General features: G+C 44.4%; 1 protein-coding gene across 7 annotated transcripts; it reads right to left on the bottom strand.

Moving 5' to 3' along the window:
* Positions 1-565: 565 nt before the first annotated feature.
* On the bottom strand, positions 566-60,944 carry GPATCH8 (G-patch domain containing 8). 7 transcript variants are annotated; one of them, XM_044300120.1, is made up of 9 exons: positions 60,820-60,876; positions 34,948-35,022; positions 25,663-29,589; positions 17,437-17,481; positions 13,757-13,824; positions 12,039-12,125; positions 8,726-8,869; positions 6,024-6,154; positions 566-4,809 (listed from the first exon to the last, which is right to left on the bottom strand). In XM_044300120.1, exons 5-9 carry the CDS (start codon positions 13,781-13,783, stop codon positions 1,251-1,253), a joined length of 3,948 nt encoding a protein of 1,315 aa, XP_044156055.1. In that variant the 5' UTR covers positions 13,784-13,824; positions 17,437-17,481; positions 25,663-29,589; positions 34,948-35,022; positions 60,820-60,876; the 3' UTR covers positions 566-1,250. The 7 variants fall into 7 exon arrangements, with proteins under 7 accessions (XP_044156055.1, XP_044156056.1, XP_044156054.1 ...); XM_044300121.1 differs by lacking the exon at positions 60,820-60,876 and adding an exon at positions 33,679-33,716 and having other exon boundaries at positions 34,948-35,024; XM_044300119.1 differs by lacking the exon at positions 17,437-17,481 and having other exon boundaries at positions 25,663-25,735; positions 60,820-60,944.
* Between the last annotated feature and the right edge of the window lie 83,235 nt (positions 60,945-144,179).

Consider the following 144,179-nt stretch of genomic DNA (forward strand, 5'->3'; position numbering starts at 1 on the left):
GAGACAGGGGTGTGCAATGAAGGTGCAACCCGTGTCTGGATGGTGGATAACAAAACCGTGGGGGCTGCTTGAGTTAGTCAGATTAAACTATCCTCCCTAGTGGTCTGTGTGGCACTTCTGGAGCTTGTTTGCAATGTGTGCCTACCCACACATAACCAGTGCTCCTAGCAGCTGGATAAGGATGGTTTTGATGGCAGGCGATTCGTCAAAACAACCATCCTGCTTCTCTTAGTCCAATGATGCACCCCCTCTCAAAGTCTGTCAACTAGGCAAAATGTCTTCAAGTGCATTGTGGAGGCATGTTTAGCAGTAAACAGGCCCTCACCAAGAGGCACAATACTCAAAAGTAGCCTCCGAGAACCTTTTTATATGGCAGCAGAAGCACTTCTTACACCCTCTTGTGACCCAGTGTCTAATCAGACTACTCCTGTAATCATTTACATATTTGCCTGAAACACAACTGCAGGCCTAGTTTTGCAGCCTTTACCTGGCCTTGAGACATCATGTTGTGAAGGCCAGCTTACCCTCCGGATTTCAATATTCATGCAAAATACCACAACTAATGTAACACAAACTGTTTATTCTTTTTATTACCCCTTTTAATATTACATGTTCTCTGCAATCCTGAAAGGTTTTCTCTTTATTACTTTATACATTATATCATACATAAATCTGAACAAAAAGGAGTCTGATAAAATATACATGCCACAGCAGCAGAAATACGTTTTGTTGCAAACTAGCTGAAAACTATAGTTTTGCCCTTCAGATTATTATACAACTACAGCAAGAAAAAATTATGATACAGAGTGCAGATGTCGTATTATACTATACTCCATTGTGGACATGGTGTCCACATAGTTATCAGTTGTGTTGACATCTTTGTGTTCCTCAAATGTGGGGAAAGGCTAGTCTTATTTCTGCTTGTGGTATGGATTATATATAGATCTCATTATACAGAATTTCGGGCAGAGTATAAAAGAGGAAATGTTCACCTTCATGTGTCTTTCTTTCATACCACTTGAATGTTAAGTTTATAACTCCAGGTCTCCAAGACAACAAATGTAAAACAAAACTGGACCTGGAAGGTCAACTGAAGCATAGAAGAACTGGGACAGGGTTATGATAATGACCCAGTAGTTGTGGATGTCTTCCATCCAGGGCCCCTTCTTTACCATCGTCTCTGGGCAGGCTTGAATCTCCTTCCATTGAACTATGATCTGTTAGGTAGAAGTGTGCATATTAGGATAATTTCAAGTCCCATGATTTGGAGGATGTTGCAGGTCTTGGCCTGAGAAGATAGGATGAAGAAGAGGATGGAGGTGTAACGCTGTGGCTGCTGCAGCTGAGGCAGACCGTGGAGCAAACAGAGTTGGGTATAGGGCAGCATGGGGGACATGATGAAGGGTCAGAGGCCCAGCATGGTGAAGGGCAGAGGCAGGAATTATGTGTATGGGATGGCCAGCTAAGAATGCAGCATGGTGGGCTGGGATAAGAGAGTGTGTAAGGTGAGAAAGGGAAATGGGTGCCAAATGTGGCTGAGGGATGTGGTGGACCTGTGCCAGAGATTGCGGGTGATGTTGAATACCCATAGCTGCTGCAGCTGCAGCATGCTGGAGGATAGCATGTTGTACAGAGGTGATGGAGGCAGCAGAAACTGGGGGTGGTGCCTGTTGAATATGTATAGGCTGGAGGGCTGGTGTTGCAGGCTGCAGTGCATGTTGGAGAGCTCCGGCTGGGAAATTCTTAACTTGCTTGGCCAACAGCTGTTGTTGTATATGTTGCTGAGCAGCCTGCTGTAGCTTGCTGTATTTTTCCATTTCTTCAGGGGTAAAAGTGATGGGCTGGCTTTCCAGAGGTGCTAATGAATCTTCCTCTTCCTCCTCTTCTTCTTCCTCTTCTTCCCCATCTGGCCGAATAGAACTCGGTTCAGCTGTTACAGGAGGGTAAGTCGAAGAATGAAAAAATTCTGAATCAGGTGGTGGAGGCATCAATGGGCCATGGACTGGTGGCAATGGAAGACTTCCATTACCCAAAGAGTTGGGTGAGAGTCCCTCTCCAAAACCTTCAGCAGGTGGCTGGAAGCAAACAGATTCCTCTTGGGCCAGTGGTTCTGCAACAGATGCAGGAGGTTCAGACTCTGGGACATTATCTACCTTGGAAGAGGTCTTCTCTTTCTCCTGTGCTCCATCTACAGTGACCAATGTTTCTACTGACTCATTCTCAACTTTGTGAGGCACTGTGCCTTTGGACCCTGCTGGCAGTTTGCCTATTAATGGGCGTTGAGCAGTTTTATTACCAAGAGCAGGTGGCAATTTTGGGCCAAAGTATCCCTGAGGTGGGTCTTTTACTTTTGATCCTGATTTGGAGTTGCCATCATCTGTTGTGCTTGCTGCCTTTTCTAAACGTCGAGACTGGATCTTTTCTAGGAGTTGTTTTGCTGTTAAGGAACATCTGCCTGTATCTTTCTCAGTGCTACTGCGGGGCAGGTTAGTGCTACTCGCGCCTCTCGTTTCAGACCCTCGACTGCCCTCTCTTCGGCTGCCAGAACGATAATAATGTGGGGAATGTGATCGATAAATCTTAGAGCGGTTAAAGTCCCGTCTACCACTTCTACGACTATCAACACTATCTCTCCCATGAGATCCTTTTCCAGAATGACTACGAACACTTGTACTACGATCCCTACTGTAACTACGGCTGCGCTTCCAGCTACGACCAGTTAAACTGCGGCTCCTTCTTTTGCTCCGACTCCGACTACTGCTACTAGACCTACCTCTACCCCGACTCCTCCTTCTTGAGCGACTTCTGCTCCTAGAACGACTACGGCTGTAATCAGAGGAGGAGTATTTATGTCTAGTGGAATGCCTCTTAGATGTCACAGAGTCTGAATCTGAGCCTGGTGCCCGCCGCTTGGATCGCCCCCTAGATCCACTGCTATAGTCACTGTAGTCACTATCAGAATAACTCCGGTCACGACTATATTGGCTTCTATCTGAAGACCCTCCAGAACTGGAAGAGTAAGACCGCCGCCGCTTTCCAGATCTTGATCGACTTCTGGATCGGTCACTTGCAGATTCATACTCGTCGCTGTACCTTGATGGGGATTTTTTTCTACTGGCATCATCCTCACTATCATACTCTGCACTACTACGTGGGTTTTTAGCCTTGGTGGGTGTATTTCGGTGATTTGAGGCGGAAGTTGATTGTGAGGGAGGAGGAAGCGATTGCTTGGACTCCATTTTAGCCTTTTTGTTCTCTGGCTCTTTGGAAGGTGTATGAAGGTCCTGTTTACTATTTGAATTCCCTCCACTGTCTTCTTTAGTCAGCAACTTTCCTGGTGCAGTGTCTTTTGAGCAACCTCCCAATGCAGGAGATGTACTTTGCTCTGCTTCTTCTGCCTTCAACACTGTTTTGGAAGAGCTTTTTGACTTCTTGTGCTTATGCTTCTTCCTTTTCTTTATTTTTTGTTCAGTACCCTCGTCTCCTTCTTTGTGTTTCCGTTTTCGCTTGCCACTCTTCTTGTGCTTTTTCTTTTTGGGCTTGTGGGATTTCCGCGTAGCTTCACTTCTGTTCCCTTCCTCAAGGGTTTCAGGTTTTACATCACTAGAAAGTGCAGTGGCGATTTTAGGTTGTATTGCACAAGTATGTACCACTGGGACAGATTCCTTCTTAACTGTTACATTCAGGTCTTTGCTTGAATCAGCATCTGTCGCACCTTCTTTGTTCAAACCTGGGTTATCTTTAGTTTTTTCTACAGCTTTGGCCTTTCCATCTTTGTTTCGATAAAGCTTGAAGTCAAAATATAATGGGTTACAACTATAGGAGATGGAAGGTTCTGCCTGAGAGAATATCAAAAGCTCAGAGGGCCACTGCAGTGTTGTGCTCTCATCTTTGCTCAGCACTGGAAAAAAAGGACCAGTTGGGTGCTTGGGCCTTTCCTGCGGTTCTTTCACCAGTGCAGGAGAACTTTTGGGAGGTTCTTCATTTGTAGTGTTAGATGTTTCTTTGTCTGCTGGATCCTCCTTCTTGTCAACTTTGGGTAAAACTGGAGAAGAATTGCTAACTGGTTGAGGCACAGAAGGCTTGCCATCACCAACAATATTCTTTTCACTTCTGTTTTCAGTCTGTTTGACAGCCTTGTTCTTGGTAATGGCAGTTGGTTTCTTCTCATTCTTCTGAGGGACATTCTCCACCTGCATTTGTTCAGTGGATCTCATGAAAAGCAAAAACTGGAAATTTGGTTTCACCTTACAGTGTGCTGGTGGCATGTAATGATAGTACTCTGGTTCACCAGCATGTGTCCCCCTTTCTTCACGTTTCATCTTCTTCAGTTTTGATAAAGTGCTTGCGAGGGAGGCGCCATTATCTTCTTGATCTTCCTCTTCTTCCACTTTACTTTCATTGTCTTTGCTGTTCTCCCCTTCTATTGACTTTATAGAGGATATGAGATCAGCAGATGCCTTGTCCTCTTCCTTTTCCTCCTCTGTTGATCCTACCTCTTCAATAGGATCCTTGAAGACAGCCGCTGAGGACTCTAACTTCAAAGACGTTTTCTTGGCAAAAGAGAAGGAGAAACCTACTTTCTGAAGAGAGGCCGGGCCAGAGGTGCTTTTAAAACCAAAATTTATGGCTGGGGAAGTGGGTTGTGTAGGAACACAGACGACAGCTTGAGACAACTTCTCCTCCTGAACAGGCTTAGGACTGTCTTGCACCGTTGAAAATGTACTGACTGGCAAATCATCATCTTCCACGGCTTCCTCATCCACAACCATTGTAGTTGTCTTGAACATGGGACCACTGCCAGGAGCACTGCAGGAGAGGTTGGAATAAAAGAAGAAAATAATAAAATGTATGTCTGCAACTGCGAGAAGTCTACATACTTATTTCAAGTGAACATGCCAACATGTGTTAGAGAAATGTGCAAACAGATCTAATTCTAGATCTAGTAAAAGATTCAGGTTCCACATTTCATTATTTAGATACCTGGGAATCCAGTCCATGACTACCCGATGACTGACAGCCTTTCCCATATTAGCGTACATACAGAGATATCCATCAATCGTTGCTTAGGATGAAACACTGAACTCATTAAGCACACGAATGAGTAATAACTCAAATGAATTACAGATACTGAATCTTTCACATTTGAACTGTTCAACTAATCTCTAACACATACTGCTGGCAGATCAGACAGCAAATTTAATATGGCAGGTTCCCTTTAACGATAATTATAAGTTTGATGAAGTTTGAAAGATGTGATTAACTTTTCAATCAATGTATATAAAATGATCCATCAGGGCTTAAAGGGGTTGTGTAATGTAAAGATACTGATGATCTATCCTCAGAATAGGCCATCATTTTCAGATGGTGGGGGTCCAACTCCTGGCACCACCACTAATCAGCTGTTGGAAGGGGTAGCCGCGCTTCAACTTCAAAATTACCTTTCCACCGTCTCCTTCCCAGCAGCCACGCTGTGTAATTACAACTGCTCGTCCCATTCACTACGCTGCCTCTACAAGGGAGACTATACATACGTAATTTTGAAGCGGAAGCAGCTCTTGCACAAGCGCTGCTACCCCTTCAAACAGCTGATTTGTGGGGATGCTGGGAGTCAGATCCCTGAGGATAGGTCATCAATATCTTTGTACTGCACAAGCTCTTTAAAGAGAACTTGTCAAATCTCCTGGCGTTCTGTAACTGTATTACACATAATATAACAATATTGGGTCTCATCTTTTATTGTGCCGTTTGGTTATTCCTACTGGGAATCTATTCTCCACGTTAATAGGGTGCAACATCCAGCTGTTAGTTTAGTCATATAATTTTATGAGGAATAACAGAAGAATGACACAATGCTAAGGAAAGATGCTACAGAATTATTTAATGGGGAAAACAAATATTAGATAAAACTGACATGTCAGGACAGATGACAAGGTCTAATAAATAAAAAAATACATTAAATACATTAAAATATACTTTTTTTTTTTAATCATTCCAGGAGAATTTCAATCCCTTTCATTCACCTTTCAGACTGCTTTCTCTGCTCTGCCAATTCAAGAAGTCTTCGCAAAGCCTTCTCCTGCTTGCGCTCATCTTTCCGTGATCGAGAAGAAACATTTCGGGCGTACTCTCTCTGTTTAAGCTCCTTCAATCTCTGCATGTAGAAAGTGAGATATGTGAGGAGGAGTTTCAGCCATAAGACTTCCTGACTGCAGTTGTGCTATGGTTGGTGAAGACACTGGGGGTCAATGCTGTGTTTGGGGAAAAAAACTTTCCAATTGAATGTAGGAAAATTTGTGTAATGTAATATCTACTACCATAGCACACCGCAGAAAAGTGATGCTACTTATAATGCTTTACAATAATAGACACTCCATGCTTTAATGTATTTACCACCTATGTAAAAGAGAAGGTAAATCTCTTTACTTGCCAATTTCCTCAGCTAGCGGTCCTCAGAGAAATACTTGTTATGGCCCTCTGATAGGCTAAAGGCCTCTTGGTACACAGATTTAGGCATGTAAAGCTAGGTTTAATCTTCATTGGCTTATCTACTAAGCTGTCTGTGATGTCTGCGAGTTATTCTAGGACAATGAAAACACCATGCGTGAACAAAAATAAATTATTAAGAAATGTGCCCATCACAAAAGGGAATCCATTAGTTGCAAAGGTCAAAAATAGAAATAGAGAGATTGAAAAACCACAGCATGCTCTAATATTGGCCACCATATGTGAATGGGGCTCTGCAAAGCTCTGTCCACTAGTTATGTATTCAATTTTGATGCAGATCTCTACAACAATTCTGTCAGGTCTGAATGTGATCTTAAAAAGTTCTTCAAATTGCTGTCAGATGTTTGCAAGTTATCCTCAGGATATGGGATAACTAGCTGATCGCCGAGAGTCTGGGACCTCTAATAATCCCAAAAACGGGGTTCCTTTTCACCCAATCTGATGGAGCAGCAGGTAGGAAAGGGAGTTACAAACAACATTTTAACATGTAACAAAACGTTTAAGCAAATCAAAGAAATAATTTCACACACAACTAATAATACAAATCGCTATATGTTATTATTGACCCCTTCACAAGAGTGAAGCCCACTGTAAAAAGCACAGCAACAAAGGCAAGCTGCATCTTGTGAATGGTAGAAGTGGACAAGAAGCTGCAAAGCTCATCAGCACATTTTGATCGCTGCTCCAGTCACAATACAAGCTGCTGTAAAACAAGGACTTTGTAAGGGCACCTGCACACGCTGCGGATTAAGTTTTTTCTGTGCAGAAAAGCTTCAGTGTAATACTGTAGCAGTAAAGAGAATGAGATTAGACAAATCTCATGTTTACGTTCCTTTTCTTCCCGTACGGAAATTGACTTGCTGTGTGGATTTAGAAATCCGCAGCATGCCAATTGTTTGTGAGATTTTATCCTTTGGAATACAAAGGGTCAGATCTGCGGCAAAACCGCATCAAATCCACAACAAAAAACGCAAATAACACATGAGGATTTCAGGGCAGATTTGGTGCAGAAATGCACAGAAACCCGTGCGGAATTTCTTTTTTAATAGCCTTATATTTCTGATTATAAAGGGAGCAGTGGTAAAGCACTGCTACACAATTACAGATAGGGTGATTTCCAGTGGTTTAACCTGTGCCTCAGATTTCAAGCTTGGCAGACATAGTAATACAATAAAATAAAAAAGGTTAACTAAACAATTGTATAAAGGGTTTGTGAGATACTTATAGCCTAGGGCGACACAACGACACATAGTGTACAACTACACTGCAATATATGTTCGTGACAATTTTTATATTGATAGTCTATGGTGTCGCACTGCGACAGTTGCAGAAAAATCTATTTCAAATAGATTTTTTTGCGACTGTCGTGTCGCAGTGTGACACCATAGACTATGATTACAGAAATTGTCGGGCGACAAAATGTTGCGCGATAAATGTCGTCGTGTAGCTCTAGCCTTACCAATGACCTATCTTCCAGATAGGTCATCAGTATCTGATTGGTGGGAGTCTGACACCTGGGATCCCTGCTGATCAACTGTTTGAGAAAGCAGCGGCCCTCGCAGTAGCGCCACAGCCTTCTCGCAGCTTTCCCTACAACATGTGACATCATGTTCATTGGTCACATGGCCTAGGTGCAGCTCAGCCCCATTGAAGTGAATGGGGCAGAGCACGATACCAAGCACAGTCGCTATCAAATGGACGGCGCTATGCTTGGTGAGCTGAAAAAAGGCCGCTGCACTACTGCGAGTGCTGGTGCCTTCTCAAACAGCTGATCAGCATGGGTGTCAGACCCTACTGATCAGATACTGATGACTTATCCAGAGATAAGTCAAGTCATCATCAAATAAAAATATCTCACAAAACTCTTTTAAACAATTATTTTGTTAACCTTTTGCATCTCGGAAAACCCCTTTAAGATTAAGAGCCACAAAAATTCCACCTAATACATATGAACCAATAAAATTACTTTTCAACTCGAGATAAAGGCTCGCGCCTGCACTTTAAAATGTACATGGCGAGTTGATTGCCAGCCTAATCTGTAGGGAGGGTAGCTTGACTACTGGATTTCAACTTACCCCCATCCTTCGTTCCCCTAGGAGAGAAGCCGCCGGCAGGGACGTCTGAAGGTGACCTATGCCTTGCCCTAAAGCTCAGCATGTTTATGGGGCAGTCAGGCAAGATCATTGTCAACATCTCAATAAAGCACGCCTTTCCTCACCTGTTTGTGTGCGTGGTCATAAGAGTTTATGTGGTTGTCAAACTCCTGGTGCTTCTGATACTGCTTGTCGCACAACTCACAGTAGAAGTTAGCCCGCAGCTCTTCCAGGGCTTTTGCAATGGCTTTCTCCTTATCCACAAAATCCTGTACAGGTAAAAAAAAAATGTACCTACAGTAAGTATTCTCCACCAGCTTCATACTACCAACATGGCAAAATCATTCTCTACACTGCATATGTATGAAAGTGTCTTTAATGCATCATTTTTGGAATAAAAAAAAAAATTCTAGTCACTAGATGGGACTCCCCTAAATTCTTTGTGGCGGGAGTGAACTGACAACTGCAACAGAACTTCACTTTTTGAAAACCCATCCACAAAATTCATAGCAGAAACCACACTTTTTTTTTGTGGTTTTCCAACTTTTTTTTGTGTTTTTTCGACTTTTCTTTTAACCAGTGTGTTGTACTTCAATAAAAAAAAACACAGCATTTTCAGCCGTTTTTTTTTTTTTTTGCATAGATCTGTGTGAAAAGTGTGTAAAAACCACGCAGAGACACGGAGAAAAAAAATATATAAATTAACTTTTCCAGGTCTTTTATACTGAGGAACTACCTTCTGGATAGGTCATCAGTATCTGATCATTGGGGGTCAGACACTCAGGGCCCCCATAGATCAGCTGTTTGAGAAGGAACTGGGGCTTCTGTGAGTGTCGAGGCCTTCTCCGGGCTCACCAAGCACAGCGCTGTACATTGTATAGCGGCTGTGTTTGGTATCGCAGCTCAGCCCCTTTTAGAAGTCTCGGAAAACCCCTTTAAATGTACGGCTATAGCAGAAAAGTGTTATAAGGCAGCAATCTTGGCTCCTTAAGGAGGAGAGGGCATGAGTGGGAGAAGGCATTAAAAAAAATGTGTGATTGTAAAATTCTAGTGGCCAAAAAGTAATAAAAACACACGGTTGTATTATGGCTTAGCAACTTAGTTGATTGGAAGCTGTATTACAGAGATCTATCAATACTACAAATAAACCTTAGTAAGGCCTCATGCACACGGCTGTTTGGGTCCGCATCCGAGCTGCAAAGGATGCGGACAGCACTCCTTTCCACTGCTCCCTTAAAAGACAGTTGCTATGGCTTGTCTGTCTCTGGCTAAGGAGTGAGGAGGCGTGTCTCAGTTATCCAATCTGATTGGCTGGCAGGGAGCTGCTGGCTACAGCAAGTGTATATGTGAAGTGAGGGAAAGCAGTGTTGGCCTCAGAACTGGCAGAGGAGCCATCTTGAGAAGGTCCTCATATGGTAAATGTTTAAACAGCCTTAACTAATGCAAAAACTAACATATGCTAAAATAGATTTTTTGATGAAAACATGACAGTTACCCTTTAAAGGGAACCTGTCACCGGGATTTTGGGTATAGAGATGAGAACATGGGTTGCTAGATGGCCGCTAGCACATCCGCAATACCCAGTCCCCATAGCTCTGTGTGCTTTTATTGTGTTAAAAAACCGATTTGATATGCAAATTAACATAAGAGTCATATCTTACTTGTGTGACCAGAGAAGAGTCATATTTACAAGCTCTGACTCATCTCCGGTTAATTTGCATATGTATCAAATCGGTTTTTATACACAATAAAAGCACACAGAGCTATGGGAACTGGGTATTGCGGATGTGCTAGCGGCCATCTAGCAACCCATGTCCTCAGCTCTATACCCAAAATCCCGGTGACAGGTTCCCTTTAATGTTTATATGCTGCTAGGCAACCTGGACTTACCTGGCGGTGCAAGTTTCGTCCCCATTTCCTGTCTCTGGTTGTTTATATGTTGCCAAGTAACCTGGATCGCTACGCTCCTAATAAATATCACTGTATTTATAATATTCTAGAGTACATTACATTTTTATGGATGATGTGTTTATTGTATATTTCTGGATTCTAGTTATGTATATTTTTGAGTATTACTCATGTATATTCCATATTACAGCGCCAGGTCAACAGCATTTATACCACTACGAGGATCCAGAGACTGTTATACCTAAAGGAAGGCGGTGGTATGTCACCCTAATGCATTGTATAGCCGTTCTATACCTTTATTTTTTTTGTTTTTAAATAAAAATACTTGCATTTTCCAGTGCAGCGCCCTGTTAACGCTCTTTTTATATGTTTTTATTTATATTAAAGGGGTTCTTCAGGCTTAAGCGGAGCAGCCAACAGCTGGCTACAACGGCAAGGGCCTCGAGGGGGTTCATCCCCATCACAGCCTGCTATTGGCTGCTCCCCCTGTCTCCGGATGCTTTGATCTGAGCGATGTGGAGATTCAGCGGTGGCCGTGCAGGGATCAGGAGCGACACAGGTGCCAGGGAGCAAGTAAATATAATGCATACAAGGGGCCTGGTTATTTGAAGGGGGTTAGAATTTAGATTTTTCTTCTGCTCCGTTTATAGCTCTCAATGAGCTGCACTACTTCCTCTGTTGAACTTGGCGCCTTTGGGGCAGAACCTGATCAGCTCTGCCGGTAACTGGGGGTCTTTTGCAATTTACTTTTAGATAGTATTTCTTTTATATTGTTTACAATATTTTTTATTTGTTGTAACTTTTTTTATTTGTGGAAAAAGTCCTCCTAATAAAATCTATTAGACCATTTACCGGTCTTATTTTTTGGAACTGTTTATGCCACTTTCTGTTCTGTGCTATTTAAACTATTTATTTGCCATTGCAATATGTGATTGAGAAAGATGGTGGTTTGACTCTTGAAAGGAATCACACATTGCACTTTTTTTTTTTTTTTAAATAAAAAAAACTATTCATTTTAGCAGTGCTCATTTTTATCCTCATTTTATTTTACAATGCCAGCAAATGATAACCAATAAGTTGCTTCTGTGGTTACATGTGGCACCACCAGTGAGTGAGGAAGGCACGTGACCGCTCACGCGTTGGCCATAGCAGTCACAAGCCAATAAGGCATGTCAAAGTCAGCAGCTTATAAACCAACACTGTAAGGACACCGCTAGAGGGTCAGCATTGGATCATTGGGGGATTGAAAGGGAGAGTATGGTTGTTTTCTTTTCTGTATTGTAGAGCATTTGCTTCCCATGAAATACATGTATTACCTAACCACACATGCTTGACCACTGATCGCAATGTAGGTCATTCAATAGTTGGTATTAAGTCAGAGAAAAGTGTCTATCCCTTCATCAGTTATCATCCATCCCGAGCCCTGTGATAAATCTGGTGCAGGTCTAGACAGCCTGTCTAAGCTTACGCCATCTTTAGGATTAGTAACTCTTGGCCACAGTCTTTTGAACATTAGGAATAGAGACTCGCCTTATATTTTTGTCTCAGTTCCTCAGTGTCTTCTTTCTCTACCTCCAGGACACGTCTTCGTTCTGTGGCATCTTCTGCATAGTCCAACTGAAACATATGAGCAGATAATATGTAAGAATCTGGAAGCAACTAAAAAAAAACTGCCAGTTATTTCATGACAATGCAGCTGTAGCATTTCTCAACTTCATGGTAACTTATCCCCACCAACTTGTAAAACGTATCTCCTATCGTATGGAAAGGCAATAAATGTGCCTGCATATATAAGATCTTACAAACTAAACTGAATAGGAGGAGTGACAAGTGAATCTCATCCAAATTCTGACTCATAGAAATGGCCATGACACCATGATTTTTCTCTGCTTACAGCATATTTCACAGCGGCACTAGAATACAGTTTTTTGGTTATTAGTTTTTGGGGTCTCCCCCCAAATGAAATAAAATTAGATGTTGTACTGTTCAGAAAACTTATTTTTAAGATTTGAGAGATGGATCCCCTGTTTAGGACCCTCAACACAGAGAGCTGCTCCAAAGGGCATCTCGCTCGGCAGGACCTGGGATACATCTCACTGATCTTAACAGAGACAGGTAAGGGCTCATGCACACGAACATGTGTGCCCCGTGGATAGCAAACAGCGGTCCGCAATGCACTGGCGCTGTTTGTGTGCACACAGTTTGTGGATGTGGAGCCATTCACTAGAATGGGTCCGCAATCCGCAAGATAATCTGCACCGCAAAAAAATAGGACATGTTCTATTTTTTTTTTTTGAGGTGTGGAGGAAGGGACCGAAATCCACAGAAGCGCTTTGTAGTCCGTGCCTCCGCTTCCCATGTTGTGGATTATGGACCCATTCAAGCTAATGTTTCTGCATCTGCGATACGGAGTGGACAGGGCTGGTGCCTATATATTGCAGACCCGTTGTATGAGGGCCGCAATATGGGCACGGGGCACACACGTTTGTGTGCATGAGCTCTGATGCTTATTTTGCCCTATGGCGGCACTGGAGGGAATTGAATACTTTCTGCCTAGTGCCCCAACAGAGTAGACTCACCGAGTGTCTCAGTGGTCAGATAATCTCATGGGAACCTTCCAAATAAATAAGATCATGCAAAGCTACTTTCAATTAAAGGGGTTGTCCTACAAAAATATTCTACAGCTTTCAAACCAGAATCTGGATCTGAATACTTTTGTAATTGCATGTAATACAAAATTTAGCAAAGCCTCTGAGTTATTCAATAAAATTTATCTGTACAGCGCCGCCTGCAGTTTTTTTTTCTTATTTCTTTGTCAGGTTCACTGAGAAGGCTGCACATGCTCAGTTTCATGCTTCAACTGCCTCCTGAGTTGTGATAGGCAGAGCATGGACACGCCCCCTTAGCTGCAGCAGAAAAGACACTTCTCTATAAATCTAGCAGAGCAATGAATGGGAAGATCTCTGGATCCATGTGAGGTACAGGGCTGGTTCTAGCTTCGTTACAAAGAGATTGTCATGTACTATATCATATCTGATCTTTTTACATCAGTCATGGGATAACCCCTTTAAGTGGATTCATGGCATATAGGCATTAGATTACATTTATATCTTTTTTTTTTTTTTCTTACTACCCATCTCAGTTGTTTCAAGTAGTGACTGAGCAGAAGATTAAAGCTACATGTTTGTTCAATTCATTTGCTCCATTAGAAAGTGCATTGATTAGTTTTCATTGACAAGCAGACCCACCTCCATTTCCATACGTCCCATTCCCATAACATCATATTTAAGCACGATTGGGATAGGGTCTGTTCTGCCTGGAGAAAAAACAAATTAGGGTAAAGGTTAAAAACGGCAAATAAGGAGAGATGAACTGGTTATTCAATGGGTTTGGGTGGTTAGACAATTTTGCCTTGAAGTGCAGAAAGCTACAGTGGACCAAACGAGAGTCATTCTCACAGCTTACCCCTTCACGCACCCACGACTGCACATAGTTCAAGCAAGGGATGGCCATTCCCTTCTGATATTTACCGCAATGAACTACTGGATTCACATTACTCTGATATATGAAGAGAAATGCAAAATAACAAACACTACAAGTGCATGATATAATGGAAGGAGTAACAGACCCAAATATCTCCAACTGAACAGCTCACGGCATGCTCGGTAAGCTGGGAAAATGACTAGATGCAAATAAAGAATTGACTCAACTAAATCAAACTAGCAGCAGATTGAATTTTATTTTATTTTTTTTTCGCTTCGAAGAGTATCTGAAATCCACTCAGAACCAGCCAAAGCAGGGTTGGGAATAGGGTAATGGGGTTGGGATAAAATGGGGAAGAGCAGACAGGCAATTCACTACCGCATCTGATCTCAGACTGGTGCAGATTCCAATTAGATTACATCACAATGGGATGTAAGTCCAGGACACAGAGAAGGGGGGCACTTACCTGTGTTTGTCACCCACCTTGAGTAAAAAGACAGACTGTAGATGTGGTTGCCCAGGTACCTGGTATGTACGAGACACACACCTTAACATTATACCATTGAGCTTGTTCTCTCAGTCAAACATTATGGCGCAATTTCCTTTCAGTTCCACTGGCAAAAGGCTGTACGTAGTGCATAAGCCTTGGATAGAAGGGGCTTTTATAGTCTATGGTGCAGTACCAATGAGTTTAAAAGTGACTGTCAGCCTTGAAACCGTTCCTCACTAGGTATAGGGTATGTGCTAGGCGACTTCAGCATTGGGTAAGACCCAGCTAGTAAAACCACTCTCCAGACTTGTCCCACCACCTCGGTTGAGTTGGAAGATGATCCATGAGGTAATGCAACAGAGGTGGTTTTTTTTCCTCACCAATTTTTCTATAGCCCAATAAGCAGGACTATGGGAAATGTATTTCACAGGAGACACCCATATACAGCAGTGGCCGAATCAATTTCTGACAGTATGACTAGGGCATAGGCCCTGTCCAAAAAAAAAAAAGGTGAATTAATGTGTTAATCCTGTGTCTGGGATCTCCTGGAACAGCTCTTTAATAATTGTATAAACGTGGGTACCAGTCAACATCTGACAATGTAATAACGTCGATTTCGCACTAGACACCAGATGTAGTACTTTAATATTTGCCACATATACCAACACGGAACAAAGCCAGGCACTTTGCTGTTAATATTCCATGATTGAATACAGATGAAGAGCAGTATAAGCAAACTGCACTTAAAGGGAAATCAATATTTTACGGCTGTAATGACTAAGCAGATTAAGAATATAGTGATTCTGGTTGGCCATTACTAAGGAAACTCCTTTATCCAGTAATAAACTAACCTGGGCATAGGACCATATATAATGGAACCAATTACCATTGGGGACATGCACCATAAAAACAGTATTATCCTGGATGAGAGCCCCATATCTCTTGGTTGAGAGGTGGATGGTCTGGAGTAACCATTTGCCAGCATAGTATTCTGTAGATTGACAGACTATTAGGATAGCAGTTCAGAAGCCCAATGGTATAATATAGAAAAAAGCAGTGGCCACATCGTAAGGAAAAGGACTGAAGAGTGTACAATGTCTAAAGATGGTTTCTTGTGCAATACCATTTTTAGACAAATAGCAAGCTTTCCAATTATCTGACCATCATCCCCTATGATAGCCAATTCTTACACCCACCAGTTTCCCATATTAAAAAAGGGTTGTCTCATAAAGACTTCTCCCTGTCCACATACCCTGTAGGGGTATACAGACATCATAGAGGTCCTTCTGCTCAAAGCCACAACTCTAAGAACCAGAACGGATGGCCAGCATGTACATGAGGCTCCTGTTCTGACACATTTGGGTTGTCTCGCATTATATGGACAGCCATTCCTCTGAATGGCTTCCATGTAATACTCCTACAGCTGCAGCAGAGGGAAGCAGCTGGGGGTGCTGGAAGCGAGTCCAGAGTGATAAGCTAATCGACAACAGCCACATCCTAAAAGGGGGTCATCTTTGATGAGACAATCCCTCTAGGCTGTTTTGAAGATTACATTTTAGTGGAAATGTTCAACTTTCTTTATTTTTAAATTCAGTGAAGTACAGAAAATGAGACATCAAACACCTAGACATGGTTCCCGAGCTAGATTAAGATAAAAGTCTTGCAAGTAAAAACGTTACATTAGTAAAGCAGGCCGTACATAGATTCCAGACGGTCGCTTTCTGCACCATTTGTTCATGGTTGGTCTGTGAAGGTAGTCTCGGATGGCACCGCCATACGTTAAAATGCCCAAATGATCGACTGCTCTGTGCAGTCTCTCCGGGCTTCCATTGATGGGATGCAGATCTGCCTCAACATTCTTCTTATTATTTTTTAACTATAGTACCCAACAACGACCAAACTTTCTGATGACATCTGATATCGCTTGCCATCTGTTGTGCTCGTTCATGTCATGAAAAGAGGACAATGGTCAGCAGAAAATGGCCTAAAGCAGCCTACTCCAATGTCCAAAATCTCTCATGCATGACCAGCTGTTGAGCAACCCTCCTACACCCACATGATCTAGTACTGCAAGTGAAAAAGGAGGTGCAATCTACAGTTTATGTAATACATTCAGCTAGTCCGTATCAGCAAGAATTTCCTCAGCATAGCCGACGGACATCGCCTCCTTCAGGACATAACCCTCCAAACTCGGGTTCTGGGAGCTCTATGCGCCCTTCATTTTTCCACTATAAATTATGTAGGAGTATACAGAGCTACATTTAAAATGTTGCTTTTTACTGGGATGACTGGTCTTATTACATGTTAAAAATTCTGAACACCTGCTGATTAGTTCCTAAACTACAATTGTTTGGGTAATACAATACAATCTATGGTATTCAAACAAACTTAAAAAGAAAAGAAAGCTGAACATTTCTTTTTGGTCAATATCTTAATGCAAGACTCCTTACTGTCCCTCAATTTTGAAGCCTGCTTTCCAAACACCTTAAGTCCTTTTCCTCATCTCCGAGCCACAACCTGCATCCTATCATTACCCAGTTATTGCAAATGCTAGTATTAAATCGTGTGGCGCAAACAAAAAAAATAATGAACAAAAAATGATCAAAATCCACATTGAAGAGTGTTAGAATTTCTGAAGATTCATTCATCATTTATTTCCCAGAGGCTTCAGGCTTATGTTGAGAAAAACTGAAGGGAGAAGGGAAGAGGAGGAAAGGTCGGGAAGGGCAGGCTGCAATTATTTTAATGGAAACACAAAATAAAATAAAAACAACGCCCCCTTCGACATGTCCCTTATAATGGACGAGGACCAGACACGTGTGCATGGAAAGACAGAGGAAGAAAGGACGATCCAAGCAATATATGAACGCTACGACAGAACAGAAAGAGAGGAAGCCTAACATTGGTGCACTGATGACAAAAAGGTAGTCAGTCTGAACAGAAAGTTTCAATTACCACGGCTAAGTTTACCATCACCACAACAAGTCCAGGGGTATTATGCTGTAAAAAAGAAACACGGTTGGTTAGGCAGCAATCACGAGGTGAGAGGGTGGGAGGTGGCGAGCAGGAAGAGAAGGCTTCTTCAGGGAAGAAAGGGAAGAAAGGCAAGAGGTCTCTACAACTTGTTCTCTTCATCAGAGGATGGGGGAGGAAAGCCACAGAATGATGGAGAGAAGGAAACAGGACAGATGTCATAAGTTCCTGCACCCACAAGGTCAACAACCACCTAGGCATCACTGCCTTTCATCGTTACACCCAAATAGTACCATGATGATCATCCGCTACATAATCAAGAAAACAGACATAATACACAATCCCAGTCCATACTCCCTACTAGACCATAATTAAGTATTAGAGGAGGGTCCCTCACTATGAGCCAGAACAGAGAGCTGCTCTACAAAAACCACTCTGGATGACCCATTGCTATGGCTATATGAGCTAGATACGTTATAAAATTGTGAACTGACCACTAGGACAGCCGATCCCAAGAAAGTAGGATTCGGTAAATCACTTTAATGGAGTATGACAGTCTACTGGTGGGAACTACTCCACAAGGAATGTGGACCTGGCACCACTGTCCTCAGAATCAAGGAGCGTCCCGGCAATCAGACCTCCACAATCACAACTTTATGGTGTATAAAGAGTAAATCCCTTTAAAAAAAAAACAAGTTTATAAAAAGTCAAGTCAACAAACCATAAATGATAACTAAAAGTCAACCAAAATAAAAGAGGAAACTAAGTGGTGAGATACTGTCAGCACATTAGTGCTAGAGGCAATGTGCCAGGGAAAAATCTAGGCATGAAGAGACTCGTAGCGCCTACATATCAGAAAACTGAGCTGAACCCGCAACTCAGCAGCATAGGCTGAGGATCTAACTAGTATGGGACCAACACTAACACACCATGGACATGCACAATGAGCATGCATGTATTCTGAATGGGAGAGGAGAAAACCACTGGCAGTAGCTTATATACATTGAGAACGAAAAGATCGGACAAGATGAAATTCAACAGCTCAATCCTTTTCAATCCCATATTTGCTGAAAGCTGAAATTCTCCCCATACACATTAGACGGTCAGCTGCTCCAACCAAAATCTGAGGGCTTGGTCAACTTTCTACTAAAGGATGAAAACAGTGTTTTCCTTGCAAATAAAAAAACTTGAAGCCACGGATCTACTTTTTGCTCGGTGAGGTAGGTCATGACAAAGGAGGATGTGTTCCAACAAAATGTTCAAATGGGACAAAAACAGCGAGAAAGCAGCATGTGGTAATCCTCCTGTTTCCATCAGTGTACGCATGATATCACTATTTAGGCAGTGAACATGTATATACGTGTAAGGTAAACTGCTGGCTTTTCTAGGACATCACTGATAGCTACTATTCTCACTTAAAGGGGTTCTGCACTTTGTTTTAACGGATGATCCATCCTCTGGATAGATTATCAGCTTCTAATCGGCAGGGGTCCAACACCCGGGACCCCCGCCGATCAGCTGTTTACCGTCGGCCCAGTGACGTCACGACTAGTATCAACTAGAGTGGGCGGGGCTAAGCTCCATTCAAGTGAACAGAGCTTAGCCCCGCCCACGCTAGTTGATACTAGTCGTGACGTCACTCGGCCAGAGGTAAACAGTGAGAAGGCCTCGGCACTGCTGGAGCTCCGCTGCCTTCTCAAACAGCTGATTGGTGGGGGGTCCCGGGTGTCGGACCCCCGCCGTTTGGAAGCTGATGATCTATCCAGAGGATAGATCATCAGTTAAAACAAAGTGCAGAACCCCTTTAAGGCCTCATGCACATGACCATCTGTATTTTGTGGTCTGCAAATTGTGGATCTACAAAATACAGATACCGTCTGTGTTGCATCCACATTTTTTGAGGACCTATCGACTTAAACGGATCTATGGACCTCATTCTGCGGTCAAGTATAGGACATGTTCTATCTTTTTGCGAAACGGACATACGGATGCGGAAAGCACACAGATCATCATGTCCGTTCCACAAAAAGAACGGACGTGATGAATGTTCATGGGTTCAGTTGGGTATGGATTCTGGACGTGTGTACCAGCTCGAATGTAGGTTTACTGACCCAAACACACGGCTGGAATACAGTCGTAATTTGTAAATCTGGCCGTGAAGGGGCACTGTAGTAGAAAAAGAATGTTAGATGCCATGAAAGAGTTAAAAAACAGCTTATATTTAAATTAATGACCCTCAGCACTGCCCAATAGTGCCTTGGTCCCTCTGCACTCCACTTCCTGCAGCTGTCTGGACACAGCAGGAAATGGCTGGGAATGCTGCTCAGCCAATCACAGGCTGCAGCAATGACCCGCCTAATCCAGTGATTGGCTGGGCGGTATTCCCAGCCATGTCGCGACAGTAGGAAGGAGTGATGCAATGGGCACTGGGGAAACAGCAAGGAGTATAAGCAATGTTTTTGTTTGTTTTTTTTCACCATCCCAGGGCCATCATATATATTTTTTTCTACTGGAATAAACCTATGTGGAGAAGTATTATTTCAGTGACAATATTAAAGGGGTAGGCCACTCTTTACTTTCATATTATGTGATGGAAATAGCAAATAAAGCCACCCACTATTATAGGGTCTGTAGATCTCCAACTCCATCCTTGTTGGCATCCTGCCCCTAATTTTCCACTATACAGTACTCCCTTCCTGAACATGGCTGCTCATGGAGGTACACATGACCCTGAACAATCAGAGATGGTGACTGGAGCATAAAAGCTTGGGGATGTCGGTGCAGATCTTCTACAGACAGACACTATATTAGACAGTGGCTCTCTGTGCCATTCTCAGTATTTGTGACACCAAAGACAGGGCGACTGGCCTCTAAGGGTCCATTCACACATCCGCAATTCCGTTCCGCATTTTGCGGAACGGAATTGCGAACCCATTTGTTTCTTTGGGGCCACACGATGTGCTGCCCGGATCCAGAATTGCAGATCAGCACTTCCGGGTCCGCAATTCCGTTCCCGAAAAAAAATAGAACATGTCCTATTCTTGTCCGCAATTGCGGACAAGATTAGGCATTTTCTATTAAGTGCCGGCGATGTCCGGTTCGCAAAATGCGGAACACGCATCGCCAATGCCCGTGTTTGCGGATCCGCAAAACACACACGGACGTGTGAATGGATCCTAAATTTAATGCACAAACTATGAGCCTTTCAGCATGAGAACATCAGAAAGTAGTAACTTCCACATGGCATTAATGTGATATGTGACCCCATATGTACAGTATTTATTTAGACATGTGAAAAGCTCAGATGTCTGTTGCGAGACTGAATCTTCACCTACACAGCAAAGCTTCCAAAAGTTTTACAGCTGGCAACAGCCAATGCCTAGAGATACAAGGTAACCGAAACCTGTGAGGTCTGTAAAGAAGACTGTAGCTTTAAATATCCATTTGAAGTGTTGAGTTACATACAGGCCATGAATATTTCACAAGGGTTAGGTATGGCTGCAGCAAGTGTGTGGCCGGGTTTACATGTTGTTTTAGTAACTGGATTACACCCAACAGTAATTTCCTTTTCGTAAGTCCTCCATGATGGCTCTGGAGCGAGCTGACCCTCCTTCAGCCAGGCAGGAACAAGAGGAATACATTTGAATGACAGCCTAGTATATATACTGTATTTTTATTTCTATAAGATGCACTTTTTTCTCCCCAAAAGTGGAGAAAGTGTGTGTGGGGGGGAGGGAATGGCAGTACATCTTATAGGGCAAATACTAATGAGTGTTTCCATGGAAGTGCTCATTAGTACAGTAGGATCGGGGAACGGTGAATACAGTGCTCCTTCTGCTGCGATTACTCACCGCTCCCTTTTCTTCTGTGCTGTGACCTGATGTGTCTTATAGGTCAAAAAAATACGGTACATTATATATATATATATATATTTATTTATTTATTTATTTTGGGGTTGGAAATTACCAGTAAGTGTAATCGAGTTTTTCCATTTCACCCTCTGACGGCACTGCAGTGAGATATACCAGATTACATAACTAGGGTGGGACTATAGCCTGCAGAACCTTCTTGTGAAACGCCAAGTCCTGTTTTAAATGATCATTAATCCTGTACTGTTTTACAAACGTATGTGGATTTGACCATGTTCCAGCCTTGCAGATTTGTTCCATGTGCAAGTGATCTCCGCCCAAGAGGCTGACACTGCTTTAGTGGAATAAGCCCTTAGCTTTTCTGGAGGATCTTTATCAATTGCTCTATAGGCATCTCAAATACACAGAGTTATCCAACTCTTTCAGGCTCCGAATTCTTTATTAGCACCCTGGAACTGAACAGAAAGATAATCAGGGTTCCTGCATACCTTAGGGTACTTCCACACTAGCGTTGTGAAGATCCGGCAGGCAGTTCCGTTGACGGAACTGCCTGCCAGATCCGGAAATCCGTATGCAAACATATCTTTTTTACGGATCCATTAGACTTATTCATTGAAATACCAGATCCGTCTTTCCGGAATAACGGATCCGGTATTTAATTTTTTCAAAGCTAGAAAGATCTGCGCATGCACAGACCGGAAAACCGGATCCGGAAATTTCCAGAACACTTGGTACCGGATGCAGCATTAATACATTTCAATGGAAATGAATGCCGGATCCAGCAAGTTGCGTTATTTTGTCCGGTCAAATACTGTACAAGGGACAGAACGGAAGACATCCTGATTGCTTTCCATTCAGAATGCATTGGGACAAGACTGGTGCATTTTGTTCGGTATTGAGACCCTTTACCGGATTTTAATACCGGAAAAGAATAACGCTAGTGTGAAAGTACTCTTAGTAGCCTCAAAATATTGTAAAATGTAACGTCCTAAAATGCAACTTAAGAGGTATATCCTTCAACGGTTCAAAAGTAGAACCCATAAGGCCTTGGTACCAGGTTTAAATTCACAGGAGGAACAACCCATCTTCCCCTTTCAAAAACCTGATTATCCAAGGATGATCAGCGATCCTCTCATCAAATACATAACTCAAAGCCGCAATCTGAACACTCAAGGTATTAGGACGCAAACCTTTGTCTAAACCTGCCTGAAAAAAAGTAAAAAATTGACAGAATAGAAAATGCTTCTGGAGAAAGCTGGGACTATGAGCACCACAAGCAGTATCTATGTCAAACCTTAGGATAAATTCTGGAAGTGATCCCCTTCCTGCTTGCTGATATGGTATTACTTTATCTGAAAGGTCCTTAGCTCTGAGGGTTACCCTTTCAGATTCCAACCTGCTAAAAGTAGAATCTCTACTCATGGGTGAAAAACTGGTCCCTGGGAGAGAAGATCTTTGATTTACGGAAGGATCCAAGGACCTTTTAGTGACATCAGCTTCAGGGGGAAAACATGACTTCTTGGGCCTTAGAGAAGCAATTAGGAGCTCTTTCTTTCAAATTTTTGCTGCAATGACTCGGAGGTCTCACAGTGGTCAGACCCCACTGATCAGACACTTATCCCTTATCCTGTGGATAGAAGATATAGGGTGTGTCCCACTGAATATACACTCACATGCTGCATTTTTGCCACTGTGGTAGCTTTACGCAAAGGCTAGATGTTAAGCTGGCCATACAAACTACATGTATATAGGCTGAATCCTTGGACTGGTCGATCGTCTAACGTGTATGGTGGCATCCCAGCTCTCCTGTGACAACACATGTTGAGGAATATAAGAATCAGCCTCTTGGATTCCAAAAATGCTTGATTCTAACAGTGGCTTACTCCTCTCTCCATATTCACAAAACATGCATATACACGACTAGGAGAGACAAGCATCTTATGTGTTTAGCCAGATCTTTGGCTCTGTACACACTGGCACTTTCAGGTTTTCTTTAAAGGGGTATTTCCATCTCGGCATTTCAGAGCCAAGATGGGAATAACCAAAGTAAACTCCAGACAGGCAGGAGTAGCCGACATGCTGAAAAATTTGTGGCTGGCACTCCACTGTTTCTGTAACTTGAATGAAAGGCCAAGATTGAAGTAACCCTTTAAAGCAGTTGTCCAGGAATACATGATTTCTAATAGGTTCTGGCACCCTGCCTCCCTGACTGAAAGGATCATAATTACCTGCTCCTTGCTGCTACGGTCCTTTGTGCGGACTCCAACTTCTCCATCTTCTGGTCTGGGGTTTGATTTATTTTTTTAACCACAACATGGTCACCTGATCCTCTTCAGACAACCACTGGCTTCAGCAGTAAAGTGTCCACAAGAGATGTCACCGCTGGAGCCAGTGGTTGGCTGAAGAGGATCAGGTGCCGCAGAGATAGTAAACAAACCCCCGAACCAGAGCGGCTGGTGGCAGGTAATTATGATCCTTTCAGTAGGGGAGGCAGGCTGCAGGCACCTGTTCGAAATCATGTATTCCTGGATAACCTCTTTAAAGATTCAGGTATTTTAGCACATCCGCACTGTCAGACCTATTCTACATTTAATAGTGAATAGGGTCAATCAGGATTACATTGCTGCTTATGTATGTGGTGAGAAATCCTACGCCACTATCGCTATGTGGGGACTTATCCTAATGGTTTGCATTTACAGAACCATAAGTGATCTGTTTCCCTTCACAAGAACAGCATGTGAAGAGATACAGTGCTGGATAGCTGCCATGAGCCTGGTCGACACTATGCCAGGAAAGATGTCACATGATTCTATTAGTTATGCTATGAAATGTCTTCTACTCTGCTTCTTCTTAGCTGGAGGGCTCGAGAAGACTTGCGCAATAAAACCACCAACTTCTCTTATCCACAAGGATAATAGCTTCGCTGTCCAAAGGTGATGCGTACTTCGCAATTAAACTAGAGCTGCCAGATGCCGGGAAAGCTTAAGAAACCATGAGGCACTTGGACTCACTCATTGTAACAACTAATCCCACTTTTTAACCCGTTGCAGAACAATCCCAGTAATAAACTTGAAGGGCTATGAACAAGTCAAACTTTACTCTGAACAGGGATCTCCAAGAGGGTGTTGCACCTCACCAGCCTCTGTAAGAACTCCAAAGACTAAAGACAAGCCACCATTAAAGGCGACTCCGTTTTGAGAAAACTTTTGATATGTCATACAGAGACATATCAAAAATTATGATCAGTGGGGGTCTGAGTGCTGAGACCCCCACAGATCCCTAGAATGAGAAGATGCACTTGCATATCTTCGCTCTCTCTCCCCCTCTGACTTTTTACCGAGTCCATTTTGCTTCCCCTCCTGCAGCGAGGAGAGAGAGCACAATATGCAAGCACTTCTCCCTCCTCATTCTAGGGATCAATGAGAGGCTCAGAACTCAGCCCCCCACTGATCATAACTTTTGATATGTCTCTAAGACGTAGTAAAACTTTCTCAAAACGAAGTGACCGTTTAAAAGGGCATCCGTCAGCAGATTTGTACCCGTAACACTGGCTGACCTGTTACATGTGCGCTTGACAGCTGAAGACATCGGTGTTGGTCCCGTGTTCATATGTGTCTGCATTGCTGAGAAAAATGAAGTTCTAATATATGCAAATGAGCCATTTGGAGCCACAGGGGCATTACACCTAGAGGCTCAGCTCTCTCTGCAACAGCCGTGCCCTATGCACTTTGATTGACAGGGCCAGGCTGTGAAGACGTGATTATGTCTGGCCCGGACTTCTCCTACAGTCAAAGTGCGGTAGTTGCAGAGAGAGCAGAGACTCTAGGTGCAAAGGCAACACCCCTGTTGCTCCTAGAGGCTCATTTGCATATATTAAAACATAATTTTTCTCATCAATACGGGCACATAAGAACATGGGACCAACACAGATGCCTTCAGCTGCCAAACGCACATGCAGCAGGTTAGCCTGTCAAATAGGTACAAATCTGCTGACAGACGCCCTTTAATGGCTACCAGGAAAGTAACAGGAAATTGGATTTATCTGCCATCCTTCAGCTTTATTATCAGATTCACTGATCGAGCACAGAGCAACAACAGAAAACACTACTTCATTCCCGACTTGCTCTTGTTCTACAATTTATAAGGGCATGTGGGGATTCATGTTAATTGTGAAGTCCCTTGTCTGTATTTGCCTCTCCTTGTCGTTAAAAAGAGAAGGAGAAAGTGGAAAAGCAAAAAAAATATAAAAAAGTGAGAAGAGGGGAGAGCAGGAAGCACATGAAGACTGAATGATAAACATTTAAGAAGACATTGAAATCTAAGCTGTTATTTCACTTACCCTGGAGAGTTTTCCCCAGGCCCTGGCCGAGTTTCCACCCATGCTTCTGCAGCAAGCGATGTCCGATGTTATCCTGATGGATTGGGGAGAGAAGGAGTGGGAGAAAAAAAAAACACGAAAATATTCCAGTAATAAAATTGGCCCTCCCTCCCCTCTGTTACTGATTATCCACCAGTGATCGAGTTTTGTGAAAACTGAGTCATGCGATAAAAAGTATATTTATAATAAACCGGTAGCTAGACCATCTCCAAGGAAATAAGAAGAAAAAATAAATAAATAAATAAAATCTAGTGTATGGTGACATAAAACACTGTGCTCCCTATACTATGGGCTTCTCATAAAATGGTGGCACGCCTAGTGGCCCTCCGGGGGCAAGTCATCTGAAGAACACTTATTAAAATGCTGTGGTGTGTGGTGGGAACATACGTGGATATGAGTCCAATATGAAACGGAGAAAACACAGAGCAAAAGGACAAACATCTATCCATCACCTGGAGCGCAAGGCAGATGCCTTCCCACAGAGAGCCAACGAGAGGACAGGGTGGGTGGTGGTGGTGGGAGTTATTAAATTAATCATTCTTTACTACTGAAATATTTGCTTGGATCTATGCAAAATTTGAGATATGCAACCAATGAACTCTCCGGCACCATAGGCGCTGCTGTACAATCATTTTAGCGGATGATAAAGTGAGAAGGTACACCTAATGATTGCCGGGATCATGGGCGGAGCAGGATGGGGCTCTCATTAGCTCTCGGTGGGGCGGCACACCCAATTTCCTGGGGCATTTTCAAACATCAAGATTGTGGGAGAAGCCATAGTAGCAAAGTAGATTACTGAGATAGATACCCGCTGGCTTCCAACAAGCTTCCTTCATTACATTCTCTTTAACTCAGACGTAACTAAAAGCATGCAGCAAAATGTTATATATATTCTTTTTTTTATTTCGGAAGAAACCATTGTGTTAGTGTTATTTAGGTAGAGGAATAATAATCATGGGGAGGGGGATAGAAGTAAACAGGAGAGATACACCTGCAGGTCTGGCATTATGAGATGAGGATCATGAATGATTGCATAGCATCTAATGCATCAGGTGAGACAGGACTAGAACAGGGTTAACAGCCAAGGATGTTCAAGTGCAAATGATAAGGCAAAACAGAGGCAAAAGGATAGGGGTGGGGGGGTCCCAGCAGAGTGTCTCATCTCCCCTTTACACTATCAATTGATCGCTAGAAGATGGGTGAGCTTGAAGTGACCTTGAGCTGAGATGCACAAAACGGAGTGAACAAAGCCTATTGGGAGAACGCGTCTCCTTGAAACCTAAGTTTAGGTGTGAGGCTACCGGTGAATAATGAGAGGACAACTGCATGCCGGTTACTTCTTTATACATTCGGCATACATGATTCCGCACATTGAGCCTGCAGACTGCAGCGGAGACAATACTTCTGAGCAATGATTGGGAGGCTTTACACAGCACAGGGAAGGGGGGGGGACAATAGAGAAAGGCCGAGGGAGGGGGAGCGGGGTGACTCATACTGCGGGGTGGAACATAGCAGGACATAGAAGGGAGTCTCGTTCGGCATTCCTATGCACAAAGGCGCATTGCAGACTGGCACGGCAAGGAGGTGTTGATAAGTACCCACTAAGAACTGCTACTACCAGGCTTGATGGTGATCCTAATCCACGGACCCTTCAAAAACAATTCCCACCGCACATAAAATGAAGCAGAAATCCTATAAAAGGCGACCAATATGGTGCACAGAGATAGAATATAATGTACGCTGCCAATTTATTACAAAAACACCAAGTCTGCCAATAAAAGGAACACAGCGCTCATTCCACATGAACGTCTGAATCAGGAAATCTAAAAAGGGCAGCAATAAAGAGGGAAATCCCTCGGCAACCTATAGGTATTATTAGGCACTTTATAACCCTCCTGCCGGCAGATGGCTCAGCTCTTTGCAGGTATTAATAATGGCTCAAGAAAAATGCACAACCCGGGCGATGTCAGTGGAATGACCACTAGATGACACTTGGCTAAAAACTACACGACACAATACAAAAGGCCTGAGAAAACTGAGAAAGTCACATCCGACTGTCAGTCCTGACAGAGGATCTGCCCATTTTAGGGAAGAAACTCAAGTTCTGTGCTCGTTCTTTTTTTCCATCTTGTCTCTCATCTACAGGTTGGAGATCAACCGGTTTGGCAAGGTTTTGACTAGTTACTGGTTCTCAGAAGGTGACAGGCTTCTCTGCAGGCAGCATATAGCTACATATCCAATTCTAAAAACCTCTCTTTTTACAGTTTGTACCACACAATTTCAAATGCATAGCCACTAGGGGGAGCAGAGGAGCTAACTTCACATGGACTCCTATGAGGATACTATCGATACTCCCTCTGCGTTTACAGCAGCAGTAATGTGGATGACATTTGGAGACAATCTCATCCACACTGAGAAAAGTTTCTTAGAATCTGCAATTCATTCCACTGCATGACAATTTATCCTGCGGACTTCACACTTTGCAAAGCATAGGGCGAACTCTGCGGCAAAAATGCTATGAATTGTGGAACATAATTCACACCATTTGGCTTTGGCGTCTGCACTGGAAGATGGCGACCCAGGGGCCTTCTGCTGCGCAGCGTGTAAGTTATAACACACAAGAAACAGATCAGGGGTTATCTGCTAATATTTTCACAAACTGGTCAGCCCCTTTAACTCTATGCAGGGAATTTACAGCTCTATAACAGAAAAACAGTGAGCCCTAAAGGTGGATTTACATGTTACAATCATCGGGCAGATTGTCAGTCTAAATGTGCCGCCAATCACCCAGCGATACGCTGGTTCATCGGGTGATCCTATCGACACCTAAATTATCGTTCCTGGGCAGCAGATTGTGCCATCTAAACAGTGATCTGCTGCCCAGAAACAATGCAGCTGTATGGGGACAAATGACCACTCGTCCTCATACTGTGGAGGAGATCGCATGTAAATGCAGCTTTCTCCTCCGCTGAGTGAGCAGCCGATTGACGGGAAGGTTCCTTCCTGACGATCTGCTGCTCATTGCAGGGTGTAAATGTACCTGATATACCATGATATATTCTACCATTAAGGCCCCATACACATTAGCGTATTCTTGACCAAACACCATCTAATGCGTGTGGGGAGCTCCCGGCAGATAAAGTTGGGGGGGGGGGGGGGAAGAAGGATTGGGCAAAGTTCACCCAATCCTTTTATCCTCCCCAGAGATAAGCTACTGTCAGAGGCATTTGACAGTGGCTTTCTCCCCACCGATTAAACATAGGCGGTCGGCCAAACCGAAAGTGTATGGGGAATGCTGGGAGGTAGTTGGGAGAGATCATTCGGCTTTCAGCTATTTAACGTGCATGGGCGCCTTTAGACTTATTCTCTATCTGGTGGAGACAAAAGGGCCTTGACTTTTGGGTTGCAACTAGTGTTGCGAACTTTTTTTTTTTAAGTTTGGCGTCTAAAGTTCAGGTTATCGAAGAATCGTGTTATGGGTTCCGCTACCACAGACCATAACGGAATTTAGACGCCGAACTTAAAACATAAGTTCGCTGAACACTCGTTGCCTGCAGGTTACAACTGGATTAGAAAACCGGCTGCAGTCTGAACAGATCTTACAGTAAGATAACTAAGGACCAGAGGTGTATGAAGGGGCCACTTTTAATCCAGGGCCTAGAAATCTAGGGGAAATAAGCAATCGTAACCCGTAACAGGTATTTCAGAGCAACACTGGCAAAAGTCTGCTGGGAGGAGGGGAGGCACTCTGCTTGGACACAGGAAAGGTCACTATGAACTTTCTACAAGGTAGGTTAAAAAAGACAGACAAAATGGGGGAAGCATTGCTAGTTTCCAAAAGATAATACAAGTGGAGTGGAAAATACGAACCTGGCTTTAAAAACAGGGCTGTCAAAGGAACAATTAAATGTAACACAGTAAGAAACACAGATTTTTTTTTTTTGTATTTTAATGTATTTTTTCTTGCATTGTCACCAAGCCACTGCTTGCAAGTTAAAGGCTTAATATAAAAGATAGGTGAAAGCAGGAACGTGAAATGAAAAGGCATAGACAAAATAAAAGTTAAAAAAATAACAAAAATTGGTAATTCTGAGGGATGGACTGAGTGCTGGGGAGAACAGAGGAGAGGGGTTTCAAAGAAAGACAGGAGAATGGAGGAGTTAAAAGAAAAGGTAGGATGGCACGGAGGGGTGATGAATGCACCGGGCAGACATTTGCGTCACTTACAGAGCCAGTCAAGAGCAATGGCTGCTGGGGAAAAAAAAAAAGGAATCCAGCCGTTTACACCTCTTACTAACGTACAGCCTCATCCCAACCACTAGGCTACTTTGTATTCAACCCAGCCGGAGAGCATGAATCTATTCAGCAGCAAGGCTGATGTGAAGTCTGCACTGTGTGAAGGACCGGACGGTGGTACGGTCGCTGACATTATGCCTTCTTGGCAACTGCTCTCACAGCAGATACAATGGGGGAGCATTGTGTGCACTGCCCTGATACATGGAGCTCTTCTGCACAATAAACCTACTGTAACACAATATAGTGGCCGGGAAGGTCTCTGACAATGCTGTACAGTGGAGGGAATGCTTCTGGATGGAGAACATGTAGGGCAGCTGTGACTAAAGGCACTGTGGCCATCAGATGACTGACAGCTGTGTGGACATGTGTGTCGGCCAAGTGCTGGAAGGAGCCATCAGACTGCAAGTGAACAGATGCCACCTCTATCCTGTGCTCCCCACTCCACCTCACCAGCTCTTGAGTGGGTGATAAGTTCAGCTCAGCGTGCTCTGCATTAAGAACTAAATGTTCACTGTGGGATTCTCATGCACAATGCAGGGCTGAGAGACCCTGATCAGCCCCTCGAAAACCAAACCCTGCAGCTCACTACAAGTTGACACCACCAAGGCCGGACAAAGAGGAAGCAGTGGAGTTAGGCTATGCCAAATGGCGCCCAACTTGCCGGGCAACAACCTTTCTTACTGCCGGCTGGCCCTCTGCTTGTTACAAGTGTTGGTAGGGGCCTCTGGCAGTGGAAGGGTGAATGCCGGTCAAGCCGAGGCCAGCCGGTCCCAGAGTCCACAGATCCTGCCAGCTGCACTCAGCAGTGAATTGAAGACTTCCCTTGTAATCCCTTCAGCTGAGCAGATACAACACCAGTTCCTCTAGGAAGCTACTCTGAAAGGGATGGGAACGTGCCACTGGCTCAATGCATTTAGCCCAATGAGATCTACTTTACCAGCTTTCTGCCATTATCAAGATACATAGTAACCTTTGTGAAACCTTTACAAACCAGGGGCGATTTTAGGCCTGCAGAAATCGCATAGTAAATCCATTACTAAAATGTGCACAGCAAAAATGGGCAAGGAGGCTCCAGGCATCATAAGGAGGACGGGCATGGAGGCCTCTGACATATGCATTAGGTCTGAGAGCCCAAGACTAGGATCTGTAGACTCATGGAGTAGAAGAGCCATAGCCCAACCCTGAACTCTTCCTCACAGGTATTGCTGCAGAGGTCGGCCAACACTCCCACAAACTCTCTCTGCCTGAGCACCGTAGTGCGCCCCCATAGCTCTACATATGTCTCTAACTGTGACAAGGTAGGTACCCTAGGGAAGACTAAGGTATGACTGCTGACTGCTTTTAGAGCCTGGTAGAGATGAGGAATAACAGTAAGGAGTCAGACAGCTGAATACAGTACGATGTTTTAGTCTCTAGATGTGGATATCTATGAGAAGTCCCAGACATGAACTTGACTTGAGATTTGATTACTTTCCTTTTTTTTCCGGGAAGAGGAGGGGGGTTGGTTAGAGAATAACATTTGGAGGTCAGGTATTTGTTACCTCGCCCCTTTGAAGAAGCCGAGTGCACTCACCAAGGCTCTAAGGTTTGTCCCCCATTACATGTTGTATTGGTGTTTACATGCCTGTTGTGGTTATTTGGGTTTCAGATGGATTTGGCACATGAGTGTGTCTGATGTTTTTGATACTAATATCATATATTATTTCCAATAACCGTTGCAACTTGGTTGGTATGTTATCACCTGCATGACTATCATAATGCACGCTTGCCTTTGGCCTGCTGGGGAGATTAATTATCTCTGCACTTATAACATTGTCAGGCCATTAGGAGGGGTGCATTAGGGGGTACAGTGATCCGGTGTAACCTTGGTGTGGCGCTGATTCGCAGCGCTACTGCATTACTGCTATGTACTAATTATATTTATTATTGTCTATTGTGTTGTCTTTTATGAGACCAATCAATAAAAATGTGTTATTTATGTATATGTGTGTTCTTGTTTATTGGGTATATTGTGTTGCGATGGTCCACAAATTGCGGATCTGCAAAACACAGACCCCGGAGGCCCCCCCCCTTTCAGACAAGAGCATGTTCTTTTTTTTGCGGGACTGCGGAATGGGCTTTTGCAGTACCACTGAAATGAACGGGTCCGCATCCAATCTGCAAAAAACGAGGATCAGTTACGGACTGAAGCTATGGCTGTGCGCATGAGCCCTAAGGCCTCATGCACAAGACCAAGTATCCATGTCTAATCCTCATTTTATGCGGACTGCACACAGAACCATTTATTTCAATGGGTCTGCAAAAAAAGAAAAATAAGACCACATACGGATGTCATCTGTGTTTTAGGGACAGCAAAACTGATACGGTTGTGTGCATGAGGCCTAACTATGAGACAAGCAAAGTAAGGCTTGTAGGGATCGTGAGATGTCTGTGTAACCTACACTACACCACCTGCTGTGAAATTACAACTCCCGACATGCTCCATTCACTTCTGTGGGAGTTCCAGGAACATTCGAGCAAGAGGGCATGCTGGGAGTTGTACTTTCACAACAGTTTGAGAGCCAGAGGTTTCCCACTACTGGCTTAGGGTGTATGCAGCAGATTTGTTGCAGAAATTTCAGCGACTCTCATATTCATGCGAATGGGTCATGCAGAAATCCAAGTGCTTGCTGCTGAAACAAACCCATTCAAATCAATGGAACAGATTTTTGAGTCATAGAAATGTCTTCAAGAAATGTAACATGTGTGAATACGCCCTTAATCAAGACCCTGATACCAGGTAAGTCTACTTTCACACTCGCGTTTTGGCTTTCTGTTTGTGAGATCTGTTCAGGGCTACCATAAGTGGTCCAAAACGGATCAGTTTGCATTCTAATGCATTCTGAATGGAAAAGGATCCGCTCAGAATGAATCAGTTTGCCTCCATTTTGTCTCCATTCCGCTTTGGAGACGGACACCGAAATGCTGCTTGCGGATCCGTCCTCTATTGACTTTCAATGGTGTTCAAGACGGATCCGTCTTGGCTATGTTAAAGATAATACAAATGGATCCGTTCAGAACAGATGCAGATGGCCGCATTATCTGAACGGATCCGTCCATGACAGATACGCACAAAACACAAGTGTGAAAGTAGCCTAAGCTGTCCTGTATGCTTCGTAATAAAATTAAGGAACAGCTTTCAAACATTATATGACCCTTTTTCACCTGCAGGACGCCAATCGGCGAATAGTGTAGCAGGGGAAGTATACGACACAATGCCAACCAAGGGTACAGGCAGAACTCATCACCCCCTAGTAGCTAACTGTATACTGTATGGCTAGTCTGCTACGTGCTGCCTGTCCATGTGTGAAGCGGTGTCCTCCTCTGCAGCATTACCTTGTGCGTACTGTAGCTAGCAACATGCCAGCACATAGCAGAGAAAGGGAATATACTATATACACACATATATATATACAGTGGTGTTCACTGGACCATAACAGAAAGGAGAAGGGTAGAGGAAAGTAGTCCTAGAGTATTAACCCCTTCACTGCTGGTGGGAGCAGCAACACCGCACATTGCCAGACCCTCTAGCAGTGAGCGGTTAGAAGAAAAAAATAAAAAAAATAAAGGAAATGTATAAATATATAGAAAAAAATAAAAAAGATAAAAAAAATAAAAAAAGGCAGAGCGTGCAATACAAACCAGGTCATGAGCAGCTTAGCTAATATTGGGATCAACTGCTGTGGAAGAGAAAGGCCAGATAGGGCCAAAGTTGTGTAAAGTTCTGTATTACCATCTACACACAGACACACACACAAACACAACACAGACCTACACTTTGGCAGGCAGATGCACAATGTTCCTTAGCCAGGTTCGCAGCGCTCGGGGAAGCCTTTTTTGCGACTAGAGCACGTGCTGCCCCGTCCTCATTCCTCAAGAAGTTGTGCTTTTAAAAGCAGACAGGTTATACACAAAGACCTGTCCACATGAAAAACACAAAACCGGGATCAAGCCCATACACCAAGCTGAAATTACAAGCATTGGAGCATAGGAGGATGAGGCGTCAGACAGAACCAGAGATCCATGAGCTTTCCAATCATAGTACATGTCTTATGGAAAACCGAGCTGTTATTTGGGCCAGCACCCAAGGGGGCAAGAATAAATCACTGGTTCAGACTGCATGGTCCAGCTGAGGTTCAATGTGCATTTTAGCTGCATTAGACTCATCACATACACATAGTGGAAGCAGACTTTCTTGTTTTGGATGGGGCAGGGGTGTGTGAAGGAGAAGTATCTCAAGGCTCCTTCAGCCAAGAGGGTGACATGTGGAGTACTGTTAAGATGCCCATACACATTAGTATAAAGCTGATGATCAAATGGTGCAACTTCAACCAGAACAATAGTTCATTAGATTAAATTTAAAAAAGAACCGGTCACAGACCGCCATCATCTGGGAAGCTTAACATTTTCCTTTTATAGTTGCTAGTTCACAAGTGATCTTTCCTTCACCTGCTATCACTGAGAATGAAGGGCCTGTCTGGACAACTGTGCAGCCACTATGGACTAAAATGTGTATGGCTGCGCGTGCGCAACCATCGTTTAACCATCAACCAATTTCTATCTATTAATGTATGGCCACCTTAAAGCTCGCACACGGTCTGCATCCACCATGTATAAGTGAGACAGCCATATATAGGTGGAATTTGCCAGACTGGGCTAAACATACCCATTTTTTCCTGGGCTATCCTAAATTAAAAAAATGAAGCATGCCCTAACCTTTTGAGAATAATGCAGAGCTCTTTCAATACTGAAGGGCCAAATTACAAAAGAGAAAAAAAAAAAAAAGAAAAAACCACCAATGCCTGTTTAAAAGGCTGAAAACCTACATCTCCTAAACTCTAGCTCTCATCTTGTTGGCCAAACAGAAAGGAACAATGCTAGAAAACGCCTGCCCAAAGTGCCTGGTCTTACCGATTCAATAGGCTTGTCCAGAGAGGCTTGTTCAATCTCCAGATGTCCATCCTCGTACTGGTCAAAATGGTTACCCTAAAAGACAAAAACAGGACAATGTCACAAGAAATTCACTTTTTTCTTTTAATGTTTCCACAAAAGGATTTCTGATCATAGACTTATGGCATATTGATATAGCTTAATCGTCCAATATCATTAGGGTACGACCACACGGCACGGTTATGCGTGTCTTGTGACACAGCCATGCTGCCAAAAGCGCCACAGCGTCCTCTGATTAAACCGAGACCAAACTGTTCAGTGGATCTGTATTGTTAATAGCTACACAGCCATTGACAAGTACAGTGGGGTCTCATTATTGTAATTAGAGGCTACTGTGGCCCTTTCGGCTGCATTGTACTGGAAAGGAGCATGGCCATGTCACACAACCGCACCACGTGGTTATACCCTAAAGCTGACCATTCACACACTTCTTCGGCCGAGCCTGCTGAGAACTGCAGGTTTGGCCGACACACTAAGGCTACTTTCACACCAGCGCTTCCCCTTTCCGCTATCGAGTTCCATCATAGGATCTCAATAGCGGACGAAAATGCTCGTTTTGTCCCCATTCATTGTCATTGGGGACAAAACTGAACTGAAGGGAACGGAGTGCACCAGAAAGCAGTCCGTTCCGTTTCATTGCGTTCTCGTGACGCACACAAAAGCACTGTCAGCAGCGTTTGAGTGCATCCTGGGATGCGGAGCAAGACGGATCAGTCATGACTCACAATGTAAGTCAATGCTGATGGATCCGTTTTCTCTGACACAAGAAATCGCATCCGTCCCCCAATGACTTACAATGGTTTTAGAGACGTATCCGTTATTGCTATGTTAAAGATAATACAAACTGGATCCGTTCATAATGGATGCAGACGGTTGGCTAATCCATGATGGATGCAGCAAAAACGCAGATGTGAAAGTATCAGATGACGTCAGGAGACAAGTTCCGGGCAAAATGATTATTTTTGCTCAAGTAGTTGATTAGTAGTCAGTATAACTGTGTGGCAGCAGCTTTCTCCACTCTCCCCATAGCATATAGACCCGTTCGGCCGAGCCAAGTGTGTGTGTGTGTGTGTGTGTATGGGCAAGTCGGGAGGGAGATGGGAGAGATAGCTGCCGACAGCTACTAAACATGTATAGCCAGATTTAGGGTGGTCTGTATTCTGCCCAATGAGCTGCAGACACAACTCGATGTCACATGCTCTTGGTGGGAATCTTCCATATAGTCGCCGCTCCATGATTTCATTATGAGGGCTGTTCTACCTCATATTCTTCTACAGAGGGAAGATAATCAGTTTCACCAAGAGCATAAAGTCTTGGTTAGAGATTTATTTTCTGCTATAACCGACCATTACCAATGGGACAACCTCAAGAGCCACAGGCGCAAACGAAAGGGGAATGCTGGTGTGTGCGCCACCAGTGGGATCACTGCAAGGACGAAGCAGCTGGGATGACTTTTCGCAGGGATATTTTGTCAGCGCACAGCATGTGATCTCAGCCTCCTACTCAGCAATTAAAAACACAAGCGAAGGAGGCTATTTTTCCAAATGACGTTCAGGACAAGAATCTGCAGATGGTTTCAGCATGCTCACAATCTGGAGTCGAATGAGCACCCAGAAAGGCAACCACATGAGATAGGAGAAAAGGTATAAATCAGGAAATACATCATCAGGGTCATCATTTCATTATGGGGTCTGTTCTACCATCACATTCTTCTCATTCGGGAATATAATCAGTTTCACCAAGTGCTGATGGGGCTTCTGGTTCTTCAAGAAGCAATAAAGGGTGAAATGTAGCATTCAACCCGTACAAAAAGTTGCAAACCCTCTGTTTGCAACTTTTTTTTATGCCGCTGTCACAAAATTGTCACAAGTGGTGTTTGTGCTGCCCTTTGCCACTTTCCAAAAAGTGGGCAAGGGGAGTGTGGGGCCAGCGGGCCAGACATATTTATCTGCATTTACGCCAGTATTTTAGGTGTGAATTGTGCCACAAGCGCCACGTGGCAAAATGCAAAGTGTTGTATCTTAGGCTCCACTCCATTTCAGCTAAGCCCTAATCTCCTATCAAGCATATTGGAAGAGTGTAGGAATCCTAGATGCACCAATCTGTGCCCCTTTTTAGACAGATCTTGTGGCGCAGACACATTAGTACATTGATTTCTTTATGCTATGACCGACCATTAGAAAAGCAACTACAGGAGATATGAGAAAACACATCATAAATGGTATACAGCACTACAGAAAATAATATTTACACAAACCATAGTAATTAGGCTACTTTCACACTCGCGTTTGGTGCGGATCCGTCATGGATCTGCACAATTGCATCCGTTCAGATAATATATCTTTAACATAGCCAAAACGGATCCGTCTTGAACACCATTGAAAGTCAATGAGTTTTCTTTTGTGCCATATTGTGTCAGTGAAAACAGATCCGTCCCCCATTGACTTACATTGTGTGTCCGTTTGGCTCAGCGTTTTGGTGTACGCCTCCAAAGCGGAATGGAGCTGGAAAGGAGCCAAACTGATGCATTCTGAGCGGATCCTTTTCCATTCAGAATGCATTAAGTGCAAAACTGATCCGTTTGGACCAGCTTGTGAGAGCCCTGAACAGATCTCACAAACGGAAAGCCAAAATGCGAGTGTGAAAGTAGCCTTATTAACATTACAATGTATGGGAGGTGCAGACTGAGCGTTCTCCTGTACACTGCATTCCCAGTAATTCCTGGGCATACACTTATTACAGTCCTGAGCAGCGAGAGATCATCCTTTGGGAAATCCAGTTCTGACAGAAAAGGATGAATAACTGGAGGCTCTGCATGAGAGGGGGAGCAACCATAGCACCGTATCATACAGAAGCGTCTACAAGCTTTTTATTGATTTAAAGAGGACTTGACACTTCTCTAGACATTCTGCAATTCTGGAGCCTCTATTCTTATGACTATGTTGTCCCATTCCTCTAGCATACCTAATTAGAAGTTTAGGATTGAATTGCCAGGTCCAATGGGGTGTTACCATTTCGGGATGAGACTCTGTCCAATCAGTGGTGGCAAACTATGCAGTGTCAGACTGTGCAAGGACATCGCCAAGGTCGCCTGAAGAATGGTAGTCCCTTCAACATCCTATTGATAGATGACCTAGAGGACTTCTCAAGTAATACGAGGTGACTTTTTATAAAAATAAAAAAAATAGCTTGACGCATTTCGGGGCAGTTATAAACCCTTTCCTCAGGAGCAAAGCATAGTGCACACAGTGTTTTATACATACCCAATACATGAAAAAAATTAGGTTCACGTTGTGGGAGGCTAACCTCCGGTCACATGACACGGAACCGGACGTGCGCTCCACCCTAGGAAAACTCATACACTCAAATTAAATTAAAATACATCTTGGGATTATTGGGGGGATTAGTTGTAGTCCAATATAAACAATATAATAAAAATAATTTATAGGGCCGGAGCTTGGAGGAGCGCCTCATTCATGTACTTTTGGTCACATGATACCGGAAGCGCGTTCCACCGATGGAATGCACCGTGGACGAGGTATTAAGTCCACCCGGGTTCAGGTCACGTGGTGCTAAAAATCTGTTGTGCGTTCCACCGGTGGAACGCACCATGGGCAGAGAGGCGTCAGGACCAATCAAGCAGGCCTCTTCTGTAGTACTGCTAATTGTTTAGCTAGAACCTTGTTACCTATGGACGGGCCCACACCCTGAAAAATACACTAGCACCCTCCTGCCCTACATACACTGCCCACAATTTGGGTTCCCTGAATAGTGATCTCAATGCATTACCTAAAGGCTCCTTCCGGTGTGGCTCCAGACGCTGTATGTGTTGTCTCAGTATCTCAGATTATGTAGACACAGTGATTGTTTACAACACGGGTGAATACATTCCGCTTAAACACAATATGGGGAATTGCAATTCCAGGTACGTTGTGTATATGTTGGAGTGGCCCTGTGGCCGTACTACCCAAAGAGTGAGGGAGAGACTTAACCAATATCGTTCTAACATCCAGCGAGAATATTTGAAGCAAGGGGTGTCAAAACACTTTTCTGAGGTACATGGGGGCAACCCTTTTGGCATAAAACTGACCCCCATAGATTCTGTTCCCCAATCATACTCCCAGCTTTGCAAAAGAGAAAAGTACTGGATCTATAGGTTTAACACCCTTACCCATTTTGGCCTGAACGAAACTTTGGAGTATAGCCACTAGAAATAAAATCCCTTTTTCCAACCAGACATCTATTCATGCTACCAGATAGGAGAGACTTGTGGTGTTGACCCAACAGACCTCACAATATATTATTTCAACAATTCACCATCCCATTTCTGTTGCGATTTTCCACATGATTAATATGATGCCAATTACCATTTAATCCCCCGATTATCATTCCCAACAAGTTCCCATTACGGAGTGAGAAATACGGGGCAAAGGTAGGAGTAACATGAACCCCTCCCACACAGTTTTACACACCTACTTGAATCCGTTTCTCTAACGGGCCCTTAATTAACCCACCATCATTTATTTTATCCATCAGTTGGACAAATACTTCTATACGGTCTGATCTATGTACCAATGTTGGTGGCCATAAACCCTGTCCTTCTGAACCTTTATTTTTCCGGGTAGAACCCCCCTCGCTTCCCATTGTGGAACATGAAAACTTACACTATTTGGATGATATCCTCCATGCGTTTCATTTTAATTCTCCTTTCCCCATCCCCACCCCCCTCCAAGCAGCCATTACCTTTGACCATAAAATATGTATATTCATATTTATATTCACTGATATATTAGGTTTTTATATTTGATATTTATATATTTTTATATGGATCCACTGCGTGTTTTTACACCAAAAAAAATGTAATATATACTTTTTCATATGTCAATCTTATGTGGCTCAACTTGAATGTAAAACATATTTATGCATACTTTTATTCAATAGTTTCATTTAGGATTTTTCATTTCCTATATACATTTGATACAGCGCCAGTCTGGGTATTTAAATGACCCCAGCACTATCCTAGCCGTGGTCCACTCCGCTTGTGAAGCACACTGATTACATTGAAAATCTGGGGCCCCCCTAAATGGTCCCGATGCTTCTCGGCCCATGGTGCGTTCCACTGGTGGAACGCACATCTGGTTTCTAGCACCACGTGACCGGAACCCGGACGGACTTAACAATACCTAGTCAGCGGTGGGTTCCACCGGTGGAACGCACTTCCAGTATCATGTGACCAGAAATACATGAGGCTCTCCTCCAAGCTCCGGCCCTATAAATTAATTATATTGTACTCGTATTAGTTTATATTGGACTACAATTAATCCCCCCAATAATCCCTAGATGTATTTTAATTTAATTTGAGTGTATGAGTTTTCCTAGGATGAAACGCACTTCCGGGTCATGTGACCGGAAGTTAGCCTCCCACCACGTGAACCTGTTTTCATGTGTTGGGTATGTATAGAACACTGAATGTATGTGCACTATGCTATGCTCCTAAGGAAGTGGTTTATGACAGCCCCGAAGAGTCACCTTGTATTACTTGAGAAGTCCTCTAAGTCATCGTTGAGGGAGGGTCCGGTGTCTTGAGCTTATCTTGCACCACTCTCCCTGGTAACGTGAGTAGCAGACAAGTTTGTGTGTATTTTATTTTAATGAAGACCACAACAGTATATTGAATTCACCATTACAAAGGGTGTGCTAATTCTTTTTATATATTCTCTATTCATGTGGCTTCATACCACACCTACATCCTTTAATTTATTTATCCTTGACGCCTCGCCAGGCGCACTTTTCATCTGAATGCATTGTGGGGTGTCACCTTAAGCTCCCTAAAACCTAAAAGTAGTGACGGTTGTTGTTGACGTCGCCTCTTTCTATCTATTCCCTACACTTTGGCGCTCCACTAGTCTCCTTTTTCTTGGATCTCAAAACCGGAATAGAAAACGCAGATGTGAAAAGTAGCCTAATGCAGTTGCACCACTCTGGTGGCACAATTTACGCCAGTATTTTGGCACAAATGTTTTAGACACATTTATCAAGGATCTGCACAACAAAGAACAGATGTTTTTACACGTCATCCAGTGTCAGCCCGCGTAGTCTAAAAGACTGCATCACAAAATGCTCCAGCACTACGCTCACAGTATTACCAATGTTGGGGTATATGCACATTGCGTGTATTACAAACAGATTCTCGTGCAGAAACCCTACAGCGTCAACCAAGGAGATGACATTTTCAAAAGCTCTTGTACACTGTGCGGAAACTGACCTGTGGTGCGGCAGGTCAAACTTTTTGTGCGGATTTTGAGTGCAGATTTCACCCTTTGCCAGTGGTAAAAACCACAAGACAGACAAGCAGATTTTCGTGCCAAAACAAAGAGAAATCCACATAAGGTCTCAAGCACACTGCCGTATCTGTTTTACAGGCTGCAAATTGCAGATCCACAAACAACTACTGATGCGGTCGGTGTTGCATAATTTTTATTTTATTTTTTTGCTGATCCACTGACTTCAAAGTGTCCGCAGTCAACATTTTGCGGACAAGTATAGGACATGTTTTACCCTTTTGCAAAACAGACACATGGATGCACAAAGCATTAATTTTCTTCTGGTTGTATGTACGCTATTTTTTGGGGGCTCTTACCACCCCCCGGAGACGTGCACTCACTATATCAATGTCAAGGAGTGCTGTTCATCCCTGTATCGCTCTACATGAATGCACAAAGCACATGGTCAGCAAATAAAAGGCTGACAGTACACAGACCGCAAAACATACACGGTTGTGTGTATGAGGCCTAAACTACTCTGCTATATGCGATATACCCTCATATTCAGGTGGTTTTTGTAGGTAAAACTGGTGGACAGGAGGCTGCTGCAGGTGTCTTTTCCCCTATGGAGACACAGCTCTAAGAAATTTGACGAATTCTGCAAAACTAAATAAGAATAGACAGAAGTATGAGAAAACATAGGTCACAGCATCCAAAAGTCATGGTATATTATCACATACAAAAGCAGCAGCTTATTTTGTAAGACTCTTGAGTAGGGCAAGATCTGAAACAAGATCTGACCAACACTATACATGGCTGTGTGCAAGAGATTTGGCTCAACGCTACTCCAACAAATAACTAGGTCAGTGGTGTCAAAACACTTTCATGATCGGGGATACGCCCAACTACTTGGCCCCAATGTGCACAGTGACAAGAAAAATGATATCAAACCAAGGGAGGGTTAGAAAGCAGAACAGGAAGGGCAGAGGAACGAATGCTTCAAAAATCACATGCTGAAGATAAACAGGCTATTACAGGAGCTGCATGCACAGCATTCCCTCATGGATTCCTCTTCTCAGAACTGCTATCTTTAGGGTCTGGAGTGATAACACAAGAAACATATTGGGAGCAAACACTTCAGCACATAAGGCTGGATTTTGCACCAACTCGCCAAGATTCGGTCTTTAAAGAGGTTGGTGCCTTACAGGCATTGGTGGCATCTCCCTAGGATATGCCACCAATGTCCAATCAGTAGTGTTGGGGACGAAGCAAAGAGGCAGCAGTGCTAGGAATGTCCTGTGCCACGTCTTCACCTGTGGGCTCCGCTCAGCTTTTTCAGACCAACTTTTTTAGCACCTTTGCCACTTTGTTCTACCAACCAGATCCATCCACTGTGATAGGACAATATGCCACTAAATGTCCAACCTCTGAGACCCCCACCAACTCAGAACAAAGGAGATGCCGCTTCATAATTAGGATCGCTGTGGATCCCAGAGGTGAAAGTTCCCCTGATAATAAAGTAATGGCACAAACTAAACGATCAGAGAAATTTCCTCACACCTGTAAATTAGAGAAGATACCGTGGATAGAGACTAGTGAGTGCCCAGTGCTGGACACATGAAGGTGACCACCTAGGTTGGGTACTGGACCTAGTATGTGAGTAACAGAGGTAGATAAGAGAAGCACGACTGTTGTGGCTGGATGACAGGTCTGCTAGTATAAGGGCCTGGTAACAGGTCAGTGATTCACGTCCATGTTCCCCCATTACCTATTCTATAAGTGTAATCAGAAGATCCAGCATTTTCATCCTTATCTGGCTATGTCAAATATGGTGAACATCAGCAGGCTGTTCTTCTGCCACAACTGCCTGCTGGATTTCAGATGCTGATGTAAACGTACCCTTAGGTCTAAAGCGCACAAACGTATATTCACTCCACTTCCTATACGCCTTTTTTTTTTTTGCGAATCATACGCACACCTATTCATTTCTATAGGGCTGCAAAAAACTGCAGACAGCATTCATTCATCTGTCCGCATGTCCGTGACACAAAACAGACAGAACATATATCCCAACCGTGTCCGTCTTATGGACAAGAATATACATTTGTCCAATTTGTCTTGGGAAATCGAGGGACACGTGACTGGTATCCGGATTTTGCATGTCTGTGGTTTGCAGACCTGAAAACATTAGACGAAAGGTTGCAAAAAAAGCATCAAAATAAAAAAAATTGCAAGCGGACAACCACTGTAAGCTCTCAGGGCTGCGGGGACCCTAAAATCTTCATCGTCAACCTGAATAGTTGTCAGCAGGACACATCATATACCTGTAAAGCTACTAGTCATAAAAAAAAAAAAAGGGGATTGTTAGTCAAGCATTTGCCTAATATTTTACTGTAAAAAAAAAAAAAAAAAAAAATTAAACTCTAAATGAGCACATAGATATTTGAAAATTATCATTCCCTTTTGACATGACAGAATAAGCCATCAGTGAGGGTCTATGGCCTGGGACCTCCACCAATCCCTAGCATGACGCACAAAGCGCAGCAGCAAACAGAAAGGTTGTGTATAGTCTCTAAAGGACTGGCGCTCACAAAAATCCAGGCGCTTTGAAGCATATTAAGGTCCGGCAGCAGGCATATCTGCTCGATAAGCAAGCTCATATAATCCAAAGGATTACTGCATCCCCTGATATAAACGTCCCATATCTCAAGCTGCACATGAGAGCAGAACAGGGCTCTGCTGTAAAACTGCAATATCATAATGGTTACGTGTCCTTTAGAGGCAACAACTGCTGCAGCCAGCGTGCACCTAAAATGCAGAGCGAGCTCCACTACTTCCTATGGGGGCAAGCCATTTATTACACCATGCGGCCCACATAGAACAAGGTAGCCCGGGGGCCATGACAGGTAGCGATCGGATGCCAGTGCCCTTTTCTGAACTGCAAATTGCAGGTTGTTACTGAGGTAATGAAGGCCCTAACATGCAAAGAAGCCCCACATCTGAAGACACTCTACATTAGGGTACGGTACTGCCCTCAGGCTCATACACACAGCCCTGTTTTGTGGTCTGCAAATCGCAGATACGCAAAACCCAGATACCGGATGAATGCATGCTTTTTTTTTTTTTTTTTACTCCTGCAGAAATTTCCTATCCTTGTCTGCAAAACAGGTAAGAATAGCTCATGGAACGGACTTACGGGTGTGCTGTCTGCATCTTTTGCGGACCAAAACGGCCGCGTGCTTGGGTGATTTCACAATACAATTCTACCATCTGCTGCTCTTCTAGGAGCCAATCAGAATTCAGTGTTAAGGGCGTTTAGGAATCTCTATTGGTGTAGTAAGTATATATATATATATATATATATATATATAAAAAAAATAATATATATTAAAGGGGTTGTCCAAGTTATATTTATTGATGACCTATCCTCAGGATAGGTCATCAATATCAGATCGGCGGGGGTCCGACACCTGCCACCCCCCCCGATCAGCTGTTTGAAGAGAAGGCGTGCGCAGTGTCAGCGCTGCCTCCTCTTCACCGTTTACCTTCTAGCCGTTTCACTGTTTACACCCAAGCTTTCCTATTGAAATTAATAGGACAGCTTGGGTGTAATTACACCTGCTCACCACTGCAGATGCAACGGCTAGAAGGTAAACAGGTGAAGAGGAGGCAGTGCTGACACCGCGCACGCCTTCTCTTCAAACAGCTGATCGGAGGGGGTGCCGGGTGTCGGACCCCCGCCGATCTGATATTGATGACCTATCCTGAGGATAGGTCATCAATAAATATAACTTGGACAACCCCTTTAAAAGGTGGCTCTGCAGTTTATGGTTACATTTTTCTTTACAAGACGACAAACAGCGGAGAAGCTTACCGTACATGTCATCATGTGCTCTTGTGACATTCATTTACTTGACAAGTCAAAGTACAAAACTATTACTGGTAAAGGGGACATACCCGCGAACAGCTGAGGGCTGAGCTCCTCAAATAGAAGCAAAATGGGCACCTGCAGCCAAGTGAATGTGAAGTATATTAACACATAAGTTGGCTCAAGTTGCATAAGAGGAAAAGGGTCCATAAAAAACAGCCATAACCAAGGGAAAAACTGAAGGAAAACAGTGGTATGTAAAGAAACTAAAGATTTCTTTACGAATAATAACATGCTGAAATAGATTTTTTTATGAAAACATGACAATTACACTTTAAGGCGACTTTACAAGGGACAATTCTCGGCCAGATAATCGCTAACAAGCGTGCATAGGAACACACGTTAGTGATCTGGCGGTGTAAGGCTACTTTTACATTAGCAGCAGCCTGTTACATGCAGCGACACGGCCGGAATAAAACTGCAGCTCTCTCTCTCTAACTGCTTCTAATAGAAGATACGGCTGGTGGCAGTTGAAGGATGAAACTGAGCATGTTCGACCTGCTCAGTGAGATGGACAAAAAAATAAAATAAAAATAAGGAAAAGAACAAAACGGGGTGGCGCTATACAGATACATTTTATTGAACAGCTCACTGGCTATACTAAATGTTTAATTATGTGCAATTACAAAAGTGTTCAGATCCAGGTGCTGGATTGAAAAATGTTTAGCAACAACCCTTTTAATGGCACAAACTGGAATGGACCTTTCTATTGTGACTGCAGCATCATTTATTTTCCACTGAAGTGAAAGGTAGCAACACTGCAGTTACCAGCCCTGACCACTGCACAATGGACAGAGCTGTGTAGTTCCAGCACTACTTCAGAACATCTGATTGCCAGGGGTGCAGGGTCTCAGAGGCACATTCGCAGCTTTGGGGCACTTTCTCTTTATGCCCCTGAAACAGGACTTTGGGGACCATTCAGCAAAATCTATCAATTAATGGTTATTAAATTTTCTAATTTTGAAGAGCTCCATCTGATGCAGAGATATAAGGTAACAGATGACCTGTTCCTGAAGATGGCCCTCAACAGCCTGGACAACCGCTTTAAGCTGGCAATAAACCCTGCTGATTTTGGCAGGACGAACTGACCATGTAATGTGCATTGTGATGAAAAATGCTGTGGGAGATGAGGAGCAGCTGCCCGATCCTACTGTTCTTGGGGAGTTTGGACAACCCCAGAGAGGTCTGCTTGGCCAAGCGTGCATGAAGGGCTGTGAGGAAGAGCAGTCGGCTGAACAAGTGTTCGGTGGTCAGGTATCTCATGTGTTTGGTCACCCTAGGCTCAGCTTCCATCATGGGCTTGAATTTTGCTTTGTATATATATGGTTCTGTTTTCGGCCATCTCCAGCACTTCCATAGAAATGAATGGAAGTAGTGGCGTGCTTTTTCATTCAACCATTAAGTCCCCTTGCTCATCAGCAGAGGGGTGGCATCTATCCCCATCACTGGTGTACTTGTGTGACTATTTCATTGGCAGCATTATTAGGGTGCCCTCACACAGCACAACTTTCGGCAAAAAGGCAGGATCAGGTTGTAATGACCCTATCCCTCCAGGATGGTTGTAACTGGAGGATCTTTAGAAATAGCATGTAGTTCGCTAATTCTACGGGCTGATGTAAGTGCCATAAGCAAAACCAGTTTTAAAGTCAAGTGTTTAATGTCACAGGAATCAATTGGCTCAAAGGGTGGCTGGGTTAAGGCCTTCAGGACTACATTCAAATCCCAAGGGGCTACCCTTGGAATCTGAATAGGAGTAATCCTATCCACAGCTTTAAAAAAAAAAAAAAAAAAAAATCTGATAATACATGGCTCACTGGCAAAATTCTGAAGGAAAAGGGCAGAAAGAGACAAAACCTGAACTTTTAGGGTGTTTTTGGTCAAACCTAAAGCTAGCCCTTTCTGAAGAAACTCTAGAATATGATGGATGGTACAGAACTAGGCAATGAGCTAGGATTGAGATTATAACATTTTATAAACTTCCTCCAAATTCTTGCATAAATAGAGATAGAGACCTTTTTACTTTAAAAAAGGATGGCAATAAGTTACTGAGAAAACCCCTTTTTGGCTAAAAGGACTAGGGATCGACCGATATTGATTTTTTAGGGCTGAGGCCGATACCGATAATTTGTGAACTTTCAGGCCGATAGCCGATAATTTATACCGATATTCTGGGAATTTTCATTTTTGAAAAAAAAAAAAAAATTCCCACAAATCTGCTGAAAATTAATGTTTATTGTTAATGTGTATTTTTTTTTGTAAATCTTTATTTTTCATTTATATTGAATATTTTGGTGTTTATTATTTTTTTGTAACTTTTTTTTTTTTAACTAACTTTTAGCCCCCTTAGGGACTAGAACCCTTGTCCTATTCACCCTGATAGAGATCTATCAGGGTGAATAGGAGCTCACACTGTCCCTGCTGCTGTGTGCTTTGTGCACACAGCAGCATGGAGCTCATCATGGCAGCCAGGGCTTCAATAGCGTCCTGGCTGCCATGGTAACCGATCGGAGCCCCAGCATTACACTGCTGGGGCTCCGATCGGAGGAGCAAGGGAGAGGGGATCCTGTGGAGGGGCGCACTGCGACTGGGGTGGGGGGCCCTATGCGCCACCACTGGGGGGGGGGGGCGCACTGCGCCACCAATGTCTGATACTGGGGGGCTTGGGGGGGGCGCACTGCGCCACCAATGAAGCTTAATCTCACATTTATTCATATACAGGAGGCGGGAGCTGGCTGCAGGATCACATAGCCGGCTCCCGACCTCTATGAGCAGTAGCTGCGATCCGCGGCACCTGAGGAGTTAACTACCGCAGATCGCAGCTACAGCTCAGAGGCCGGGAGCCGGCAATGTGATCCTGCAGCTCCCGCCTCCTGTATATGAATGAATGATAGATTAATCTTCATTGGTGGAGCAGTGGCCATAGCTCCTCCCCTCCTCCTGTCCCCTGTCCTTACATTGGCGGCAGCGGCAGGAGCAGCACAGGGGGAGGAGACACTGCTTCCTTCTCCCCTGTGCTGCTAAGGGGAACACGGAGAGCGCTGTCAGCAGCGCGATCTGTGTTCCCCATACACTATCGGAATATCGGCAAAATAGATGCAGATACCGATAGTGTTCAAAATCCTGAATATCGGCCGATAATATCGGTAAATCCGATAATCGGTCGATCCCTAAAAAGGACCCTTTCAAACGCCACGCTGTCTAGCGAAGACCTCGAACTGCTGGATGGTAGACTGGACCCTGGGACAACAGAGCACCCAGGGATCTGAAACAGACATCAGTCAAAGAGAAGAGTAAACCATGCCCTTCTCGGCCCAAATGGAGCGATTAATATCACTCTCGTTCTGTCCCTTTTTTTCAGTACTACTGCCAATAATTGAAATTGGGGGGGGGAGCATAGGCTAGAGGAAAATCCCAATTTAGGAGAAGGGCATCCACTCCATAAGGGAATTCCCTGGGGTTTAGAAAGCTGAATCGATCTATCTTCTTGTTGAGATGGGAGGCAAACAGGTCTATTACCGGCATCCCCCAGAGCTTTGTAATCTGCTCAGGAAATCGGCCTGGGTATTTTCTTTCCCCTTAATATAGAGCGCAGAGATGTGGCCTACTTTCCCCTCTAAAACCTGCAACATACGTTTTGCCTCTAAACAGAGGCGGGCTGACCTTGTACCCCTTTGGTGATTGATATATGCTACAGTCGTCTGATTGCCTGATAACACCCTGAGATGACTCGAACCCACCAGGGACTGGGAAGCCAATATCGCTAGCTACTACCAGCTCTTTCCTGTCGGAGAAGGACTTTTGAATTATGGACCATTGACCTTGAAAGCTGTGAGCCAGAATATGAGCCCCCCCCCCCCCCACCCCCAAGTGCTTGCATCCGTAGTGAGAACTATTGGACCTAGATATGTCCATGGAACCCCTTGTATACAATTTTTTCAGTCTTTCCACCACGCAAGACTTTTTATTGTCTCGCTTGGAATTCTGAGTCTTTAATCCAGGAAGCCCTTGCTTTTCTTGAATGCCTCTAAAATTTCCATCTGCAGTTGCCGAGAATGCAGTTAGGCCCATTCTACTGCCGGAATACAGAACACTAGGGACCCGAGGACTGACATAGCCTTCCGGATCGTCAATCCGGGGAATGTTAGGGATCGTATCTGATCTTGACGATCTTCTCCTCTGGTAGAAAAACCCTTTGAGACTCTGAATCCAGAGTAAGACCCAGAAATCTTTGACATTTCTTTAACATTTTTGTAGTATTGGTCTGGACTTTTTCTGGTTGACCAACCACCCCAGCTCCTGAACGGTCGTCATCACTACTTGAACTGCCTCTTTGCAACTCTGATGGGTCTTTGCAACTATTAAGAAATCGTCCAGGTATGGTACCAGCATAGTGTCCCTTAACCTTATGAATGATACCATCTCCGACACTACTTTGGTAAAAACCCTTGGGGCCATAGACAGACCGAACGGAAGGGCCTGAAACTAGCATAGATGGTCCTGCATGAAAACAGCTATCCTGAGATATTTCTGAAACTCCAGATGGATAGGGATATGGAAGTAGGCATCTTTCAAAACTAATACTGGCATGTGACAGTAAGGAAATGGAAACAATGAGGTCAACAATTCAGCTTCTATTTTGAACTTCTTGTATACTAGGAATTTGTTTAGATTTTTTAAATTGATTATGGCCCTGAAAGACCAGTTTGGTTTGGGTGCTAAAAAGAGAGGAGAAAAAAATAAATAAATAAAAAAACTCCAATAGCTAGTGAACAGGAACTGGAATCAAAACACCTATGACCAACAATTCTTGCACCCTTTTATTATCGGGGAAAGTGTTTGGTTTACAGAATGAGTCTTTGTAATCACAAATCTTTTTGGTGGAGAGGAAAGGAATTCTGGTTTAACCCTGTACGGATAATATTCAGTACCCATTGCCCTGCCATTTTTCTCAGTCGGAGAGGCAAAACCGCAATCTTCCTCCCACCTTTGGACTGGCGTCATTGTTGAGAGGGTTTTTTATCTGCTGAGGAAGAATTTCTGAATAGAAGTCCTTCACCCGCAAAGTTCCTAGATCCGAATCTCTGATCTTTATCCCTAAATGGTCTTTTCCCTCACGTCCCCCGAGAAGGCCGAAAGGGTCGCCTAGACCAAAAGGGAGGGAAAGGAGGGAAGGTAAGTGCTAGGGAATCTCTTTTATCTGCAGCTTTTTCCAGCAGATCGTCCAGATCAGGGCCAAAAAGAAACTCCCCCTGACAAGTGATGCCGCACAATTTTTGCTTTGAGGCTACATCACCACCCCTCTAGCTAAAGGATGATGAAACCTCCTCATTAAAAGGATATTTCCATTTAAAGCTCTTAGGGATAAACATCTTCCTGTAGTTTTTTTTCCATTCCTTATTAATTAGGACTGAAACGCTCTTGTGGACTGGAAAGCATCTACGCTTCCTTTACTGCAGACCCTCAAACATGGAATCTACTATTGACTTATCTTTAACCTCTTCATTGTTCATAGTGGACCTAATTGCTTTGAGTAATTTTTCCGTGTCCTCTATGGCAAAGTAAGATCTACAGTCGTGGCCAAATTTTTTTAGAATGACACAAATATTAGTTTTTACAAAGTTTGCTGCTAAACTGCTTTTAGATCTTTGTTTCAGTTGTTTCTGTGATGTAGTGAAATATAATTACACGCACTTCATACGTTTCAAAGGCTTTTATCGACAATTACATGACATTTATGCAAAGAGTCAGTATTTGCAGTGTTGGCCCTTCTTTTTCAGGACCTCTGCATGCTCTCAATCAACTTCTGGGCCAATTCCTGACTGATAGAAACCCATTCTTTCATAATCACTTCTTGGAGTTTGTCAGAATTAGCGGGTTTTTGTTTTTCGACCCGCCTCTTGAGGATTGACCACAAGTTCTCAATGGGATTAAGATCTGGGGAGTTTCCAGGCCATGGACCCAAAATGTCAACGTTTTGGTCCCCAAGCCACTTAGTTACCACTTTTGCCTTATGGCACGGTGCTCCATTGTGCTGGAAAATGCATTGTTCTTCACCAAACTGTTGTTGGAAGAAGTTGCTGTTGGAATTCATCTGATCACTCTTCATAACATTCTGGAGTATATGCAAATTGCTATTATAAAAACTTAAGCAGCAACTTTTCCAATTTCCAATATTTATCTAATTCTCAAAACTTTTGGCCACGACTGTACTCTCAACTTCTTTAGATGAGGATGAACAAACAGAGGGAAAATTCTCCAGAGGGGAGTCACTGTTAGCAGACGACTCGTCCTCAGATACATTTTCTGCCGCCTTTTTCTTCTTATTGGTTTTAAGAGTATTCTTTACTTCTGATCTAATCAAAGTCTTGATATTCTTTAAAAAAGAAGGGGACTTCTCCGCCACCGTTCTATCAATACATGGTTGGCAGAGTTTTTTCTCATAGGAGGATCAAATATATCCTACATAAAGGCACATTCCTTGTTCTTTCTCTTGACCAGCACCTTCTTAGGCTTGCTCTAAACAAACAAGAAAAAACTTCCAGTGAGAAACAAACATATTTAGACTTACTGGTAATTCTGTTTCCTTGAATCCACCATGACGGCCACAATGAGAGATATCCCTTGACCTCTTTACGGGCAGGAATACACAGAGAGAGACTTTAAATTGCCCCCACACCTGCTCCCCCTCAGTGTTTTTACAAATTACCCCATAGGTGAGCAATATTATGTGTGTCCCCTTTGAGTATTACTTCATACCAAAATAGAGACTTATATTGGATAATATATATGCAAAAAAAATAAAATAAATAGAAGAGAAAATATATAGGCCGTCGTGGTGGATTCAAGGAAACAGAATTACCGGTACGCCTAATTACGGTTTTCTATTCCATCCACCATGACTGCCACAATGAGAACTAACAAATACTTTAAATAGGGTGGTAAGCCGCCTGCAGAATCTCAGCCAAAAACGAAATCTGCAGAGGCAATAATGTTTTACAAAAGGTGTTGAGACTTGACCAGGTAGCTGCTTTGCAAATCTGATCTAGCGAGACACCAGCTCTTTCTGCCCAAGAAGAGCGTAGCTACATTCTATAGTGGATCTGATCCACCTAGCTATCAAAGCTTTGGAAGTTTTTTTCCCCCCTTATTTCGGCCACCAAACAGGATTAGGAGATTATCTTCTATTCTGAAACTTTTAGTTGTGTCGCAGGAGTTGCATCTTCTCTTCTACCTCCTCTTCTGGGTGGCTGGTGACAGATGGTAATACTATCTCTTGTTCACGATGAAAATTAGAAACCACCTTGGGGAGAAAACCTGGATCTAGTCTTAGCACAATTCGATCCTCGAAAATTCTAAGATATGGTTCTTTACAGGAGAGTGCTTGTATCTCACTTAGACGTCTTGCAAAAGTGATGGCCATCAGGAAAGCCGTTTTGAACGATAAATGTTTTATAGAGATTTCAGAAAAGGGAGAGAAAGGAGGGTTAATTAGCCCCTATAATAATCGCCAGAGAAGTGTTCGGATACTCCTCCCCCAGCCAACTGCAAAATCTTTTCCAGTTTTTGAGACAAATGGCTGATGTAATTTTCTTCCTACTAGCTTTAAGGGTAAGGATTACTTTGTCTTAAAGGCCTTGTCTTCTTAGTGATTCACTCTCAGGATCCAGACTGCCAAATTGTAGATCTGGGGGTTTGGGTGGTTTATCGGGCCCTGATACCTTACAGGGAAAACGTGCGCTATCTGCCATGGTTCTTCTAATGCCCACTGTCTCAGGATTGAGAATCAGCTTCTTTTAGGCCAGTGGGGAGCTACCAAGATCATCGTTGTTTCCCCACCTGGCAGTGATCTCGTGAAAAAGGTTGTTATTTAATGTCCATTTTCCTGGATCTATTTTATTTTGACTTACGAAGTCCGCCTCTAGGTTCTCCGACCCTTTTAGATGGACTGCTGTTAAAGGGGTTGTTCAGAGCTGAACCCGGACATACCCTTATTTTCACCCAGACAGCCCACCTGAGGCTAGCATCGGAGCATCTCATGCTCCGATTCGCTCCCTTGCCCTGCGCTAGATCGCGCAGGGCACGGGTTCTTTTGTTTTCAATAACACACTGCTGGGCGGAAACTTCCACCCGGCAGTGTGTTCTGGGACGTCACCGGCTCTGATGGGTGGGCTTTAGCGCTGCCCTAGCTGTTTTTACTGGCTAGGACAGCGCTAAATCCTGCCCATCAGTGCCGGTGACATCACCGGGTTTCTGGCAGCCCCATGGAGAGCCCCGGTACGTCACCGGATCTCCAAAAAATGCCTTTGCCCTGCGCAATTTACTGCTCCGATGCTCAAGTCGGGGGGCTGCCGGAGTGCAAATGGAGGGGTGTCCGGGTTCAGCTCTGAACCCAGACAACTCCTTTAAGAAAATAATATTTGTTTCCGCCCCGGAAAAATATTTTTGCTAGTCCCCCAGTGAATCGGACCTTGTGCCCCCTTAGTGTTTCAGGTACGCCACTGTAGTGATGTTGTCCAATAGGACCTTCAGATGCCTGTTCTTTATTAGGTCTACTGCTTCTGTGAGTGTCATAAGGACTGCATTCAGTTCTCTGTAGTTTGAGGATCTTCCTTTTAGGCTGTTTGGCCAGTCTCCCTGGAAAAAATGGTGGCCTATCATTGCACCCCAGCTTGAAGAGCTGGCAACTGTTATGACCTGAGCCTCTGGGATCTTGAGCCATTTTATGCCATGGAGCAGCTTTTTCTCTTCCTTCCACCAGTTCAGATTTATTTTGACTGTTAATGGTACCTGTATCATCCTGTCTAAGGACGTCTGCTTCCTGTCCCATTCTTTCAAGATCCATGACTGCATGATTCTTGTATGGGCCTGACTCCATGGAACCGAGTTTATGCATGCAGTTAAGTTTCCTAAAAGGCTCATTGCCGCCCCCCCCCCCCCAATGGAACACCTGTGGGATTTTTGAAAGCGGCTTATTTTGTTTTTGAGAGATCTTACTTTGTCCTGGGGTAAATAGGTTGTTTGGGATACTGAATTTAACTACGCCCAGGAACCTTTTTTTTGTAGATGGGGCGAGTATTGATTTTTTTTCTCGATCACCCATCCTAAATCTGAAAGGGTACTTAAAACTTCTTCTGTAGTCCTGAAGGTTTCTTCTTTTAAATTGCCAATTATTAGGAAATCGTCTAGGTAGGGGATGATATTGGTTCCATTACTGCGCAGAAAAGCGATCATTTCCACCACCAGTTTGGTAAATGTTCTGGGAGCTGATGAGATACCAAGGGGGAGGGCTATGTACTGAAAGTGATGGAGGAGTCCCCCAGGATCTCTTATTGCAAAGCTTAGGCATCGGTATGTGATAGTAGGCGTCTTTTAGATCTATTGACGTCATAAAGACACCCTTTGGAATCAACAGAATCGTAGATGCGATTGACTCCATCTTAAATCTTTTGTATATTATGGATCTGTTTAAGGGCTTTAGGTTTATTATTGTGCATAATGTGTCCTCTGGTTTTTTGATTAGAAAGAGACCTAAGTAGAATTCCTTTCCCTTTTCTGAGTCTGGCACTTCTATGACTACTCCTGATCCGAGTAGGTCCTGAGTACCTTGCCAAATGTTTTCGCCCACACTTCTGTTTTGGATGGTAAGGGAGAATAATTCTGGAGGTGTTGGAGAATTCTATTCTGTATCCCTGAGCTATGATATTTAGTGCCCATGGGTTTGACGTAACCCGATTCCACTGGGTTAGAAAACTCTTCAACCTTCCTCCCACTTTGGAGTCATTGTTTATTGTTCTGTTTGTTTTGGGAATTGACGAAAGGGCCTTTTCTTTATTTTTCCTCCAGAAACCACTTTTTAATCGGCTGATTTTTCCAGTATTTTACCTAACACTGACCCAAAAACAAATTCCCCTGAGAAGGGAATAGAGCATAGTTTAGACTTAGACGTTTTATCCTCTGACCATGCCTTCATCCATAAAGCTCTTTTAGCTGCATTGGAAAAGGCTGCATCTCTTGCAGCAAAGCGTACCGATTCAGCTGAGGCATCTGATAAAAAAAAAAAAAAAAAAAAGCAGTTGCTGATTTTAACAATGGCCAGGAATATGATATCTTCACTGGGGGTTTTGTTTTTTAGGTGATCTTTTAATTCTGATAACCAGAAGTACATGGCCCTTGCCACGGATGTAGCAGCAATATTGGCTTTTACCCCAAACAGACGCCTCCCAAGCTTTTCTTAGTAACGAATCTGCTTTGCGTTCCATTGGATCGCTAAGTTGTGATACGTATTCGAATGGTAAGGCCGTCTTTTTTTTTACTACCTTTGCCACCTGAATATCAATTTTAGGTTGTTTCATCAAAGATCTTACATTTAGCTTGATCGAATCGTAGACTGTTCCTGAATTCTTTGGTCACCCCTAGTCTTTTTTAAAGATCAATCCACTCATCCAATATAATTTCTTTGATATTTTCATTGATGGGAAATACTTTTGTTCTTTTTGTACATAAACCCCCGACCATCTCGTCCTGTACCGTACGAGGTTTGGGAATATCCTCTATGCCCATGGTAGACCTAACTGCTTTCAGTAAATCTTCCATTTTATCCGAGGAAAAAAAGTATTTTTTTATCATCCTCTATGATTTCACTCTCTGAGAAGAGTTCTTCCTCAAGTACCCGTCTAGAGGGAGAGGTATACTCATCAATGTCCTCGGCCTCAGAAGAGGATTGAATGGATAACCTAGGTTTTTTGGCAGGCTGGATAGGCGTACTAGAAGTAGTCAGAGATGCTAGGGACGATTTAATCTCATCCTGGATAAACGATTTAATCTCAGACAGGATAGATGGTTGCTCCTCTTTTAAGACGTCAGAAATGCATTGTTTGCACAACTTTTTTTTTTTATAGTTATCAGGAAGTATCCTGACACAGGTTGCGCACTTTAGGGATTTAGACTTAGATTTAGTATCTCTTGTACTCTGATGAGTGAAGGAGAGCAACCAAATATCAGCATATTTATAAGATAATATATAAATACTTAGGGGAACTCACAGTAGGAGCAGCCGGAGAGGGGTCAGAACCCTCCTGACGGGATGCTGGAGTCTCAGGAGTGGACATACTGGCGGTGATGCACAGCTCCATGCTGCATGAGCGCCACTTTTTAAACACTTCCTGGTTTCATCTGGGCGCGTCATCAGCTCTGCGCCCAGGCTCCGCCCTCCCCTCACCTGCCGTAAGATCAGAGGGACTCCGCGCTCACGTCCCACATGGATCTGGCATCAATGGTCTGCTTCCGACACAAAGTGGAAGGGAGACCGCGAACCAGAAAGGAGCACAGGTCCCAGCTTAAAGAGGACCTTTCACTGATTCTGACATTGTGAACTAAGTATACAGACATGGAGAGCGGCGCCAGGGGATCTTACTGCACTTACTATTATCCCTGGGCGCCTCTCCCTTCTCCCGCTATGCCCTCCGGTATCTTCGGTCTCTAAGTTATGGTAGGTGGAGATTTCGGTCACTAAGTTATAGTAGGGGGAGTCTGCCCTTGTTCTGTTGTAGCACTGGCCAATCACAGCGCGGAGCTCACAGCCTGGGAGGTTATTTTCTCCCAGGCTGTGAGCCCTGCTCTGCGATTGGCCAGAGCTACAGCAGAACAAGGGCAGGCTCCCCCTACCATAACTTAGTGACAGAAATCTCCACCTTCTATAACTTAGTGACCGAAGATACCGGAGGGCATAGCGGGAGAATGGAACGGCCCAGGGATAATAGTAAGTGCAGTAAGATCCCCTGGCGCCGCTCTCCATGTCTGTATACTTAGTTCACAATATCAGGATCGGTGAAAGGTCCTCTTTAAGCCGGGACGAGTGTCCACGTTGCCCACTGCTGCCCAGCCTTAGCTACTGCCGCTGGAAGGCAAATACTTGCAAAACTTCACCTCCCCACTGGGAGGACTCTCTCTGCGACCTAACCCCATAGGGACACAATGAGGGGAGAGGAGGGGTGGGGGCAATTTAAACGTTCTCTGTGTATTCCTGCCCCTACAGAGGTTAAGGGTTATCTCTCATTGTGGATGGAATGGAAAATGCAGCTGCATGATAACTCACCCAACCGCTTCCTCGGTGCCCAAAGTATCGGAATTCGGTGTCACATTCTTCCTCTCTATGGATTCCTGCATCCTGTCTTCCTCCATCATGAAAGTGGATCAGGCAATTTTTGCATAAAGGCAAGCCTGCTATAAGGGGTTAAAATATTAGATTTATCCCAGGGGTCAAATGACATGGAACCCCCCATTGCAGCGAGAGAGAGAGGGGAAGGAATATGGGCACAGAAAATCATGCTTCTGTAACCTGGAAGCTTGAAGCGTTGCAATGATTTGTCCTCAGAATGGGGCACATGCCTGCTCCACTACTTGCAGCTGTGCAGGCTTCCTTACATGCTGAAGGCCGGAAGCACGCACCAAAGCTCCGCCTCCACTGGAAGAGACCGGCTCCAGCGTCCAACACATGGCGTGGCATTACTTCAATGAAGATGCCCACGCACCTGCCGCAAGAAGCAGGGGAGCTCCCAGAGCTCCCCTGTATCCTAGGGTCCTGACAGCCTGAACATCAGCGCGAAGGACCCCGGCAGGATACCGCTAGCCCTCTCGGGACCCCCTAGGATAAAACTGTAGATCTCCTACTCCAGGGACAGGAAACCACTGAGGGGTGGAGAGAGGTCCCACCTTTTATTCTGTAGGTTTCCTGTCTCTGGAGGCGGATCCTCTATCTGTGGTGCTGTCGTGGGGGAAGGGAAAATTATGTTTTGTTGCTGATTTTCGGTAGCCAATTGTCTCCATTCATTTCAGTGCAGATGCAATCTGCATAGAAATCCGCAGAATTATTCACTAAATATCCATTCTATCCCATTATAATAAATAAAAATAAAAAACACACACAATAAAACCCACAGCATAATCTGCAACGAAAAATGCAACTTTCTTAAATACGTACCTCCAGAAAAAACGTGTGAGGGCACCCTTAGGAGGTACGTTTTGTGCATCTCTCACTGTCCCGAGTACTAAGGACACCTGCATACGCTGCGGAATATGTGCAGTTTTTCTACGTGGAAAAAAAGCTGCTTATCCCAGTACGAACAAAGTATGATATTACAATGATCTCATGGACACTGCAGATTTGCCACACAGATTTCAAATTAAATATCATATCAATTACGTTTGCGGTTTTAGCTGCGGATTTCACGCTTTTCAATGGAAGGGTGAGATCTGTGGGAAAACTGTATCGAATCTAAACCAAAAACTGCTGATAGACATTGCAGATATGCTGCAGAATTGCAAATTAATCCGCACGGAAGGTGGATCTTACGCGCGTTCACCCGCACCCGTGTGCAGGTGGCCTAAAAGATGGAGCATCATCACTAGACAAAAGCGCTATTTTTAAAGGGAACCTGTCAGTTGCACTCTGCTGTCACAGAGATGATGGCAGTCAGTATTTGTTGGGTAACTGCACAAGATGCGGATTACATGAGGTTTTTCCGTATGGATCTTAGCACAGAAAAAAAATATATAACTTTACCAACAACGTGAAAGACATTTTCCAAATCTCATGTAGACATTGCGTATTTTTAACATGCGGATTTGAAGGCATGCAGCGCGTCAATTGTTTGTGCAATTCCAAACTTTATACATAGCAGTTAGCCACATAGACTTCATTAGGATTGCTGACAGCAAATGTGGGCCTCTTGCACACGGTCGTTGCTCAGCCGTTCAACTTGAATGGATCCGTGATCCATACGCACCGCAAATAAACAGAACAAGTGAATGGTTCCTGTGGCATATTGGCAATGGCTGGGTGCGTGAGGCCTTAGGCTACATGCACACCAACGGTGTTGGCTTCCGTGTCTGTTCATTTGTTTTGTTTTTTTTGCGGATAGGATGTGGACCCATTCATTTCACCGTGTGCTGTCCGCATCAGTATGGCCTTTCCATAGCCCCACAAAAAAAAAAAAAAATAGAACATGTCCTATTCTTGTCCATTTTAGGCATTGTGACAATGGATCCACAAAAAAAAAAAAAAAAAAAACGGATGGCATACGGATGTCATCGTTTTTTGGCAGGATCCGCAATTTGGGGACCGCAGGTCACATACGGTTGTGTGCATGTAGCCTTATGTGGATTTTTTTGCGGTTTTGGTGCGGATTTTCTGCACAGAATACACAACAGGCAGTAGCCTAAACCTATGTTCGCATCTCCGGTGACCGTTGTTCTGGCACAGAACAGCCTGCTGGCATTCACTGGATCCAGCATTGCCAGATTCAACAGATCACCACCTCATCCCTATTGACTATAATGGGATCCAGCAGCGCCGCCCTTCCCCCGCCAGACAATAAGCAGCAGGTTCCTTTACTGCCGCGCATAGGAAAGAAATCTGTAAGTCATCTGAAGATGTGGGGGAGCTGCGGGGGTTCAGCATGTCAGCACTGTAAAACTCTTGACGGCCATCACAGCAGTGACAGACCACTGAAATCTCAGCGGGGGCAGCTGACCGGTTCCCTTTAAAGTGCAAAATGTATTAAAGCGCACTTGATAAATTTGGCTCATATTTCGCCAACACAGACTCAAGCAAAAGTGTCTCTAAACACCCCCAAGATAAATGTATCCGAAGTGCTTAGGCCTCATACTCATGATTGCTTGTGATTTGCAGTCCGCAAACTGCGGATGCACAAAATACAGATACCGACCGACTGCCATTGTCAAAACACAGGGGTGCTGTCCAAATTTTTTGCGGCTCCATTGAAATGCATGGGGCCACATCGGATCCGCAAACAATGCTGATTGGATGCGGAAAGAAGTACAGTCGTGTGCATGAGGGCTAAATCTCATTACCGGATGCTGTATAATCTGGACTAGGCTCAGGGAATAAAACCCGTACAATATGAACACCGCAGTGTGTCATAAACCGCCGTATGCGGCAGAGTCTGAGAAGTTCTGTAAGATTCCCAGTATCGGGACCAAGGACTAATGTGAGGACACTGAGGGCCGGCTGCAGAGGACAAGCAGACATGGAAGAGGTCCTATGTGAAGTGGCAGAAGAGGACGGTGCCCGCACCTCCACAACATCCTGAGGAAAGTGGCACACAAGACAATTCCGGCAATCACATGGAAAACCACATCCTATAGCAATGACCTTAGAGGACCCAGAAAACAACCGGGGAAACAGTGGTGTGTTGCCAAGGTCTGCCATAGCCAGGACCCACATACCAAAAATGGGGTGGGTTAGGGGGCATGAACCATTCTGGTGGGCACTACATTGTATATACTGCTTTCCATGGCAATGATGGAGGGCAACCATGGAGGGTGAGATGAGTGGGGGCTGGGAGGGGGTGTATCGGGCAATGGAGGACAGAGACTAGGAGGGGGCTGGGGACCGGGGGAGGAGCCATACTGGAAGCTGATAGCCTGAGTTCATATAAGGTAAGGCAGACACGGGGGTACGGAAAGGAGACCCGGTAATACGGGGCGCTGCTGGGGCAGGACTCCCGTATAAAAACAGCTGACGAGAGACGCCTGTAATACCGTCCGGTGCTCAGCGCTGCTCCGCCACCGCCTGCGATTACTCTCACACTTCCTGCCATCCACCCCAACAAACCCCCGTACCTGGAAGTCTCGGTCTTCGTTAAATCGGGAGAATCTATCCGTGGCCATCTTCCTGCGTCTGCGGGAACGAGTGTCGCCTCTCCGAAACTCCGCCCACTCCCCCCGCAAGACGCACACGATGAGCCACGCCCACGCGACGGCAGCACGTACTAGTTCTACTCATGTCATACGTATGGCTAGGCCCCGCCCACCGGCTGCTGGACGTGACATTGGACTTGGAGCGTTCGGAACGTTTGTAGATGCGGGGCTCAGTGCTGAGCGTTCTATGCCCGATCATAGTCGTGCGAGGACATTGCTTTAGTCCGGCGTCCGATAATCCAGAATGTATAATACTGTGACGAGGGCACATCAGCGGATTTCGTACAAGCACAGGATCCGGCGCATCTATAATGGAATTTGTCAGGGTTCCGTCCTGCTGTCTGTCCTTTTATGGGATTACAGCGCAGCATGCATTTTTGGCAGGATATAGTAGCTCCCAAGGGAGTCTCCTTCACAGAGGTCCAATTGGCATAATGTGTATGGGGTTCTCCATGGATAGGCTGGTGGTGGGCGAACCACTGGGACTCCCACTGGCTTCTAGACTGGGGTCCCCATTAAAAACTTTAAACAACCCCTTTAAAGACCCCCACTGACTACGATGGGGCCGGATACTGCCAGAGCCCATTGACTATAATGGGACCTGGCGAGGATCCAGACTGTTTCATGCTGGGATTTGGCCAGACAAAAACTAGTGCAAGCACTGGGTATTGTCTGGCCAAATCGTGGCACTAATGCCAGAAACAGGCTGAATCCTTGGCAGGTCCCATTATAGTCAGTGGGGGTCTAGCAGTGCTTCTGGCCTTATACAATGAACTCTGGCAGGATATTTCTGGTGGACAGTTCAAACGCACGTGTTTTCACACCACCGTTGACACTGGGCAGTAGCGGGGGCCCTGTCAAATTCACGAACATGGCATAAATGAAGCTTGAAATCTACTCCAGGCACATGGACTGGTGGAGGATTAGCCTGAGTTATGACAGGGCATGCGCCTCATCTATGGAAGAGCGTTTGGGCATCAAAGTGGCAAATGAGGTTCAATGTGGATAAATGTAAAGTTATGGTACCTTGGAACCGAACCGAGTTTGGGAAATGTTTTTTTTTTACAGTACAAATTAAAGGGGTTCAGCACTTTCATTTAACTGATGATCTATCCTCTGGATAGATCATCAGCTTCTGATCGGCGGAGGTCCGACACCCGGGACCCCCGCCGATCAGCTGTTTCAGAAGGCAGCGGCCCAGCAGCGCCGCGGCCTACTCACTGTTTGCCGCCGGCCCACTGACGTCACGACTAGTATCAACTATCGTGTGCGCGGCTAAGCTCTGTTCACTTAAATGGAGCTTAGCCGCGCCTACACTAGTTGATACTAGTCGTGACGTCAGTGGGCCGACGGTAAACAGTGAGAAGGCCACGCCGCTGCCTTCTGAAACAGCTGATCGGCAGGGGTCCCGGGTGTCGGACCCCCGCCGATCAGAAGCTGATGATCTATACAGAGGATAGATCATCAGTTAAATGAAAGTGCAGAACCCCTTTAAGTTATGACAGAGACTTCGCGAAGCAATAACTCCAGCTCATCAGAGCCAATACATTCTAGAACTGTACGGTACAGTATTAAAACAAAGTTTTATGCGAATCGGCTTCGGATGTTTCATCCGAAGTCGATTTGCTCTTCCCTAGTAATATTAATAATCTTTGTGGATCATATATTCTATGAGAGCAAGTAACACTGGGCGAGTCCCTTATAGAGAAGGATTTGGTTGTACTTAAAGATCATAGATTAAATTACAGCATACAACGTCAATCAGCTGCTTCTAAGGCCACCAGGATATTTTCATGCATTAAACGAGGCATGGACTCGCAGGGGCAGGGATGTAATACTACCACTTTACAAAGCGTTGGTGCGGCCTCATCTGGAATACGCAGTCCAGTTCTGGGCACCAGTCCATAAAAAGCACGCACTGCAGCTGGAAAAAGTACAGAGGAGAGCGACTAAACTGATAAGGGCCTGGAGGGTCTTAGTTATGAAGAAAGATGAAAAGAATTGAATTTATTTAGTCTTGAGAAGAGACGTCTAAGGGGGGACATGATTAACCTATACAAATATATAAATGGGCCATACGAAAAGTACGGCAAAAAACTGTTCCATGTAAAATGCCCTCAAAAGACAAGAGGGCACTGCCTCCGACTGGAGAAGAAAAAGTTCAGTCTCCAGAAGCATCAGAGCTTCTTTACTGTAAGAACTGTGAAGCTGTGGAATAGACTTCCTCAGGACGTGGTCACAGCAGGAACAGTGGACAGTTTTAAAAAGGGTTTAGATGAATTCTTAAAAGTAAACATTAATGCTTATGAAAACGTGTAGAAATCTTAGTCTCACTCCCCTTTTCTAAAATTCACATTCCCACCTATTCTTTGATTAGGCCTCCTGCACACCACTGTATCCATTTTTGCGGTTCTCAAGTGCATGCCGCCATGTTTTTTTTTTTCTCCTGCAGAAATGTCCTTTTGTCTGCAAAACAGACAACAATAGGGCATGTTCTATTTTTTGTAGGGCCACAGAACGGACTTATGGATGTGGACAGTACACATAAAACCACGTATCGGATGTGGACCAAATCTACGGCCATGTGCATGAGCCCTTACACCGTATTAAGTATGTAACTATAGAAATTCAGTGCTTCCTTGGCAGCACAATGCCCCCACTGGATTTCCCAACCACATCTTCTGGAGGTTTGTTCCAAGCCTCAACCACTCTTTCAGTAAAATAATATGTTCTGACACTGCTTCCTGATCATGCGCCAAAGTATTTTCGGATTGTGCCCCTTCTTGATTAACCCTTTCATATTTAAAGGTTTTGATCATGTTGCCCATTTCTCTTCTTTCCTGCTGGCTATATAAATGAAGGGGGGAATCTTTTAAATCTTTTACACCACAATAGTGCATGCAACAACATTCGTGACTTTTTGCACTTCAAGACATTTTCCTAAAGTGATGAGAAAATGAAGCGGGCCAGCAAGTCTAAAACATTACTCTTTATTCACACCAGAGCGTGTCCTGTGTGGGAATTCCCCGTTATGGACACTGCTAGTTTCACATGAGCCCATAGCATTACACTGATTTATAATGCTGTGTGTCTCTGCATTACCTTACTTCTACTGAATTATACTGACACAATGCTGTAAGTAAAGTCAGTCAGAGACACACAGTATTATAAATTAGTATAATGCTGTGGGCTCCTGAGAAACCAGCAGTGTCTATAACAAGGAATCACATGCACAGAGCTCACACAGGACACGCTTGCTCTGAAAGAGCCCTTAAAGAACAGGGGGACATTTATAAAGGCTGGCATATTTCAGCCAGAGGATGCACCGAATTTATGCAGAGAAGCGGGCCTCTCATAGGTTTGTGGCATCTTCCAGCAGGTCGTGCAACAGACTTAAAGAGGACCTTTCATTACAATAAAAAAAATCGAAACTAAGCATACAAACATGGAGAGTGGCGCCCAGGAATCTCCCTGCACTTACTATTATCCCTGGGCGCCACTCCGTTCTCCCAGTATAGGCTCCGGTATTTTCAGATTCTCACAGGGAATATACTTACTCCGCTCCTGATCTCCACACTGCCGCTGCTGCTTCTTTCCGTGCACGGATAAAAACATCCGTTATCGGGGGGGGGGGGAGGGCAGCCAATGGCAGGCGGGGATGGGGGATGAGTCTCCCTAGTGTCATCCGCGATGCTATGGAGGCTCGTCCCCATCACCGCCTGCCATTGACTGCTCCCCCTGACACTGGATGTTTTCATCCGCGCACTGGAAGAAGCAGCGGTGCGGGGAGCAGGGTAAGTATATTCCCTGTGAGGGGCCTGGCATATGGGGGGAAAGTTTATAGTTTTGAGTAACCCCTTTAAATCTATGGCAGCCTCCTAGTCTACATGTGTGGGGGATCATTTTTTGCAGGGCGATCTGTTGTTTTTAATAATACGATTTTGGAGTGTGCATAACTTTTTGATCACATTTTCTTACATTTTTTGAGGGAGGTGAAGTGACAAAAAACTGGTGAAGGGGGTAATGCAACAGGAAGCATGGTGGTGGCAATGCAACTGATGAAATAGCATCCAGTGGTAGGGCAATAGTCTGCTTAAGGAAGGGGGTAGCGCAACAGTCAGAACCATATCCAACGGTAGTGTAATTACCCCACTTATGGAAGGGGGTAATGCCTACGGCAAGCACAGCACTCAGTGGTAGTGCAATTACTCCACCTATGAAGGGAGGTAATGCATACGGCAAGTACTGTATCGAGAGGTAGTGCAAGTACACCACCTATGGAAGGGGCTAATGCATACAGCAGGAACTGAATCCAATGGTAGAGAAATTACGCCGTTTATGAAAGGGGGTAATGCCTATGGCGGGTCCTGTACCCGGTGGGAGTGCAATTACTCCACCTAAGAAAGGGGGTAATGCATACGGTAAACACTGTAACCAGTGATAATGCCATAACGCCACCTATGGAAGAGGCTAATGCATACGGAAAGTACTGTACCCAGTGGAAATGCAATTCCGCCACCTATGGAAGGGGGAATGCCTACGGCCGACACTAAAACCCAGTGCTAGTGCAGTTAGTCCACCTATGAAAAGAGGTAATGCATAAGGTAAGTACTGTATCCAGCAGTAGTTCAAATATCCCGCCTAAGGAAGGGGGGAATGCATACAACAAGTACTGCTGGCAACCGTGGACGCAATCTTGGAAGATTTTACCGGATTCATGTCAGAGTCCGAATCGCTGATTCTTCACATCCCCCCCCCCCCCCTCAGACTGAACTTCTCCAGGGAGGGAGGGTGCATCTGAGCATGACCCTAGGGAGGAAGGGTGGGGGTGCAGAGGTGACCGAGGAGGAATATGTCCTGCTCTGGCCAGCTTGTGCACAGTTTTACCCCGCAGAATCTTGCCCATGGCAATTGCAGGATGCGTCAGTAGGGAGTTATCAACCAAACTACTCAAGGGGTGGAATAGGAACTTCTAAAGGTCCACCCACTGGATTGCGCAGGTTGTGCTTTATCAAACAAACGACCCAGGAGGGTGGATTGGGAACTTCCAGAGGTCCTCCATTGCATTGTGCAGGTGGAGAATTATCAACCAAACGACCCAGGAAGGTGGATTGGGAACTTCCAGAGGTCCACCATTTGATTGCACAGGTGGAGAAATATCAACCAAATGACCCAGGATGGTGGATTGGGAATCCTTCAGCTGTCCTCCACTGGATTTGCGCAGGTGGAGCATTATCAACCAAACGGCCCGGAGGGCAGATTGGGAAACTGTGAGAGATCCTCCACTGTCCGAGATAGGGCATGGGCCCAGTCTGGTACCACACAGTCAGGGTGGTCCTGCGGTGAGTGGGGCAGGACCTGTATGGGCGCACATTATTTTATTTTTTTATGAAACTGTGATGCCCCAGCCTCAAGTGGACAAGAGGCAGGAAGGGGTTAAATTCTTCAATAATAAGGCACATTGCCTGCCGATAGAAACCCCGGATAAACTGGTGCTGGCCTCAAAGAGGTGGCTGGCCAAGAAGGGTTAAAACTGCCTTGAGGAGCGGGGGCGGAGCTCAGCGGGCTCCTGGGGGAGGGGAACAGCTAGGCGGGAAGAATTTGCGCTAGAGAGATGAACCCGCCCCCCCATTCCTGAAAATGAAAATTGCGGCCTAGTAGGCCGGGGCCTAAAGTTTTGGTGCATGGCCGACCAGGAAGCACTGCTGGTCGGCTGGAGCACAGTGGGAACTGGACCGGTAGGCCCGAAGTTAAGCTGGGGCCTAAATTTTGGGGCGTCCGGATGTCTGTTCAGCTGACCGGGGAATGGAGGGACCCAGAGCTGCGCTCGCAGGCCGAATAAAGTGCGCTCGGTCGGCCGGAGAATGGGGGGGACCCGGAATGGAGTGCGGAAGGTGTCCTCTTGCAGTTACTGGCCGCGGGAGCCCACCACGCAGGCCGGGAAGAATCGGCGCAGGCCGCAGGTCCTAAGGAGCAAGTGGACTTAGGACACAGATAGGGGACCCAGGCCCTGTGTTTGCTTCCCCCCAGACATGGACTCGCAGAGGCCCAAAACCGTAGTGGGGAGGGGATGGTGCAGAGAATACTCATCCAATCCGGACTACTCACCCCATCTTCATCCTCTTCTCTTAAACCCTCCTCAGATTACCAGCAGGGTCACCTCTTCAGCAGCTGGCACCCGAAGTGGCAGGAGACTGGGATGGCGGGGGGTCTCGTCGGATTCAGATGACCCCTTGGCTGGCGGGAAGCAGGGGAGCAAGGCTGCCCTGCGTCTCTTTTTTTTCCTGGGAGAGGTTGGGCGGTGAGGGAAACCGACAGCGGCCGCACTCCTCGGGTAGACAGAGTGGCTAGGCGACTCTCTTTCCCAAAACCTAAAAGGCAAAAGTAAAAAAAAATAACGTAAGCCGCCCTGCATTAAGCAGGGAGGTCTGCCTCCTACAGTCACTAAGCTAAAAACTGACATGCTCTCTCCAGGCTGGAGAGGGTATAGCGTGCAGGGGAGGAACTAACACTTTTCAGCCTAGTGTCGCCTCCTAGTGGCAACAAGCAGCTATACCCACGGTCCTGTGTCCCCCAATGATACGAGCGATAAATTATTTTTAGCCCAAAATAAGAGAATGCAATAATAAAAAATTGTCCTTAAAGTTGTCCACAGCGTTTAAGACCCCCTAACATTTAAGTGGCCACCTTTAGACCCATTTACCAATGTTTTTTTGTAGGTGAGGTCTCCAGAGCTGTACATAGTGATTGTCATTTACTAAAGACTGTTGCTTTACACGCTGCTCTTAGTAAATACCCCATTGCTGGAAGATTTTACCAATTTATTAAAAGGGAACATGCCTCTTAACAAATGTGTCACATTTTCTGCTATCTGTGTGCCAGGGAGTAAAGAAAGCAGGAAAAAAGTGCATGAGGGCTCCAGACACTGCCAAAATCCTGTTGTATGTACCAAAGGATACAAATAAAGGTGTACAATTGGGTGTATAATAAAAGGTAGAGTAAGGGGTTATGGGCTTATGGGAGTGGGCGGGGCTTAGGGGTGCTAGTCAACGCTGACTGATTCACGAGCATAACAAAACACAAGGTGCATATTAAAATATATAACGACTATATAAACTGACTATGGTCTCTGCTGCACTGGTCTCTGCTGCACGGTACCATATTTTTCACCCTTTAAGACGCACATAGATTTTAGAGGAGAACAATAAGAACAAAATATTTTCCATTACACCTTAGGTCAGACCAGCAATTAGACCCCCAATGTTAATCAGACCTCTGCTGACAGCCCTAATCAGACCCCAATGTCAATCAGACCTCAGATCAGACCCCCAATGCCTCAGATCAACCCCCCAGCCATCTACCAGCCCCCATGTCAGCCAGCCAGCCATCAGCCCACATGTCAGCCATCAGCCCCCCATGTCAGCCATCAGCCCCCCATGTCAGCCCCCAGCCCTTATGTCAGCCCTCATGTCAGCCATTAGCCCTCATGTCAGCCATCAGCCCCCATGTCAGCCAGCCATCAGTCCCCCATGTCAGCCATAAGCCCCCCATGTCAGCCCCCAGCCCTCATGTCAGCCATCAGCCCCCAGCCCATATGTCAGCCCCCAGCCCATATGTCAGCCCCCAGCCCTCATGTCAGCCATCAGCCCTTATGTTGGCCCCCAGCCAAATGAAATAAAAAAAAAACCCACCTCTTCTGCTCCTGGATGCCACCGCTCCTCACCATCGCGATCCTCTTCATCCTGCTGTCGGCTGTGTATCGCAGCGCACAGTGTGAGGTCACAGTGCGCCCTCATGCTGTGCGCAGCTCTGCAAAGCCGACAGCCGAGCCGAGGACCAGGAAGCGGTGAGTACAGATCCTTCACCGCTTCTTGGTCCTCCGATACTAATGAAGCGATTCCATAATGGAAGCGCTCAATTAGTACCTTGTTAAAGACGGCCCTGATTGCCGCAGCCCGGCAAACAGTCTTCCATGGCCCGGTCCTGGGCCGCGGCCCGGCGGTTGGAGACCGCTGCTTTAGAGCATGGCTAGGTCACAGCATTCACCCACCAAACCGTTTGTCCACAGCTAAACTGTCTCTCTAGTGAGACAACTCCTTTATTCCTTTTTGGACCTCCATTGTACATGTACAGTGGAAGTCTGGTCTTTAACAATGGCCTCTGCTCACAAGCGCAGCGGGCTCCATAGCCATCAGGTTTTTGCTGTTTTAAACAGCAGGCACCCAGGGCTATTGTCTGTGATTGGTTAAACGTCTGCGATCAGTGTTATCACCAATCAGATGCCGTCAACTGAGTGGGCTTTTCTCCCGGGGCACGAATTACTGCCTCGCGTTGAGATAAGGGAAGCTGTTCATTGGTGGTGGTACCCTGGAGCCTGCTCAAGACTGCCATGCCTACCACAGTAAAGAATCCTATGGAGGCCTGCAGGTGGCAGTGCTCAATAGAAATATTTTTAAATCTCCCATAGGCTGCAGTTTTCTGCAATCTATCAGAGAAACTATCTAATGATCGCACCTTAAAGTCCCCTGGGTGGACAGGGAGGCTTTAAAAAAGTGGGGAAAAAAATTGTTAAAAATTCAAATCACCTTCTCCACATTAAAAAATAATTATCATTTGTGCCACCATACGCCCATACTATTAAAATATATATATGGCCAATTTGCTGGGTTTTTTCGTCTCTTCACCTGCCCAAAAAATGTTATAAGAAGTGATCAAAAAGTGATACACACCCAAAATGGTATCAATACAAATTACAGATTGCCCCGCAAAAAATGAGCCCTCACACAGCCCTGCAGACATAACAAAAAAAATGAATGTGGTCAGAATATGGCGATGCAAAGAAATGTGCTTCATTCATTCTCTATGAGACTGCCAGCTATCTCTTGCAGTCCCATGGAGAATGAATAGAGCAGCATGGCACATGCTCAACCTGCCGCTTCATCAGATTGTAGAAATGACACACCTGTGGGGATTCCAGCAGTCAGACCCCACCGGTCAGTTAATTATCCCTTATCCTGTGAATAGGGGATAACTTCAAAACTTGGCACAACCCCTTTAAATATCGATGATCTATCATCATTCATTTTACAGTACCAGAAAACCTATTCAAATGTAAAGAACTATAAAGATCAAGTTTGTAGCCTGCACAGACGATGACAGATGGACAGACAATAATATAGATCAATTTAGAAGTAAAATGGAACAAGAAGTTTGTGAAGGAGAAGCAGTAAAAGGTGCACATGCAGAAGGCACACTTATCAATGGTTCTATGGTACAATGCAAGGATCACAATTTGTGTTCGGTACATTGATGGTTAGTGCTATGTGGATCATTAGCTCCCTCTGGTGGACAGTCTGTAGCATGATGCATTTTTTTTTTACACCTCACTGTTATTGTAAGGATAGGTCATCAATAGCTGATCGCCGATCAGCTCTTTGACAAGGAGGCGGTTTTCAATGCAAGCGCCGCTTCCTCAACATTACACTGCACTTCGTCTCAGAAGTGCAGTGTAATATAAGTACTTGCTCCATTCACTTGAATAGAGCGAGTGCTTGTAATTACACTATGCCACCACTCCACAGGAGAAGAGACTTAGTGTAATGACGAGGATGCGGACCCATTCATTTCAATGGGGCAAACAAGATAGAAAATGTCCTATTCTTGTCTGTATTTGCTGACAAGAATAAGCATTTCAATCATGAAGGACATTCTGATCCATAAAATGCGGAATGCACACTACCTGTATCCGTGTTTTGCAGATCCGCAATTTGCAGTCGGCAAAAACAGATATGGTCGTGTGAATGGGCCCTTATTCCTATAAATCTAGCAGGAATAATGAAGAAATAACAGCATAGAGTTATGTGAATAGATGCTCTAGAATTGTTCTTACATTGGGAATGCAAGTAGTTACTAAAACAAACATGTCAGGAGAACCGACAGGCCCTCTTTAAAAGGGTTGTCCGGGTTCAGAGCTGAACCTAGACATACCTCCATTTTCACCCAGGCAGCCCCCCTGACTTGAGCATCGGAGCAGTTCATGCTCCAATGCTCTCCTTTGCGCTGTGCAGGGCAAAAGCATTTTTTGGAGATCCATAGGCTATGGATTTCTACAGGAGCTGTCAAAACATTAATGTCTATGTTTTGTACGGAACGGTTCATATGATTTCTGATCTGAGATTGGAATATGAACGAGGGAGAGATGCTAAGCTTTGTGATACAAATGTTTATATGATTTGGATCAGGACTTCTGAGTAAAAAGCAGAGTAAATCCCTGCAGGACTCCTAGGAGAGACACTGAGAGTCCTGCTTACCATACCCACATAGGATGATTGACAGTCTTCTGTGTACAGTGGAAGCTGCCAATCATCCTGTATGGGTTGGATAATCAGGACTCTCACTGTCTTCTTGGAGTCCTTTCAGGATTTACTCAGAAATCTTGCTCCAAATCAGATAAACTAATATATCACAGAGCTCAGCTTCTCTTGTCTGATTTTCACTAAGTTTGTGTCACGACCATGTTTATGTCACAACCAGACATCTGAGAAGCTCTGACAGATGCCTTTCAGAACCTCCTCCTTGAGCTATTCTTTGTTTTGGTTTTCAGTTCTTCATCTCGTTAGCCTCTCTCAGCTGTCATGTAGTTGGACTGATTGCATCCCTTTAAATTCCTCCCCATAATGCATTAGTGTGCGGCTTATACAACTTCCTGGAGTGTGTGTGCATGCTGATCCTATTTCCCAGTCTTCTACAAGATAAGTGTTACATTCTTTTGTGATTTCCTGTTTGCTGGATCCCAGGTGACCCTGACTCCCTCCGTGTCTAGTGTAGGGAGCCGGTGGTCGTGTCCCCTCACTATTGTAGGGTGTTCAGGTGTTATATAGTCGAGGTATGAGGATATGCGATCATCTACCTTTGGGATTTCCGCATAGGCTGAGCAGTCGGGGAGAGTGCCAGGTCTTATGCAGGGGTCTCCCTTTAGTTCCTTAGTTTTGGATCCAGTGAGTCATACATTCTTTTTGCATTGTCTTGTTACCTGTACACCTTCCGTGACATTATAAGCCGCCTAAACCGTCTCAAGCATGGATCCGGTTTCACTTTTGACTGAACGCTTTCAGGGTCTTTCATTGGAGGTAGCTGATCTCCGTAAGACTCTTTCTCAGTTTCTAGTGACCGGTTCAGCTTGCGTTCATGGAGTTTGTTCTGAGCCTAAGATCTCGCTCCCGGATACGTTCTCCGGGGGTAGTGAGAATTTTGTGCGTTTCAGAGAGGCTTGCAAACTCCATTTTTTGCCTTCTTCCCCATTCCTCTGGTGATGAGGAACGGAGGGTGGGGATCATTATATCGCTGCACAGGGGTAACGCTCAGTCGTGGGCCTTTTCGCTGCCGGTGGGGGCACGGCCCCTCCGTTCAGTGGATGAATTCTTTTTATCCCTGGGTCAGATATATGATGATCCGGATCGTGTTGCTTTGGCTGAGTCTAGACTACGTCTGTTATGCCAGGGTAAACAATCCGCAGAGATATATTGCTCACAATTTCGGAGATGGGCAGCTGATACTGGTTGGAATGATGCTGCACTCCGAAGTCAATTTTGCCATGGTCTTTTTGAGGGATTGAAAGATGCATTTGCTTTTCATAAGAGGCCTATCTCCTTGGACTCTGCTATGTCTCAGGCCGTTCGTATTGACAGGCGTCTTAGAGAGAGAGGCGAGATCTCTCCTTCCTGTCATACTCAGTCCCAGGACAGTGCAGCAGTCTCATTCTGTGCGCAGGGGTCTCAGTCGCTGTCAGCCCCTTCTGAGCAGGAGCCCATGCAGCTGGGGTTCATTTGGCAAATGTTTGTCCCTCTAGGAGATTCAGGCAGTTTTCTGGGAGTAATAAAGAAATAAAAAGGGAAAAATCTTTTAAAAATGTTCCATCAGTTACTATTGGCAGGGTTGAGGCGGAAATTGAAGGTTTTCCGTTTGCTTGTAGTTCCCGTTTTGTCCTGCCTGCCAGGGTGGCGCTAGAGAGCAAGAACATTTTTTGTGAGATTTTTGTAGATAGTGGAGCAGCTGTCAATCTCATTGATAATCATTTTGCGATAACTCATGGTTTCCAGGTATGCACTTTGGGAAAGGATATTCCTGTTTTTGCTATTGATTCTACTCCACTTTCTCAGAAATCATTAAAGGGCATAGTTCACAATATTCGTTTAATTGTGAGTGATGCTCATGTTGAGGGTGTGTCATGTTTCGTCCTTAGCGGATTACCTACTCCTCTAGTGTTGGGGCTACCCTGGCTCACTAAACATAATCCCACCATTGATTGGCAAGCGAGGCAAATAAATGGTTGGAGTGACTTTTGCAGAGAGAATTGCCTCACGACATCTGTTTCTGAGGTTTCTACTAAGACTGTACCACCTTTTCTCTCTGAATTTTCGGATGTCTTCTCTGAGAGTGGAGTTCAGGATTTGCCCCCGCACAGGGAGTACGATTGCCCTATTAATCTCATCCCAGGCGCCAAGCTGCCTAAATCTCGTTTATACAATCTTTCCCAACCTGAAAGGCTCGCTATGTGTGCTTATATCTCTGAGAGTCTGAGAAAAGGACACATACGACCCTCGAAGTCACCTGTTGCCGCTGTTTTTTTCTTTGTTAAGAAAAAAGATGGTTCTTTAAGACCTTGTCTGGATTTCAGGGAGCTGAACAGTATCACAATTCGTGACCCTTATCCGCTTCCTCTGATCCCGGACCTGTTTAACCAGATTGTTGGGGCTAAAGTCTTTTCCAAATTAGATCTAAGAGGGGCATACAACCTGGTCAGGGTCAGAGAAGGAGACGAATGGAAGACGGCCTTCAATACCCCTGAGGGCCATTTTGAGAATTTGGTTATGCCTTTTGGTTTGATGAATGTCCCAGCCGTTTTTCAGCATTTCGTGAACAGCATTTTTTATCATTTAATGGGAAAATTTGTATTAGTGTATTTGGATGACATTTTAATTTTTTCTCCTGATATCAAAACTCATAAGGAACATTTACGTCAGGTCTTGCTCATCCTGCGGGAGAATAAATTGTACGCAAAACTGGAAAAATGTGTGTTTGCGGTTCCAGAAATTCAATTTCTGGGGTTTCTTCTCTCCGCTTCTGGTTTTCGCATGGACCCCGAGAAGGTCCACGCTGTGCTTGAGTGGGAGCTTCCTGAGAATCAGAAGGCGCTGATGCGTTTTTTGGGCTTTGCCAATTATTACAGGAAGTTTATTTTGAATTATTCCTCTGTTGTTAAACCACTCACTGATATGACCAGAAAGGGGCTAGATTTTTCTTCCTGGTCGGTAGAGGCGCGTAAGGCCTTTTCTAATATCAAGTAGAGTTTTGCTTCCGCTCTCATCTTGGTACAACCTGATATTTCTCTACCCTTCATAGTTGAGGTTGATGCTTCTGAGGTGGGGGTGGGTGCGGTCTTGTCTCAGGGTTCCTCTCCTGCCAAATGGCGACCGCGTGCCTTTTTCTCGAAGAAACTCTCCTCCGCAGAGAGAAATTACGATGTGGGAGATAGGGAGTTGTTGGCCATCAAGTTGGCTTTTGAGGAATGGCGCCATTGGCTAGAGGGAGCCAGACAACCTATTACCGTGTTTACTGACCATAAAAATCTGGCCTACTTGGAGTCAGCCAAGCGTCTGAACCCGAGACAGGCCAGATAGTCTTTGTTCTTTTCAAGGTTTAATTTTGTTGTCACGTTCCGCCCTGGGGTTAAGAATGTGAAGGCAGATGCCCTGTCACGTTGTTTTCCGGGAGGTGGGAATTTTGAAGACCTGGGTCCCATTTTGGCTGAAGGTGTGGTGGTCTCTGCTCTTTTTCCTGAATTGGAGGCAGAGGTGCAGGCAGCCCAGTCAGAGGCTCCTGATCTTTGTCCTCCTGGGAGGTTGTGCCTCAAGATTTTTAAGGAACACCACGATACGGTCCTTGCTGGGCACCCGGGGGCAAGAGCCACAGTGGATCTCATCGCTCGGAGATTCTGGTGGCCTGCGCTTCGTAAGTCGGTTGAGTGTTTTGTGGCAGCCTGCAAGACTTGCGCTCGTGCCAAAGTCCCTCATTCACGGCCATCAGGTCCTCTCCTTCCCTTACCCATTCCTTCCCGTCCTTGGACACATCTGTCCATGGACTTCATAACGGACCTGCCTCATTCCTTGGGGAAGACTGTGATTCTGGTGGTGGTGGACCGTTTTAGCAAAATGGTACATTTCATCCCTTTTCCTGGTTTGCCCAATGCTAAGACGCTGGCGCAGGCATTTATTGATCACATTGTCAAATTGCATGGTATTCCTTCAGACATAGTCTCTGATAGGGGCACGCAGTTTGTTTCCAGATTCTGGAAGGCTTTCTGTTCTCGCTTGGGGGTTCGGTTGTCTTTCTCTTCTGCTTTCCACCCGCAGTCGAATGGCCAGACAGAGCGCGTCAATCAGAATCTGGAGACATATCTGCGCTGTTTTGTGGCGGAGAATCAGGAGGATTGGTGTTCTTTTTTGTCTCTTGCTGAGTTTGCTTTAAATAACCGTCGTCAGGAGTCCTCTGATAAGTCACCATTTTTTGGTGCATATGGGTTTGATCCGCAGTTTGGGACTTTCTCAGGAGAGGGGTCTTCTGGTTTACCTGATGAGGACAGATTCTCCTCGTCTTTGTCATCTATTTGGCAAAAGATTCAGGATAATCTAAAGAGCATGAGTGAGAGATATAAGCGTGTGGCAGATAAGAGACGTATGCCTGGTCCGGACCTGAATGTTGGTGATCTGGTGTGGTTGTCTACCAAGAATACCAAATTGAAGGTTCCTTCCTGAAAGTTGGGTCCTAAGTTTATTGGGCTTTACAAAATCCTGTCTGTCATCAATCCTGTTGCCTACCGTCTTGATCTTCCTCAGACTTGGAAGATCCATAATGTTTTTCATAAGTCCTTATTAAAACCTTATGTTCAACCCATTGTACCCTCGCCTTTGCCTCCTCCTCCGATTATGGTTGATGGGAATCTTGAATTTCAGGTCTCCAGGATTGTGGATTCTCGCGTTGTCCGCGGTTCTCTCCAGTACCTCGTTCATTGGGAGGGTTATGGTCCTGAGGAGAGGATGTGGGTCCCAGTGACGGACATTAAGGCCACTCGTCTCATCAGGGCTTTCCATAGGTCCCATCCTGAGAAGGTGGGCTCTGAGTGTCCGGAGTCCACTCGTAGAGGGAGGGGTACTGTCACAACCAGACATCTGAGAAGCTCTGACAGATGCCTTTCAGAACCTCCTCCTTGAGCTATTCTTTGTTTTGGTTTTCAGTTCTTCATCTCGTTAGCCTCTCAGCTGTCATGTAGTTGGACTGATTGCATCCCTTTAAATTCCTCCCCATAATGCATTAGTGTGCGGCTTATACAACTTCCTGGAGTGTGTGTGCATGCTGATCTTATTTCCCAGTCTTCTACAAGATAAGTGTTACATTCTTTTGTGATTTCCTGTTTGCTGGATCCCAGGTGACCCTGACTCCCTCCGTGTCTAGTGTAGGGAGCCGGTGGTCGTGTCCCCTCACTATTGTAGGGTGTTCAGGTGTTATACAGTCGAGGTACGAGGATATGCGATCATCTACCATTGGGATTTCCGCATAGGCTGAGCAGTCAGGGAGAGTGCCAGGTCTTATGCAGGGGTCTCCCTTTTGTTCCTTAGTTTTGGATCCAGTGAGTCATACATTCATTTTGCATTGTGTTGTTACCTGTACACCTTCCGTGACAGTTTATGTCCGTGACTCCTTGGGAGCCGCATACAGTTGCCCGCGGTTTGGGTTGTAGTGTCAATCGCAGCTGGAGGCATAATGTGGTTAGCCTCAGGTGCGGTTGCTGCGGACAGCAGCTATGTGTGCGGTTCCCTTGGAGTTGTGTGCGCGTTTGTATGCACTTTGGTATGTCTGTATGCACTCTGTGTTATGTGTGGTGTGCACTTACATCTTCCCCTCACTGTGGTTGCCCGTGGCAACGTTTGGTCGTAGTGTACATGTGGTGGCAGTGTCCCGGCCTTCGGGCTGACTCCCAGGACACGGTTGCCACCCATGTCGTTGCCTGCGGCAACAGCCACAGTGTGTTTGTTGTTTGGACACTTCCCCTTTAAGTTGTGTTTTCCCTTCTGTGGTTTTGGAAGGGTTAACTCCCTTTCTGTGTGTGTGAGTCACGGGGTGTGTCTGATTGTTGGGTGTGGCCTCTTGGCCCTATATAGCCTCAGTTGTAGGCAGTAGCCAGAGAGGGTGCTTCAGCCATGCTGGCTGGAGACATCCTCCTGGTTACTTACCAATTGCCAGTGGGGGCCATCCTTCTGGTCATAGCAAAATAATATCTCGTTTGGTGTCTTGAAGATGTGTTTGGCTTTATGCTTGTTTATTGCACCTATGGTCCTGGGTTCCCGTGTGTTGTGTGCTGAGTCCTGTTGTCTGTGGTCAGTACTTCCACATGGGTTCCAGGCTTTGTGTCTGTGGCAGGTGAGTGTTATGCTTGTGGCAAGTACCTGCCATTGCCATAGGTTGTATTTGTTCTCCCTTCCTTGCAGCTTGGCCAGTGAGACTCCTGTTCCTCCGTATCCAGAAGGAACAGGTTGTCTTACCCTGACTCCTAGTTCAGGGTCCGGTCGGAGGGTGAGTTAGGGCTCCGAGGTCCCTGAGCATGGGTCCTCCTACCTTAAAGGTCGGCCCATGCAGCTAGGAGTTAGGGTCAGGTTAGGGACGCGATAGGAGGTGACCTGCCCCCTAATCCTGTTGTCCTGGTCAAGCAGCGACCATCTTCCATCATCGCACGGCTGAGGGTTTCCCCCATCCTCAGCCGTGACAGTTTGTTGATGCAGTGGCTGTAGGTTACATGGAGACACTGGTCACTCAACAGCTGTTACAGCCAGGAATGCTGAGTAGCGGTGATCCCATAGAAATTTATGGGATCACCGTGGCAGTCGTAAGAAATCCAGCCGTGTTGGATTTCTTGCAACTACCACGGCGATCCTATGCATTTCTATAGGATCAGCACTACGCATCGATCGTTGGCGTGACCAGTATTGCCGTGTAGCCCTAGCCTTACACCTGAATATGGTTATCAAATTACTTAGTCTGACATTTGCTTGGAGGATTTTTATACCTTTAAATACGTTTAGGTTATGTGCCTCTTTGCCGGATATAGGAAAAATCAAAACCCTAAACAGCAAACAAAAATTTGAACCTACAGCAAACACAACTATAATACAGACAACTATAAGACCCTGAAACCACAAATCCCAGGGTGCACTGAAAGAAAGCCAGCGGACTAGCCATAAAGCATGTAGGATAAGAGAAAACTGCAAATGAGGTAAAGTTGGAAAAAAAATCTGAGCACTGGGAGCTAGAGTAATTGATGAAAATACACTTTAGAGTAAAAATAAATTTATGACACATCCCCTTTAAGTCTTTTTTTTATTACTCAAGACACTGATGGTATATCGGCAGGATATGCCTCCCAGCAGTCAGACAATGGTGGCATACCCTAGCTCCATGTCATCAGTGAGATAACCCGTTAAAATAGATCACTAGGACAAGAAAAAGAAGACACAGTGAAGCAAACCACATATTTACATTATCCCCATCATGCTTGGCCTTGAATAAACAGTGTGACCAGTGACCACCAAGGAGAGCGTAGATCACATGTAGCCCAGGTCTACTAAACAGACATGGATTATTAGGGTTGCATAAAATTATGTGCGTCTTTTGCAATAATCTCAAATCACCCTGACTGAAAGTGTATGCAGTAATATGGAACTGCAATTGTACAAAATAATGCAAATTTTTATTTTTACTTTCAGAAAGAAGACTCCTCCTCCTAAATTGCAGCAAATTGTGATGTTCTTCTAGCATATGATTTTGCAGTTCACTCTAATGTGAGATCACATTGTAAAACACATTGCATGTGCCCTGGAGCCCCACTGCTTCATTCATTATCATAGCCCATATGCATCCCTGTGGCTCAGTACCGTGGAGTTATAGGCATTCCTTGTGCTGTGGTGTAATGCATCATATTACGAATTTAGTCTCCATCTATTCTTCTAGAAGAGAATAGCTCTGGGCTGGGGTGGATTGGCTATAAACCTTACATAGGAATTTCCCGGTAGGCCAATGCCCAGTGGGGTACCTGGGCCTTCCTCGTGGCCGGCCAGTGGAAGTTTTAGGTGATGTATTTTGTGCTGCTGGCAGTATTTTGTGATGGACTGTGGTATTTGGCTCTGTTGGGGTGGTATAATGTGCCACAGTATGGTATTGTTGGCCCTGCCTTCCATCAGTTTGGACCCAACTACAAAACGGGATGACTTTTAGTATTTTTTCCAGGGCAACTTTAAGTTCCCAGTCCGCCCCTGCCTCAGTAAAAAAAAGACTTCCGATGGCTCAATTATTATTTATGTCAGATTTATAAAGAAAGGAATTGGAGGAATACTGAGGTAGAGTAGGGCTCAAAGGTCTATAGTGTATCCGTAAGGGTCTATACAACTCATTGGTTAGATAGAGCTAGAACAGCACCATGTGCATGAGCCCTGAGGTCAATTACACACTGTTGCTTTACAGCTTCATTTCAGAATCCTAGTTACCCTTGGGCCCAACTTATGGTTCTATTGAACTGAGCACATAAAGGGCTCTGTGTTGATACAGCTTAAGGGGGCATTCACAAGACCATATTTTTTGTCCTCATCCTATCCGCATTTTTGCGGATTAGATGTGGACCCACTCATTTCAATGGGGCTGCAAAAGCCATGGACAGCACACCGTGTGCTGTCCGCATCTATATGTCTGTTGCGCAGCCCCGCAAAAAACATAGAACATGTCCAATTTTTGTCTGTTTTGCAGGCAAGAATAGGCATTTATAACAAAGGGAGGAATGTGCTGATCCGCAAAATACGGAACTCCCATGGCTGGTATCGGTGATTTGCAGATCCACAATTTGTGGACTGCAAAACAGATACGGTCGTGTGAATGTCCCCTAGAAAAACTTGTGAGCACCTTGAACTAGACAATACCACTCTAGATTTGAATAAAAGTAGAATAAGACGTTTGAAAACTCCTTACCTTAGTGTGGTTTTACACACGCACATTTTCTTTTAAGTCCATTGCCGTTTTTTATGCTAAAGCCAAACAAAACATTGTGTGAAGCCACCTTTTCTCTGATACAGATTAATTATTATTGCAGTATACATACAATAAAAATATGTACTTTACTTTTCCTCTTTGGTAGCGCCCCTGCTGTTTATCCTTCTTGTTCACCTTCTCCTGCATTCAGAGGTGGACTAAAAAGTAGTTTCCCTGCTTCCTCCCCCTCTCATGAGTGCTGGTGTAGTGGTATTATAGTGAAGTAGATTATGTGACCCAGACACCTGACATTCATTCAGTCTTAATTCTAAATTCATAGGAATATATATATATATATATATATATATATATATATATATCTACTAGCAGGAGGACACGGCTTTGCATGGGTATATTTCATCTATTTCATTTAATGATTGTGTGTGTCGTTAAAAGATATCGACAGTATCTACTATAACAGAGACATCTACAGTATCCCGCCCCTTTAACACTTACCTCCACAACGTCCTGCCCCCTTAACAGTAACATCCACAGCGGCCGCCCCTTTATTAGTGACCTCCACAGTACCCCGTCTTGTTAACTGATTTCCACAATAATCCGCCCCCTTAACAGTGACCTCCACAGAGCTCCGTTCCCTTAAAATGTGACCTCCACAACACCCCGCTCCCTAACAGTGACCTCTACAGCATACCGCCCCTTAACACTGACTTCTATAGCAGACCGTCCCCTTACTGTGACCTCCACCATTCCCTGCCCCCTTAAGAGTGACCTCCACAGCATACCGCCCCCTTAACAGTGACCTTCACAGCAGCCCGCCCCTTTAACAGTGACCTTCACAGTGGCAGCCCCTTTAACAGTGACCTCCACAGTACCCATTTCCTTAACAGTGATTTACACAACACCCCGTCCCCTTAACAGTGACCTCCACAGCAGCCTGCCCCTAGGGTGGTCTGGTTTTAGGCTGGAAAGTCCAGCTTTCAGACTCCCTGTCCTTCATCCGACGCAGGGCCTGGACTGATATCCTTTTGAACAGCTCACTCTCAGACAGCAGCACTGTGCGGTCTGAGCGTGAGCTGCAGGGAGAAAGTTACCCTCCCTCCCACCCCGGCAGCTGACAGAAGTTGATTTTTACCTTCATTTTTTCAATCCCGTCAGCTGTGGAGTGGCCTAACTGGGTCAGGCCGTGGCTTAGCAAACCTGGGGGCGGAGTTTTGAAGTCCGTCTTTTGACGTCCGATGCTCGCTCTTCCCTCAGTCAGCAGGGAAGAGCGAGCATCGGACGTCACTGGGCTCGGCGCATGCCCAGTGACGAGGATGAAGCTCCTGCCCTCAGTCTCCTGCTGATCGCACAGGCGCAGCCCTCAGTGGGTACTGCGCCTGTGCGAGAGTTCGTTCGGCCGTGAGGGAGGGGGAGGAGAGGGAGGAGAGGCTGTGGCAGGCTGGGGGCGGTTAGACAGTGCAAGGAAGGCGGGCTGGGCACTGTAAGAGGGGCGGTACTGGGCTCTCTAAGAGGAACAAAACGCCCCTCTGGGCACATTCAGGACTCATTTGCATATCCATAAAAGTCGTTTTTTGCAGAAACTACTGGACGGATTACAAGATAAAAGAGCACAGCTTAATCAAGGTAAGCTGTGCTGCATGGCTGCTTTAAAATCGGATTTTGGGTTAGGGGAGGTGACAGAATCCCTTTAAATGTAGCCTCCACAGCACTCCGCTCCCTTAACAGTGTCATCCACAGCGCCCTGCCCCTTTAAAGCTGACCTACAACAGTGAATAAAAATGGATGGGTTGTTATGGAAACCTGATGTAAAACTGTGTGGAGACTAAGGGCCTGTGAGCTTCTATTGGCTGATAAGGGTCATGTGACCAGGCTTCTATTGGCTAATGCTTTTTTGGGGAATATCTCGGGAATGGTACGTGCTAGAGAGCTGAGACCCAGTCTAAAAGCTTCCCGGACACCTGTGATTGTAAATGCAACGCTGCGAATTCCTTTAGCGAACATACACACATACACTCAGCTTTATATATTAGATATCCCTAGACAGTCTAGAGGAAAATTGTGGGGGTACTGAATACCATATGTATTCCTGAGGCTATATATGACTATTTTATATGCAAGGTATCCTAAGAAATGCAGTTCTTTAATGAGCTTCTCCCCACCTACAGAAAGGGAAGAAGGTACAACACATAATCAGATAATTTAATTTAAAAAAGTGTATGCAGTGGGATAACTCTTTTAAATGGACAATTTACTAAGACTCCTTAAAGGGAGTCTTTCACCTATACTGACCATTATAGAACACTAACACCATTATCAGCATTATATTCCCCTATTGGAATGCTACTTACTGTTTATCTGTCCGTCGCTTATTTTCTTAAAAAAAACACTTGTATTCAATATGCGAATTAGGTCTGAAGGTGCCCAGGGGCAGCGTTCAAGCGGCCGGTGCCCAGACCCCTTCTCACTATTCATATGAAGCCCCTCCCCTTTCACCCCTCTGGCCCGCCCTAGGTTCTTCAGAAATCCAGCGCCGTTTACAAGATTCCCCGCGCCTGCGCACTTCATTCCCCATTCCGGCACATGCGCATTAAAGGGTTTGTACCATCAGAATTACTGTTATGTAGCTGACTGACATTAGCGATGTACTAATGTCAGCACTACATAACAGTGTGTTTTTTACATTTGTCCCTGCAGCCTTTTTGCTAAAATACACACTTTTACAATATGCTAATGAGCCTCTAGGTGCTATGTGGGCGTAGATTCAGCACCTAGAGGCTCGGTTTACTCACCCTTTATCCCACCCAGGTCCTCCGTTCTGCCCGCCCCGCTCCTCTTGATTGATGTCCAAGTTCCATGCATCGTTGAGGAAATCCCGTGCCTGCGCCATTCAAATGTGTATTCGGCGCAGGCGCAGTGAGTAAAGGCCACGCTCCTGGTGTCGGCTTCCTCACTGCGCCTGCGCCGACTACGTCACAGTGAGGAAGCCGGAACCAGCAGCGCTGCCTTCACTCACTGCGCCTGCGCCGAATACAGAAGTAAACGGCTCAGGCGCGGGATTTCCTCAACGATGCATGGAACTTGGACATCAATCAAGAGGAGCGGGGCGGGCAGAGCGGAGGACCTGGGTGGGATAAAGGGTGAGTAGACCGAGCCTCTAGGTGCTGAATCTACGCCCACATAGCACCTAGAGGCTCATTAGCATATTGTAAAAGTGTGTATTTTAGCAAAAAGGCTGCAGGGACAAATGTAATAAAACACACTGTTATGACTTCCGGTTCCAGCGCTCGTATGTGAGGCAGCAAGAGACTAGAGCTCCGCACCAGAGAGCCAGAGGGGTGCAAACCCCACTCACCTACTCCATATCTCCACCGGAGTGGATGGAGAAGTTCCTGACCAGAAGTGAAGTAAGTGTAGGAAGCGCAACATCGGGGAAGACAAGATGGCAGGCGCAGCAGATCGCATAATGCGCTCAGCTAGATCTTCATCTCAACCCCCCCCCCCCCTATAACTTTGATGGCCATTGAACCGGTGATGGACACGGACATTACTAACCATGAGCCTGAGATACTGCAAGGGCTGGGGATTGACTGCAAAGCATTGGCTGTGGAAGTAGCAAAGCTCCTGGCCCCGGATATTAAATCCACGGTTGAGGCTACTGTGGAAACCACGTTTGCGCAACTACAGGCGGATGTATCCCTACACTTGTCCCGAATTTCAGAGCTGGAGCAAAAGATCGGCTTGCGTGAAAATGACCTGGATCTTTCCCAGAAACCGCTACAGGCAGTGCTCAAATCTACCGCAGGGCTCCGAGACAAAGTTGAGGACCTTGAAAACAGATCTCGACGCAGCAACATACGCATAATTGGCCTACCAGAGTCGATCCCATCCAACCAACTTGCATCGATATGCGCTGTGGATATACCAAAAGTGCTAGGTATCTGTAGCCCTTGCACAGTGGAGAGGGCGCACCGTGTGGGACGCTGCGAATTGACCAAAATGGCGTGCAGAATAAAGACCAAGCCATGAGACCTCGCCCCACGATAGTCAAGTACCTAAACTATGCTGAGAAGGCCGATATTTTGGGGCATTTTAAGAAGAGGGGAAAACCAGTGGAAGTAAGAGGCTACAAGGTGCTTTTGTTTGGTGACTACAGTGCCGAGGTATCAAGACGGAGGAGGGCATTCTCAGAAATATGCTCAGCCCTCGTGAGGAAGAAGCGAAAATTTGCACTACTATACCCAGCGATTTTGAAAGTCTTCAAAGAGGATGGCTCATCGGAGGTCTTTGAAACGCCAGAGGATGCCGTGAACAGTATGGACCTATCAATACTGGACAGGGATGCTGAGCGATCGCCTAGCACACTATCAGCAAGCAGGAGGCCACCGTCAGCGCAACGAGATATACCAGCTTCCCGAGGGCCCCGTTCGCCACGTCGGCGGCGGAATCGAAACTTTGATGATCGACGCTACGAGGGAGACTGAAGTGTGGGACATTTGCTCCGGGACCATGCAAGACCATGTGTAAAAATGGTTACGGTCTTGAGTTCTCTCTTATGTTATATCTAACGTTCATTCATGTTACAGTTGATTTCCATGGCTCTCATGGGCCGGTTACCAGTGGATTGCTCTGCTGAACCGCAACCCGATGATTGACTTGGAATCCTATTTAAATTGCCTGTTCATGTATTCAGCCGGGCATGATAAGGTTAAAAGGGGGACCCCCTTTTTATACTGGGCACAGGTCTCTCCTGGAGAGCGGGTGGATGTTATATCACTACTGTGGAGTCTGCGAGAGAGGATAAGAGATAGCGGAGTCTCTTCGTATGCGAGAAAAAAGTGAAGTCAGGAATTTATAAGTTCGTATTTATAAGTTCGTGGTTAGAGGTTTTTTTTTTCACTTTCGGTTGGGGAGGGAGGGAGTTTTTTATTCATAGCACTACAGATAGTCTAAACGAAAACTTGAGTGAGGGATTACTATAATATTACCACAATGGTCAAAATCATTACTTGGAATGTTAAAGGTCTGCGCTCACCTCATAAGAGGCTGATGGTTTTACGTCATTTGAAAAAATTGCATGCAGATATTTCTTTATTATAGGAAACGCATCTTGGGGCAACAGATTTTATGAGAATGCAAAAGTTATGGGTGGGAGAAGTGATAGGGTCCCCGTCTGATGGGAAAAAAGACGGTGTACTCATACTGTTACATAAAAAGCTGCAATATAAAGTACTGAAGACAGAAACGGATGAAAGTGGGAGGTTGGTTATCCTGACTATAGAGACCCCTGCAGGGAAGATGTCAATTTACAATGTGTACGCCCCAAATGCGCAGGTGGGTCCTTTCTTTGGAAATCTAGAAAGGCTCATCTTGCAGGATACCAACAACTTAGTGCTGGTGGGAGGAGATTTTAATACGGTGCATTCAGTCTCTGAGGACAGAAAACGAACTAGGACTGATATTGCGACTAGGTTGGAGGCATCGCCCCTGCTCCCTACCATGCTAGAAACCACCACTAAATTGACAGATATCTGGCGTCACTACAATCCCATGGAACGGGAATATACGCACTTCTCTCACTCGCAATGTGCTTGGTCCCGGATAGACTATTTCTTGGGATCCAGTCTATTGACCGCCAAGGTGCGAGGGGTGGAGGTAGGGGAGATGGTAATCTCCGACCATTCGCCGGTGATATTGCGACTGAGAGAAGATAGCCCGAGAGGCCAGGATTTCTTATGGCATCTGTCGGGGTATTTGGCCACAGACAAAACTTTCCAATCTAAACTACTGGGATGGTGGTGGGAATATAAGGACACCAATTGACAGCACCAAGATAATCCATCCCTTTTCTGGGACACAGCCAAGGCTGTACTATGGGGAAATATTATTTCCTATACTACGACTCAAAAAAAAGAAACACGCTCCAAGTTCTTAGAGGCTACAAATAAGTTGAGGACACTCTATACTGCATTCCAGCAGAATCCCACAGAGGTCCAAAAAACAAAATGGGTAACGGCTAAACATAACTATGACCACTATGCAGAAAAACTGGAGAGGATCCATGCAGATCACTCTTCAGCCTATTTCTTTAAATTTGGAAATAAGTCAGGTAGATTACTGGCCAGGCTTGCGCAGGGGAAGGGGCCCCAATTACCACCCCTAGACTTAAGACAGCGAATGGAGAGCTAAGCAGTGACCCAAAAGTCACATTGGAGATTTTTTGGGAATACTATGAACAACTGTATGCTCAGGACCCTTGTGACATTCGAGAGGGGACTACTTTCTTGGACTCAGTTTCTTTGCCGTCTGTTAAGGAGCCTGACCTGTTAACGTTAAATGCTCCCATTACGGAGCAGGAAATCTTTTCTGTCATAAAATCCTTACACAATGGGAAGGCCCCGGGGCCTGATGAGTTCCCGGCGGAATTTTATAAATCGATGGGTTCAGCGGTGGTGCCTAGCCTACTACTGTTGTATAATTCTATCATCCAAACCCAGACCGTGATGCCTTCGGGCAACCTGGCACATATTAAGTTGCTACCTAAACAGGATAAAGACCCCACGCTTCCGGGATCTTACAGGCCAATTTCTCTGATAAATCAAGATCTAAAGATCCTTGCGAAGATAATGGCGAATAGGCTAGCAAGTATCATGCCCAAATTGATTGGTTCACACCAAGTTGGATTTGTAAAAGGCCGTTCAGCAACAATTAATATTCGAACAGTCTTGGCGGTCCAGGATTGGCTCCTCAGAAGGCGGCAGATGGGCGAGGCTGGAGGGGAGGCTCTTTTGGCTTTGGATGCCGAAAAAGCTTTCGATAACGTTAATTGGCAATGGTTAGGTCTGGTGTTAGATAGGATGGGGATCCAGGGCCCCTTTAGGGCGTTCGTCCAGGCGATTTATACCGCCCCACAGGCAAGAATCTGCCTTCCGGGGTTTTTATCGACCCCGTTCTAACTCCCCAAAAGGGAACGAGACAGGGGTGCCCGCTTTCCCCGCTTTTGTTGAACATAGCACTGGAACCACTGGCACTGCACTTACTTGGATCAGGGGTCTATGAGGGTATAAAGGTGGGGACTAGGGAAATTAAATTGACATGCTTTGTGGACGATATGTTGTTGTTCCTAAAAGACCCTGCCAAGGACATGACAAAAGTGTTAGACTCCCTGAGTAGAGTGCGGACGTTCATGGGCTATAGGATCAATGTGGCCAAATGCCAGCTGTTGCACATAGGAGGTGGACCGGGAATGAGGCACGACTGTAACTTGATTACGGTGGTGCGTGACTATATAAAGTACCTGGGAATTAAAATCGGCAAGCGTCCGGCTATGATGTATAGGTTAAATTATGACCCGTTGATAAAAAAATTGTTTGGGAACTGCAAAGATGGCAGGAACTCCCGTTGACATTATTAGGGAGGGCGAGCCTCATTAAAACAACTAGTTTTGCTAGGCTCCTATATCCACTACAGACGGTACCGCTTCTATTGAAACATACGGACATCCATAAGTTACAGACAGCGGAAAAGAGGCCCCGTATTGCGTACAAAAAACTTTGTCTTCTAAAGTGGGAGGGGGGCTTACAATTACCTGACATTTGGGGCTACAATTTGCAGCGCTCTTTCGATATATTCGAGACTGGGTGTGGGGAACATCTCATTATGCTGATAGGGGACTGGAGCAAGAACTAGTAGCGCCCCTTGATCTACACTCTTTATTGCATACAAAAATGTCATTGCTCCCAGAGATAGCTAGGCATGCCTCCATACTCAGGGACACGATAGCTATGTGGAAACATGTCAGGAAGTTATATCGGCTTCCAATTTACATCTCAGCCTATATGCCACTATGGTCTCTCCCGTCTTTTCCTAATAAACTGTTCCAGGAATGGCGTCAAAGAGGTGTGGTGATTATAGGAAACTTATTGGACACTCACAGACTGAAGTTATTGTCTTGGGAAGACGTACAGGTCAAATACTCCATACTCTTACTTCAATACCTGCAGTATTTACAGGTGAAGGCATTCTGAGCAGCCCAATCAACATCACTGGGCACTGAGGCGGCCATAACTAGATTTGCAGGTCTGATGGGCCAGGCAAATAATATGGATTCTATCTCTGTTTTATATAGAAAACTGATGAATACCAAGTTGGAGGGGGCAGACGGTCTTTAGAGAATGGGAGAAACAGTTAGCTGATGATAAACTTACCTTTAAAATACGAGAAGGGATGGATAAAATAAGGGCTGCCATCAGTAGTGAACATTGGAGAGAAACCCAATTTAGAATAATTCATAGGGCAACTTATGCCTACAATTTATCTTATGACAACGCGCCGGCGCATTATCTGAGACATTGCCCCCAAGTGTGACATGTACAAAGTTGATCTCTTACATGGGATTTGGGGATGTGCTAACTTGAGACCATTTTGGGAGCAAGTATGTAAATACGTCAAAGATACCTGGGGGATTGAAGTCAAAGATGTACCCCAACAATGCGTGTTCCAATTCATCCCCAGGGATCCGGAGGAGGCTGACTCACCCATAGTGGGCATCAAAGGGCCACACACCCTGCTGCTTGCGGCAAAGAAATGCATATTGGGAAAATGGCTAAAGCCCCAGGTGCCTACACTGGATGAGGTCATTGGCACGATGAAAGTACTTATGTATATGGATAGACTGGATGCAGAATGTAGTAAGGAAAGAGCCACACAGACCTTTATTCATAAATGGAGACCATTTATTGAGCATTCACTTACCACACATGAGATACAAGAGGTTATGAAACCATTTGTGGATACTACCTGGTATATGAAAGCACACTTGGCAGGCAAACTGGGCAAACTGTTAGGCCCCTTTCACACGGCCGTTGAGGAAAAATGTGCGGGTGCATTGCGGGAACACACGCGATTTTTCTGCGCGAGTGCAAAACATTGTAATGCGTTTTGCACTCGCGTGAGAAAAATCGCGCATGTTTGGTACCCAAACCTGAACTTCTTCACAGAAGTTCGGGCTTGGGATCGGTATTCTGTAGATTGTATTATTTTCACTTATAATATGGTTATAAGGGAAAATAATAGCATTCTGAATACAGAATGCATAGTAAAATAGCGCTGGAGGGGTTAAAAATAAAATAAAAAATTATTTAACTTACCTTAGTCTACTTGCTCGCGTAGCCGGCATCTCCTTCTGTCTTCATCTTAGCTGTGTGCAGCAACAAGGACCTGTGGTGACGTCACAGTCATCACATGATCCATCACCATGGTAAAAGATCATGTAATGGATCATGTGATGACTGTGACGTCACCAAAGGTCCTTGTTGCTACACAAAGCTAAGATCAAGACAGAAGGAGATGCCGGGCTGCGCGAGCAAGTGGACTAAGGTGAGTTAAATTATTATTTTATTTTTGTAACCCCTCCAGCGCTATTTTACTATGCATTCTGTATTCAGAATGCTATTATTTTCCCTTATAACCATGTTATAAGGGAAAATAATAATGATCAGGTCTCCATCCCGATCGTCTCCTAGCAACCGTGCATGAAAATCGCACCGCATCCTCACTTGCTTGCGGATGCTTGCGATTTTCACGCAACCCCATTCACTTCCATGGGGCCTGCGTTGCGTGAAAAACGCACAAAGAGGAGCATGCTGCGATTTTCACACAACGCACAAGTGATGCATGAAAATCACCGCTCATGTGAACAGCCCCATAGAAATGAATGGGTCAGGATTCAGTGCGGGTGCAATGCGTTCACTTCACGCATTGCACCCGCGCGGAATACTCGCTCGTGTGAAAGGGGCCTTAGTGTGATCCAAAATATTTCGACTATCGGTGGTGCTATTTGTTTAAATTTGTTGTTTAGGGAGGGGTAATTGGGAGGGGGGGGATGCAAGGACAGCGGAATGGGGATCTGGGTATTACACCAATATGTAACTAAATGGACTGTCTTAATTGTCTCTCCTACTATCAATGACCTCATATTAATAGTCTAGTAAAAGACCATTGTTAACACGGTGTACCGGATCCTAACTCGCTTTTCTTGGGGGGATGGGGAGGTGGGGTTGGGTTATAAAAAAAAAAAAAAGGGATCTAGGCACTATCTTGTCTCAACTGCAATATATTTTGTCTTGCATCTCTGAATTGTACATGCCATGTATCTTTAACCGACAATCATTGTAGGTGCTTCCTTAAGTCTTGTTACCTCTTTCTACTGCCTGATCTGAATAAAAAAATGTAAATACAAAAACACACTGTTATGTAGTGCTGACATTAGTACATCGCTAATGTCAGTCAGCTACATAACAGTAATTAAGATGGTAGAAACCCTTTAAACGTTCGTGTGTCTCTGCCCATAATGGGGAATGAAGTGCGCAGGCGCGGCGAATCTTGTAAACGGCGCTGGATTTCTGAGAAACCTAGGGCGGGCCAGAGGGGTGAAAAGGGAAGGGCTTCATATGAATAGCGACGAGGGGTCTGGGCACCGGCCGCTTGAACGCTGTCCCTGGGCACCTTCAGACCTAGTTTGCATATTGAATAAAAGTGTTTTTTAAGAAAATAAGCGACGGACAGCTAAACAGTAAGTAGCATTCCAATATGTTCGCTGGCATGCTGTAGATGCAATTTTTTTAACCCCTAAGGCTCCATTCACACGTCCGCAGAATGTGTCCGCATCCGTTCCGCAATTTTGCGGAACGGGTGCGGACCCATTCATTCTCTATGGGGACGGAATGGATGCGGACAGCACACAGTGTGCTGTCCGCATCCGCATTTGCGGTGCACGGCCCCGATCTTTAGGTCCACAACTCCGCAAAAAGATAGAGCATGTCCTATTCTTGTCCGCAGCTTGCGGACAAGAATAGGCATTTCTATGGGGGTGACGGGCTGGTGTGTTGCGGACCCGCAATTTGCGGGTCCACAACACACCACGGACGTGTGGATGCAGCCTAACAGGTATATTAGACGCTGTTTTGATAACAGCGTCTAATATACCTGCTACCTGGTCCTCTGGTGGTCCCTTTTGCTTGGATCGACCACCAGAGGACACAGGCAGCTCTGTAAAGTAGCACCAAACACCACACTACACTACACCCCCCCGTCACTTATTAACCCCATATTAACCCCTGATCATCCCATATAGACTCCCTGATCACCCCCCTGTCATTGATCACCCCCCTGTCATTGATCACCCTCCTGTAAGGCTCCATTCAGACGTCCGTATGTTTTTTACGGATCCATGGATCGTGGATCCGTAAAACACATACGGACGTCTGAATGGAGCCTTACAGGGGGGTAATCAATGACAGGGGGGTGATCACCCCATATAGACTCCCTAATCACCCCCTGTCATTGATCACCCCCCTGTAAGGCTCCATTTAGACGTCCGTATGTGTTTTACGGATCCACGATCCATGGGTCGGATCCGCAAAACACATACGGACATCTGAATGGAGCCTTACAGGGGGTGATCACCCCATATAGACTATTTCGTGATGGGCATAGTGAGTTCATGGAAGTTTTTTTTTTGTCACAAGTTAGTGGAATATGCCCCTTTGCCCACCTAGGCTGCAAAAAAGTGTCACACATGTGGTATCGCCGTACTCGGAAGAAGTAGTGCAAGGTGTTTTGGGGTGTCTTTTTACATATACCCATGCTGGGTGAGAGAAATATATCTCTCTAAAAGTCAACTTTTCTCATTTTTTTATACAAAGTTGTCATTATAGAGAGATATTTCTCATAGGTATATGTAAAGGTAGCATAGGTATATGTAAAAAGACACCCCAAAACACATTGCCCAACTTCTCCTGAGTACGGCGATACCACATGTGTGACACTTTTTTGCAGCCTAGATGCACAAAGGGGCCCAAATTCCTTTTAGGAGGGCATTTTTTAGACATTTGGATCCCAGACTTCTTCTCACGCTTTAGGGCCCCTAAAATGCCAGGGCAGTATAAATATCCCACATGTGACCCCATTTTGGAAAGAAGACACCCCAAGGTATTCAATGAGGGGCATGGCAAGTTCATAGAAGATTAGTTTTTTTTTGGCACAAGTTAGCGGAAATTGATTATTATTTTTTTTTCTCACAAAGTCTCCCTTTCCGCTAACTTGGGACAAAAAGTTCAATCTTTCATGGACTCAATATGCCCCTCACGGAATACCTTGGGGTGTCTTCTTTCCAAAATGGGGTCACATGTGGGATATTTATACTGCCCTGGCATTTTAGGGGCCCTAAAGCGTGAGAAGAAGTCTGGAATATAAATGTCTAAAAAACTTTACGCATTTGGATTCCGTAAGGGGTATGGTGAGTTCATGTGAGATTTTATTTTTTGTCACAAGTTAGTGGAATATGAGACTTTGTAAAGAAAAAACTAAAAAAAATTAAATCAATTTCCGCTAACTTGTGCCCAAAAATATGTCTGAATGGAGCCTTATAGGGGGGTGATCAATGACAGGGGGGTGATCAGGGAGTCTATATGGGGTGATCACCACCCTGTCATTGACACCATTCAGACGTCCGTATGTGTTTTGCGGATCCGCGGTGTCCGTGTTTTGCGGATCCGTACACATACGGACCTCTGAATGGAGCCTTACACGGGGGTGATCAAAATGGGAAAAGTTGACTTTTAGAGAGATATTTTTCTCTCACCCAGCATGGGTATATGTAAAAAGACACCCCAAAACACATTGCCCTACTTCTTCCGAGTACGGCGATACCACGTGTGACACTTTTTTGCAGCCTAGGTGGGCAAAGGGGCATATTCCACTAACTTGTGACAAAAAAAAACTTCCATGAACTCACTATGCCCATCACGAAATACCTTGGGGTGTCCTCTTGACCAAATGGGTCACTTGTGGGGTATTTATACTGCACTGGCATTTTAGGGGCCCTAATGCGTGAGAAGTAGTTTGAAATCAAAATGTGTAAAAAATGCCCTGTGAAATCCTAAAGGTGCTCTTTGGAATGTGGGCCCCTTTGCCCACCTAGGCTGCAAAAAAGTGTCACACATGTGGTATCACTGTACTCAGGAGAAGTTGGGCAATGTGTTTTTTTTTTTTTTTTTTTTACATATACCCATGCTGGGTGAGAGAAATATCTCTCTAAAAGACAACTTTTCCCTTTTTTTTTTATACAAAGCTGTCATTTGACAGAGATATTTATCTCACCCAGCATGGGCATATGTAAAAGACACCCCAAAACACATTGCCCGACTTCTCCTAAGTACGGCGATACCACATGTGTGACACTTTTTTGCAGCCTAGGTGGGAAAAGGGGCCCACATTCCAAAGAGCACCTTTAGGATTTCACAGGGCATTTTTTACACATTTTGATTTCAAACTACTTCTCACGCATTAGGGCCCCTAAAATGCCAGGGCAGTATAACTACCCCACAAGTGACCCCATTTTGGAAAGAAGACACCCCAAGGTATTTTGTGATGGGCATCGTGAGTTCATGGAAGTTTTTATTTTTTGTCACAAGTTAGTGGAATATGAGACTTTGTAAGGAAAAATAAAATAAAATAAAAAATCATCATTTTCCGCTAACTTGTGACAAAAAATAAAAAGTTCTATATACTCACTATGCCCATCAGCGAATACCTTAGGGTGTCAACTTTCCGAAATGGGGTCATTTGTGGGGTTTTTCTACTATCTGGGCATTGTAGAACCTCAGGAAACATGACAGGTGCTCAGAAAGTCAGAGCTGCTTCAAAAAGCGGAAATTCACATTTTTGTACCATAGTTTGTAAACGTTTATAAACTTTTACCCAAACCATTTTTTTTATCAAAGACATGTAGAACAATACATTTAGCGAAAAATTTATATAGAAATGTATTTTTTTTAAAAAAAATTTACAACTGAAAGTGAAAAATGTCATTTTTATGGGCAAAAATTTCATTCAATTTCGATTAATAACAAAAAAAGTAAAAATGTCAGCAGCAATAAAATACCACCAAATGAATGCTCTATTGGTGAGAAGAAAAGGAGGTAAAATTCATTTGGGTGGTAAGTTGCATGACCGAGCAATAAACTGTGAAAGTAGTGTAGTGCAGAATTGTAAAAAGTGGTCTGGTCATTAAGGGGGTTTAAGCTAGGGGGGCTGAGGTGGATAATGGTCAGCATAGGTGAAAGACTCCCTTTAAGGCAGTTCTTAGCATTACTCCGCAGTATATGCCAGCGCTGTAAGGGAAATGAATCCAAGTCTCCCTGCCCTCTCTTGCCTCCAGACAATAAGTGACAGGTTTCTTTCCTGTTGTCCTGTCACTCAGCAGCGAGTCTCATCGGACTCACCTCCCTACATCGCTGGTGCGCATTGTGGGGTTCAGCTGTAAAATTACTGACTGCCATTACTGTAGTGACCACTGAAATGAGTGGGTCTGCCACTATACTATGCTGCCCTCACTGAGAATAGCATAGTACAGGTGACAGCTTCAATTTCAACATATTCAGCAAATGCCATACAAACTTGTTTGGTTAGATTTTATTTTTGCCCCTAACCTATAGGGCAGGGTTCCCCAACTCCAGTCCTGACGGTCATGATTTGAGAATATCCCACGGAATGAATACCTGTGGTAAGTGCTGATGGATTGACACTAATTATATTAGTTGCTCAATGGAAATCCCTAAAACATGACCGGCAGGTGGTCCTGAAGAATGGAGGTGAGGAACACTTCTATAGGGCACACAGTGTAAAAAGTTTAAAAACGGAAATACATCCTGTAGTTTCCACTAGGGGGTGCTCTTGCTATTTTAAAAGCATATAACAACCAAGGTTGAAAAAAGTGATCTAATAATCCCTGGAATCCAGTTTGCATCCCTCACGTGTATTACCTGTTGCCCCAGGCCTTGCTGGATTGACAGGAGAGCGACATCACTTCTGGAGGTGCAGGTGACGTAGGGGACCATTGTTGTGCTGCTGGTTCTCTGGAAGTTAAGATACCCATCTTATTTTTAAGTCACTATGTTTAGGTTTTTATAATTATATCATTATTAAAGCAATATTGGTTGCAGGATTCTCATCATCAGATTAATGTGGTTTAAAGAGAAATTCCTTTTCTGAAGAGCAATTTACAATAATTCACAGTTAAAATCTACATAAAAGGTTGAATGGCTTTGCAAATACTATTCTTTACTGTTTTTAATTCTGTTGATTTCCTGTTACCAAAAAGAAGGGCATTGTGGGAGCTCTGATGACATTTGGTCCAACCATGGCCCCATGCATACTTTGCAATTGGTGCATAGAGGCAATATCAGAAAACGGTGTACATTTTGCAATTTTGCTCCATTCAGATTCCTGTATGTGTATTTGAGGAACATAGGGGGAGCTTTTTCAAACTGGTGTAAAGTAGAACTGGTTTAGTTGCCATAGCAACCAAACAGATTCCACCTTTCATTTTCCAAAGGAGCTCTGAAAAATAAAAAGTGGAATCTGATTGGTTGCTATGGGCAACTAAATCAGTTCTACTTTATACCAGTTTGATAAATCTCCTCCATAGACTTACTGGTTGGGAGTTTCATCTTTGGGTACATTTTTTACATTTTTTATTTTATTGCCTGTATAAGGAACTAAAATGTTTTTTTATTACAAATTTTGCACTGTTTGGCTCCTGTAGCCTGCATGTTAATCAAGATATTGCAAGCTGCTTGATGCTGTTCACTATTATGACAGGCCGGCTCAGTCTTCAGCCCCTCCTGTCTTCTTCTGAACAGTCATCTAAAGGCACGGCAGCTGGACGGATCAAAAACCGTTGGATGCAACGGTTGTTGTCCAGCTGAAATCCAGTATTTATGTCGAAAAATGGGCTGATCACCCCCAATCCCATTATAGATCTGGCGATGATCAGTAGAATTCGGCAATACGAGATCTGATGTACTCCGGCAGGATGTCCACTGCCAGGACAGCCTGCCGAAACGTTCACCTGAGATGTGAACAAGGCCTAAGCTGAGTTCTGATCAAATAAAAGTTGATTTAATTTGATTTGATCAAATCTGGCAGGATTGTCTGGCATGCACAATTTTTTGTCTGTCCAAAAACAGGCATTTTGAGGGAAAGCGTATGGATCCCATTAGGGTATATTCACACGTCCATAAGTGTTTTGCACTATAATAGAAAATGACTATTGTCCTCTATTGCAGACAAGAATAGGACATGTTCTTTTTTTTGCGGAGCCGCGGAACAGAAGTTTGGAGCCGCAGAACGGAAGTGCGGATGCGCACAGCACACAGATTTTACTACCCGTGTGTCATCAGTAATTAAAGGGAGTCTGTCACCACTATATGACCATATACAGCGCTTACATTGTTCTGTAGCACACCTATACATGAATGTAATGTACCTTTGTTAATTTCTTTAGATTTTGCAGAAGCAGAAAAGCCTATTTCAATCCAAAGTAGTTAAAAATGAGGCAGCATTCTCAAATCAGGTGAAAAGGGGTGCTTAAGATTCCCTATGCGAATGTGGGCAATAAAGTGGGCTCAAAAACCCCTTTCATCTAACTTTGGGGTGCTGTGTCATTTATTTTATTTTTTTGCTACTTTGGATTATCTAGTGGACCTCCCGCTTTTGGTCCCGGGGGATTGCACCTACTCTACTTATACTGACTGTGCTACTGATTTTCTCAGCTTTTTAATTTCAATTCCAAACGTATGGTACTATGGAATACTTTGAAGATGAATTAGGGTACTTTCACACTAGCGTTATTCTTTTCCGTCCTAGGGGCTCAATACCGGAAAAGAACTGATATGTTTTATCCCCATGCATTCTCAATGGAGAGCAATCCGTTCAGGATGCATCAGGATTAGGGTTGAGCGAACTTGTGTTTTAAGTTCGGCATCTAAAGTTCGGGTTTGGGTTATCGAAAAATCGCGTTATCGATTCTAAATTCCGTTATGGTCCGTGGTAGCGGTCTTCGATAACCTGAACCCGGACTTTAGACGCCGAACTTAAAACACAAGTTCGCTCAACACTAATCAGGATCTCTTCAGTTCCGTTTTTTTGCCTTTTTAGGCATAAATGCCGGATCCGTTTTTCCGTATGACACCGGAGAGACAGATCCGGCATTTCAATGCATTTGTCATACGGATCAGGATGCTGATCCGTCTGACAAATGGCATCAGTTTGCATACCTTTTGACGGATCCGGCAGGCAGTTCCATCGCCGGAACTGCCTGCCGGATCCGTCAAAACGTATGCAAACTGATACCATTTGTATGCAAACTGATGCAGAATCCTCTGCCGCAATTGAGAAAGTACCCTTAGATCACAGCTGGGGGGTGCTGTTGCATTAGTGTCTAAGGAAAACGTTTGTCACAAGCCACCATGACAAAGGTAGTGCAACTTATTAAACTAAGGCCCCTTGCAGACAAGCTTTCCTCCCACAGTGAGTCCGCCACGCAGCTCACGGCCTGACCTTCCACCGCTGCCGGGGGTCACATAGCATTATATTGATTTATGATGCTATGTAACCCTTACAGTTCTGGAATGTATTGGATAACACTGGCATAATGCTGCCAGTGTTATCCAATACATTCCAGAACTGTAAGGGTTACATAGCATCATAAATCAATATAATGCTATGTGAATCCAGTCACTGCTGGGAGGTCAGGCTGGGTGCTGGGATGCGGACTCGCTGCAGGAGGAACGCTTGTCTGCAAGGGGCCTAAATATTGTAATTCATAGGAACTAGAAATAGTAAATCTCCTTTCTCGATAGATGACCTCTATAAGGGCTCATGCACACGACCATATGTATTTTGCAGTCCTCAAAACATGGATCTGCAAAAAAAACGGATGACATCCGAGTGACGTATTGCATCAGTTTTTTTGCTGATCCATTGTAACAATGCTTGTCCTTGTCCGCAAAACGGACAAGAATAGGACATGTTCTATTTTTTTTTTGGGTGAAACGGACATGCAGGACATACAGAAACAGAATGCATACAAAGTCATTTCAGTTGTTGTTTTTTTGCGGACCCATTGAAATGAATGGTTTCGCATATGGACCTGTAAAAAACCAGAATGGAAACGGAAGAAAAATACGTTTGTGCGCATGAGCCCTTAATGTGCCAGAAAGAGGAGATCTGTGACAGTTCATCCGTCTCTTTTATTAGAAATAAAACCTGCCTAGAACCTGGTCATTTCATGACCACAGGTATAATATGTATTTATGCTCCTATATAGCGCTGACATATTCTGCAGCACTTTACAGACATTAGCATCAAGCTGTCCCCCAATAGGGCTCACAATCCCTATCAGTATGTCTTTGGAATGTGGGAGGAAACCGGAGTACCCGGAGGAAACCCACGCAAACACAGGGGAGAACATACAAACTCCATGCAGATGTTTTCCTTGGTCAGATTCAAACCCAGGATCCCAGCACCAGGACGAGGGATAGGTGAGGGTAGGTGCCTTCCTAGGGTTCCACCTCGATACCTATATGAGGGGGCGCTATTATGGTCACATCTGCGGTCCTTCAATCTCATAGACTTCAGGCTGCTGGGCCTGAAGCCTATGAGACAGTAGAGTGGCACAAGAGGTCACGATGACATCACCGCAACCTCCTGCGCCAGGTCGCGCGTGATCACGTCATTTTATGAGACCCGGTGCAGGAGTGGCAACTCGGGCCACAGCATCCATCTCAGGCAGCGGCGGGGAACGGGAGTGAGGTAAGTGTTTTTTCCCCTTCTAAGCAGTACTGGGAGCACAAAGGAAGGGGGTTGAGGAGCATAATGTATACCTGGCACTACAAGAGGGAGGGGGATGCATTATATACTGGCACTACAGGGGGGAGGGGGTTGCATATATACTGGCATTACAGGGAGGAGGGGTGTGCATTATATACTGGCACTACACTATGAGTCTATGGATGGCATCCATGTTCTGTCTGTTTTTCGCTAATCCACTGCATAGAAAATTAATAAATGTGAAATAAAAGTTTTTTTGCATACAACCGTGTTTTATATCTGTGTCCAATCGCATTTTTCACAGATTGCACGTAGACCCATTAATTTCTATGGTTTTGCAAAAAACAAAACAAAAAAAACGGGACAGCACAGATGTCATTCATGTGCTGCCCGCATCCGTGAGTCCATTCTTCAAGTTATAGAACATGTCCTATTCTTGTCTATATTGTGGACTAGAATAGTCGTTTTAAGTAATGGGAGTGAGAAAAATGCAAATTGCACACAAAAGGTTTCCGTATTTTGTGATTCCGTCGTTTGCAGCCCGCACTACAGACACGGTCATGTGCAATAAGCCTTATAAAGAAAAATAGCTCATCAGTAGTATCTAATATACTACAAACCGGATTCCCAAAAAGTTGGGACACTATACAAATCGTGAATAAAAACTGAATGCAATGGAGGTGCCAACTTCTAATATTTTATTCAGAATAGAACATAAATCACGGAACAAAAGTTTAAACTGAGAAAATTTACCATTTTTAGGGAAAAATATGTTGAATCAGAATTTCATGGTGTCAACAAATCCCCAAAAAGTTGGGACAAGGCCATTTTCACCACTGTGTGGCATCTCCCCTTCTTCTAACAACGCTCAACAGACGTCTGGGGACCGAGGAGACCAGTTTCTTAAGTTTAGAAATAGGAATGCTCTCCCATTCTTGTCTAATACAGGCCTCTAACTGTTCAATCGTCTTGGGCCTTCTTTGTTGCACCTTCCTCTTTATGATGCACCAAATGTTCTCTATAGGTGAAAGATCTGGACTGCAGACTGGCCATTTTAGTACCCGGATCCTTCTCCTACGCAGCCATGATGTTGTGATTGATGCAGAATGTGGTCTGGCATTATCTTGTTGAAAAAAGCAGGGTCTTCCCTGAAAGAGATGACGTCTGGATGGGAGCATATGTTGTTCTAGAACCTGAATATATTTTTCTGCATTGATGGTGCCTTTCCAGACATGCAAGCTGCCCATGCCACACGCACTCATGCAACCCCATACCATCAGAGATGCAGGCTTCTGAACTGAGCGTTGATAACAACTTGGGTTGTCCTTGTCCTCTTTGGTCCGGATGACATGGCATCCCAGATTTCCAAAAAGAACTTTGAATCGTGACTCGTCTGGCCACAGAACAGTCTTCCATTTTGCCACACTCCATTTTAAATGATCCCTGGCCCAGTGAAAACGCCTGAGCTTGTGGATCTTGCTTAGAAATGGCTTCTTCTTTGCACTGTAGAGTTTCAGCTGGCAACGGCGGATGGCACGGTGGATTGTGTTCACTGACAATGGTTTCTGGAAGTATTCCTGAGCCCATTCTGTGATTTCCTTTACAGTAGCATTCCTGTTGGTGCAGTGTCGTTTAACCCCTTAAGGACATAGGGCGTACCGGTACGCCCTATTTCCCGAGTCCTTAAGGACCAAGGGCGTACCGGTACGTCCTAACTTAAAATCTTAATTCCGGCGCCGCTGGGGTTAATCGGAACGGGATTTCGGCTGAAATCATTAAGCCGGCATCCCGTAACAACGCAGGGGGGGGTCATTTGACCCCCCCGTATCGGCGATCGCAGAAAACCGCAGGTCAATTCAGACCTGCGGTTTGCTGCGCTTTTTGCCGTTTCTGATCCCCGCGGTCCCTGACCGCGGGGATCAGAAACTTCAGAGTGCCCGAAATCAATATTGTTAACCCCCCCCTGCACCCCTGCACGATTTGATGGCGGCGGGTGGTGCAGGGGGGGTGTCGCATGCAGTGGGGGCGTTGCGGGAGGCGGGAGGTGCGGCAGGCGGGATCGCGATCCCCCGCCCGCCTCCCATTGCATAATCGTTGGTGTACAGTGGGTATACCAGGGTGCCAGCACATTGCTGGCACCCTGGTATAAACGGCTGACATCGTTGATGCGATGTCAGCCGTTTAACCCTTTCCATACAGCGGTCCGTACGGACCGCTGTATGGAAAAGGTTAACAGTAAGAGGGAGCTCCCTCCCTCTCCGATCGGGGGGCTGCTGTGCCTTTGCAGCCCCCCGATGGGAGAAGGAGAGAGCCCCCAGACAGCCCCCCCAGAACCCCGTCCTTACCCTTCCCCGTCTGCGAAGTTCTGACCATAACTGAGCAGACGGGGAAGGTTCCCATGGCAACAGGACGCCTGATCAGGCGTCCTGCTGTCCATGGTGCTGAACAGATCTGTGCTGAAAGCATAGACCTGTTCAGTGTAAGTAAAATACAGTGCAGAAACCAATATAGGTTCTGTTCTGTATTTTACAGACATCAGACCCACTGGATCTTCAAGAACCAAGTGGGTCTGGGTCAAAAAAATCAAATAAAAAGTGAAAAAAGTTAAGATAAAAAAAAAAAACATTTATCACTGAATAAAAATTAAAAAAATAAAATACACTACACATATTAGGTATCGCCGCGTCCGTAACGACCTGATCTATAAAATGGTCATGTTACTTTCCCCGCACAGTGAACGCCATAAAAATAAAAAAATAAAAACTATGAGAAAATTGAAATTTTGCCCACCTTACTTCCCAAAAAAGGTAATAAAAGTGATCAAAAAAGTCGCATGTACGCCAAAATAGTACCAATCAAACCGTCATCTCATCCTGCAAAAAATGAGACCCTACTCAAGATAATCGCCCAAAAACTGAAAAAACTATGGCTCTTAGACTATGGAAACACTAAAACATGATTTTTTTTGGTTTCAAAAATAAAATCATTGTGTAAAATGTACATAAATAAAAATAAAGTATACATATTAGGTATCGCCGCGTCCGTATCGACCGGCTCTATATAAATATCACATGACCTAACCCCTCAGGTGACCACCGTAAAAAAAAAAAAAAAAAAACTGTGTAAAAAAAGCAATTTTTTGCCATCTTACGTCACAAAAAGTGTAATAGCAAGCGATCAAAAAGTCATATGCACCCCAAAATAGTGCCAATCAAACTGTCATCTCACCCCACAAAAAATTAGACCCTACTCAAGATAATCACCCAAAAACTGAAAAAACTATGGCTCTTAGACTATGGAGACACTAAACAATTTTTTGGTTTTCAAAATGAAGTTATTGTATAAAACTTACATAAATAAAAAAAATTGTATACATATTAGGTATCGCCGCGTCCGTGACAACCTGCTCTATAAAATTACCACGTGATCTAACCTGTCAGATGAATGTTGTAAATAACAAAAAAAAAAAACATGCCAAAAAAGCTATTTCTTGTTACCTTGCCGCACAAAAAGTGTAATATAGAGCAACCAAAAATCATATGTACCCTAAACTAGTACCAACAATACTGCCACCCTATTCCGTACTTTCTAAAATGGGGTCACTTTTTTTGGAGTTTCTACTCTAGGGGTGCATCAGGGGGGCTTCAAATGGGACATGGTGTCAAAAAACCAGTCCAGCAAAATCTGCCTTCCAAAAACCGTATGGCATTCCTTTTCTTCTGCACCCTGCCGTGTGCCCGTACAGTAGTTTAGGACCACATATGGGGTGTTTCTGTAAACTACAGAATCAGGGCCATAAATAATGAGTTTTGTTTGGCTGTTAACCCTTGCTTTGTTACAGGAAAAAAAATATTAAAATGGAAAATCTGCCAAAAAAGTGAAATTTTGAAATTGTATCTCTATTTTCCATTGAATCTTGTGCAACACCTAAAGGGTTAACAAAGTTTGTAAAATCAGTTTTGAATACCTTGAGGGGTGCAGTTTCTTAGATGGGGTCACTTTTATGGAGTTTCTACTCTAGGGGGGCATCAGGGGGGCTCCAAATGGGACATGGTGTCAAAAAACCAGTCCAGCAAAATCTGCCTTCCAAAAACCGTATGGCATTCCTTTCCTTCTGCGCCCTGCCGTGTGCCCGTACAGTAGTTTACGACCACATATGGGGTGTTTCTGTAAACTACAGAATCAGGGCCATAAATAATGAGTTTTGTTTGGCTGTTAACCCTTGCTTTGTTACTGGAAAAAAAATATTAAAATGGAAAATCTGCCAAAAAAGTGAAATTTTGAAATTGTATCTCTATTTTCCATTGAATCTTGTGCAACACCTAAAGGGTTAACAAAGTTTGTAAAATCAGTTTTGAATACCTTGAGGGGTGTAGTTTCTTAGATGGGGTCACTTTTCTGGAGTTTCTACTCTAGGGGTGCATCAGGGGGGCTTCAAATGGGACATGGTGTCAAAAAAACTGTCCAGCACAATCTGGCTTCCAAAAACCATACGGCGCACCTTTCACTCTACGCCCCGCTGTGTGGCCGTACAGTAGTTTATGGCCACATATGGGGTGTTTCTGTAAACAGTAGAGTCAGGGCAATAAAGATACAGTCTTGTTTGGCTGTTAACCCTTGCTTTGTTAGTGGAAAAAATGGGTTAAAATGGAAAATTAGGCAAAAAAATGAAATTCTCAAATTTCATCCCCATTTGCCAATAACTCTTGTGCAACACCTAAAGGGTTAACGGAGTTTGTAAAATCAGTTTTGAATACCTTGAGGGGTGTAGTTTCTTAGATGGGGTCACTTTTATGGAGTTTCTACTCTAGGGGTGCATCAGGGGGCTTCAAATGGGACATGGTGTCAAAAAAACTGTCCAGCAAAATCTGGCTTCCAAAAACCATACGGCGCACCTTTCACTCTACGCCCCGCTGTGTGGCCGTACAGTAGTTTATGGCCACATATGGGGTGTTTCTGTAAACAGCAGAGTCAGGGCAATAAAGATACAGTCTTGTTTGGCTGTTAACCCTTGCTTTGTTAGTGGAAAAAATGGGTTAAAATGGAAAATTAGGCAAAAAAATGAAACTCTCAAATTTCATCCCCATTTGCCAATAACTCTTGTGCAACACCTAAAGGGTTAACGGAGTTTGTAAAATCAGTTTTGAATACCTTGAGGGGTGTAGTTTATAGAATGGGGTCATTTTTGGGCGGTTTCTATTATGTAAGCCTCGCAAAGTGACTTCAGAGCTGTAGTGGTCCCTAAAAATTGGGTTTTTGTAAATTTCTGAAAAATTTCAAGATTTGCTTCTAAACTTCTAAGCCTTGTAACATCCCCAAAAAATAAAATATCATTCCCAAAATAATTCAAACATGAAGTAGACATATGGGGAATGTTAAGTCATCACAATTTTTTGGGGTATTACTATGTATTACAGAAGTAGAGAAACTGAAACTTTGAAATTTGCTAATTTTTCCAAATTTTTGGTAAATTAGGTATTTTATTATGCAAAAAAATTAATTTTTTTGACTTTTTTTTACTAGTATCATGAAGTACAATATGTGACGAAAAAACAATCTCAGAATGGCCTGGATAAGTCAAAGCGTTTTAAAGTTATCACCACTTAAAGTGACACTGGTCAGATTTGCAAAAAATGGCCTGGTCCTTAAGGTGAAAATGAGCCCGGTCCTTAAGGGGTTAAGGGCTCGGAGATCACGGCCATCCAGTATGGTTTTACGGCCTTGACCCTTACGCACATAGATTGTTCCAGATTCTCTGAATCTTCATTTACATATCTATAAAATATTTTTTTAAACACAATAAAAGCACACAGCGCTATGGGACAGGTATATTGTGGACATAAACAAAAGCAGAGTTATTTACTGTGACATCATATTTTGAATGTCATATTACTGTTATATTTTGTGTTCACAGAAGAAGAAAAAAATAATATGCCTTTAAGATTCATTTTGTAATGTAGGGTAAGCTCAGTGACACAGCAGAAACAACAGAAAGCATAGTGTTAATCTGTTGTTGCTGGGCAGAAGTCTAGACCAATTACAGCCAGCTTCTCACACAGCAAGAGTTTTCACCAATCATAGCCAGCCTCACACACAGCCTGTCTGGGAATTCCCCTAGCAGGCCCTGCTAGAATAATTATTCACCAGAGACAGGAGCTGAAGAGACATTCACTCCACTGAGAGCTGTGTTTTTATGGTTCCACCAAATTCAATTGCAACCAAATTCAATTGCAAATACAAATTGCAAGCATTCAGATTTAATATTGCAATCCAAATTGCATACAACCATACCAGATCATACTCAACCAATCTGCAAAAAGCCACTGATAACTGCTTACTGCAAGCAGAACTATTAGTTAGACCTCAGATATACCTCTCAGAGAGATCATAAAGAGCTAGGAATTGCAGTAGAATGGAAAAACTAAGTGAAGAATTTGACAAGGTGGAGAAAAGATTAAAAGACAGGAGTTATCCAACCTGGATGATAAAAAGGGGGAGAGAGATTGCATTACAGAAGGACAGAGAAGATATACTGTTCGGTAAGCTAAAACATGACCCCAAACATCAAGGTTCTAGTGGTAAGACATTAGGTGACAGTGACCAGGACACTATTCCCACCCTATCTTTGACATATAGTAGTGAATTTAATTCAATCAGTATGGCAATTAAGAAATGTTTGCCTATTTTATTTGATGATGACATTCTGTATCAAGCCCTCCATTCGGGTTGCAGAATTGTCGCTAGAAAAGCTACCACCCTGTCCTGCTCACTGTCACCTTCTCTCTACACTGCCAATAAGATGAGAAGCAACTTCAAACCAAGTTGGCTGAACTACAAAGGTTTTACTAAGTGTGGAGGGAGCCCTTGCAAAACTTGCAGTTATGTAATACCCACACAAACCTTTGATAATTCAGCGCATTCACAAAAATTCCCGATTCGCAGTTACATCAATTGCAATACGGAAGGTGTCATATATACTATCAGGTGCACCCATTGTGATCTTATGTATATAGGCAGCACTTCTCGCAAATTTAAAAGCCGAATTCTGGAACACCTAAATTATATCAGCAATCCTAATAGTCTGAACATTTCCAACATAGCCAGACATTTCATACAAGAACATGCACGTCAGGTTTCGTTCTTCCAGGCATATGCTATAGAGAGAGTCCTTGTATCTAGAAGAGGGGGGATCATCGGAAAAAAAATCCTTTTACGCGAGGCCTATTGGATTTTTGAAATTGGTACTAGAATTCCAACAGGTCTCAATTTGAAGAAGGAACTGATGTATATATACCAGTGAATCATTGACCATTCAGACTAACACTACCATACACAGTTAAATATGAATGGTCTGGGATATAATTGTGTATTTACTTTCCTTCCATCTATAATGATTTAGTGTTTGAACAGGATTAAATATGAGATATATGCACCCCCTGATTTTATGCAGGGCAAAAATTAAATAAGATACACTACGTGCAGAATTATTAGGCAAATGAGTATTTTGACCACATCATCCTCTTTATGCATGTTGTCTTACTCCAAGCTGTATAGGCTCGAAAGCCTACTACCAATTAAGCATATTAGGTGATGTGCATCTCTGTAATGAGAAGGGGTGTGGTCTAATGACATCAACACCCTATATCAGGTGTGCATAATTATTAGGCAACTTCCTTTCCTTTGGCAAAATGGGTCAAAAGAAGGACTTGACAGGCTCAGAAAAGTCAAAAATAGTGAGATATCTTGCAGAGGGATGCAGCACTCTTAAAATTGCAAAGCTTCTGAAGCGTGATCATCGAACAATCAAGCGTTTCATTCAAAATAGTCAACAGGGTCGCAAGAAGCGTGTGGAAAAACCAAGGCGCAAAATAACTGCCCATGAACTGAGAAAAGTCAAGCGTGCAGCTGCCAAGATGCCACTTGCCACCAGTTTGGCCATATTTCAGAGCTGCAACATCACTGGAGTGCCCAAAAGCACAAGGTGTGCAATACTCAGAGACATGGCCAAGGTAAGAAAGGCTGAAAGACGACCACCACTGAACAAGACACACAAGCTGAAACGTCAAGACTGGGCCAAGAAATATCTCAAGACTGATTTTTCTAAGGTTTTATGGACTGATGAAATGAGAGTGAGTCTTGATGGGCCAGATGGATGGGCCCCTGGCTGGATTGGTAAAGGGCAGAGAGCTCCAGTCCGACTCAGACGCCAGCAAGGTGGAGGTGGAGTACTGGTTTGGGCTGGTATCATCAAAGATGAGCTTGTGGGGCCTTTTTGGGTTGAGGATGGAGTCAAGCTCAACTCCCAGTCCTACTGCCAGTTTCTGGAAGACACCTTCTTCAAGCAGTGGTACAGGAAGAAGTCTGCAAGGTAAGAAAAACATGATTTTCATGCAGGACAATGCTCCATCACACGCGTCCAAGTACTCCACAACGTAGCTGGCAAGAAAGGGTATAAAAGAAGAAAATCTAATGACATGGCCTCCTTGTTCACCTGATCTGAACCCCATTGAGAACCTGTGGTCCATCATCAAATGTGAGATTTACAAGGAGGGAAAACAGTACACCTCTCTGAACAGTGTCTGGGAGGCTGTGGTTGCTGCTGCACGCCATGTTGATGGTGAACAGATCAAAACACTGACAGAATCCATGGATGGCAGGCTTTTGAGTGTCCTTGCAAAGAAAGGTGGCTATATTGGTCACTGATTTGTTTTTGCTTTGTTTTTGAATGTCAGAAATGTATATTTGTGAATGTTGAGATGTTATATTGGTTTCACTGGTAAAAATAAATAATTGAAATGGGTATATATTTGTTTTTTGTTAAGTTGCCTAATAATTATGCACAGTAATAGTCACCTGCACACACAGATATCCCCCTAAAATAGCTAAAACTAAAAACAAACTAAAAACTACTTCCAAAAATATTCAGCTTTGATATTAATGAGTTTTTTGGGTTCATTGAGAACATGGTTGTTGTTCAATAATAAAATTAATCCTCAAAAATACAACTTGCCTAATAATTCTGCACTCCCTGTATATGTCCACATTACCTTGGCTCAAACTCGGCAATTGCAATACACAGCGTATCAAGGGTTAATGGAAGATTACTGCCATACAGTTCATTTGAACGGTCCTTATAATTGATAATCTTTAACTGATAAATATGTAAAAAATTATCTCAACCTTTGTCCAGTTTAGTAGCAAGTACCTGTATCTATAGGTTGTAACAATTAAGTGTATTGTAACAAAGTTCATTGCAACATGTTATAACGTTATGATTCTTAGCTTGTGACAGAACTAGAAGGCCATTCTTTGTTATTACTATATGTTTTTAATTTGGAAAGCGATGAGTATTCACATTCTGCGACTTTTTCTGTTTAATGATCAAGTACTGTGGCAATGCCAGGGTTAATATACCTAGAGAAGGTTCGCTCAATGTGTTTTCCATCACACCTGTGATTGAAGGGAAGAAAGCAAAGGTGTGTCACTGTGTGGCAACCAATGGGACTGAAGACTCGCTCCCAGATTTTGGAGGAGGAGTTCTCCAAGTCCTTTTAAATTGTGGGGTCACAGTCTGACAAACTGTTATGACTAAGGGTACTCACCCGAAACGCGTCAACGTTTTGTCATGTAAGAAGTGGGAATGTCCGTTTTTATCAATTGAACAATAAAGAAGAGCTAAAAAGAGGATCTCAATTGTCTCCGGGACCTTCCTTTTTTACTTCAAGCCTGCCAAGGGAACACTCCCCTAGGGCCCCAGGAGCCGGGATTTCATAACATACCGGACAGGTGAGCTGGATCCAAGTTTCTTACAAAAAAAAAAATTACTTAAATAACTATACTCAAGAGAGAAATATATCCACCATTTTATGTTGAATGACAAGATTGAACAGTTGAACCACAATCTTAATCATACAACCATTTTGTGATATCTTTTCAACACGTGTTATGTACATGGACTATCTGCTGCGGAGGCGGCAGTGTTATATATGAAGAAAAGTTCAAGTTAATAAAGAAGCTATTTGAAGCCTTTGGTGTGCTCTTTAAAGGGGTTGTCCAGGTTCAGAGCTGAACCTGGACAGCCCTCCATTTTCACCCCAGCAGCCCCCCTGACATGAGCATCGGAGCAGTTCATGCTCCGATGCTCTCCTTTGCCCTGCGCTAAATCGCGCAGGGCAAAGGCATTTTTCAGAGTTCCGGTGACGTACCGGGCTCTCCATGGGGCTGACAGGAACCCCGGTGACGTCACCGGCACTGATGGGCGGGATTTGGCTCTGCCCTAGCCAGTAAAACGGCTAGGGCAGAGCTAAAGCCCGCCCCTCAGAGCCGGTGACGTCACCGAACACACTGCTGGGCGGAAGTTACCGCCCGGCAGTGTGTTATTAAAAACAAAAGAGCCCGTGCCCTGCGCGATCTAGCGCAGGGCACTGGAGCGCATCGGAGCATGAGATGCTCCGATGCTAGGCTCAGGGGGGCTGCTGGGGTGAAAATAAGGGTATGTCCGGGTTCAGCTCTGAACCCGGACAACCCCTTTAAACCTACTGTTTCCATAGAAGGGCGCTAGAGGAATTACAGAGTAATAGACAGTCTGGTTAGACTAAAAGTCAGAGATATCAAAATTCTTCTAATGCCACAGCGCAAAAGGCACTTCATAGTGCTGCGCCTGCCATACTCCCTGCATTTGTCCCTTTCTCAGCCTCAGATCTGCCCCCTCCATCAGCCTCAAATCAGACTCCCTAGCCTACATCCGCCTCAGATCACACCCCCATCAGACCCATCCTAGCCTCCATTAGCCTCAGATCAGACCAAAAAGTCTCCATCAGCCTTAGATCAGACCCCCCATCCTCAGATCAGACCCTCCCCAGCCACCATTAGCCTCAGATCAGCCTCCCATCAGACCCCCCAGTCTCCATCAGCCTCAGATCAGCCTCCCATCAGACCCCCCCAGTCTTTTTCAGCCTCAGATCATACCCCGCCCAGCCTCTGATCAGGCCCCCATCAGACCCTCTCCAGCCTCCATTAGCCTCAGATCAGCCCCCCAGCATCCAATCAGACCCCCCAGCCTGCACTTCTTCAGACCTCAGATCAGATGTTTAAATAAATAAACTTACCTTTCCAGCTCCAGATTTATTCACCCTCCCTGGTCTTCTTCCCGCCAGGCTGTACTGTGACTTGACAGTGCACAGCTTTAGGTCATAGTGCATGCCTATGTGCACTACATCCTGATGCTGTACGTGTCAAAACACAGAGTGGGGCCTGGAAGAAGACCAGGGAAGGCGAGTACAGCCAGTGCAGTGCTGTTCTCACCTTCCTATGCCTCCCGCATGCTAATGACCGCTTCCATAATAGAAGTGGTCATTAGCATTTGCATTATATGATCTAGCAGGGGGACAGGGAACCGGGGGCCACGGGGAATGATCCTGCATGCCGTATGTGGCTCACGGGACGGAGGTTCCCCACCCCTGGCTTAGATGAAGTTATAAACTGCATCCAGCATAGTTTTCGGTCCTGGTTTTGAACACCGCAGTTCCCACTGAAGTCAATGGACATGACTTATGCACATTTATTTCTAAGGGCTCCTTCACATGTTTTTTTTTTTCTGACGTTTTAAAATGCTTGACATCCTAGCGATATGCCACCAATGTCTGGGATGGGAATACCCTTTTAAAGTAACCTAGCTCAAAAATTCCATTAAAAAGGCTGTATGTGGAACCAGTCAAAATGTGCCCTTCTGTGGAGCCAACTAGGAGTTGTTTTGCTATTCCCCCAGTTACTAGGTAATTGTGGGGACTGCCAGCAACTAGATTCCCTGTGACCAGAATGTCTGAAGACCTCTCTCCATGTGACAAGGGCTTGTCCAAACGGCTTTTATAAAATATCACCAGGGCGGACTGGTCATAGACCCTACAGGGAAATTTATCGGCCCAGAGGGCCGCCCAAGCACTCTTTATGGCCATCAGCCAAGTACATAAAGATCTGATGTTCTCAGCATTAATTAATGTAGGTTCATCAGGCACTTATGCATTTGGCCAGTGGCTGCAGGTCCCTCCCGAATATAACTGTATTGCTGTCCTCAGGGCAATGATACAGTTTCATACTGTGGCACGGGAGGCAGTACTTTGGCTTTGCAGAAGTAGTACTGTATTTTTCGCCCTATAAGACGCACCAGCCCATAAGACGCACCTAGATTTTTTAGGAGGAAAATAAGAAAAAAAATATTTTGAACCAAAAGGTGTGCTTTTGGTGGGCTTTGAACTAATGGTAGCCTGTGAATGACACTATTATGGGGGATCTGTGAATAACGCACTGTTATGGGGGATCTGTGGCTGACACTGTTATGAGCGTCTGTGAATGGCACTGTTATGGGGGTCTGTGGGTGGCACTGTTAAGGGGGTCTGTGGATGGCACTGTTATGGGGGTCTGTGGATGGCACTGTGGATGGCACTGTTATGGGGGTCTGTGGATGGCACTGCTATGGGGGTCTGTGGCTGACACGGTTATTGGCGTCTGTGGATGGCACTGTTATGGGGGCGTCTGTGGATGGCATGACACTGCTATGAGGGGGATCTGTGGATGAAAGATAAATAGCATCTTATGTTATGTGTCATCCACAGATCCCCCCATAACAGTGTCCCTGTGAATGATCCCCAATACAGGGGGTGGGGGCTGGCATCTACAGTAGTTTTGCAATGGCAGCGGGGCCCGGTGCAGTCACTGTATTCTATTGCACCTGGCCCCGCTCATTGTACTAATCATATCTAACTGCAGGCAATGTTTAAATATAGAAAATCTTTAATCCAGCAGCCTTTACTTACGACCATAGCAGGCAGGAGGCTGGATGGGCGGGCACGTGCCCGCGCCGCCTGCTTTATTCATAAAATGGGTGGAGCAGGCACGTGACGAAGTGAGTTACGCTGCCAGTGCCCGGCCGCCCACCCAGCCTCCTGCCTGCTATGGTCGTAAGAACAGGCTGCTGGATTGAAGATTTTCCATAGTTAAACATTGCCTGCAGTTAGATATGATTAGTACAATAAGCGGGGCCCGGAGCAATAGAATACAGTGACTGCACCGGGCCCCGCTGCCATTATAAAACAAGATGCCGGCCCCCAGCCCCTCCTCCCTGATACACCTCCGACTGCACTGTGCAGCATGCGGTCAGCAGTGTATCAGTTTAAACGGCAGCATTCACCCCATAAGTGCGTCTTATAGGGCAAAAAATACGGTATTTTGTGCTGCACTGTGGTATTTGGTTCTGCTGGGGCAGTATTTTGTTCTGCACTATAGTATTGCTGGCTCCACCTACTTCTGTTAGCCCTGCCTACTTGTATTGCCCCTCCTTCTGTCAGTTAGGACATACCTACAACATGTTTTTTTATCCAGGGCCACTTTAGGTTCCCAGTCGGTCCCTGAATATCGCCACACACGGACCGGTGTGGTGTTTCTTGATTGCCCCCTCTAGTGGTCAGACTCCCGTTGTCCAGTCAACATGCCACAAATGTTAGTGGTAGAGTTTTCCCATAAACAACATTTATCACTATTCTACAAGAAAGATGATAAATGTGACTGCATCCCTCCTCCCTCTGTAACATCGCTGTGAAAGCCTCCTGCTCGCTCTCTCTCCCTCCCCCCTCCTCCCTCCTCCCTCTGTAACATCGCAATGTTACAGCAGCAGGAGGAGGGAGGAGGGGGAGGGAGGCTTTCACAGCATGTTACAGAGGGAGAGCTGGAGGCGTCACAGAAGATTATGAGGCGGCGCTGGGCATGAACGGCAGCAGGTGAGGGCGGCAGCTTGGAGCCATTTACATCCCCTTGGGCACCTTATTTTTATGACTGACAGGTTAGTAATAGCGTATTTTTAGCAAAATGAGCCTACAGATTACATTTATAAGACTACATTAGGAATGGTTAAAGCTCCCTGAACATAACCATATTTTTATCTGGAGGGGGTGAAACCTGGTGACAGAATCCCTTTAAATCGTTTTTAAATACGTAGATAGGAATACCGAATTCATTCACCAAAGTCTTGAGCAACTTTGGCGGAGACGAAGTTTTGCTACACGGAGCCCATACATTTTAATGCTGTATGGAAACAGCATTAACAACAAAGTTTTTTTAATGAATTGACTTCGGATCTATGATCCGAAGCACGATTCACTTGAAACTTCACTGTGTGCACTATCCCTGTACTATTATATTACTGTGCACATTATCACAGTATTGTGACATATCTGTGTAAAGTACATTCCCCCATTACCACAGCACTTTGGGCATTACCACTGTACTTACGCATCACTGTGTGCATCATTTCCGCTCTGTGACATCACTGTGTGCATTATCTCAACTGTGACATCACTTTGTGTATTATCTCCTAGGACAGGGATTAGCAACCCTCGGCACTCCATCTGTTGTGAAACTACAATTTCCAGCATGCTCCATTCATTTCTATGAGAGTTCTGAGAGGAGCAGGGCAAGTATGCATGCTGGGAGTTGTAGGTTCGCAACAGCTGGAATGCCGGAGGTTGCCTACCCCTGCCCTAGGAAGACCAAAATGACCATGAGCTTTCCATGTTCTCTATTGCTGAAGGTGGTATGGTGGGATTCCGTGGTGCCTTGTTACACCCCTGTTTTTGCATCCTTTCTATATAACACCATGGTCACAAATTGGGGTCATGAAAAAATGTCTGGGAGTATTTTTTGTTTTAAGTCAATATACTTAGATGCTGTTTACGTTTATGCAGAAATACATTTATGTGAATTAACACCAACCTACCCTATATTATCTGCTGTGGAAATGTTTAGTCCATTCCTTTTTTTTTCTACTGTCTGGCAATAAAGGCTTTTTCTAACTGTGAGGGCACCTTAGCTAATCCCCCTTGTCCCCTCCATTCTGCCCCCCTGACAGATGTACTCTGAGGGATCTAAGCAGCGAGAAACAATCACACGCCTTTCAAGTCTAAGTGTCCCCATTTCTGGCTGACATAGGCCGCAGCAGAGCCGAAATTATTCCTTGCGCTGGCAGCTGAGATCTGCATGCTGTGCCCGGCTCTGGTAAAAGAACCTCATTAACTTGCAATTACCGATTCACTATACGTAATAGGGGGCCCAGTACTCCCACTGCCAAGCAATCCTAAAAAATAAAACCAGGTCGCCTGCCCTCATCTTTCAGGAAAAAAAAACCTTCCCCCCTTTTTCTACCCTGGAGGATTTGGGATTAACCTGTTAGCAACTTGAGAATAATATAATTATTGTTGCACGAGTTGAAGCAACATGTTTTGTGGGGAAATTTGAAGGGGAGTGGGGATGGGAAATGTTATAGGGAAAGTTTTATGGACTTAGGACACAATTTTAATTTATAGCTGCTTTATATAGGGAGATCATAATTAAAATTTTACAGACATTGGGTGCCTGCTACCTAAGAAGTGGGCAAATTATTGCCTAAACGCCTTGTATTAATTAGTACATTTTTATTGATATTTTACTGTGTAGGGCTAGAGGACAACATCTGTGTGCTATCATATTGCACTGAGTCATGCCTATAGCTAAAGTAATGTATGTTCCCCTTCCCATTTACAATCTGACTACATAGGATTATAGCCTGCACCTCAACACAGTAACAATATATTCCGACCTGCGTTATTGTTTAAGATGTACATAACAGTATAAGGCTACATGCACACGAACGTTGTTTGTTTCCGTTTCCGTTCAGTTTTTTTGCAGATAGGATGCGGGCCCATTCATTTCAATGGGTCTGCAAAAAATGCGGACAGCACACCGTGTGCTGTCCGCATCAGTATGTCCGTTCCGTAGCCCCGCAAAAAGAATAGAACATGTCCTATTCTTGTCTGTTTTAGGCATTGTTACAATGGATCCGCAAAAAAAAACAAAAAACGGGTGGCATACGGATGTCATCAGGTTTTTTTTGCTGATCCGCAGGTCGTGTGCATGTAACCTAATACTTTTTTTTCTATTTACAAGTGAGCAATAGTATATGGAGCTAGATACCAGAACTCCACATCATTTTCTTCATGTTTCTGTCTTTTTGTGGGTATTCTCTCCATATTGTAAATGTAACCTACTTCTTTTGTCATGCTTTTTTTTTTGATTTTGCATTGTTAGAGCACTTCCTATGCAACTGCCTTGCATCTGAGTCTGGGATATGTTATCGCCTAGCAGGGATGGCCTTAGGTGTTCAGGCGCCCTGTGCGAGCAATTCTTGTGGCGCCCCCCCCCCCCCCCCCCCAGGTTCACCTAAACACATACACAAAGAGGAAAACAATCTTTGTAACAAACAGTTAATTACAGATAATTTAAGTGCAAGTTCAAACAAGAACAATCATACCCAGTGTTACCCATAGCCAGTCTCCTGCCCCCCTTAATCATAGCCTGCCCCCTGCCCTTCTTAATCATACCCAGTGTCACCCATAGCCAGTCTCCTGCCCCCCTTAATCATACCCAGTGTCAACCAAAGCCAGTCCCCTGCCCCTTAATCATACACAGTGTCACCCTTATCCAGTCCCCTGCCCCCTTAATCATACCCAGTGTCTGTCACCCTTAACCAGTCCCCTGCCCCCTTAATCATACCCAGTGACTGTCACGGTGGCACCCACCTTATCCAGTCCCTTGCCCCCTTAATTATACCCAGTGTCTGTCACCCTTATCCAGTCCCCTGCCCCCTTAATCATACCCAGTGTCTGTGACCCTTATCCAGTCCTATGCCCTCCTTAATTAGACCCTGCCCCCATTTAATGAAAGATATTTGGTAAAAAATAAATAAAAAAAACCCAATAAGAACGGGTACTCACTATTTGAAGTCTTCTGCTCCCTCCCTGTCTGCAGAGCACCGGCCGCCGCCCTCACACATTGAGCGGATCCTTCTGCGGCTCTCTGTGAAGGCGCAGCACTTGGACGCTGCGACTGCGCCCCTAAAATCCTCCTCCACGCTCCGGAACCTGACCTGTAAGAGACCGACTGGGAGCTGTCGGTCACCGGGACTCCCCTGTTGCCATGGCGCCGTGTGCGGCCGCACAGCTCGCACACCCCAAAGGCCGGAGTGCTTCCGTGGGGTTTCGTCCCGTACTTCCGTTCCGCAAAAATATAGAACATGTCCTATCTTTTTGCGGAAGGGCCGGATCGTGGACCCATTCAAGTGAATGGGTCCGCGATCCACTGCGGCTGCCCCACGGACTGTGCTCGTGCATTGCGGCCCGCACGACCACGGGGCGCACACACCCGTGTGAAAGAGGCCTTAATACCTCATTCAAATTACTGTTATCTGGGGAAACTCCTAATGTTTAGCCGTAGATTGACGAGGAGGGTTTCTGGTACTGAACATGAATGTGATGCAGACATCAAAAGTGCTGAATTGAGATTAAAAAGTTTTCTCTCCCCTTTTTCTAGAGATCTCTAGAATAAGAGGCAGAGAAGTGCTCACATGTTGCTTTCTCTCTCTCCTCCCCACATGAGATGGGCTCCATAGAAGTATGGACCCATCTCAATTCCATCCTTAGCAGCGAGGACAGAGAGCAAAGATATGTGAGCGCTTCTCTCCCCTTGTTCTAGCAATTGGTGGGGGGTCTCAGCCCCCACTGATCAATGACATATCCCTTTTTTTTTCTTTTTTTTTTAGTGATGCTTTAATTGTGAAAAAAATATTACAAATAAATCATTAACTATAGTGTTTTTAATTTCTGTCCTGTTGGAGCATAATAGGTCACACTGCTACTTTGCCTTACTGGGTTCTTAGGTTTGCCGCCAATTAGAGTAATACCCTATACACACTGTGGCGGAATATTCTGCCTATCCCATTTTTAGTTTGCACCTAATTTATAATTTGGATTATTAAAGCGGTTATCTAGAAATGGATAATCATGACCTGTCCTCCGAGTCCCCGTATAACCGCTGTTCAGCTATTTCAGAGAGCCGCCATGCTCACTGGAGCCCTGGTAAGTGCAGCCGGCTCCTCTCAGCTCTCCAAGCACAGCACCGAACATTGTACAGCGGCTGTTCTTGGTATTGCAGCTCAGCTCCATTCACGTCAATGAGCCTGAGCTGCAACTAGGCCATGTGACCGATGTACAGTGACGTCACATGGCCTAGGAAGAGGATGCTGCTCTCACGGAGCGCCGGCCTCTTCTAGCAGCTGATTGGTGGGGGCCCCGGTTGTCTGACCCCCACTGATCTGATATTGATGACCTATCCTCAGCATAGTAATATAAAAAAGTCTGCAGCACTCGTCAATTTGTAGCAAAAAAATAGGGTGGATTTATTCCATAGTTAGACAGCAAGAGAATGCGACGTTTCGACCGTTCCCGGTCTTTTTCAAGCAGTCGCATTCTCTTGCTGTCTAACTATGGAATAAATCCACACTATTTTTTTTGCTACAAATTGACGAGTGCTGCAGACTTTTTTATATTACTATTTGATGGTGGATCAACAGCCAGGATCCCGATCTGCCGGCACCAATATTACCGTGGTTAAGGTACAGTGTATGGACTTTCCAAATTGGCACATTTTTGGATATAGGAGTGCTGCCAGACGTCTTTATCTATCCTCAGCATAGATCATCAATATAAATTACCAGATAGCCCTTTTAAATGTGGCTAAATAGTTGATGTTTCATTAGAAAGTGGTAAAGGGAAGAAGCAACACAATGAGCCACAAAAATTTCTACTTGTAAAACAATGCGCCCTATGACTTTGTACTATCAAAATTCTACAGCACATTTTAGACCACTATTGGTATAGTTTGTCAACAAATGCACCAAAAACTGTCCCAAAAAAACAAAACCAAAAATTTTTTTTATAGGACTAGCCAAAAAGTTGGTTCAAAAATTATATAAAAAGCTTGTGTCTAGCATGTTGTAAATGAAACTAAATTGTGGCATACTTCATATATCTGGCGCATTAAGCCGTGCATCACAATTTCTAGCATAAATCAAGACACTTTCCAGGCGCAGTGACGCTGACATACTGTGTCTCCTCCACTAGCTCTATGTTTACAAGGATTTATATGCATGCTGGTTTCCCCAGTACTGTACAGCACCTCCCAGCTTCATCTGACCCTGGATTTCTATGGTTTTGTGACCACTTGCTGCAGTATTTTCTCGATCAGTTGGTGTGGTGTCCTCTGTAAACACTGCTGTCACACACCTGCTTCTAAGCCACAGCTGAATGTACAGACCTCTCCGATTTCCTTCTCTGATTACTCAACCACCCTAACCCTATCAAAACTGAATGGCCAACTCTCTGGGTTATTTTTGTATTTCTTCATATTTGTTTTTGAGCTTTCCTTTTGCAAAAGTCTTCTTTTGAACAGAGGAAGCGAAGAATTGTTTTCCCTCTGTCAGTTTGCTCTTTTCTTTCTTCATCTCCTTTTTTAATCACATCCCTCCTCTTCTCATTCCCCAGCCTTTAATCCATCTCTCTCAGTGGGAAGAATTAGCACAGCCATTCTCTGAACTTCCTTAGCATGCTGAACTGCACAGTGTTCAATGGTCGAGCTTGGCAGGGGTCTTGTCCGACATGCAGACCAACCCTTCTCCCCTGCAGAGAAGGTCAAGGTGCATTGAGAAGCAGAACTCACCCTCTCGCGGGACTAAGCCACTTCACAGTGCATAGAAAGCCTTCTGTTTCTTCATGAGGCCTTTATGTGTCTGTATTCTAAGGAATATGTCTTTATGATAAATTAGATATTTTATAATGTAAGCAGTATTGTGCTCTGATGTTGCTGCTATTAGTATGATTAAGAAATGATATGCCCTCAAATATACCTGCATAGCTACTGTGGGTTAGGCCTCTTTTACACGACCGTATGGCTTTTTCAGTGTTTTGCGGTCTGTTTTTCACAGATCCGTTGTTCTGTTTTTTTGTTTCTTTTTCGGTTCCATTTTTCCATATGGCATATACAGTATACAGTAATTGCATAGAAAAAATTTGGCTCGGCATAAAATTTTCAATAGATGGTTCCGCAAAAACGGAACGGATACGGAAGACATACGGATGCATTTCGGTATGTGTTCCGTTTCTTTTTGCAGACCCATTGACTTGAATGGAGCCATGGAACGTGATTTGCGTGCAAAAATAGGACAAACGGAAAATGGAATGCATACGAAGTACATTCCGGTTTTTTTTCGGAACCATTGAAATAAGTGGTTCCATAGACGGAACGCAAAAAACGGCCCATAAACTGAAAAAAAAAACGGTCGTGTGAAGGAGGCCTTACTTGTATAAAAACTAGTGCAGACAAAAAGTGGAGCCTGTAGAAACCAATCAGATCACTTGTCTACTACACCAGTATTATATATGCAGAGTGGATTTTGCTATTGCAGCAGCAAATTCTACATCTGCTACATGCAGATTTGTTTTGCAGGTTTTCACCTGATGCATTATAAAGAGTGAAATCCACAGTACAAATCTGCAGCATGAACTGACAGGCTATAGATTTAAAGGGGTTTTATGGGATTTTTTTATTGATGACCTATCAATATGAGATCAGCGGGGGTCTGATTCCTGGCACCTATGCCACTCAGCTGTATGAAGAGGCTGCGACGCTCAGTGAGTGCTTAGGCCTCGTGATGTCACATTCACAGACACATGGCCTAGGCCCAGCTCAGCCCTATTCAAGTGAATGAGACTTTGCAGCGACACCATGCACAGCCTCTATTAAATGGATAGCTGCAAGAAGACTGCAGCGCTTTTCAGAGCTGATTGGCAGGGTTGCCAGGACAGGAGTTGGACCCCCGCCGGTCTCATCCTAAAGATAGGCCATTAATATGGAAACCCCTTGCACAGCATGTGGTTGACATTTGCTAAAATCTCATCCACATTTCAGGTGCTGTAATACATTATGGATTTTCCGCATGCAGTTGCAGGGCAGCAAAACCACCATCCTACATGCCTTTGTGAACATACCCTTAAAGGGAACTGTTATGGGACCAAAATGGGTTCTCGTAGATTCGGACTGACACTTAGACACTTTGAGAATGGTCAGTATTGTAAATCAGGGCACCTACACAGGATCTAATGATTAACGCCTTACATTTGCATATCAGGTATTCTCCTTTTGCCCAGTGTACGGACAAAATTCTAAAAGTATGAGGGCCTTAGGGTTCCCAATAAATTGAGCAGGAGTTGGCAGATGGGGCAAAGTTCCCCAAGGAGTGCATCTAGGCAGAGGAACAGACTGGGGCAGTATGTCTTGCAGAACAGGAGGAGATTCTACTGGAGCAGGTCCCTGAGCGTCCATCCATGCCAAGAGGTGACACACAGCCTGGACTACCTCTCAGAATACAGGGTGTAAGTAGGATGCACAGAGATGTTGATCCCCCAAGGAAGGGTGCTGGTCAGACCCCCGAACATATGTGAGTGCACCACATCAACTATACTAACGAACAGTGCGGAAGCTAATTGGGAACTTTGCTCAAGAGGTGAGAAACAGACGGAGTCCATACTTAAACAAGCGATCTCACGTAGAGTGAACATAGAACGCCGTGGACACGCTACCCCCTCGATTGAAGGAAGGAACCTGAGCAAGCTCCCCCTGGACGGAAGAAACCGCCGATACTGGAGACCAGAGATCTCCAATACCGGTAAGATCGTTACCATTTAAAAAGCCGGCAACATCATTTTAAGCTCTAATACTGACCGCAAGCGGGACGCCGCCAGGCCAGTAATACAACGTTTCTCTGCTGCCCACAATTACAATCATATATTGTCCTGTAAAAGTCTGACCAAAAGACCCAACACCAACACCTAATCTTGAGGTTATTTGGGACATTCTGGTTTGGGTAAATCGCAACCCTAAAAACCGCACCAGAACTAGCCCCCTCCTTCACGGAACATTTTGGGGTTTTACATTTGAACTGTGTGCCCAACGAGGTATTGAGCCATCCCTTATATGTGGATATACCAGTGCTGCTAGAAATACGACAAACTTAATCCATGTCATTTAATGAACTCTGCTGCTATATTTGTATATTTGGTTGACGTGTCAATATGCTGCTATAATTATTTTACGTCAGTTATAACACCTTTTTATCCTATTTAGGTTTTGTATATTGTGTACTTTTCATTACTGGTGACCCGGTGTCCCCGCTGACACTGATTCACTTGTTTTACTGCTAATATAGTGTTCAACATTTTAACCATATCAATTAAAGTGATCGATCCAATATCCTAGGTGTGCCCAGTCCTTTTATTCAATTATCTCTTTGGACTACCTCTCGTTGACTTGCAGTCAGCTGGGACACCAATCCAGGCAACTCATCAAGGTCAATCCGCAAAGATATATATATATATATTACTGCACATTTGGGATCGATGGCTTGACTATTCTGTTACAGGGGATGTCCAGTTTCCTGATTTCGATGACCTACTGTAAGGGTAAGTCATCAATATCAGTTTGGTGGGGGTCTGACTTGGTGGGGGTCTGACTTCTGGCAGCTGTTTAAAGGGACCACAATGCTCGTGCTCGCACTGCATCCTCTTTAATGTTCACCTGCATGCCATCTAATATTTAATGGCAGTGCAGGGCGATTACAGCTTTTTGTCTTGAATGGGCTGCATGTAGATAAATATTGAAGAGGACACAGCCCTGGCATGATCATTGCAGCCCCTTCAAACAGTTGAATCTTCCTCCATTGCAGAGTCTCCACCTGGCTTATGTGTGTATAAAGGGCCAGATGGGCCACTTACTATAATCATTTTAAATGATATATCCAGGGGAGAAAAACAGAACTGGATCGCACATCCACATGCTATGCTTTGATCTGATTAAACTCGCTTCTCAGCGCAATATTAAGTGTACAAGAGGCATTAGTGTACATTTTGATCAAAAGGCATAAGCCCACTCACCACGTCAAGGTTGCCTCTTAAAGTGGGACCTACTCTGAAAAATGGGCGCAGCATAGCACGGTCAAGAGCGACATTGCCCTAGTAGGCGGCAGAACCCAGGAGACAAACAGCAATGCTGCTATCTGACAATGCCTCCCACGGCACTATGTTTCACCGACCCACCAGCACAGCGCCACAAAAACAAAGGCCACCACATAGTGCTGCACCATCTGAAGAGTTGTCTAACACAACATGTCAATTGCTATCAGGAACTACAGGTCCATTCACACTTATATGCAGACTCTTGCTAAATTAAAACCACTTGTGCCGAATGGGAGGAGTGCTGATACCAGTAATAAAGAAGAAAAGTTAAACATGCATATATCCAGGGGAGAAAAGCAGAACTGGATCGCACATCCACAATGCTATGCTTTGATCTGATTAAACTCGCTTCTCAGCGCAATATTAAGTGTACAACCCCCTATACTGCATGCTGTTCAAGAGGCATTAGTGTACATTTTGATCAAAAGGCATAAGCCCACTCACCACGTCACGTTAGCGAGTTTAATTAGATCTAAGCATAGCATTGTGGATGCAGTTCTGTTTTTCTCCCCTTGATATATGCATGTTAAATCTTTCTTCTTTATTACTGGTATCAGGACTCCTCCCATTCGGCACAGGTGGTTTTAATTCCGCAGAAGTCTGCATATAAGTGGTAATTGACCTGCAGTTCCTGATAGCAATGGACATGTTGTGTTAGACAACTGTTCACATGGTGCAGTACTGTGTGGTGGCCTTTGTTTTTGTGGCGCTGTGCTGGTGGGACCCAGTGCCATGGGTGGCATTGTCAGATAGCAGGGTTGCTGTTTGACTCCTGGGTCCTGCCGCCTACTAGGGCAGTGCCGCTTTGTCCCCACACTGTGCTGCGCCTATTTGTCAGAGTAGGTCCCACTCTAAGAGGCAACCTTGACGTGGTGAGTGGGCTTATGCCTTTTGATCAAAATGTATACTAATGCCTCTTGTACAGCATGCAGTATAGGGGGCTGTACACTTAATATTGAGCTGAGAAGCGAGTTTAATTAGATCTAAATATAGCACTGTGGATGTGCGATCCACAGGGTGTAACTACCATAGCTGCAGACCATGCGACTGCTATGGGGCCCAGGGCAAGATGGGGCCCAGTCTTAGTTGGGATTATCTCCTCTTCTACTGGGGGTGAAAACTTGGTTAGGACTCTACCCTCTAAAGGAACAACTTTTAGAAAATAAGGCAGTGGGAAATGGCCCAATGATCATTGAAAAGGGTTTAGGCAGAAACCCTTCTTTCCTGTGTGGGGGGCCTGATTTGATCCTTGCTATGGGGCCCTTAATTCTCTATGTATGCCACTGGTGATCCAGTTAGTTTTTTCTCCCCTTGATATATTTTAAATGATATGGTGTGGCCTTCCCATCAACTGCAATATGATATTGACATCTTGTCCATACACACAGCCCATATTAAGCAAAAAAAAAAAGGTGAATTCTGTACTGCTCATAACGAGCTGGTCAATTCCCATTCCACGTTGGAGGAAAAAGTTAAGAAAGAGCAAACAGCAGGTGGCGCTGAACATTTTATTGAATAGCTCATTATCGTATTTTTCGCTTTATAAGACACACCTGATGATAAGACACACCTAGGTTTTAGAGGAGGAGAATAAGGAAAAATATTTTCCTCAGAACAGACCCTCAGTCTTCATCAGACCCCCAAATTAGGCCCCACCTCAGATCAGACTCCCATATGAGACCTCAGATCGGATACCCATATCAAACCTTAGATCAGACCCCCCACATCAGATCAGAGACACATATTAGATCAGACCCCATCCATGTCAGACCTCAGCTCAGACCCCCATATCAGATCAGACCTCCCACGTCAGACCTCAGATCAGGCCTCCCATGTCAGACCTCAGATTAGATTCCCATCAGGGATAAAATAAGTATATCAACTTACCTCTTCTGCTCTGCCGCTACTCTGCCGATCTGGCGGTCTCTCCTGGAGTCACCGCTTTCTGGTCTTCTCCAGGCCCTCACTGCACTGTGACCTGACTGTGTACAACATCAGGTCATAGTGGTGCACTACGTCCTGATCCTGTACACAGTCAGGACAGTGCAGTGCAACTCCCAGAGGAAGACCAGCGAGCAGTGAGTACAGCAAGCGCTAGCAGAGCTACACTCACCGCTCCTCCTGTATACTAGTGAGCGCTGCCATTTTTAAACCACTTTTGGGGTGAAAAAAAAAGTGTGCCTTATAAAGTGGAAAATATGGTACATACATTACAAAAGTATTCAGATCCTGGTGCTGGTTTGAAAAATGTAGAATATTTTTTGTGGGACAACCTTTTTAAATTTAGGGGGATCTCTGAAGAAATACTCCTGCCTGACCTGCCGAAAAACACTTACAAGCTGTGGCATTTTCGAATAATGAATTTTGGCCTTCTTCATACTTGTTCCTCAAATGGTTAATAAAAAAACTAAAAAAACATAGCCATTCAAAGTTATGTTAAATGTGAGGCAAAGTACACAAGTACAATATCCTGAAGGAATGGTGGCCTGAGAGACTAACACCCTGACATTTGGATGACTGGCTGTAAGCCTGGAAACAGCTGTCTGCCTCCATAAATGCGGCCAAGAGATGATCTGAGCATCCCCTTCTCCCTATGCGGGTCACCGAAGGTCAAACTACATCAGTGACTATAACCTTTGCTTTTAACTCTGTCACGGCTATATGAGGCAGGGACAGCATGAAATTAATAACACACAGCAGGGGCCAATTCATCATCAGTAGTACTGGGGACAGACATGTGACGGGATAGGGACCTAACGTGGGTTTCACGTGTCTGTAACTTTAACCAGTTAGAGAATAACCAAATGTTAATCACTTTCACAGAATCCTACCCTTATCCTACATAATAGCTGAATGGATGCGTTTTTTTCTTTTTAATCACTCTGATCACTGTCATTTGCCTACGGAACTGGTTGTGCGGCATTCACTTTTCATCCAGTTTGTATCATCACGTATTTCGGTGAACACCCAAACCTCAGTTAGTGACGTTCTGTAACTGAGAATATGGCCACATCAATAATTAATATGTCACATCAGTGGCCAGATATGATCCCTTCTGAGCCACCTCCATCATTATTATTCCAGGATCAGAGACCGCCAGCTTGTAAGATTGACCTGCGACAGGACGGCATTATTTTGGGCTCCCTTCAAAGCATCTATTAGATAAAGAGTGAGAAACCTGCACTCTATCTGAATTGAGGGGCTACATACCATGGGTCTATAAAGTCTTATAGTTGCATATACATTTCCTAATGATAGAACTCATTTAATGATTTAATTTCAGGTACATATGTTCAGACCATGGCATGGTAGGTATCGCTAGCTGCAAATGGTATGTCTACAAGTCGAACAGAAGGTCATATTTTTTCCAAAAACAGCACTACTCTTGCCCATGGTTTGTATATGATCTTGCATTTCAGCCCCATTTACTTAAAGGGTCTGAGAACACACCAAATTTATAGCAAAAATGTCCATGACTATCCCATTGATATCGCTGGGACTTGCAGAAATCATTGTGCTTGCCACCAAAACAGCCCCATTCACATGAATGGGACTGATTTTCAGTTGCTGTAACTTCTGTAACAAATCTGCCATGTATGCATATAACCAAATGGGACTAAGATGCAATACTAAGCACAGCCCAATATGAAGAGTAGTGCAGATTCCTTATAAGAAAAACAGCAGATACTTTTGTGTACTATCAGACAACCCATTTAAAGAGGATGTTCAGTAAAGTATATAGCAGAACAAAAACTATCCGAAACCCCTTCCATTCCAGCTCGCCACTTCTTTTCTCCCTGCAGCTGCTGTCATGACAATTATTGGCCCTAGTGGTATATGGTATGAGACTGCTGAGGCCAGTGATTGACTGCAGCGGTCATGTGTGTTTACAAGTATGTTATAGCTGCAAAACTATTGGGGAGGATAAAGCGGATAGTGTGGGAACAGAGGTAAATATAACTTTTTTTTTTATTAATGTGATAGGTCACCCGCCATCTGCAAAAAATATATATATATACAGGGTGGGCCATTTATATGGATACACCTTAATAAAATGGGAATGATTGGTGATATTAACTTCCTGTTTGTGGCACATTAGTATATGTGAGGGGGGAAACTTTTCAAGATGGGTGGTGACCATGGCGGCCATTTTAAAGTCGGACATTTTGAATCCAACTTTTGTTTTTTAAATAGGAAGAGGGTCATGTGACACATCAAACTTATTGGGAATTTCACAAGAAAACAATGGTGTGCTTGGTTTTAACGTAACTTTATTCTTTCATGAGTTATTTACAAGTTTCTGACCACTTATAAAATGTGTTCAATGTGCTGCCCATTGTGTTGGATTGTCAATGCAACCCTCTTTTCCCACTCTTCACACACTGATAGCAACACCGCAGGAGAAATGCTAGCACAGGCTTCCAGTATCCGTAGTTTCAGGTGCTGCACATCTCGTATCTTCACAGCATATGCTTTTTCTTGTGAAATTGCCAATAAGTTTGATGTGTCACATGACCCTCTTCCTGTTCCCAATAAGTTTGATGTGTCACATGACCCTCTTCCTGTTGAAAAAACAAAAGTTGGATTCAAAATAGCCGACTTCAAAATGGCCGCCATGGTCACCACCCATCCTGAAAAGTTTCCCCCTCACATATACTAATGTGCCACAAACAGGAATTTAATATCACCAACCATTCCTATTTTATTAAGGTGTATCCATATAAATGGCCCACCCTGTATGTGTGTATATATATATATATATATATATATATATACAGTACAGACCAAAAGTTTGGACACACCTTCTCATTCAAAGAGTTTTCTTTATTTTCATGACTATGAAAATTGTAGATTCACACTGAAGGCATCAAAACTATGAATTAACACATGTTGAATTATATACATAACAAAAAAGTGTGAAACAACAGAAAATATGTCATATTCTAGGTTCTTCAAAGTAGCCACCTTTTGCTTTGATTACTGCTTTGCACACTCTTGATGAGCTTCAAGAGGTAGTCAACTGAAATGGTCTTCCAACAGTCTTGAAGGAGTTCCCAGAGATGCTTAACACTTGTTGGCCCTTTTGCCTTCACTCAGTTGCGTTGTGGAGAAGTCAGGTGGATACACAGCTGATAGTCCTACTGCGGTCCAGCTCACCCCAAACCATCTCGATTGGGTTCAGGTCCGGTGACTGTGGAGGCCAGGTCATCTGGCACAGCACCCCATCACTCTCCTTCATGGTCAAATAGCCCTTATTACACAGCCTGGAGGTGTGTTTGGGGTCATTGTCCTGTTGAAAAATAAACAGGGCCGTCTTTAATATTGATTGGACCCTGGGCAAAAATTTACTTGGGCCCCCTGGATCCCGCCTTCCCACACCTTAGCATGCAATCACGCCCTTCACCACAACACACACACAAAAAATCCACACATCTGGTCCAGTGAATGACTGTAAATACTTCCAGTTCTGATGACTCCAGCGGCTTAGGATCAGTGTTCTGGGCTGGAAGTGGGCACCGCTCTGCAGGAAGGAGCCAGGGATCGGCTCACCCTAGCGTTACAGTGCACCCCAGCACCCCACAGTATGCAGTATAGCACCCTATAGTATACAGCAACCCACAGTATGCAGTATAGCACCCTATAGTATACAGCAACCCACAGTATGCAGTATAGCACCCTATAGTATACATCACCACACAGTATGCAGTTTAGCACCCCACACTATACAGTACCCCACAGTATATAGTAGAGCAGTATAGCAGCCCACAGTATACAGCACCTCACAGTATACAACACCTCACTGTATACAGCACCCCAAACTATACAAGATACAGCCCCCCACACTATACAGTACAGCAGTATAGCACTCCACACTATACCGTGTCCGCACCCACAGTATACAGCCCCCCCCACTATACAGTACAGCAGTATAGCACTCCCCCCACTATACAGGCCCCCCCCACAGTATACAGCCCCCCCCCCCCACAGTATACAGCCCACCACACAATATACAGCCCATTACACAATATATAGCCCACCACACAGTATACAGCCCACCACACAGTATACAGCACCCCACTATACAGTAATTTACAGTATATTAACATAACAGCCCCTGTCACCTTTTTCTGATGTAATCTTTACACAAAAAAGCTCCACAGTTAACTTCTGCAACACTCAGTAGGACCTGTGATGACCTCATAGCCATGTGACCAGTAATTGCTAGGTTACTGGTCACATGGTAATGATGTCATTAAGGTCCTAGATCAAAACTCATTAAGGTCCTAGAATTATGATCATTAACACAGTACGATCATGATGCCTGTGTAGCCGACAGCCTGACACCCGGGGCAGTAGGTAGCAGGGCTCAAGAGGCAGCTGCCTTGGGCCCCCCAGGAGCAACTGGGCCCAGGGCAGCTGCCCCTTTTGCCCCTTGGTAAAGACGGCCCTGAAAATAAATGATGGTCCAACTAAACGCAAACCGGATGGAATAGCATGCCGCTGCAAGATGCTGTGGTAGCCATGCTGGTTCAGTATGCCTTCAATTTTGAATAAATCCCCAACAGTGTCACCAGCAAAGCACCCCCACACCTTCACACTTCCTCCTCCATGCTTCACGGTGGGAACCAGGCATGTAGAGTCCATCCGTTCAGCTTTTCTGCGTCGCACAAAGACACGGTGGTTGGAACCAAAGATCTCAAATTTGGACTCATCAGACCAAAGCACAGATTTCCACTAGTCTAATGTCCATTTCTTGTGTTCTTTAGAACAAACAAGTCTCTTCTGCTTGTTGTCTCTCCTTAGCAGTGGTTTCCTAGCAGATATTCTACCATGAAGGCCTGATTCACACAGTCTCCTCTTAACAGTTGTTCTAGAGATGTGTCTGCTGCTAGAACTCTGTGTGGCATTGACCTGGTCTCTAATCTGAACTGCTGTTAACCTGCGATTTCTGAGGCTGGTGACTCGGATGAACTTATCCTCCGCAGCAGAGGTGACTCTTGGTCTTCCTTTCCTGGGGCAGTCCGCATGTGAGCCAGTTTCTTTGTAGCGCTTGATGGTTTTTGTGACTGCACTTGGGGACACTTTCAAAGTTTTCCCAATTTTTCGGACTGACTGTCCTTTATTTCTTAAAGTAATGATGGCCACTCGTTTTTCTTTACTTAGCTGCTTTTTTCTTGCCATAATACAAATTCTAACAGTCTATTCAGTAGGACTATCAGCTGTGTATCCACCTGACTTCTCCACAACGCAACTGATGGTCCCAACCCCATTTATAAGGCAAGAAATCCCACGTATTAAACCTGACAGGGCACACCTGTGAAGTGAAAACCATTTCAGGTGACTACCTCTTGAAGCTCATCATGAGAATGCCAAGAGTGTGCAAAGCAGTAATCAAAGCAAAAGGTGGCTACTTTGAAGAACCTAGAATATGACATATTTTCAGTTGTTTCATACTTTTCTGATAAGTATATAATTCCACATGTGTTAATTCATAGTTTTGATGCCTTCAGTGTGAATCTACAATTTTCATAGTCATGAAAATAAAAAAAACTCTTTGAATGAGAAGGTGTGTCCAAACGTTTGGTCTGTACTGTATATATACACGTCATTCATGTGACAGGGCAGGCACAGTGACTTCTAAAGGAGCTCTACATGATCATACCTGCAAACATTTCAATTCTCCCACATTTCACTCCTGTGAACACCCCTATTATGAGCAGTGTTGGGGAAAGTTTGCATAACCCTACCACTTTCAGCCCTGTTTGTATAGTATATATGCCGTATAAAGAGCCATAAGGCATCTCCTCATATCTCTGCTCCCTACAACCCAGTGAGTGTGTCACGGAGGAGTGAGTCGGGGGTTAAGTAATGGGTTTAACTACAATGAAACCTGAATTTTCAGTGGGTTAAGATTTAATCATTAATGTTCAATGTATAGTTAGTGTTTTACTCACAATGGTAGTTATAGGCATGGCCCACTATGCTTCTAATCCCAAACCTGATGGCATGGCCTTGCAACGGGTCCTTGTAAAGGTCTGTAAATAAGATCCTATGTTTGTATTTCAAATGCTTGTAATTCCAAACTCAGCAGGCTGAGCCTCCCCTGAGAGAGGAGGTAAATGTAGACAGAGGGGGAGGAAGGAAAACAGAGAGAAAGAGGCCGAACAGAGACAAACAGGAGGGAAAGCACTGCAAGACAGAAAAGGGATCCTCGGCCTTATTCAATATGAGGAGTAAGGTTTTGGCAGTTTCCTCATTCCTGTCAATGCAACCGGAAAAAAGAGACAAATCATTCTTTCTTTTCACATAATAAGTCTCTTTGTTAGAAGAAGACAGAATGACAGGTGACATGAGACTCAGTGTCTTTGTGATTGTATCTAGATAATAGCGAGCAACGTGATGGCATCATTTGTAGAAAATACTCATGGCTGCCCTTCTGTCTTTAGTCACATACTCAAATAGGTTAGGACAATCTACTGCATTATGTATAGCTATACGGTCACCACAGCAGAGATCATCTTATGGATACAGCAACATTTTAGGGTTAGAGTAATAATCTTCAAATTATAAAATGTACTGATCCTACACCAATATCATACGTGGTCACTAATTCCTGGAGTCTTTATGGTAGACCATCACAGAATGTCTTGTGTCGGGGGGTGGTACCATTTTGCATTCCATCTGTCATATTGAGAAAGTTCTTAAAGTAGCTCTTTCATCACTTTATAAAGAGCATCTCCATCGTACAATGTATGGAAGTGTGCGCAGGGTGGTAATTATAGCACTTTGTGGCCTGATGGGCTGAGACGAATGCCATGGTTATGGCCACAGCTCTTGTATCCCTATAGTAGTTGAGTTGTAGCTGGGACCACAACTGGGTACCTCTCAGCCAACCAGGCTGGATGGCACCATAATTAACAGACAACTCTACCTGGTAGATGTCCCAAATAAGAGTTTTGAGCCCAGTTCATCAGGTGCAATAGGCATGAGCATTTTATGGATGTTCTTAATTAAAGAAGTCTATCTAGTGACCCTTTAACCAGAGTAAGAAAACCTTAGGCCAACGTCCAACTTTACTTCTAATCCTAGAGCCTGAAATCAATACGTATATACTATACTTGCATGTTGGGGTTTTGACCCCATACACCAGCGATGGTGAACCTTTTAGAGACCAAGTGCCCAAACTGCAACCCTACAACCCACTTATTTATCGCAAAGTGCCAACACAACAATTTCACCTGAATACTACAGTCGTGGCCAAAAGTTTTGAGAATTACATAAATATTGGAAATTAGAAAAGTTGCTGCTTAAGTTTTTATAATAGCAATTTGCATATACTCCAGAATGTTATGAAGAGTGATCAGATGAATTGCATAGTCCTTCTTTGCCATGAAAATTAACTTAATCCCCCAAAAAACTTTCCACTGCATTTCATTGCTGTCATTAAAGGACCTGCTGAGATCATTTCAGTAATCGTCTTGTTAACTCAGGTGAGAATGTTGACGAGCACAAGGCTGGAGATCATTATGTCAGGCTGATTGGGTTAAAATGGCAGACTTGACCTGTTAAAAGGAGGGTGATGCTTGAAATCATTGTTCTTCCATGTTAACCATGGTGACCTGCAAAGAAACGCGTGCAGCCATCATTGCGTTGCATAAAAATGGCTTCACAGGCAAGGATATTGTGGCTACTTAGATTGCACCTCAATCAACAATTTATAGGATCATCAAGAACGTCAAGGAAAGAGGTTCAATTCTTGTTAAGAAGGCTTCAGGGCATCCAAGAAAGTCCAGCAAGCGCCAGGATCGTCTCCTAAAGAGGATTCAGCTTGTTCTTCTCCAACAATCCAACAACAGTTTGGAGAAGAACAATGCATTTTCCAACACGATGGAGCACCGTGCCATAAGGCAAAAGTGATAACTTAGTGGCTCGGGGACCAAAACGTTGACATTTTGGGTCCATGGCCTGGAAACTCCTCAGATCTTAGGCCCCTTTCACACGGGCGTGGCGGGAAAATGTGCGGGTGCGTTGCGGTAACGCGTGCAATTTTTCTGCGCGAGTGCAAAACATTTCACAGAAGTTCGGGCTTGGGATCGGTGTTCTGTAGATTGTATTATTTTCCCTTATAACAGGCATGTCCAAACTGCGGCCCTCCAGCTGTTCCAAAACTACAACTCCCAGCATGCCTGGATAGCTTACAGCTATTAGGGCATGCTGGGTGTTGTAGTTTTGCAACAGCTGGAGGGCCGCAGTTTGGACATGCCTGCCTTATAACATGGTTATAGTATGGAATGCATAGTACAATATAGCGCTGGAGGGGTTAAAAAAAAAAAATAATAATAATTTTACTTACCTTAATCCACTTGATTGCGCAGCCGGCATCGCCTTCTGTCTTCATCTTAGCTGTGTGCAGTAACAGGACCTGTGGTGACGTCACTCCGATCATCACATAATCCATCACATGATCTTTCACCATGGTGTTGGATCATGTGATGACCGGAGTGACATCACCACAGGTCCTGTTACTGCACACAGCTAAGATGAAGATAGAAGGAGATGCCGGCTGCGCAATCGAGTGGATTAGGTGAGTTAAATTATTTATTTTATTTTTTTAACCCCTCCAGCGCTATTTTACTATACATACTGTATTCAGAATGCTATTATTTTCCCTTATAACCATGTTATAAGGGAAAATAATAATGATCGGGTCTCCATCCTGATCGTCTCCTAGCAACCGTGCGTGAAAATTGCACCGCATCCGCACTTGCTTGTGGATGCTTCGATTTTTACGCAACCCCATTAATTTCTATGGGGCCTGCGTTACGTGAAAAACGCAGAATATAGAGCATGCTGCGATTTTCACGCAACGCACAAATGATGCCTGAAAATCACTGCTCATGTGAACAGCCCCATAGAAATGAATGGGTCGGGATTCAGTGCGGGTGCAATGCGTTCAACTCACGCATCGCATCCACGCGGAATACTCGCCCATGTGAAAGGGGCCTTGTGGTCAATCCTCAAGAGGCAGGTGGACAAACAAAAACCCACTAATTCTGACAAACTCCAAGAAGTGATTATGAAAGAATGGGTTGCTATCAGTCAGGAATTGGCCCAGAAGTTGATGAGAGCATGCCCAGTCGAATTGCAGAGGTCCTGAAAAAGAAGGGCCAACACTGCAAATACTGACTGTTTGCATAAATGTCATGTAATTTTCGAATCGGCAAATTATCGCTAATGAGCATTCGTATGAATGCTTGTTAGCAATAATCTGCCCAAACATCAGGAAGCATAAAGGGGCCTTTAGTTGTTTATAGCAACCAATCACATTCCACCTTTCATTTTTCAGAGATCCTTTGGAAAATTTAAGAATCAACCACATTGGTTGCTAGGGACAACTAAGTCAATCTTCCTTTGCACCAGTTTTGATAAATCCCCCCCCAGTAGTGCTTTGTTGGTGTTTTTTTGCATTTTTTTTTTTACTGGTCTTTTTGCTGCATTTTTTTGCCATAATTCTCCAGCACCAGATGTTCCATGGAAATCCATGGGGAAATATTAAATGCAGGAAAAACATGCGTGTTTTGGTAGCGGCGTTTTATGACACCTGAGATGTCTTTTTTGCATCAATGTTTTTTTTTTAAATGTGCCACATGCTCTGGGTGTGGTATCATTTCATTTTCTATCATTTTTGTCCCATAAATATCTATTGTTTTGTTTTTTAACAAATTATTTTAACTTTTTTTTTTTTTTGAAAGGAAGAGGAGTCACAGAAAGGAAGGGCAGGGGAATGGGGTAACAAACATTTCAAAGACAGATCTGCTGGACAATGTTATCTGCAAAATGTATACAAGCAAAGACAAGGGTAGTAATAGTAAATTGCTGATCATATGAAGCAGTAACAATATATTCTTTCTTAAACCTAAATATTGTATACAGTAACAAAGATTTGTAAGAAAATTTACTGGCGATGAATGAGCTGAACCAATGTCTCAGAAAAAAGAAGAGTAGGCCATTTTCTCAAACTTCTCAAGATTCCTGTTTTGGATCTAGTGACTTGTCTGTAAGGATTTGATCAAGGTTTTTTTCCGTTTAGATACTCTAGAATGGAGGGTGCTTCAGGGTCACTCCAATGTGCAGCTATAACTGTTTTAGCTGCATTACTCGAGTAGGCGTTAGATGTTTATGGGACATGTCTAACTTGAGTAGCGTAAGCTCTGGAGTAATTATTGTGCTAGACAAGAACTTTATAATGTCTTTGAGACTGTTCCCAAAAAAACTGATACAAGCCTCATGCACACAGCCGTTGCCCGTCCGTGGCCGTATTGTGGCCCGCAATCACTTGAATGGGTCCGCAATCCTGAAGCCTATAGGCAGTAGAGCGACGCAGGACTCGATGGCGATTACCTCACAGATCTAGCGAGATGACGCGGCGCGCGAAGGCACAGTGAGGCATTCATGACCGCCTGCGCCGGGACGCCACAAGCTGTAATGGAGAGAGGTAAGTATTTTATTTTTTATGTACCCTACCCTAATTGCAGAGGTACTATGGGGGTGGGGAGGATCAGAGAGAGGAGGACCGAGGACATCATACTAATAAGAGTGGAGTGGCCACTATATTAATAACAAAGAGGGGCCATTACATGAATAATAAAGAGGGGGCCATTATATTAATAATAAAGTGGGGCCATTACATTAATAACAAAGAGGGGGCCAATACATTAATAATAAAGAGGGGGCCATTATATTAATAACAAAGAGGGGGCCATTACATTAATAATAAAGAGAGGGGCATTATATTAATAATAAAGAGGGGGCCATTATATTAATAACAAAGAGGGGGCCATTATATTAATAATAAAGAGAGGGGCATTATATTAATAATAAAGAGGGGGCCATTATATTAATAACAAAGAGGGGGCCATTATATTAATAATAAAGTGAGGGGCATTATATTAATAATAAAGAGGGGGCCATTATATTAATAACAAAGAGGGGGCCATTATATTAATAATAAAGAGAGGGGCATTATATTAATAATAAAGTGGGGGCCATTACATTAATAATAAAGTGGGGCCATTATATTAATAATAAAGAGAGGGGCATTATATTAATAATAAAGTGGGGGCCATTACATTAATAATAAAGTGGGGCCATTATAATATACAGGGGGAATAAAATTATGGGGAATGGGGGACTATCTGTCTGGCTCTAGCACAGTATTGGGGGGCAGGAGGATGAATTGTTGAAACACCAGGAAGGAGAGGATGATAGTAAAGTGAGGAACCTACATTTTTTTCTGTGAAACTCTGCAGAGACGAAAAGTGGCTGAAAGAAGGTATCATGGTGGTCTTATCTCTGAATGAAGATGTTGAGGAAAGAGTCTACATCCCAGGGGACGTCACTGGATGTAACAGGTATGATGCTGTATTCTCCTGTATATAATAATGTCCATCCATACATCTGTTTCACGGTAGGATTGGGGGAGGAGATTGAGAATTTGGCCCACCCTGCCGCATCCTGGCCCCAGACTTCAGGTCACACTGTGCGTGTTCTGAATTCTGGGGGCTCACACCCATCTACTACATTATCTGTACTCAGAGAGTTATCACTGTGTTATCTGAGGTGTTACATAGGACTGCAGGTGACATCTACTACATTATCTGTACTCAGAGAGTTATTACTGTTACCGTATTTTTTGCCCTATAAGACTCACCGGCCCATAAGACGCACCTAGGTGTTTGGGGAGGAAAATAAGAAAAAAAATATTTTTAACCAAAAGGTGTGCTTTTGGTGGGTTTGGAACTAATGGTGGTCTGTGGGTGGCACTATTACTGGGGATCTGTGAAGGACACTGTTATGGGGGGATCTGTGGATGACAGACACTGTTATGGGGGGTATCTGTGGATGACGGACACTGTTATGGGGGGATCTGTGGATGACGGACACTGTTATGGGGGGATCTGTGGATGACGGACACTGTTACGGGGGGGGATCTGTGGATGACGGACACTGTTACAGGGGGGATCTGTGGGTAGCACTGTTACAGGGGGGATCTGTGGATGGCACTGTTATATATGTGCCATCCACAGACCCCCCATCCCATAACAGTGCCATCCACAGCCCCCCAGCCCATAACAGTGGCATCCACAGACACCCCCCCCCCTTAACTGTGCCATCCACGGATCAGCTTGGACTGCAGGTGAATCTACTACATTATCTGTACATGAAGAGTTATCACTATGTTATCTGTGGTGTTACATAGGATTCCAAGTGATCTACTACATTATCTGTTAAAAGGGGCATGCCCACAGGCTTGGGGGGCGCAATTTTTGGCTTGCCCCGGGTGCTGGCAACCCACGCTACGCCACTGGTTGGGAGAACAACGATTAACTCGAATGGCAGAATGAGGATTAGAAGGATAGAATAGAGGTCTAGCCTTTTCAGCGATGAGTCCTGTTTTTGTCTCGGATGAAATGATAGCCGAAGAATGGTCTGGAGACCTCATGTACAATGCCATGAAGAGGGAACGTCACACCAGTCTTATTTCTAGGATTATGGTGTGGGGTGAATAATGTATGGTAGACTGACCCCTCTGGTCTTCATTTTTGGTACACTAACAGCTTTGTGTTACATTGACTTGGTTGTAGGACCAGTAGCATGGCCATTCCTCCAAATTGTCCCAGGAACCGTTTTTGAACAGGACAACACCAGGCTGCATGTTGCTCTTGCTACTGTGAGCAGCCTGCATGACCTAAATGTGCTACTGGGCCCTGCATCTGCAGACTTGTTTCCCATCAAGCACATTTAGGACATCATTGGTCAGCAATTGCAAAGGAAGCTGCCAGCAGCTGATCTTGATGACTGGTGTGCCCATGTGCATTCAGCATGGCAGGACATTCCTGAGACAACCATCAATGATAGCATGCCAAGACATATATAGTAAGCGTGTGTCTATTTCTGCACATGGTGCTAATACTCAATACTGAATAAATCGAGATGTTTTTGAATATTCTCTTTCCATTTTCTATCACTTGCATATCATTAACTGTCTATCAATCTTGTGATTTCCATAATTCCACAAGTTTTCCTTCTTGGTATTGAAATTTCAATATTTAGGAGACTACCGAATTTTTCGCCGTATAAGACGCACTTTTTCTCCCCCCCAAAATGGGGGGGAAATGCCCCTGAGTCTTATACGGCGAATGCTGTCAGTTTTACATCGCAAGCTGCGATGTAAAGCGAGCGGGAACTCGGGGAGGGACTGGGAGGAGGAGCTGGGGCCGGCAATAGCGGCGGGGCGGTGCAATCACTGTACTATAGCCCCGCCCCGCCGCTCCGGTATACTAATATAATATGTCATATTCAATTAATGGTTATTAAATATGCCCCTTTATGCCTAATAGTACCTTAAATCCTAAGCGCTTCAGTAGTAGTATGCAGGCCGGGCGGGCGGCAGCGTAACTGCCTGATGTCACGTGCCTGCGCCGCCTACTTTATGAATGAAGCAGGCGGCGCAGGCAAGTGACGTCAGTGAGTGCCGCGCCGGCCGCCCGGCCTGCCGGCATTGTACTGAAGCGCTTAGGTACTATTAGGAATAAAGAGGCATATTTAATAACTATTAATTGAATAAGACATATTATATTAGTATACTGGAGCGGCGGGGGATCTGTGGATGGCACAGTTATGGGCTGGGAGGGTCTGTGGATGACACATGTATAACAGTGCCATCCACAGATCCCCCCCCCCCGTAACAGTGCCAGCCACAGATCCCCCTGTAACAGTGCAAGCCACAGATCCCCCCATAAGAGTGTCCGTCATCCACAGTTCCCCCATAACAGTGTCCGTCATCCACAGATCCCCCCATAACAGTGTCCGTCATCCACAGATCCCCCCCATAACAGTGTCCGTCATCCACAGATCCCCCCCATAACAGTGTCCGTCATCCACAGATCCCCCACATAACAGTGTCCGTCATCCACAGATCCCCCCATAACAGTGTCCGTCATCCACAGATCCCCCCATAACAGTGTCCGTCATCCACAGATCCCCCCATAACAGTGTCCGTCATCCACAGATCCCCCCCATAACAGTGTCCGTCATCCACAGATCCCCCACATAACAGTGTCCGTCATCCACAGATCCCCCCCATAACAGTGTCCGTCATCCACAGATCCCCCCATAACAGTGTCCGTCATCCACATTTCCCCCATAACAGTGTCCGTCATCCACAGTTCCCCCATAACAGTGTCCGTCATCCACAGATCCCCCCATAACAGTGTCCGTCATCCACAGATCCCCCCATAACAGTGTCAGTCATCCACAGATCCCCCCATAACAGTGTCCGTCATCCACAGATCCCCCCATAACAGTGTCCGTCATCCACAGATCCCCCCATAACAGTGTCCGTCATCCACAGATCCCCAGTAATAGTGCCATCCACAGACCACCATTAGTTCCAAACACACAGCACACCTTTTGGTTAAAAAATTTTTTTTCTTATTTTCCTCCCCAAAAACCTAGGTGCGTCTTATACGCCGGTGCGTCTTATACGGCGAAAAATACGGTATATATGGTTAGTATAGTGTGATTGCATCTCATGTGATAATATAGTGCTGGTCATTCACGTTCAAGTGACTAAATAGTTTGTTTTCATAGAGGGTTTAGCTATTACATTTCAATCAAGCAGTGTACAGGCATTACAGAAGTTTTGGTATTAATTGTGATTTTCCATTTAAGAGATCTAAACGTATTGAAATCAGAAAGCGAAAGGGCATCAGGCTGCATATTTATGGTAAAATATTACATTTACTATTGATTTTGCTCTGAAAATAAAAACGTGCCAATCTGTGTTACGTTCATTAATGGTTTTTGGCATTTTTTTTTTATTTACTAATCCTGTAGATGGTATAAACTTAGACAGGATGTTTGGAACTGCACCGATCAGGGGTGGACTGGCCATAGACCCTACAGGGAAACTTCCCGGTGGGCTGATGCACAGGGGGCTGTCTGAGCCCTCCTCATGGCAGTCGGCAGGGTAACTAATAATCTGACGCTTCCTTCCTTACTCCGGAATTCAACTGTGTTGTTATCCTGAGGTAACTCGAGTAGGAGAACCAAAAATGGCGGGCTGATGCTGGCCACCAAAGAGGCAGTTTTTGGGAAGGTATTTTTTGCTGCTAGGGAAGTATTTTGTGATGGACTGTGGTATTTGTGATATAATGTGCCGCAATATATGGTATTGCTGGCCCTTGTTTTGGCCCTGCCTTCTGTCAATTTGGACCCAACTACAAAATGGGGCCACGTTTTTTTCCCAGGCCCACTTTAAGTTCTCAGTCTTCTCCTGGCACCAATTTATCACAGGAGCTTAGGCTGGATGACAAATCAGGTCCAGGGATAGACACTTTCCCTTATTCTGTACCAACTATTGGTGGGCTTTAAGACAGAATTTTATGCAAAACTTGTGGCATAAAATGGCCATACCACTTTTCCATGAAGAAACACCTCTTCCACTTTAGCCCTAGCCCCTTTTTGAGCGAGTCTGGAAAAATTGTAAGAACACTAATTGCACCAAATTGTGTCAATCTGCCCTACTTTGTAGACAAATTTTAGGTGAAAGACATATTTATAAGGGCTCATGTGCACGGCCGTTGCCATTTTTCCGGTTCGCTAATTGTGGATCCACAAAACATGGATACGGCCAGGTGTGTTCTGCATTTTGTGGATTGGAACGTCCTGCCCTCTATAGAACTGGTTGTGCTGTCTGCATCTTTTGCGGCCCCATTGAAATGAATGGTTCCGACCTGCCCCATTGAAATGAATGGTCGAATGCATCCAACCTGCAAAAAATGTGGATTGGATACGGACCAAAAATACGTTGGTGTGCATGAGTCCTAAAGCTGGGCCTTTGTGTGGCACCATCCTTAAAAAAAAAAATCTAAACATTCAAATAAGGCCAAAACATTCAAATAAAATGGCAGTCATGAGCTAAAATTCTTACTAACATAAGGTACCCATGCATAAAAGTCGGGAAAAAAATAAAGATTTTTTTTTGTTCCGCACATCTAATACTCATGGTATACTTAATAACAAATTGGGGCCTTCAAAACTCCTTACTTTTATGAGGCATGCCTCTTGTACCTCCTTCATAAATAAAGATAAAAGGAAAAAATGGAGTCGTCAATAATAGCAAATAGGAAACTGACAGGCATAGTGTAAATGTAAAGACGGAAAGTATGGAAACAAGGTCTCCCTCCAGCATTAACGTATAGGGCCCCATGGGAGCAGTCAACCAACAGGTGTATATATCTCTATCCCCCTGCCTCCTGGAGTAGTAAATCAGGCTACAGGCCTGCATCTCCATTCGAAAACCGTCTTTGATTTTTGGAACTACTACACACCTTCCCCCCCTTGCACCCAACCCTATGGTTTCAATTACCTCCTGAAGTCACAGGGGCCTCACTGTAGAAAGCGCCCTCATTCTTACCTCAGCCTCTGAGACAAGCTAGAGTTACAGGAAGGAGGGAGAGGAGACAGAGGGGGCAGGGAGATATAGCACAGGCAAAGCAAGAAAACCAGAAATGGAAAACAAAAACTAGTTAGGGGGTAGAATGAAAACCTAACAAAAAAGGAAAGAAAGCGGCGTCTTTAAGAGTAGTGCCGTATCCTGATGCCATCACTCTTTTACGAGGCATATTATCTCACTTTTATTATGTGCAAAAAGCAGCTGTTCTATATGAAGAAGCAATGATTGGCAGCATGTCGGTCACTGACAAAGAGCCAGGCTGCTGAACGTCTTGCACTTCAGTATTGTGCACCAGCCAAGCTCTACTTACCAGACTTCGTGGAAGCCGATGCTGGCCACACACAGGCATATCCGCTTGTTTGATCCGTTCACAAACTACCAAATATTTGGCCACCCATGTGATGAGCCATGCTGCTCCAGACTTATCATTTGATGGTTTGGCACCATGCCCACATTGCAGGCTTTTCCAGCAAAACACATTCTGATTGAAGTGGGGTTGACTGCTTGTGCATTCCCATCAAAATTCAATCAGTTCAGTCCCGATGTGTCTAGCCCCACAAGACGTACAATGATGTCTGAATGTGTTTACATGTGACCAAATACACTTGGGGGCAGGTTCCTCAAATGCATAGATTTTAATTGAGTTTAGTTCATCTTCCATTTTTCATCTACCACTATTGTGAACCTGCCGTGGCTACACTGTACAACTATGTCTGCAGTGATATTTCCCTGTGTCAAAGGAACTTCTGTCATTGCAGAGCATGGTCTCTAGACATGACGATAAAGGGGACACATGGCTGTGGCATTTAAGGGCCTATTAGACCGCATGACTGTCGGCAGATTATCGAGTACAAGCATTCATAGGAATGCTCCTTCACAATAATTGGCTCATATAATTGAGCAGACAATCAATAAGCACCCGATGGCCACTTTCATCAGGTTGCCAAATAATGGCAGCACATCTCCCTGTGTAATCAGGGATGTGCTGCTGGTAATCAATGGAACTGTATGAGGAAGAAATGACTGCAGTGGCAATCGTTCCTCTTGCATTCAGTTTACACTGGCTGCTGCCAACGAGCACCGAGGGATGCCACCGAGTTCACCGTACTTTGTCTAGTTATAGGGCATCTATTTAACATAGCCTAGTGGCAGGTGGGTTAAACGTTCCTCTGGGTCTTAATAGCCACATACAGTATCGCCATTTTAGGGGTTTGTCTAAATAGCACGTAATAAGGAATGTCATGCTTTTTTATCACAATTATGTAGTTAAATCTTGCAGATTTTTGTTACAAAGTGTGAAATCCAAGGAGAAAATTCACAAAAAGAATTCACATATTGTAGATTTAAAATCCAAACTGCATATCAATATACACGCGGAAATGTTCACAGGGTATGGATGATATTTGTTAAATGTTAAATTGCGTATAAGGAGAAGAAATGGGGAGAGGTTATATGGAGTAATAGTAGGAGATAGAGGGAAAGGGTAATATGGAATAATATGAGGAGATATAGAGAGAGGTTATATGGAGTAATAGGAGGAGATATAGGGAGAGGTTATATGGAGTAATAGGAGGAGATATAGGGAGAGGTTATATGGAGTAATAGGAGGAGATATAGGGAGAGGTTATATGGAGTAATAGGAGGAGATATAGGGAGAGGTTATATGGAGTAATAGGAGGAGATATAGGGAGAGGTTATATGGAGTAATAGGAGGAGATATAGGGAGAGGTTATATGGAGTAATAAGGGGAGATATAGGAAGAGGTTATATGGAGTAATAGGAGGAGAAATAGGGAGAGGTTATATGGAGTAATAGGAGGAGATATAGGGAGAGGTTATATAGAGTAATAGCAGGAGATATAGGGAGAGGTTATATGGAGTAATAGGAGGAGATATAGAGAGAGGTTATATGGAGTAATAGGAGGAGATATCAAGAGATGTTATATGGAGTAAAAGAAGGAGATATAGGGAGAGGTTATATGGTGTAATATGAGGAGATATAGAGAGAGGTTATATGGAGTAATAGGAGGAGATATAGGGATAGGTTATATGGAGTAATCGAAGGAGATATAGGGAGAGGCTATATGGAGTAATAGGAGGAGATATAGGGAGAGGTTACAGGGAGTAATAGGAGGAGATATAGAGGGAGGTTATATGGAGTAATAGGAGGAGATATAGGAAGAGGTTATATGGAGTAATAGGAGGAGATATAGGGAGAGGTTATATAGAGTAATAGGAGAAGATATAGGGAGAGGTTATATGGAGTAATCGGAGGAGATATAGGGAGAGGTTATATGGAGTAATAGGAGGAGATATAGGGAGAGGTTACAGGGAGTAATAGGTGGGGATATAGGGAGAAGTTATATCGAGTAATAGGAGGAGATATAGGGAGAGGTATATGGAGTAATAGGAGGAGATATAGAGAGAAGTTATATGGAGTAAAAGAAGGAGATATAGGGAGAGGTTATATAGAGTAATAGGAGGAGATATAGAGAGAGGCTATATGGAGCAATAGGAGGAGATATAGGGAGAGGTTATATGGAGTAATAGGAGGAGATATAGGGAGAGGTTGTATGGAGTAATAGGAGGAGATATAGGGAGAGGTTATATGGAGTAATAGGAGGAGATATAGGGAGATGTTATATGGAGTAATAGGAGGAGATATAGGGAGAGGATATATGGAGTAATAGGAGGAGATATAGGGAGAGGTTATATGGAGTAATAGGAGGAGATATAGAGGGAGGTTATATGGAGTAATAGGAGGAGATATAGGAAGAGGTTATATGGAGTAATAGGAGGAGATATAGGGAGAGGTTATATGGAGTAATAGGAGGAGATATAGAGAGAAGTTATATGGAGTAAAAGAAGGAGATATAGGGAGAGGTTATATAGAGTAATAGGAGGAGATATAGAGAGAGTGGCTATATGGAGTAATAGGAGGAGATATAGGGAGAGGTTATATGGAGTAATAGGGAGAGAAAAAACACAAAAAGAAAAAACGTCCAGCAAGGGTACCCTGTTAGATCAAGAGATAACTCAATTTAATAAGAAATGTGAAAATATACATATACAAAAGAATCCTATATAGTTAATCCGAGGTAAGAGGCCAGGGTATAGTCAAATGCGCTAGGTAAGTGGTAGATAAAAAGGGGGGGGGAAGATATCCCTAGCACTGATACCCTAAACTGGTCCTCTGCCCAGGGACGTCTCCTAGTGGTGGGGACGCCCTGTCCACGTACCTAATCTCCAACTCCTGACGGTCCCTGGTGGGGTAAACAGTGGAGGGAGACAGGTGATTAGTGGTACCCTAACGGATAGCTAGCACAGAATAAGAGAATTAAAGAGGTGTCCACTGTATACTGCCCTCGTGGCGTAGCCAAGAGGTACAGGGCACACCAAGAGGATAAAAGATACTTTATACGAACAGACACACGCACAAACAAACACAGATATAATGAACAATAGATAACCTACAACCCCGACGCGTTTCACCCATACCAGTGGGATCATCAGGGGGTTATACGGGGTAGGTGTACAAAAGACCTGGAACCCATACCAGTGGTTATAGCCGTCCCAGTCCAATGATACGTGCGTAAATAGATGCGAGAATAGATAATAAATGACACGACAACAGACCCAGAATAGATGAGTGGTTGCCTAATGGCAAATTACATACGGTTACTCAGCGGCATGGTTAGTGAAAACGACCGCCTAGATACACACTGCAGATCTGAGATTGGCGAAGGCAAAGGATCACGTATGGATCATAAGTGAGGAGGCTCGTGAATAAGAACACCGAGCCTACCTAGCTGATAAGCACACGAAAAATAAATATACCAAGATTCGTAGCTCCTAAGGTGCAGGGCTAACCGCCAAAAAGATACATAATGCCGCTGTCAGTGTGGAGAAGTGGGAGTAATAGGAGGAGATATAAGAAAGAGGTTATATGGAGTAATAGGAGGAGATATAGGGAGAGGTTATATAGAGTAATAGGAGGAGATATAGAGAGAGGTTATATTGAGTAATAGGAGGAGATATAGGGAGAGGTATATGGAGTAATAGGAGGAGATATAG

The sequence above is a fragment of the Bufo gargarizans genome, chromosome 6 (genome assembly GCF_014858855.1).
Source record: "Bufo gargarizans isolate SCDJY-AF-19 chromosome 6, ASM1485885v1, whole genome shotgun sequence".
NCBI lineage: Eukaryota > Metazoa > Chordata > Amphibia > Anura > Bufonidae > Bufo > Bufo gargarizans.

Excerpts from the sequence above, each read along its gene's own strand:
- GPATCH8 (XM_044300119.1), bottom strand. The coding sequence starts at position 60,867 with ATGGCCACGGATAGATTCTCCCGATTTAACGAAGACCGAGACTTCCAG. Across the intron at positions 35,023-60,819 it reads ACGAAGACCGAGACTTCCAG|GGTAACCATTTTGACCAGTA; the intron begins GTACGGGGGTTT and ends TTTGTCTTTTAG. Across the intron at positions 8,870-12,038 it reads AACTGAGACAAAAATATAAG|GATTTTGTGGATAAGGAGAA; the intron begins GCGAGTCTCTAT and ends TTACCTGTACAG.